Here is a 130,525-nt window from a genome sequence, read left to right on the forward strand (position 1 = left end):
ATGTAGGTCGGTGTCAACAAAATATTGTTGCATTCTGAGGAGAAAGTTGGTGATTGGAATTCTGTGAGAAGATTCCGTCGCAATGAAAAATGCCTTTCTTTTAATGATGTCCAGCCCAAATCCTGTATCATTCCTGTGACACTCTCTCCCATATTTCACGATAATACAAAATGTGCTGCCCTTCTTTGAACTTTTTTGATGTACTCCATCAGTCCTATCTGGTAAGGATCCCACACTGCGCAGCAGTATTCTAAAAGAGGACGGACAAGCATAGTGCAGGCAGTCTCCTGTTACATTTTCTAAGTGTCCTGCCAATAAACGCAGTCTTTGGTTAACCTTCCCCACAACATTTTCTATGTGTTCTTTCCTATTTAGGTTGTTTGTAATTGTAATACCTAGGTATTTAGTTGAATTTATGGCTTTTTGATTAGACTGATTTATTGTGTAACCAAAGTTTAACGAATTCCTTTTAGCATTCATATGGATGACCTCACACTTTTCATTATTTAGGGTCAACTGCCAATTTTCACACCATTCAGATATCTTTTCTAAATCATTTTGCAATTTGTTTTGATCTTCTGATGACTTTATTAGTCAATAAACAACAGCGTCCTCTGCAAACAAATGAAGACGGCTGCTCAGGTTGTCTCCCAAATCGTTTATATTGATAAGGAACAGCAAAGAGCCTATAACACTAACTTGGGGAACGCCAGAAATCACTTCTATTTTACTCGATGACTTTCCATCAATTACTACGAACTGTGACCCCTCTGACAGGAAAACACAAATCCAGTCACATAACTGAGACGGTATTCCATAAGCACGCAATTTCACTACAAGCCGCTTGTGTGGTACAGTGTCAAAAGCCTTCCAGAAATCCAGAAATATGGAATCGATCTGAAATCCCTTGTCAATAGCACTCAACACTTCATGAATAAAGAGCTAGTTGTGTTTCACAGGAATGATGTTTTCTGAACCCATGTTGACTGTGTGTCAATAGACAGTTTTCTTCTAGGTAATTCATAATGTTTGAACACAATATATGTTCCAAAATCCTGCTGCATATCAACGTGAACGATATGGACCTGTAATTTAGTGGATTACTTCTACTACCTTTCTTGAATATTGGTGTGACCGGTGCAACTTTCCAGTCTTTGGGTACGGATCATTCGTCAAGTGATCAGTTGTATATGATTTTTAAGTATGGAGCTAATGCATCAGCATACTCAGAAAGGAACCTAATTGGTTATACAGTCTGGACCAGAAGACTTGCTTTTATTAAGTGATTTAAGTTGCTTCACTACTCTGAGGATATTTACTTCTACGTTACTCAGGTTGGCAGCTGTCCTCGATTCGAATTCTGGAATATTTACTTCATCTTCTTTTGTGAAGGCATTTTGGAAGGCTGTGTTTAGTAACTCTGCTTTGGCAGCACTGTCTTCGATAGTATCTCCATTGCTATTGTGCAGAGAAGGCATTGATTCTTTCTTGCTGCTATCATACTTCACATACAACCAGAATCTTTTTGGATTTTCTGCCAGGTTTCGAGACAAAGTTTCATTGTGGAAACTGTTATAAGCATCACGCATTGAAGCCCGTGCTAAATTTTGGGCTTCTGTAAGAGATCGCCAATCTTGGGGATTTTGCATCTGTTTAAATTTGGCATGTTTGTTTCATTGTTTCTGCAACAGTGTTCCAACCCGTTTTGTGTACCAAGGAGGATCATCTCCATCATTTGTTAATTTATTTGGTATAAATCTCTCAATTGCTGCTGATACTATTTCTTTGAATTCAAGCCACATTTGGTCTACACTTATATTATTAATTTGGAATGAGTGGAGATTGTCTCTCTGGAAGGTGTCAAGTGAATTTTTATCTGCTTTTTTGAATAGGTATATTTTTTGCTTATTTTTGGAGGATTTAGGGATTACAGTATTCAATCTCACTATGACAATCCTGTATTCACTAATCCCTGTATTGGTTTTGATGCTCATTATTAACTCAGGATTATTTGTTGCTTAAGAGGTCAAGTGTGTTTTCACAACCGTTAACTACTGGTGTGGGCTCATGAACTAACTGCTCAAAATAATTTTCAGAGAATGCATTTAGCACAATTTCAGATGATATTTTATGCTTACCTCCAGAATTAAACATGTAGTTTCACCAACATATTGAGGGTATGTTAAAGTCACCACCAGCTATTATCATATGAGTCAGGTACGTGTTTGAAATCAAACTCAAGTTTTCTTTGAACCGCCGGCCGAAGTGGCCGTGCAGTTAAAGGCGCTGCAGCCTGGAACCGCAAGACCTCTACAGTCGCAGGTTCGAATCCTGCCTCGGGCATGGATGTTTGTGATGTCTTTAGGTTAGTTAGGTTTAACTAGTTCTAAGTTCTCGGGGACTAATGACCTCAGAAGTTGAGTCCCATAGCGCTCAGAGCCATTTGAACCATTTTTTTTTCTTTGAACCTTTCAGCAACTGTATCATCTGAATTGGGAGGTCAGTAAAAGGATCCTATTATTATTTTATTCCGGTTGCCAACAATGACCTCTGCCCATACTAACTCACAGGGAGAATCTACTTCAATTTTGCAACAAGTAAAACTACTTCTAACAGCAACAAACATGCCACCACCAACTGTGTTTAGGTTATCCTTTCGGAACACCATTAGGTTCTTCGCAAAAATTTCAGCTGTGCTTTCCGGCTTTAGCCAGCTTTCAGTGCCTATAACGATTTGAGCATCAGTGCTTTCTATTAGTGCTTGGAGCTCTGGTACTTTCCCAACACAGCTACGACAATTTACAACTGTTATACCAATGGTCCCTGTATCTACTTTCTTCCTGTGTTTGGCCAGCACCCTTTGTGACTGAAGCCCTTCTTGTGTTTCCCGAGACCCTCTAACCTAAAAAACCGCCCAGTCCATGCCACACAGTCCCTGCTACCAGTGTAGCTGCCTTCTGCATATAGTGGACACCTGACCTATTCAGCGGAACCCAAAACCCAACCGCCCTTTGGCGCAAGTCGAGGAATCTGCAGCCTACACACTCGCAGAACAGTCTGAGCCTCTGATTCAGACCCTCCACTTGGCTCTGTACCAGAGGTCTGCAATTGGTCCTGTAGACTATGCTGCAAATGGTCAGTTCTGCTTTCATCTTTCAAGCATGACTGGCAGCCTTTACCACTTCTGTTAGCCGCTCGAAACCAGAGAGAATCTCTTCTGACCCAAAGTGACACACATCATTGGTACTGACGTGAGCAATCACCTGCAGTTGGCTGCACCCTGTGCTCTTCATGGCATCCGGGAGGACCCTTTCCACATCTGGAATGACACCACCCAGTATGGTTTTATTTCCCTTCTTTTCAGCCAAGTCCCTAAGGGGTCCCATAACGTGCCTAATGTTGGAGCTCCCAACTACCAATAATCCCAACCCTCTGCCAGGGCTTTGCTTACCTCTCATCCAACCCAAGATCCTTCTCACCTCTTGTAAAGTGATGTTCTGTCACCCACCCAACCTACAAAGCATCCTAGTCCATCCCTATGCAACTCCCACTCTCAGCCCCTTGCCACAGGGATCATATCCCTGTGGCAGACCAGGGTTCAAGGCCTACCAAACCCATCCACCCAGCACTTCCTACTCCAGTCCTGTCTCAGGCTTATCCTATCCCATCAGAGGCTAGGCCATCTGTGAAAGCAGCCATCATACACCAACTTCGCTGCAAATACTGTGCAGCCTTTTATGTTGGTATGACTACCAGTCAGCTGTCTGCAAGGATGAATGGCCACCACCAAACAAAGCTAACCATCCTTTGACACAACATGCAGCTGAGCTCAACAAGCTCAGTTTCAATGGCTGCTTCACAACTCAAGCCATGTGGATGCTTCCCTTCCCTGCCAATTTCTCTGAACTATGCGAGAGGGAGTTAACCTCAATCTCAGGTAACTCACTGTTACCGCACCCTCCATCCAACACTTTCCCCATCCCTAGTCCTGTCAGTCCCTCCCAATTCACGTCTCAAAAACACTTTCACTATGTGCCACCTCCCGCAGGTAGCTACTGTCATGCCAACCCATATACCCGCCACCCTACCTGTTAAATTTACTAGCAAGTACTATGGTTTGTCTTTGATAATTTTCAAGATTTCTTTGATACTGTTCCTGGAATTTGCTACCTGTTTGTCATTTTTTTCCTTTCTTTGATTGTGGTATCACTTCTGTGAGTCTTCAAATATAGTGTTTAAAACAGTTAATAAAAACAAGATTTGTAGTTTGCTTTGAGTATTCATGTAATCTCCTTTTATCCTGGCACAATACTTTTATTCCTGCTGTGATCCACTTGTCTGAACAGTGTACACAGTGTATTACTGATGTTTGCTTGAGAAAAGATGTTTCAAAAAAATGTTTGTATGTCGCCATAAATTTATCAGACTTGTCATCTGTATTGTCCGAACTGTAAACAGCAGTCCAGTTTGCTCTTCTCAAGAGAATATGTTTCTACAAGAGTGACTTATCATTTGACACTGCCAACCTCCTCCCCTTTTTTAACTTGTACACTTTCAGTCATATAAGTTTTTGCTGCTAGTATATTGTGAGAAATGTTGTATACAAATCTTGCACTTAAGCACCTCTGGTTCCCACCTCAACTTGGAAACCAAAGTGGCTGCTTCTAATCGTGATATGCCCTGTATAGAAATCTCAAAACAAACAAACGTGGGCGCGCACACACACACACACACACACACACACACACACACACACACACCATATATATGTTAATTGGATATATTAATATAATAGATAAAAAATCTACTCACCAAGCAGTAGCAGAACACACACATAAAAGGTTATAATTAGGCAAGCTTTCAGAGTCAGTGGCTCCTCCTTTAGGCAGAGGGGTTGAAGGGGAAGGAAGAGGGGTGAAGAAAAAGGACTGGAGAGATCTAGGAGAAGGGGTACAATTTGGGGAAGTCACCCTGAACTATGGGTCAGGGGAGACTTAACAGACAGGATGAGAAGAAAAGACTGATTGTTGGGGACTGCATCAGATGAAATTTGAAAACCTGAGCAGTTATTACCCTGTCTTCCACCTTTAAGCTCTCAGGCTTTCAAATCATGTCCGATGCAGTTCTCAACAATCAGTCTTCCCTTGACCTGCAATTCTGGGTGACTTTCCCAAAATTTACTCCTTTCCCTAGACTTCTTACGGCCTTTTCCTTCACCCCTCTTCCTTCCCCTTCTACCTGAAGAAGGAGCCACTGGTTCTAAAAGCTTGCCTAATTATAATCTTCTTTTATGTGTGTGTTCTGCCGCCACTTGGCAAGTAAATTTTTTATGTACCCAGTTAATTTATTTTTAAAAAATTGATTGTTTTCATTGTGTGTGTGTGTGTGTGTGTGTGTGTGTGTGTGTGTGTGTGTGTGTGTGTGTGTGTGTGTGTTTTGGGGGGGGGGGGGGAGGGGGGGGGGCTACGTGCATGCGTTATTTGTATAAGAACTACGTAAGATAAGAATAATGGGGGAAAAAAAGATACAACAAATTCATGATGCAGACAGGTATGTGCTGTTTATCTAGAGAGATGAATCACATGACTTCTCTAATAATACACATCAGTTTTTAATTATATGGAACAATTTACAAACTAGACATGTACTGTGATGCTTACATACTCCATCCTCTTTGGCTGTTTTGTTATTGGTCAACCTGATTATGTTTTTGTAATAATTTTTGTTGCCTGATCTCACTGAGCAAAAACTATTTTTAGTGAATATACTTTAAGACATGTTTTAAATTTAAACAGATCCTTTATATTTTTTATCTCTTTTGGTTGTTCCTTATGTAGCTTGACACCTTGGTAAAACATACTTATTTGCATTTTAACTTTAGTCTTTCTGTCAAGGTACAAGTAAACACTCTATCTGGTTTGCTGATCAAGTATGGGGCTGTTTTGCTATACATTGCTCATCGTGTTTCCATATGAAAACTGTAATTTTAAAGATGTATTTACTTGTAACTATTAAAATACCTATGCCATAATTGATGATAGAATGCATTTTTGCAAAGTATGTTGTTATAGCCACGGAGCACTACACACTGTTGTTGATATTTGTAGGATATAGCAGACTGTGGTAATTCTTTTTCTAACTACTCCAATATGTTCATTCCATTTTAATTACTGATGAAAGTATGTAACTGAAATGTTTTACTAGCTACACACTCTATTGTCTCATTATGGCGTCACATTTTTGTTTACATAGAAGTTCATATTATTACCTTTTCCATATTATGAGTTACCTTATTGTGACTGCCATGATCATCGTGTCAGCTTTGATTCCTAATATTTGTGGAGTGCTGTTTGTAACCTCCTCCCATGAACCATGGACATTGCCATCAGTGTGTGTGTGTTGGGGGAGGGGGGGCACTTGCATAGCTCAGTAATACAGACAGCCGTACAGCAGGTGCAACCACAGTGGAGGCGAGACAAACGTATGTGTATGGCCCCTGATAAGGGGCAGTAGCCTTATCAATGGATTCAGGGGAAACAGCTGCTACTGAAGATGGCTGAAAGCAAGGGAAAACTACAGCCATAATTTTTCCCGAGGGCATGCAGCTCTACTATATGGTTAAATAGTGATGGAATCCTCCTGGGTAAACAATTCTGGTGGTAAAATAGTCACCCATTCAGATCTCCTTGGGCGGACTACGCAGGAGGATGTCATAATTAGGAGAAGCAAAACTGTCGTTCTACACATTGGAGGTGTGGAATGTTAGATCACTTAATCAGACAGGAAGGTTAGAAAATTTACAGACGGAAATGGATAGGCTACAGTTAGAAATTGTAGGAATTAGTGAAGTTTGGTGGCAGGTGGAACAGACCTTCTGGTCAGGTGAATACAGGGTTATAAATACAAAATCTAATAGGGGTAATGCTGGTGTAGGTTTAATAGTGATTAAGAAAATAGGAATGTGGGTACACTATTGTGAACAGCATAGTGAATGCGTTATTGTAGCCAAGATAGACATGAATACCACAGTAGTAAAAGTTTACAAGCCAACTATCCCCACTGACATTGAAGATATTGAAGAAATGTATGATGAAATAAAAGAAATCATTCACATAGTTAACGGAGATGAAAACTTATTAGTGATAGATGACTGAAATTCGATAGTAGGAAAAGGAAGAGAAGGAAAAATTGTAGGTGAATATGGACTGGGGGAAAGGAATGAAAGAGGCAACCACCTGGAAGAATTTTACTCAGAGCACAGTTTAATTATCGCTAACAACCTTGTTTAAAAATCATGAAAGGAGGCTGTACATGTGGAAGAGACCTGGAAACACTGGAAGGTTTCAGCCTGATTATATAATGGTTAGATATGGACTCTCTCCACAATTTATTGTTTATGAACTATAGATTATAACTGAAGAAATTGAAAAAGATAGGAAAGTGAGGAGATAGAACCTGCATAAGTTGAAAGAACCAGATGATGTTGAGAATTTCAGAGGGAGCATGAGGCAATGATTGACTAGAACAGGGAAAGGAATACAGCGGAAGACAAATGGGTAACTTTGAGAAATGAAATAGTGAAGACAGTTAAGGGTCAAATAGGTAGGACGACAAGGCAAAATAGAAATCCTTTGATGGCACTGGAGATATTAAAATTAATTGATGAAAGTGGAAAATATAAAAATGCAGTAAATGAAGCAGGCAAAAGCAAATACAAACATCTAAAAAATCTGACAGGAATTGCAAAATGGCTAAGCTGGAATGGCTAGAGGACAACTGTAAGGATTTAAAATCATATATCAATAGGGGAAAGATAGACACTACCTACTGGAGAATTAAAGAGGCCTTTGAAGAAAAGAGAAGCAGCTGTATGAACATCAAGAGCTCAGATGGAAAACATGTCCTAAGCAAAGAAGGAAAGGCTGACAGATGGAAGGAGTATATAGAGGATCTACACAAGGGAGATGAACTTACAGCAATATTATTGAAAGGGAAGACGATGTAGATGAAGATGAGGTGGGAGACATGATACGGCACAACGAATTTGATAGAACACTGAAAAATCAAAGTTGCAACAAGGCACTGGGAGTTGACAACATTATGTTATAACTACTGATAGCTGTGGGAGAAACAGCCATGACAAAACTCTTCCATCTGGTGTGCAAGACGTATGAGAGAGGTGAAATACCCACAGACTTCAAGAAGAATATAATAATTCTTATATGAAAAAAAGCAGGTGCTGATAGATGTGAATATTACTGAACGGTGGGATTAATAAATCATCACTGCAAAATGCTAACATGAATTCTTTACAGAAGAATGGAAAAACTGGTAGAAGCCAACCTCAGAAAAGAGCAGTTTGGGTTCTGTAGAAATGTAGGAACACATTAAGCAATACTATCCCTACGACTTCTCTTAGAAGGTAAGTTAAGGAAAGGCAAAACTACGTTTATGGGATTTGTAGACTTAGAGAAAGTTTTTGCAAGTATTGACTGGGATACACTTTCAGAAATTCTGAAGGTAGCAGGATAAAATACAGGAAGCAAAAGCATATTTACAACTTGTACAGAAACCAGATGGAAGTAATAATAGTCAAGGGGTATGAAAGAGAAGTGGTTGAGAAGACAGTGCGTCAGGGCTGTATGCTGTCTCAGATGTTGTTCAATCTGTACATTGTGCAAGCAATGAAGGAAGCTAAAGAAAAATCCAGGGAGAAGAAATAGAAACTTTGAGGTTTGATGATGATATGGTAATTCTGTCAGAGACAGCAAATGGCTTAGAAGAACAGTTGAACAGAATGGGTAGTGTCTTGAAAGGAGGATTTAAGTTGAATATCAACAAAAGCAAAACAAGGATAATGGAATGTAGTCTAATTAAATCAGGTGATGCTAAGGGAATTAGATTAGGAAATGTGACACTTAAAGTAACAGAAGAGTTTTGCTATTTGGGCAGCAAAACAATTTATGCCAGCTGAAGTAGAAGAGTACAAAATCTACACTGACAATGGCAAGAAAAGTGTTTCTGAATAATAGAAATTTGTTAACATTGAATGTAGATTTCAGTGTCAGGAAGTCTTTTCTCGATGTATTTGTATGGAGTGTAGCGATGTATGGAAGTGAAACATGGACAATGATACAGCCACCAGAAGAGAATGATTTATTGGGTGCATCATGGTGTTTTGTATGGAGAAGTATTGTATAAATACAGTGGATGGGGGGTGGGGGTGGGGGGGGGGGTGGAGGGGAGGGTGAGAGAATGATATCCATCAGTTTAGATAACTTTAGCACTAATGGGGTGAAGCTAACCAAAGGATTGTTGGTAGTGAGTTTAGACCTTATGGACAAAAATGATTTGGGCACATCACACATGGGCCATAATCATACACAAGGTGCCACTAGAACCACTTTATGTGAGAAGGCAGAGCATTTGATGGGAACAGAGAGAGTAGAGATGGAACAACTATTACTGGAATTCAAGGAACTATTTAATCCTCAGAGCCCACTGCCAGTGTAGCCCATGTATCGGCAACCATAATGTATGTCTTGGAATCTATAGCCAATAATGGAGGACTTAATTAATTGACAACTGAATGATGGCTTATTAGAGGAGAGCACTAGCCTTTGATAGGCAGCAGTTGTCATGACACTGAAAACACCAGTGGATGGACAAAACAATATATATTTAACTGTGATAATTGACATCTGACCATTGAAATAGTAACAGATGCATACCCAATAACTAACTATGGATACATTTGACAACTTGCAGTAGTGCCAGTGCTTCTCTACGATAAATTTGAGTAGCTAGTATCATCAATTGAGGTTCATCAATTGAAGCAGTTTCAGGGAGTGGACAAAAGCTTTGTTTTAGTCGACTTGGGCCATTACCAGTATCGATAAATACCATTTGGGTTGAAAAATGCATTGGCCATGTTTCAGTGGTTGATGGACAGATTATTGAGGGGTTTGGAACCACAGCAATATATGATGTACATTGATAATATAATTGTGTTTTCGAGGGATATGAATTAACAGATATGGCAGTTGAGGGAAGTGTGTAAGAAATTATATGCTGCATGCCATACATAAGTATGGAAAAGTGTCATTTTGCTCAGGAAGAAATGAGATATTTAGGACGTGTGATTAGTCACAAAGGGATAAAGACTGACCTGAAATTAGTACATGTGGTGCGGGATTTTCCATCTCACTGCACAACTAACAAATTACAGACATTTTTGGGCATAGTCAATTACTATAGAAAATTCGTGAAGGGCTTTGCAGACATTACACATTATGGGAATGGGATCAGTAATTGGCATATAGAAAACTTAATCCCCATATATGTCGTAGCTTGTATGTATTTACACTTGACACTGCGTCCATACAGAATGAAGTATAACAAAGAACTTTCTAAAGTAAAGTTAAGATGGAGGCTCAACAGAGTGCTTAGAGTTCACAGATATTAAGTTTCATGGTTGATATGAACTATCGACGCCACAACATCTACTTATGCAATTACTGTAAAATTGGGTAAAATTTCAATGGACAGCATAGTGTTGAACCTTGTTTGATAGGCTGAAAGAGGATGTGACATTGATCCAGTATTGATCTTTCCAGATTATGAGAAGGAGTTTGTACTGTCATGTGGCGCTTCCAACCAGGCATTGGGATATGTTTTGAATCAGGTAAAACATGGCGAAGAACATACTGTAGCTCATGCCTCATGACAACTGAATAATGCTGAGAGGAATTTCTGCACAGTAGAGAACACAATATTGAACCTGATGTATTGGGTTACATATCTTAGATGTTATCTGTATGGTAAACAATTCAAGGTGGTAACTAGTCACTGGCATTAAAGTGATTGTTAGGGTTGAAGGTTCCATCAAGCAGACTCACGAAGTGGGTGTTGAGACTAAGTGAGTTTGAGTTTGAAGTATTCCATAAACTAGGCAGGAAGCATGGAAATATAGATGGCTTGAGCAGGAATGCTACAGTAGAATGGTCACTAGGTCACAGTTTAGTAGAGTGACAGGCATCACAGGCTGCTGATGCAGACTGCAAGACGTTTATAACACAGCCACAGTTCATTGTGCATGATGGGTTGTTACGTAGGCCAGTGAGACTGGAACTGTGCACCATGCTACCTGCTAAGCTAAAGGAAGAGTACTGCAGAAAGCCTGGGGGACGTATGATGATGGGTCAAGAGTGGCAGAATGTTTCAGATGGAGGACAAGGAAAAGGGATGTAGACCAGTATGTGTAGAACTGAGTACCATATTCAAAGTGAGCGTATCAGAGCCATTAAGCCCCTATTACATGATACATCTAAACTGTGCACCTATGCACCAGCACCCCAGTCGTGCGAATCTGTAACTGGTTTCTGTTAACCTATTACACCATCCACGTGGGATATACCTGACACATATGCACAGTAGACAGTAGTAATGTGCAAAACACAAATAGAACAGTCTGATCTCTTGTAAAGTCATTCGTTCTACCACACGAAACACTAGGGGAACGTGTGATATATTGTAACGTCTTTTGTTCAAATTATTTATGTAAGCTCAAGGTTCCCATTTAATAAGAAGTTGTTTTTATCATTATTTATTAAGTAACTGTTATTCTCTTATGTAGGTTACTACTGTTCTGAATTACGGACTCGACAGTTAGTTTTATACTACGACACTTGGTTACAGGGGTATGTGTATATCTAAATTATATTTATACAGCGTTTTGCACATGGAGGACCCACTTGTTTTTGGAGCTATTGACCCAGTAGTGACAGTAAATCTTTGGATTAGGGCAGAACAATGACAAAAATGAAAAGCCAGATGCTGTTGGGTTCTAACCTGGCTGAAAAGAAAGGATGAGGGCAGGGGCATATATTCATCGATGATGAAAGAACTAAGGCCCAAAGATCAGCAAGGATTTCAGAATTTTGAGAGGATGTACAGGGCCTGTTTCAAGAAGCTGCTGTCTATGATAAAAGATTGAATTAGCAGGTGTGACATAGTCATGAGTGAAGCTTTCTTGCCTTCTCGAAAGTAAGAATTAAATCATATGTTTATATGTGTTGTGATCATACCAGCCTAGATCACTGATAAAATACTGGTAAACACCCTGTTATCCTGCAGGCTGGTTGTAATGTTACTTTTCCTGGTGACTGGGGAATCTTTTACAAGACTGGCTTTTAGCCACAGAATAGCACAGCCCACCATTTCAAAAGCTTTTGTGGATGTATGCATTGCAATTTTCAACACTTTAAATGACCAGTACTCATTACATGTGCTATTTTTCCGAGTTTGGAATATACAGGGGATAGGCAAAGTAATGTGAACAGTGGTATTAAGGGGATGGTTGTGTTTGATGGTCAACAATGCAGGTAAGGCACGTGTTGCACTGGACTGTGCGTGTTCAGTAGAGACTAGGCATCATTGCAGGTTGTTTATGAGTAGAGCACACTTCGTATTTGCATTCAGAGGCCAAGGTTGGCATGCAATGAAAGACCTAAACGAGTTACAAAGAGAGCAGATTGTGGGGGCCCAATAAGCTGGAGCATCAGTAACCAAGACAGTCAATTTACTGAATATTACAAAAGCAACTGTTTTGACAGTTGTGACAGCCTACACAAAGCATGGAAAGACATCATTATGTAAATGTAATAGTGAGTGCAAATCAAAACTAAATGACAGACATTGTTGTACACTAACACGAATTGTGTCAAAACAACACAAAACTATGGCAGCTAAAGTGACTTCAGAGCTCAATAGCTATCTTCAAGACCCCATATCTATCGACACTGTCCACTGAGAACTCCATAAAGCAAATATTCTTGGACAAGCTGCTATAATGAAACCATTAGTGATGACAACCAATGCAAAGCAGTGTAAAACATGGTGTCAGGAGCATAAATCCTTGATGACTGATCAGTGGAAACACATCATAGGTCCGACGAGTCAACGTTTTTGTTATTTCCAACATTGGGCTGGGCTTATGTCTGGAGAACGCCAAAAGAAGCCTACAATCCTGGCTGCCTTATTCCAACTGTGAAGCATGGAGATGAAAGTGTGATGGTGTGGGCAGCCATATCATGGTATTCTGCTGGTCTCATCATTACTCTCTATGGCCATGTTGCAGGCAATGATTATGTGAACTTTTTAGGGATCAGGTGCACCCTATGATCCAAATGTTGTTCCCCAACAATGATGCCACATTTCAGTACGATTATGCACACAGCCATGACAGTATAATCATGGTGTGAGGAGCATGCAACTGAACTGCAGAATCTTCCCTGGCCAGCACAGTCCCCGGACTTCAACATTATTGAACCCATGTGGGCGGTTTTGGCGTACAGACGTCGGAGCAGATTTCTCCTCCCTTGTCACTACAGGAGTTAGAAGGGGTTCTGTTCTAAGAGAGGCATAACATTCCACTGGAGACTATACAATCATTATATGCCAGTATTCCAAGAAAAATTGCAGCTGTATTATGGGTAAGTGGGGATCTAACTCCCTCATTAATAAACCATTCCCATGTGAGTACAGGTATTCACATTATTTTGGCTATCCCCTGTGTGTTTGTGTGTGTGTGTGTGTGTGTGTGTGTGTGTGTGTGTGTGTCACTCAGAGTTTTGCAGTCCTCATCTGTCACACTGGGAAAAACTGCACGGACTTTCTGGGGTATCACTGCCAGTTTCACTTTCCTGGCATGCTGAAATAAAGTAAGCAATGCAGTCAAATGAAACACGAACTTTTGCAGCAGGTTGTGCAAGTCATACACACACACACACACACACACACACACACACACACACACACACACACACACCTTTCCCGCTGTATGCCTGAATTAAGATGCTTGACACCTCTTTGTTCCATCCCTTTTTTTATAGAATATGAAGCAATCAGTAGAAAAAATGCTTTCACAAACAGTTTCTATAACAGAAAGTCTACTGGCAAAAAATATTGCTTTTCTCACTACTTTTATGAAAATCTACTTACTGAAGAAATTCGGAAAATCCCCAACCCAAAAATCTGAAATTAGCCATTAGTCACCTAACAATAAGCAAATAACAAGCACAAAGCACTGTGGTACCCTCTTCTGTGCATGTACAGATTATTGCTGCCTAGTGCAGATTGACAGCAGTTTAGAACTGCTGTCTATTCTGGTGCATGGATAATGTGTGTGCTAATTTTCGTAGTTTCACACGTTCAAGCGCTAGATGGCTGTTGCGCTAGACCAATATTGTCCTCATGGATTATTGTGTAATACCCCCTTTAGGAAGCACTGCTACAGAGGTTACCAGAGGCAGCCAAGCCTTTTGAGACAATAGGGATGGATATTTTATGATCTTTTTTGCCAGACACAAGTGGGAAATTGTAACACTCTAACTGCTATTGATCATTTCTTATGATACACAGCTATGATTGACATTTCAAATCAACAAGCAACAACAGTGGCAGAGCCATGGTGAATAATTAGTTGTTGAAGTATGGTGTCCCTGAAATGGTAATCACAGACCGAGGTATTAAATTCATGCCACACTTGATGAAGCGATTATGTCATTTCCTGTGAGTTCAGAAACTAAGTAATGGCTCATTGCACTCACAAGCTAATGGTAGAATGGAATATGTGCACTGTACTATTCATAGGGTATTGGGTTACTATGTCAGCAACAACCTTAATGACTGGGATGTTTACTCACCACTTGTTGTTGCAACATATAATTCCAAAACGCACACTAGCACTAGGCTTTCTCCATTTGAGGCAGTGTATGGGGGAAGATGCCTTCACAATTCAACATAAACAAACCAAAAATCAGAAGGTACAGACTGTTTGGAATTTCATAAAGATATTAAGGGATGTATGGAAACATGTGTAGAGAGCAAAAGTCAGAGCCCTGGAATCTTAGGAAGAGGTGGGGAAACATACAGGAAAGTTAGCAAGTATAGAATAGGACAATGGGTGATGCTATCAAGTCCATATACCCCAAAGGGTAACATCAAGAAGTTTATTTCATGGTACCAGGGGCCATACCAAGTGGCTGAGGTTATGCACTAGTAAATATCTAGTTACATTTGCCAACTTGAATGTTTCCAGGCCTCCAGAATCATTGCCACAGGAGACGGTGCCAATAGCTAAGAAAGAGCAAGAAAACATAGGGAGAATGAAAACCAAAAGATCTTGCACCATCTACTAGTGTGATACTATAAGGGTTGATATCTCAGAAGTAAGAAAGAGAGATGTGGAGTGCCGTGAAATTTAGTTTAACGTAAGTAGTGAGTAAGATTATTTTGGGCTGAAACATTAATTAAGGTGCACTTATGGAAGAGTTGGGAAGGACAGCAAGTAATTGTTGCACAGCATGGTTCCTTTGTTAGAAAGACTATGGAGGAAATCAGTAAAAATTGTTGATTTGCATCAGGGGTTCCGGCCTTGCCCCCCCCCCCCCCCCTCCATGCAAGAAATGGTGTGGAGGATGTCAGGTCTTCTCAAGGGGGGGGGGGGGGGGATAAGAATGGCTTATTTTTCCCAGGTTGCTGAATGCTAGAGGTCGGATCTCATGGGCATCCTAATCCCAACAGTGCTACACCTTTTCACGGAGGGTGGAGTAGGAGCACTGCAAAACCAGCATTAGAAAGTGGAGTGCTGTTCACCAGGCAAAAGTATATCCTCTTATTATACTCACCAGTCACTGATGGGCTCTTAGGCTGATATACGGGAAATGAGGAATGAGGTGTAGAAGTTGGAGGAAATATTTTTGAAATTAGAATGGGAAGCAAAGATAAAGGAATATTTGGAGAAATATAGGGGGAATATAGCAGGGTGTGCATGTCCTATGAGTGGTTACAGAGGCAATTGCAGCAAGTAATACATGTAGTACCACAAAACTTGCAACGGTGCAAAACGAGATGTTTGGAAGCTGTTGAGAAAATGTTAAAAACAGTAATTGGGTGTGCAAACAACAATGATGTCGGAGTACTGAATGGCACCATGGTAAGAATAAGGGAAGTGGCATATAGTAACAAAGCGCTACTAGAATACATAACTGATTGGTCAATTCATACTGTATAACAGTGTTTACATACAACTTTAAACTATTAAAGTTTGTCAGTACCCCGACGGCAGCCATTTCACATGCTGTGATAACACACTGGACACCTCGTAGCTTTAGTTGTCTGATGCTATGTTTATGATTATGTTGGTGACCAATATACATAAGCTGTCAGCTTCCAGACTCAATATTTTCGTGGGTAACATTTATGAGGGGCATTGTCTGTTGCTTGACACAGTCTTGCAGGAACATATTTTAATCAGTAAACTGATGACAGTTCATGACTTTAACACAGACTGAACATTCATCATTGATGATGGTTTTTATCAATTGAAGAATGCTGAGAACTTTGCCTAGCCACATCAAGTGTTACTTTGTGGTGTTCTGTAACAACTCCCTCTACATATGACATGGCATTTATCCATGCCAGAACATGTAACTTATGAAGCTGGTTGTGTGGATCTTTTTTTTTTGCCTTAAATAAATATAGCTACAGTGGACTATTGCATTTTTCATTCAGTTTTATATTTCAATAGTTTTAACACTTATGTGTCAATAACTGTTATACTGTATGAACTGGTCAGTCAGTTATGTATAACTACTTTAACTGTGGGTGCCATAGTTTTAAAAATAGCAGTAATACTAGAAGGGCACATTATGCAACTGTTGAACTTGAAGCAGGTTGTGGTAAACAACACACACACTTTGTGAAAGCTGACCATAGAGCTAACGGAATATGTAAGACAACTGTAGATATGGTGAACAAGGATACTGGGGTTATACAAACATGATTTTATTTATATGGGGGTAATGGCTGCAACGTTTTCCAGTTACTAACTGACAGCATAAGGGCTGCTCATATGAAATTGATGAAATTATTGGAAGCCATACACCATGTCAAGCACAGACAGTTGACTCTGGTGCTACTGGCACTGGAAGAGTACCTGGCTAGCTTAAGAAAGGTTCAGAGGGCATTACTTCCAGAAATGGAGCTCTTCATCAAGACAAGCAAACAGTATCTACTGTATGCTACCATGTGGCAACAGTGGAAATCAGGACAGACCAAACACAGCTCTATGTGCTGGTTCAGTTCCTGGCAGCAGATGTCCACACATGGTATAAGTATTTTACCATCGACCCTTACTCGGTGAAGTGGAGAGCCCTAGTGAAGTATGTGCAATTAAAGACCAGGGAGGTAATGCTAATCTCAGGGTAGGGGAAGGCATGTTGTAATGTCAAAGGAAGAATTCTGAACTGACAGAAGGAACAAGTGGTCCCTTTGTTCCAGACTGGCAACAAAACATGCGAAAGTCAGTTATTCTTAGGCACGACAGTCAAATAGGGATGCAAATGGGATGTTCTGGAACTGCAATTCTATTTTCAGTGAGCAGGCTTGCACTGGATCTACTCCACGAACATGCCATAGTAGCAGTAGCATGAATTGTTATGAGCAAGGGAGACTTAAAGGGGTGATGCAATTGGATCTGCATGGCAGCAGGTCACTGAGCGATGAAACAGGACGGCTTGTGCCATAGTGGAGCTGATGTACCCACTCCTGGCCAGTTTTACAAGAACCATCAGGATGAACAAAAATCTGCCACTGTTGTACTGGCTGGATAAACTGTTACGGGTATTCCCAGCACAAAACCTGACCTGTAACTATAGTACTCTAGAACCTAAAATCATGCTCACACTGAACCAACTCATAGCAACCCAGGAGTGGCATAATTCTGCAGAACGAATGCCACAACACTTATAGCAATACTGTGTAACCAATATCATGTGGTTGTGTTCTCGAGCATCATGATATCTGGTACATTAATAGCTTTGACTCTGTGTTGTGCAGCCTTTATTTACTTTAGGCAAAGAGCCACACCCATGTACACCAGATACCAGTAGGTTGGACTAACTGACAAGTGCAAGATGCAATTAAGTGAGAAACACAAGAGATTGTTCAGAGGGAAAAACTTATTCCAGTGTTCTACTCATTTGTTCTATATTTATTGCCATACAATCATTTCATTTCAGTTTTTGTGATGAATGATAGGAATATTTGTATCCATGATTAAGGATATTTTACAGATGATTTTGGAGATTTTTTGACTGTTTTGTGTGATTGGATCTTGAGCTATAATGCACTAAGGAGACTGATGACATAATGCTTTAAGAATTTTTTATATTATGAGTAGTAAGAGATGTAAGCAGTTAATGACATGATGAAGAATTACCAGTGCTATGTGTATTAGAGGGAATTAGTGTAACTATTGTACTTTGTTTTGTGTAATTTTGCAAGGGATCTATTAAGCCGATTCTCTGTTAAACAGATATTAAGGGATATCCAATGGGGGAGAAGAATTTGTTAACATTACTCTGCTAGTTGATAAGTAATCACCTAAAGAAATTGCAGAACACATGTTAATAAAATGGCAGTGAGCTAGTGTAGTAGGCTTAATATACATTTGATGAACTTGTGAGTCAAACTGTCTACACTTAGGAAAATGTATAGTATACTATTATTAGTGTGGAAATGTATGTTGAGTCTTTGCAGAATGACTAAGAACAAGAGACTGGATTTACTGGGGTGAGGAGGGGGGGGGGGGGCAATTTATGTAGTGCTGCCACTATTTTTCAACACTGTGGTGTTAAATAGCAATGCTGCCACTGCTGTTGGAAATGGAGGATGGAAACAAGTGAGAGCAAAGCTGACCACAATACCATTACATAAGATGCAGCAATACCATCACCCTGTTAACACTTTGTGAGCCAGAGCCATCGGCCACAATACCAATGACATTTTAGAAAGGTAGGGTGACCATGGCAACAGCAGCAAAGTCACTTGCTACACCCTCTGGCTGCCACCTTGTTTTGGTGTACATGGTTGGATGCCATGCCTTGGCGCAACAAGTAGGTACAGAGCCTTTGTAAATACCCATCATTTTTAGCCAAAGGCATCTCATTCTGGCAGCACCATCTATGAAGGAAGAAATATGCCAGGCTATATGGTGACATGATTCTGGAAGCAGCCACTATGAGACACGGGCTCCATCACTGATGAGCCTACTACTAGTTCAAGTCAACTCCTATGGACCTGGTACCTTCCAGCTGGTGGGCCATCTGAGTGATCATCCATTAGCAGCCATCCTTCTGCCCATGAGGGCCACCATTTGTGACTGGGGCAGTGAGGACATTCCACCATTTGAACTTCTGCAGGCAAATTGATGCTGTACACCTTGCTCACAAGGGTGGACAACAGTGCTGGAGGCTGCAATCCTCTACAAGAATCATGGCAGGCTTCTGCATCTGCTGGTGTGCCCTTCCCTGAGCTGCAGAGTAGCACCAAGATGGTGCACTTGCTGCCATAGACATCATGCGTCAGCATTCCAGCCTAGCCACCAGCAGGGTGCTGGCTGCCTGCTGCACCAATACGCTGCTGTCAGCACAATCCAAGTGGATGTTGCCACTGCTGAACAATGCTACGAGTGCTGTAGCTTGCTTTCTAATTAAAAAAAAAAAAAATGACTTGCTTTCTAATTTTAAAAAAATGTGACTGTTAATGATGTTTTATTAGGCCATGATCAGTCAACTTCCTGTGGCCGACCCCGGTAGCTGAGTGGTCAGCGTGATAGACTGTCAATCCTAAGGTCCCGGGTTCGATTCCCGGCTGGGTCGGAGTTTTTCTCCACTCAGGGACTGGGTGTTGTGTTGTCCTAATCATCATCATTTCATCCCCATCAACACGCAGGTCACCGAAGTGGCGTCAACTCAAAAGACCTGCACCAGGCGAACGGTCTACCTGACGGGAGGCCCTAGCCACACGACATTTCAGTCAACATCCTCATGACAACCCACCATCTCAACTCATCCCAGACTTCTACAGTTAACACACTGGAGTTTTCTCTAGATTGAGGACATTTTACTCTTAAATTTATCTATTATACAAGTGGTGGACAGTAGCAGCACTGTATAAGGTGCATAGTTATCTATAGTGTATGTTGTGATTTGGGAAGCTTTTCTTACACTTTGATTGCTATATTACTAAAGTAATTGTTTACAAAGTTGACCAGGTCCTTAGGGTTACCTATTTAACTGTCTTTATTTCTGATTTTTATGTTTATCTTTTTTTGGTTTGTGTGACCAGTTAATTGTTTTACTATATTACAAATTGCTTTTCTTGTATTGTTTGAGTTCTGTAAGGTTAGGTCATTTTAGATTCTTTTTGCCTACTGCAGCAGTCTCTTACACACATGTTTGTACCTGAGAAAAAACTGTAAGATGGCTCAGTCACCCCCATGATCTTTGATAGAGTTGAGATATTTGAGCATTTCAGAGGATTTTCTGACACCTTTTGTTGCCAATTTCTTTGTATTAGATTCTCAAACAAAATATACTCTTTTAGGAAATGTCTCCCCAAATTTTAATTTGAATGTAGGCATGAATTTGTTAATTTTTTCATTTAAATGTTTCTGGATTTACTTCTGACCATATCTTGCTGGTCATCTGCACTGCAAGTTCACTGCTTTTTGATATGGAGTACACCTTTCTGTAGCTACACACATTTGTCTTTCATTTGCAGATATTTTAAGTTTTGCAATTCGAAAAAAATGGTCTGACAACACAAGGTTTTTAATGGCAACCTCACAGTATTTTTTGTTGATAACTATTAGGATGTGATCAATAACTGATAATGAGTGTTTGGTTATTCTTGTTGCACTTGTTACCCATTGTGAGATAGCTACCATAACTGTACAAGATATTCAAAAACCTGTTGGTGACTTAATCCACTTTAATCATATTGCATTTGAATTTGCACAAATAAGAATATTTTCTTTAGGAGTACATATCTCTAGCAAGTGCATTAACTTAGTGAAAAAATACTGACATTATCATTAGGATCCCCAAATAAGTTCAGTATAATCAGTTTTTAAGCGTATTTTGTTCTTTTAACTCTACTACTGATAGCTCAAAGCGTTTTCTTCACTCAAAGAAATCATGTCACTTCTAACTATAAATCGAAGTTCTCTCTTAACCTTTTTAGTGCTGAGTGTGCCACAACAGCACACACAGCTGTGTGCAGTTGGGACACACTGCATGGCAGTGAGGGATATGACTCACAACTTCCTTTAGTACTTCAGCTAATTAATTGGATAGAGGTTACTATTTTTGTTGCTACATACTCTTTAATTCATTAATAATAGGGTGTTCAAACAAATTTTTAGGCCTGTGGATGTGAAGCCAATGGTATACATTCTATAGGATTGATGAACATGTTCGTCCTCCAGACAACTGGTGATGTACCTCCCAGGGAGGGATCCTTGTGGCGGGGAGTGGGATGGATTTCTGTTGTGGAGGCCTGTTTTCTTTCTTTCTTTGATTCTAATATTGATAGTCTTTTCTTTCCTTTATTTCTTCTCCACTTGGAGTACCACATCTGTCATTCTTCTTGTCACATTCAACAATCACCATTGAGGAAATCCTTCTCTTATCCAAATATTAAAACTGTTTTCGCAGGATTGTCATAGATGTAGCAAATGTACAAGTAGCTTCCAGAAGACGTTAAACAAGATTAAGATAGTAACCAAAAAGGATACTTACTTGATGACTAATGAGCATGGTTAAGTGATGTCTTCTTACACTGATGTAACTGAAGAACTGGTGTATAAATTACAGGTTCAACTGATTTTTGCAGTTAGTCTACAGGTTAACATGAATGGAGACAAAGGTTTTAATTAAGTCACATTTGGCTCTGTCATGCTTAAAGACTTTTAAAGCTGAATTTTATGGGAGTTGGTATTCAGCACAAATGCTATGCATAAACAGATGTGAGTGCAAGAATTTTAAAAATGGATAAAATAAGAGAGACAAATTGTCATTATTTTAGTGGTTAATCCTAAAGTGTGTTCAGAACTACAAATATCTTTTACGTAGTTGTTTACTATGGTTGCAATGACATAAAGGTGGAGATATATGTTGTGATATAAAACTTTTTTGGTAAAGTGATTTGTTACCCAATGTTTACATGGCCAATGAATGATAATCACCACAGCGAAAGCATTTATTATTAGTTCATTTGCTTACAATTGTAAACTGTCTGGAAGTTGTGTTGTATTTTCATGTACACTGGCCCTGATGGATGCTATATGTCTCCAAGGCAGGGCTTAGCAGTTTTTCAGTGTGTTCTGGTACTTACTGGATGGAAAGTTATTCCATCTATGATGTCCCAGCTCAGAAAAGCAGGGCACACAATTGAGAAAACTGACATCACATGACAGATGTGTGTATGCCAGACAAGGAAAAGCAAAGAAAATTCATTATATTGTGAAGAATGTATAGAACTGTACTTCATGAACATTATAAGGGGTTAATGTCAGATCACTATGTGCTCACAAATTGTAAATGAAATGTTACCTTACTTATGATATTGTAACAGCAGATGCAATACAACTGTTTGAATGGAAGAGCTTTCTATTATTTTGATAGTGAAGATTGAGAATAGATTGGAGCTTCCAGATTCCAGCATGGGAACAGTTGCAATAGTCAAGAAATTTGTATCAGGAATAGCTACGCAGTTGTCTGAACAGTATTTCAGGAGGCTACAGTTCAGTTTTTAAGAATAACAGCACTCACTGTGTGAACATATGCACTATTTCAGACATACGGAACCCTTCAGAAACTTCAGTATACCTTTCACATCCATATTTAAATTTATTAGGTTTGGAGAAATCATCACTGAAATATCCAAATACACAATTATCTTTCTTGAAGGAGTTGAAATTTTCTACTAGTTCTTCCATATAACTATAAAAATTATTTTTAGATGTAGCAGAGGCACCTTCTGGATGATAGGTAAACTACAAGAACATCACGGTTCATATACAATTGAGGAGTGAGTTTGGGTTGGTTACACCAAACAACACCCATTTAGCAGTAGTTCATTTATTCACCTAAAAACATGCAAGGCTCACAAAGAACTGACATGGCGGAAAAAAACCCAAAGACAATGCTCAGAGTCCAAAGACGAATGCATATCGATGCTGGTGTCGATCTCATCGGTGTCACATAGCCCCCCCCCCCCCCCCCTCTTGAGAGGCCGGGGGGGGGGGGGGGGGGGTTCCGCGGGAGCCGGACCACGGTCAGCTCGACAGCATCATTGGGGAGCTGTGTGGGTAGTGTGGCTAGATGTCATGAAGGAAGGTTCGGCCACCGAACCTGGAAGTCGTTGAAGTGAGCTGGGCATCGTACTGGGCGTGCAGTGACAGGTAGGCTGGTGGTTTGTGGGTGGAACTGAGCAACGACGACGATGTCTCCGGTGGGCATGGCGAATACACAAAGCATGTCCATGTCAACTTCGGGCAGGAGGAGAACACATTTCACCAGGTGGCAGGGAATGGCGTAGGTTGTGTCACGAGCACTGGATGAAGAGAAACACATGACGAGCAGTGTATAATCACGCAGTATTATTGAGATGACGTGGACTTCGTTCGGGGGCACAGGCACAAACACCTCGAGCGAGGGCACGTTCAAGATGGGGGGGGGGGGGGGGGGGAGGGAGTGTGAGAAACCTCGACAAAGGGCCCGGCGGCGAGGGCATGATCATAGGTAAGCTCAACGTGGGAAGCGTGTGGTCACTCGACAGAGTGCAAGAGCTCGGTGTAGAGGGTGAGGTTGAAGGAGAGCTCTGCGATTGGAGCTGGAAGTCACTCGATCGAGTGTGTAAGTCCGACATGGAGGGAGTGGTCGGAGTGTCGTGAACCATGACAGTGAGTGGCATGGTCGTGGCCTGAAGGGGGGTAGAAGAAGGTTCGATGTGGGCAGGCTTAAGTCTGTTGAGAGAGACTGTAACAGCTGAATCTTTCATCTGAACGTCATAGGTGTTGGCTGAGTGCCGGAGAACTCGGTACGGGCTGGTATACGGAGGCTGGAGGGGAGCACGGACAGTGTCATCTCAGAGCATCACACACTTGCAATTGTCCAGAGATTTCAGGACGTGAACCTTAGGACAGGAATGGCTGGTGGGTGGGGGGATATGGAGGTTGATGAAGTGGCATGTGACGCGGTCCACGAAGGAAGGTAAGTCAGACTGAGGGAGAGAAGTGGAAGGGCTCACAAGTACGCCAGGGAGAACAATGTTCTGGCCATATACGAACTCGGCTATTGTGCCTTTGAGGTCTTCCTTATAGATTGCACGAATGCCGAGTAGCACAAGGGGAAGGGCCTCAGTCCATAGAGAGTCGTGGCATCCAAGAGCCGCCTTGAAAGTGCGGTGCCAGCGCTCGACTAGCCCATTACTTTGCGGGTGTTATGCTGTGGTATGGATGTGCCGGATGCCGCAAATGTTACAAATCCCATTGAACAGGGCCGACTCAAACTGACTGCCCTGGTCAGTCGTGATGATAGCTGGACATCCAAAATGCGATACCCATGACTCGACGAAAGCTCGAGCAACAGTTTCTGCTGTAATATTGGTGAGGGGGACAGCCTCGACCCAGCGAGTTGTTCGGTTGATAGACGAGAGAACATGACGAAAGCCATTAGAGGGGGAGAGAGGGCCGACAATGTCAATATGAATATGCTGGAAATGCCCAGGAAGGATCGAAAAGGTGCCAAGCAGGGAGTGAAGTGTACCTATGTACTTTGCAGCATTGGCACGCGACACAGGAGCGTGCCCATTGCTGGCAGTCCTTGTCGACATTTCTCCACACCAAGCACTCCGCTACGAGGCGGGCGGGCGGACGCACAAACGCTGGGTTGGGCTAAATTATGCAATGCGTTGAAGACAGTTCGACAGAGTGTGGTTGGGATGAGTGGGTGTAACGTGTCTTTACTGTCGTCGCACCAGATCTCACCAGAAATGCCAGATAAGGTTGTGTGGACGAAGTGTAGAGAAGAAGTAGCGTCTGAAATCAGGTTTTGTGTTTCCTAGTCGTCGGGTTGGAGGTTAGGCAGTTCAGAGAGGTCTAAAAGCGTTGACTCATGAAAAGAAGTCAGCAACTATATTGTCAGCACCCTTTATGTGTCTGACATCGGTGGTGAACTGAGATATGAAGTCCATGTATCTGAAGCGACGAGGAGGCGGGTCAGCTGGCAGGTTTGTAATGGCCGCAGCCAGAATTTGTGGTCCGTTAAAACATAGAAAGGGCATCCCTCAACGTCAGTCTTAAAATGCTTATTCACTTCGTAGACTGAAAGCAGCTCCCTGTCAAAAGCGGAATATTTCCGTTGTGCATTGGTGAGCTTGTGCGAGAAGAACTGCACAGGCGAAGTTTGGCCGTCGATTTTCTGGCTAAGGACAGCGCCGATGGCAGTATCGCTCGCGTCTGTGGTGATGAAAAGCTGCGCATTGGGATGAGGATGCGCGATGGTTCATGCCTCGGCAAGAAGATTTTTGAGGGCAGTGAAAGAGTTAGCCATAGCAGGGGTCCATGGAACCGGCCGAGATCCAGAAGTGTTGGTGCCTGCCAAGGCGTCCGTCAGTGGAGCCTGAATCTCTGCAGCCCGAGGTAGATGTCAGCGATAATAATTAACCGTCCCCAGAAAGCGCCAGAGCTCTTTGAATGACGAAGGTCTGGGTAGGTTTAGTATTGTTTGTACTTTCTCACGGGGCGGTGAAATGCCATCAGCAGAGACCCGAAAACCAAGAAAAGTGACTGCGGGTTGATGTAGCTGCAATTTGTCCTGGTTGGTTTCGGTGCCTACTGCTGCGAGAGTGTTCATAACAGTTTGCACATGTCGAATGTTGTCCTTGACGGAGGAGCTGAACACAAGAATGTCATCAAGGTATGCAAAGCAAAATTTTAGGTCGAATAGCATTTTGCTGATGAAGCGTTGCCAGGTCTGGGTTGCATTTTTCAGACCGAAGGGCATGAATTGAAACAGAAATAACCCGATCGGGGTGGTGATTGCTGTCTTCTCGATGTCTTTCGGTGCCATGGGGATCTGGTGGTAGGCCCGTCTGCAATCAATGATGGAGAACGTGGTCGCACCTGCGAGGGAACTGGTAAAGTCCACAATGTTGGGTATGGGGTAGGTGTCCATAATTGTTTGTACGTTTAGTTGACTGTAGTCTCCGCACATGCACCACGACCCGTCTTTCTTGGGTGTCATGTGTATGGGCAGAGACCAGCTACTGGCAGAGGGTTCAATGACACCTGAGCTTAGTAGTTCAGAAATCTGATTTTTAACGTCGGAGATGCGCTCGGGACAAAGTCGACGTGGTTTACTGGTGATCGGGGGACCTGGCATGAGGCGAAGCTTGTGAACCGTGCCGTTGGTGATGATGGAAATGTTGCCGGTGGCATGCGAGGCGGTTTGTTTACAATGTGTGGCTGGCGGGGCAGGCGAGGCATGGTCGTGGTGTTTGGAGCCACTAGGCGGATCCGACGGGAGCCGAGGTGGCGAAGTGTACCAGGAGTTAACGCGACAAGAAGCCGGCCCGAAGCAGTGGCATCGTGGTTGGGTGAGCTTGGTAGAGCTCGTGAGCCGTTAGTGAGTCCATTGTTCGAGGGTGCGGCCTGTGGCAGCACGGTCACGGGCAAAACACTTGGCGCGAGTGCACTGTTTGTGTTGTCAGTGGCAGTTGCACGGCGGCGCACAGGAGCCAAAGTTGCATAGTTTGAGGTGCTGTCCGCGAGGGGCGGGGTAGGTGCCGTCAGTCCAGGAATATGTGACACTCATCGTGCATGCGCACTTGTGTGTGTGTCAAACGCTGCCATGTTAGGAGGGTGTGGCCCTGCGGAACTGTCAGTACATGTTATGGCAGTCTTTACAGTCTTTATAGCACAGTCGTGAGGGGTAACGGGAGGTAAACACATGGAGGCTCGATTGCTGGGATTGCAACCAGATTTGGTGCACTGACTGACCTTGCTTTGTCCTTGCTGTAGTGTCTGTAATTCCTTTGCTGCGTTGGAGAGCTGGAGCTGTGTTTCATGGAGCTGGAGGGAGAGCTTGAAGTTTTCCTTGCGTAGGCGAGCGACATGTTCAAGCCCAACAAGGCAATTGTGCGTGGTTTCTTGTAACGTTGTCGACAGAGACGAGCATGTACGGATGAGATGATCCCGGACCAATGTGTCACAGGGGGGTTTGCTCGATGGAGCACAGGGGAAGTGAGTCTTGGACGGATGATGAAACACTGTGTTTCGCACTAGGTCCGGTGAAAGTTTGTGGTGTCGCAAGAAGTCAATGCCTATTATAGGTTCATCAATATCGCACACTAAAGAAGTCCACTCAAGTTTGCGGAGAGATAGGCGACGTGGGAAGTTGAACCCGAGCATTGTAGTTTAGTTGAATTCACGGCTTGCAGTGAAGTATGATGAGGGCGGATGTTCGACGACGCTAAGGAAGTAGGCAGCAGCGAAACATCGGCGCCTGTGTCCACTAGGAAATGGTATCCCAACAAAATGTCTTTAATGTAATGTTGTCTGCAATTATCCGGTCGTTTCCGGACAGAATGGAGCATTGGGGGGTTCCTGTCATGTTGTGCACAGGAGGCAGCACCTGGACCTACCTGCGATTGGCATTTGGGAAGTAGCAGGATGGTCTGCAGTTTGGTGCTGCCTCACCAAACCGTGTGTGGAAGTAACAGTACAGATAGTGCGGTTGCATTTCCTGTGGAAGGTTCGTTGCCAGTTGTAGTGGCCGAGGTTTGGTGGCCGCAGCAGGTTCAGTTGCAGGAAGGAGCGTGACCGTGGGTGGAGCCGGTGACATCCCAGTTGCTTGTTTACTGCTTCCCGGAGCAAGCAGAATGCTCGGCACAGTACGGCCCCGGCCACGTCCGGACACAGGGCGATGAGCCTGAACTGAGACTTGTCAGGTAGGCAGTGGCTGGCGAAATGGAGCAGTGATGCATCGTGCAGTTTGTCAGCAATTTCATTCGTTGCTCGAGAGGTTCAGGAAACCTTTGAGCCAGAGCAAAGCAGATGTAAGGAGATAGTTTATCTGACCAGATAGCGAGGAGAGCTGTGTCAGAGAGTACATCGACACTGACCAGGGCACGTAGCCGTCTCTAGAGCTGGTAAGGTTTGTTGTTGCCTAGTTTCTCGACATGGAGCACTTGCCGTATTGCTGCCTCAGTTGAGCGTGCAAGCCGATGTAGAACTGTCTTTTTGGCTAGAGTGTACTGGGTAGATGAGTCTGGGGTGACGACCAGGTCAGCAATCAAGTCCTCCTGGTCATGCAGGTGGGTGATGAGGCACAGAAACCTGGTTGACTCATCGAGTTTGTAATGGTCGAACACTTCGTCCACAATTTTGAACCAGGTTGTTGCTCTGTCAGGATTAAATGGCGGCAGCGTCGGTAAGCGTTGTAGAATGTTCGGAAGAACAGATTGAGTTGAGTTCGTCGGGGCACTGCCTGAATCGAGCTGTTGTTGCTGTAGTATTCCAGGAGAGTGTGCTTCCAGGAGATGTGGCAACGATGGCTGTTCGGGTGGCAGCGTGAAAGTGACACGTTGTGGTTGAGCGCGATCTGTCGTGACGCGGAAGGCCGACGTGGGTGAGACACCGTAATGTGTCGATTGTGGTTTCAGAAGCTCAACACATTGCGGATGTGTTCGGATTGATGCATCGCGGAAGACCGACGCAGGTGAGGCACCAATATGTGCTGAGAACCGTAGTGGAAGATCAACTGGAGCCGGTGCGGGGGCGACAGGTGAGAAAAAGTTCAAAGTTTGAGAACGCACGTTAGTCCGCGGAAAGCTCGACATATGATCAGAGCCATGGCCACCTGTGTCGCAGGGAGGCTCCGGAGGTGCCGGCTGTCCAGAAGCACAGTGTGGGAAATGATGTCGAACGTGGGACGGAATGTGTGAATGTTCACTGTTCATAGTCACTCCATTCAGAATGTTGTGCGGATAAGGTGAATGTCGTGGCACAAAACACTGAGGCGTAGCAGTGGGACGAAGGTGGAGGTCGGGCACAGATAACAAGTTATTGTTCCTGTTGCAGGCCGAGGTATCGAAGTAGGAAGGCATGTGCTGATGCTGAACCGAGGCAGGTGCGGGCGTGGTCGGATGCTGAGGAGGTTGACCTGTAAACGAAGCAGTTCTGGCCACGTGGCAGGTATGCGTGTGGTACTGCACAGATTTCGGTGCGGCAAGTCGTTGTCCTGGCGGTAGTAGGTTGTCCGACGAAGCAGGTGCAGAAATCGGCATTGGTCCCGCACTGCACGGAGATCCGTAAGAGGTAACTGCACTGTCGATGAGGGAGGGCACATGTGGCGGGAACAAAGGCGTGTGATAGCCAGAGCCATGCACACTCCTAACCTCACTTATTGTTGCAGGCTTGAAAACGTCCGGCGAAATCGGCGGAATCATCGAGTGAGAGGCATCGTGTTGCAATCCTGGCAGGTGTACATTGCCCACAACACGATGCATGTCGATCACAAAATCTGGCGTTAGGCGCTGGGCCGAAGTCATTGTTCGAATGCTGTGTCGATGTAATACACGCGAAAATAACCGACACGGAGGTCGCGGACACAGTAAAACAGCAAAAAAGCAAGATGTTACAACTCAGGTTCACCAGTGAGGAGTGAGTTCAGGTTGATTACACCAAACAACACCCATTTAGCAGTAGTTCATTTATTCACCTAAAAACATGCAAGGCTCACAAAGAACTGACATGGTGGAAAAATCCCAAAGACAATGCTCAGACCAAAGACGATGCTCAGAGTCCAAAGACGAATGCATATTGATGCTGGTGTCGACCTCATCGGCGCCACACAATTTTGTAACCATACCTTCATCACTGCCCACAAAGACCAGATGACCCTATATCAAAATGCACAGTGCTACGGCCACTATTTCATTTCAGCTTTGTGTGATTTTAAGGAAACATCCTGTATATTTCTATATATAGTCAAAGCCATAGTAATATATTACTGGCCAGAGGCATCAAGGGGCATTTTCAGCAACTTAGTTGGAAATTATTTGGCAAACTGAGGGGAGTTGCTTCTTATCCATATACAATGATCTTCCAGAACTTTATGACCACCAACTGCTATCAATATAAATTCATCCAGTTAGATAAATACATGGTGCATGTAGTATCAATGAGCATGAGCATGCTGTCCGTGTGTTGAATGGGGAAAATGTGGTGTCACCGCCAGACACCACACTTGCTAGGTGGTAGCCTTTAAATCGGCCGCGGTCCATTAGTATACGTCGGACCCGCGTGTCGCCACTGTCAGTGATAGCAGACCGAGCGCCACCACACGGCAGGTCTAGAGACACGTCCTGGCACTCGCCCCAGTTGTACAGCCGACTTAGCCAGAGATGGATCACTGACAACTACGCTCTCATTTGCCGAGATGATAGTTAGCATAGCCTTCAGCTACATCATTTGCTATGACCTAGCAAGGCGCCATAGCATTTGATATTATTTTATATTGTGCTTATAATCTGTACCGTCAAGAGAGATGTTCTACAATTATGGATTAAAGTTGAGTATTATATCAACTACGTACTTTATTTGCTACTATTAATTCCTTTAACTGTTCCAGACCTCACGCCAATCTGCGTGAGCTTAACACGTGTCTTTCGGCTTCCTCTCATTGTGACTTGGCTGTCTTGCCAAGTCACAACAGAAAGTATGCAATCAATCTGAGTTTGACCATGGGCAAATTGTGTTGCTCGGAGGTAGGGCATGAGCATTTCAGAAACTGCATGACTTGCAGGGCGTTCAAGGAGTTTTGTGGTGAGTGTCTTCATTATGTGGCGAAACCAAGGTGAAACCACATCCAGACATTGACAATTTGGGCTGCCACCCCTCATTACAGGTGTTGGACATCATAGGCTGGGCAGACCGATAAAACAGGACAGGCGGAACTAACATCAGACTTTAATGCTGGGCAGAGTACAAGTGTGTCTGAACACATAGTGCTCCGAACACTCCTAGCAATAGCTCTCCGCAGCCGATGACCCATGTATGTGGCAGTGGTAAAACCATGACATCGGCAACTACGACTGAAATGGGCACCTGACCATCGGCACTGGATTTTGGCGTAGTGTGCAAAGGACTGCACGGTCTGATGGATCTCAACACCTTCATCATCATGCCATTGGAAGGACATGAATCAATCATCTTCCTAGGGAACAGCTCCTTGAAGCCTGTACTGCAGGAAGGAGACAAACTGGTGGCTGCTCCATTATGCACTGGGAAATATTCACTTGAACATCTGTGTGTCCAGTGGAGCTCATGCAAGGCAAGGAGTATCATACACCCTTTCATGATGATTTTCCCCAACAGCAGTGTTACTTTCTACAAGATAGTGCACCATGTCACAAGGCCAGGAGTATGATGGAGTGGTTCAAAGAACACAGTGACAATTCCAGTTGATGTGCTGGCCCACCAACTCTCAAGATCTGAACCTGATCGAACACATCTGGGATCTGATAGAACATGCGCCAGACCTGATCGCCCCCTCCCCAGAATTTACAGGAATTCGGTAACTACACCGGCTATTACGTAGGAGGTCATCATATTTTGGCTGATCAGTGTATTCCGTATGTGTTTACAGCAGGTGGCTGAAATGAGTGCATGTGGAATTATAGTGTCGTGTTTGTTTTGGTACTCATTGTTTAACAGAAGGGAATCCTGCTGCTGGCACATAGCATACTTCTGTTGAACAGAAGTAATGGAGCCAATGAGCTCATCCCCTTCTGACAAATCACATAAACTCTCACTGTGAGAAATTGAACACAGTTGTAGGATTTAAACCAGGACATAATGTCTAGTGCCCAGGAACTTCACTTCTCAGCCTCACCTCCCTTGGCCAGCCATGTAGGCCTGCTGCAGAGGAAAACTGTTTCAACCTCTGTTTCTACCTCTGATTCCGAGAATTTACACAACAAATCACAATAAGAATTAGCAGCCGTCAGTGACAATTTTTATTAACACCACTATCACCAATTTATGTTTATTCCTGTTCTTTATCTCTTCAAATTTTAAAAAGGCAATTTGTTACAAGCAGTTGCACTAATATATTTTCAAGAAATCTTTTTTTCTCAACTCTAAATATGAATTTGCTGTGACGGAAAATATTTCTAGCATTTTCTACCCGAATTTTTAAAAAAGTAATGTTCAACCCAAATGGATAATAGTAATTTTTTTTATTTTTTACAAGTCACTTCCCCTTAGTTCAGTTACCTCACATATATTTACTTGAAACAGATGTTTTTTTAATTCTTTACCGAATACGTTACATTTTATCATTTTTTTCTTACTCTAATTTTTATTCGTGTCTCCGAATTTTTATGCCGTATTTAATCTAAGTTCTTTCCACAAAACCTAGTCTGTGCAAATCTGATTCTGGTTTCTTTAATAATTATTATTGCGCTACACACTAAACTCTTCGCGATGCGTTGCCAGATATAAAGCATAAAAGTAAAAAATTTATTTACACTTTTACAGTTTACACGTCCATATCAACCACTCTCCAGATTGTGTTTTGTTAAACGTAAGCAGCTAAAAGCACTAAGCAGAAACAAGTGACAGCTGCGGCTGTACATTTTTTTGGGAGAGACTGCAAGTATGGCTGCTGTTAATTTGAGGGGCGTGAAATGGAAAAACTAATAGAGAGAACGTTGCCGCGAAATGAAACGTCTTATTTCGCCAGTGCACTATGAATCACGATTTAGCCGTGCCTTGCTTTTATAAGGAAATCAAACTATCCGTGACATTCCTATTATGAAATGCTGTTTCCCTAAATGTTTTGGTTTCTTTGTGTAATACTGTCGCGTAAAAAAATGGTTTGAAACATCTAGATTTTATAAATGCAGCTTTTTAGAAATAGTTTCATAGTTAGAGTTTGGCGAGAGTGATAGTCCCCGAATCCTGCGATAAAGGGGCGCGTTAAAACAATGTTTTCGAGGGGACGAAAGCAGGGAAACGATACGATTGACGTTGCAAATAAGAGCTGTTTTATATACTTCGACACGTTAGCATGCGTTCGTACATGCCTTTTAGTGATATTTGCCATACTTACTTTGCTGTTGATACTCCTGAAACTTATAAAGTACCATGTACTCAGACATCCTCAAATTCACCACTTTGCAATATTCTATATATCAGCAGGAGAAATCGTATTATGGTGAGTTTTTACGCCGTATTTTTCTCTTCACTGCACTGGGAAGGTCTTTGCGTCAGTAATACCATGTTAATACAAATTATTTTCCATATAATTTACTGTACACTATGTAAACATGCATGTTTTCGCAGTATTGGGGGATCAGGATGCAGTGTCATTAATTTTAGTAAAGACAAATGTAATTGCTCGGTTTGTCTGCAGTGTAACATAGATGTAGATGTAGAAAGTAACAACCAGTGTGTTAAGCAGAGCAGGCTAACTATGTTACTTACGTAAGTTAAGAATAATTAGGCTATTTATTTATTCATTCATTCATACATACATACATAATATCCATCCATTGATCACTTCTTAGAGCTGTATTTCACCAAAATATATCTACAGTTACAGGGAAAAATACAATTTTAGCACTTCTAATATTTGACAAAACAACACAATAAATGAGAATAAAGAAAAAAAAACTTTATTATTAATTTAACTTACTAGAGATAGACACCCAATACCACTTTCTGCTGTTTATTAAACATAAAAAAATGGCATATATGCACTGCTCACTGACACAGCCATAACTTTTTTTCAAGTTTCAGTGTAGGCTAGTCTCGGAATATTCCTTATCACTGTAGGGACATGCTGTGTTCAAGTACTCTCTTGTTTTGAAGACTGGTAGTGTGTTTACTTTTTTTATAAAAAGACTGCGTTGTAGTCTGTTCTATGTTAACCAACCACCTTTAGTAGGATCTTTTACAGTGAGAAACTGTTGAGGCAATAACATCTCTAACTCTTGTGCTGTAATTGTGTAGTTCTCTGTTTAGTATTAGTGCACAGTTTATTTGAAATATGACCTGCCACAATTTTTGAATTTTACGTTGCAAGATAGTTTTTGTGGTAGTACTGCAGTACATCTGATGGCTTCCCTTTTTTAGCTTCACCAGTCCGCTTAGCTGTTCATTTGCTACCTTACATCATATTATTACACAGTATGTTAAATGTGGATGACTTCCGTCAATTGGGCTTAACATGTAGTCGCTTTTAACTTTTTTATATTAGTGTTCTAAGATCATGACGTGGACACTTATGACCTCAGACTACTGAGTATTATTTTGGTGATATTTCAATTCCTGAAACAGTCAGTTCTGAATTATTCATCATTATATAGTCTCATGGAAGTGTTAGCACCAATACATTTTTCAGTATACCTAATACAGGTTGAATCAATGCCTTGTTTTGCATAGATTGTTAGTATAGATTTTGTTAAAATTGAGACAAAGGGTTTCTCCAAATCTACAAGGGATGGTCATAAACTTTTAATTATCATCTTATAAACTAAAGTTACATACTAATTTGTTTATTTGAAAGTACAACCTGCAGTCCATGTGTACATTGAAATACCCATGCAGCAGTAGTGTAACACACAGCTAGAGGAGCCAAAACAGTATGCTGCAACTTATTGATAAAATGGAGTGTCATGTGATAATTTGTGTTAAGCAGCAGCAGAAATGTTGCAGCTATGTCAGGCCAACTTGTTCATCATTGAAGTCAACTAGATTGGTCTGACACATCTGTAATATTTCTGCTGCTGCTGAAAACAAATTATGCCACAATACTCAGGTCAACAGGACTGTCAACACCAGTTGTAAGATTCACCCTGAAATTTAGTGATGATGTGACATGTGACTTCATACATGCACAAACAGAAAGAGAACGGAATCTTGACAGAAGTTGTGGTGACAGACTGATCAGCAGGATAGCTCGAGGTCTAGTTAGGTTTGTGAGCTACTGTATTTACTGAATGTGAATGCAAAATCTTTGTTGTGGTGGCACACTGATCTATAGTGCAGCTCGAAGTCTAAGTTAGATTGAGATTTGACTGTTTTATTGTGGGTTATTAACCTGATCTCGAGTGCTTTGGGTGATCCACATACTCCATTTTATTATATGATCTGCAACTTTTGGTTTTGGCTCCTCTAGTTGTGTGCAGTAGTACTGTGGCATGGTGTTGTCCTTCACCCAGCCTTTTCATATTTGAGCTTGTTCTCTGTCTGCGAAGACTTGGTTAGTGCAGTGTTAAAAATTGATTTTCCTTCCTTCCTTCCTTCCTTCCTTCCATGTAGCTGATGCCATGTTATAGGCTTGTATTTCAGATTTCTTTAATTGTAACTGTCCTGGTAGGTGACTGTGATGAGAGTGTATGGAGTATAATTGTTCGTTTGTGTTCTTGATGAGGGAGAGCAGCACGTGATCTATACAGTTGTGAAATATCATCAAACAGCCAAGCTTAACATCCACCCCTAACAGATAGAGAATTATCAATATTGTAACTTACCTTCACTCAGTCAGAAACTACAGAGAGGTTTAGAAATTAATACAAGATATTGATGCAAACATAGAATTTCATCTCCTTAGTCTGCCCACCATCAGTTTGTCTCACTGTATTAGTTTTGTAACATTCAGTATTACTTCCTCAATTCCTGTCTTTTCTTTTATTTAGTTATTTGTCTTACTGCCCCCTCTTGTCATTCCTTAAGTGCTGTTTTCAATTTTTATTTGTCAACCCTTATTTTTTATATCTTGCACCTTTAATGTCTTTGGTTTTCACTTCCATAAGTTAGTACTGGCAGCATAAAGGTTTTCCCTTTTAAGAAACGTAGGGAATTTAATTCTAAATTCAGCTTTCTGTTTCCCACATGAACTCCAATGCATTTTTACACCACTGTTTCTTTCTTTAAGTGTCCAAAGGCTTGTTGTTTTTATTTATCATAAGTATACAAATTTGTTAATTTTGATAATTTAATCATTAATTTTTGGCATATAATTATCAGAATATTGACTGTACATTACACTATCTTATCAAAGCATCTGGATACATATTAGTGGACATTAGTATTGCAGTTGTCCACCCTTTGATGGCTTGAACTTTGCTGGGGACACATTCAATGAGTTGTCTGAATTATCTGCTGTAGAATGGCAGCCCATTCTTCCTCAAGAGCCGAAACTAGTGAACATTGGATGTAGCGGTCTGGGGCAGAGTCAAGTTACTAACTTATCCTAAAGATGTTCCACTGGATTCAGACATGGACTCTGGGTAGGTCAGTCAATTATGGAAATGATATTGTCCACAAACCATTGCCTCACAATTGCTGCATTGTGACATGATGTATTGTGTTGCTATGCAGTCAGTCATCATCTCTGAAATGGTCTCTACTGTACCTAGTACACAGTGCTGTAAAATGTCTTCATATTCTTCTGTATTTAGCATTTTCTTAAGCACCATAAAGAGACTACACCCTAACTATGAGAAACATCTCAATACTGAACATGACCTCCTCTGTCCTTAACTGTTGTCACCAGCCAAGTTCAATCCTTTCCATCAGATTGCCACAGGTATAGCACAATTCATCACTTTAAATCAATCCTTTCCAATCATCCACTTTCCACATCACTCTTTACTCCACATTAAGCATCACTTAGCATTGACTACAGAAATGTGTGGCTTATGAGGAGCTGCTTGATAATTATATCCCATTCTTTCTAACTCTCTATACACAGTTATGTGCTAGTTGGACTGCTGGTATTGCTTAGGAACTCACAAGTGATTCCACTGATTTAATGAGATTTTTTACAACCCCTTTCACATTGCTCAACAGTCCCCGCCTGTCAGTACATGAGGTCTGCCTGACTTTGATTTAGCTGTAGTTGTTCCTTCAGTTTCCAGTTCACAACCACATCACCAACCGTCCCTGATGGATTTGTTACTCTGATGGCATCCAATGACTGGTTCATGTTTGATGTTACTGAGCTCCCCTGACTGACTCATTCTGCTGTTTCTGCTTGCAAATCCATATTCAGTATTCTTGTCTGTCTCCCTCATAATATTCTCTCACCACACATGACTCCTGAGAAATCCTTGTCTGATTCTGACCTGCAGACCCACCCAAACCATATACTTTTACCTCTCATTCAATAACTTCTCATCTCTGGCATCAATATAGCTTTCAGTGTCCTGAGTTTACTGCTCCTACATTACAATTTGATCAAATTTCTGGATGATGTTACTAACTCCAGATGGACTATCCCTTGAATGAGGGACTGATGACATCACTATTTAGCATAATGGGTGTGAGACTGGTCTGAGTGGTGTATAGGTATTAATAAGAACAGTCAGGTGCACTGACACAATCTACAGGCACATGAAGAGGCGTTCTCTTCATATCAAAGTAATAGACTTTCCCCTGATCAATGTAAGAATTTTGTATTCTGTGTGTAGGCCATCATGTCTTGTATGAGCTATTCCTGTTTCCCCTTGCCAAAGCTCCTTTCGTGGTCTTGAAAGATTTTTTTTTCTGTTGGCAGTGAAGCTTCTTCTCCCATATTTTTAATCTAGTTCATCCAGAAGATTTGTGCCAAACAATGGAAAATCCAGGATGGAATGTAACAACATTATGAAAAGGATAGTTGCTACTCACCATATAGTGGAGATTCTGAGTGGCAGGTAGCCACTACAAAAAGACTGTTGGAAAGTGAGCTTTGGCCAATGTGATCTTTGTTGAAAATAGGTAAAGTGCTGCTAGTGGGAGCATGCAGGGACAAGGTGGAGAGAGGGTAGAGCAGTTGGGTGTAGTTGGGAGATTAGATAGAGGGTGGGAGGGGAGAGAGGGTGGGGTAGCGGAAAAGGAGAGAAGTAAAAAGACCGGGTGTGTTGGTGGAATAGAGGACTTGAGTAATGCTGGAATGGGAACAGGGAAGGGGGTAGATGGGTAAGAACAGTGACTAACGAAGGTTGAGGCCAGAAGGGTTACGGGAACATAGGGTATATTGCAGGGAGAGTTCCCACGTGCACAATTCAGAAAATCTGGGTTTGACGGGAAGGATCCAGATGGCACAGGTTTGAACCAGTCATTGAAATGAATAACTTCGTATTGGGTGGCGTGCTCAGCAACAGGGTGCTCCAGTAGTCTCTTGGCCACAATTTGTTGGTGGCCATTCTTGCAGACAGACAGCTTGTTGGTTGTCATGCTTACATAAAATGCAGCACAGTGGTTGCAGCTTAGTTTGTAGATCATATGACTGGTTTCACAAGTACACCTACCTTTGATGGGATAAGTGATGGTTGTGACTGGACTGGGGTAGGTGGTGGTGTGAGGATGTATAGAACAGGTCTTGCATCTACATCTATTAAAGGGATATGAGCAGTGAGGCTTGTGTAGGGACTGGTGAGGACATTGTGTAGGTTTGGTGGGCAGGGGAATACCACGGTGGGAGGGATGGAAAGAATAGTGGGTAGGACATTTCTCATCTCAGGACACAATGAGAGGTAGTTGAAAACCTGGCAGAGAATGTAGTTCAGTTCCTCCAGTCCTGGGTGGTATTGAGTCATGAGGGGAATGCTCTCTGTGGCCAAATGGTGGGAGTTTGGGAAGTGGTGGGTGACTCGAAAGATAAGACACAGGAGATCTGTTATTTTACAAGGTAGGGAGGGTAATTACAGTCTGTGAAGGCCTCAGTGAGACGCTCGGTATATTTCAAGAGGGACTACTCATCACTGCAGATATTAAAGCTACGGATGGCTTGGCTATGTGGGAGTGACTTCTTGGTATGGAATGGGTGGCAGCTGTCTTGGAGAAATTGCTGGTGGTTGGTAGGTTTGATGTGGACAGAAGTACTGATGTAGCCAGTATTCATGACCTACTGTTATCCTTTGTGAGCTGGTCAAAGAGGATAATTCCTTTTGCATTACAGAAAACATTGGCCATGTTTTCTGTATGATAAATAGACTTTGTGTGATTTATCATGTGTTTGTAAACTTCCACCACTGTTTTGGTGGTTGTTTAATTTATGATGTAAAGTAGTGGATCCGTATCTCTTGAGACACTGACCAATAGGCACACATAATCAATTGCATTATTCTTAAAAGTAGTGTAGAAATTTGCTTTTATATTTTGTCAACATTTTGTAAATATGGAATCCGTTTTGCACAAAGCTTTCTTATACTTCACTCACCTGGTGTTTGGTTACGCATGCTGCCATCTCTTACATCTCATTAGTGAAGCTTTTCATTCTACCCAAACCCCAGCTTGCAGTCCTCAGGCTTCCAAGGCTCCTTGTACATTTTTACTACATTTCAATCAAGGGTGTCTTCTTTTTATCGCCAGGGGATGTCAATTCTATTTTTCTCTTGGGCTACAGTTAATCCTTCACGTATTGTTCTGTTCCTTCCGACACATCTGCAGTGTTCGCTTGTAATTGCTGATTGTCAGATATTGTACATTCTGACTGTTTTTTATTTGTGGTTCCAGCTTTGTGATGTCTTTCATAAGTCTACTACAAGAGAAGTATGGTCTCATTGATTTCAGTTTTCTCATTTTTAACTGTTGAAAATGAAGCCGCAGTGTAGCTGTAAACCATCACATATTTAGAAGTGTTTCTTTTGATAATAAATTGTCCTAAACAGAGAATTATGTCACATGATTGTATTTCAGATTAACATTTTTAAGAAATATGCATTGGATTACGATTTTTAAAAGTCGCATATCCCTATTTTTCAGATCAGGTTGTAGCACAACTTGTACCATGACACAGAATAATTTGTGGGAATGAGTTAGCCAATCAGTGTCCTGTGCCTATGTGTGCCTTTATATCATGGCTGAGATGGTCCACAACATGTCTTGGGGGGGGGGGGGGGGGGCTGTCCATGATGGAAAATAAATTGTATCAGTAAAGTGGACTATAAGAGTGTGTGCGTCTCCTTCCACCAATTAGAAGTATGAAATCTGCTTATCCTGTCTTTGAATAGGACACAGCCTCCTAAAACATGGCTTCCTTTTCAGACATGAAGAACCACACATTTGTGATGCTTATCATGGAATAGATTGGGGTGGGGTTTGTGTTGGTTGAGGTGAAGTAGAGAGAGAAAGAGGTGGCAACAGGAGGAGAGATGGAGACAGGTAGCTAGTGTCTCGAAGGGGAGGGTGGCAGGTGCACAGGTTGAGCTTGTGACACTTGGGTACCATATCCAGTTAGGTGCAGCATACCATGAATGCAACATGGAGGTGTGGATTGGGAGGTGTGACAGACAGAGAAAGGGGAAACTGTTGTTTAGAGGGTGTGAGGACAGTGAGTGAGTGGAGATTGAGGCCAGGAGAATTATGCGAGTGAAGGGTGTGTTGCAAGAATAACTCCAATCTACATAGGTCAGAAAAGCCAATGCTGGAGGGAAGGATCCAGAGAGTACAGTTTGTGAAGCAGCCACTAAACTTGAGCAAACTGTGTTCAGCAGTGTGTTGTGCCACTGGGTGTCAAGCCCACATGGGGCTCGCTGCTTTCTGGTGGGTTCGTGCTTGGCTACCACAAGGCCCCAGCCTTTGTGGCATCTTTTCCCTTCCGTGCTCTTGCTATTACTTTTCCCCTCCCTTGGGGAACATGTCTGGGCTGTTTTTGGGAATGTGTTCCGCATTTTCCATAGCTGGCATTAGAACAGTCTCACCACTGTTTTTCCCACCTTTTTTCTTTCTTCGTTCACCTCCTTCTACCCTTACTCTGCTTCGGAGTTTGAGTTTCCTCTTTTTCTCCTTCCTCCCTGTGCACTCCTGAAGGCCAGCCCATGCATCTGACACATAACAGGTGACTGGGTAATGCCTAACTAACAGCCCCAGGTCAACAGCCAGGGTTCGCATGTACCCGCTGGTACAGGCCAAGCCCAGGGAGGGGTGATTGCCTGAGCTGCTACCTTTCCAAATTGCTGATTATTCCCCGTCAGATGTTCAGGAGGTGTGACCTAAGGCAGGTGCGCTCCCTTTTGAAGGGGATCACCAGTTGGAAGGAGCACGCCGTTGGAGATGCTGGCAATCATGGGGATTTTCTCGCAATGCGCCAGTCATCATCTTCATAATCAATGTCTACCAAACATAAATGGAATGAAGCTCCCAATTCAAACACCCTCCCAGCTGCACCACAGTTCCTCATGGCTTCACATACTGAAGACGGTCAGTCTTTTGCAATGGTAAATCTGTTTCTTATTCAGAAAGGTGTTGATGCAATGGCAGCCCTTGTGAAATCCTGCTGTCATTTACACAATGCCACTTTGCTTTCAGAAACTACTTCTGATTCTTAAACACAACAACAGCTTGCAACTTCGCTTCTCCATGGCTATTCTGTTTGTGTTGAGGTCCATAGAACTCTGAATTCTTCCTGTGGTGTTATTTACACTAGGCTGCTTGATGGTCTGACGGAGGCAGAAATCCAAATGTAACTCTCTGATCAGATTGTCATTGTTGTCCATCAGATGATGAGAAAGGTAGATGCATCCTCAGTGCCCACACACATACTTTTTCTCGCTTTTGGTAGAGTGGTGCCACCATCCAAGATCCAAGAAGATTATGAAGTTATCGCAGTCCGACAGTACATTCTGAACCCAATGCGCTGCTACCTGTATTATTGTTTCAACCACACTTGAATGTCCTGTCTACACCCGGCCAAATGTGTAACCTGTGATACGGATGCTCACGATGGTGATTGTCTGCCGCCTTCTTCCTGCTGTATCATCTAAAATGGCAACCATGCTGCCTCCTCTTGAGATTGTTCCATGTATCTCGCTAAGCAGGCTGTCCCGGAGATCTGGGTAAAGGAAAAAGTGCCGCATCTGGTCGCTCACAAGTTATTGGCTAGTTGCAAACTCTGTGTTCTACCATCTGGCACTTACAGTACTATTCTTGCCACATCTTGCTCCATGAAGGACATAGCCACACAGACATGCGACCTCAAATTCAGCACTGTGGTTGTGAAATCACCCAGTGTCATGGTAACATCATCTTCTCCTCGTTCAGCTGTGCAACAATCCACCAAACTTTCGCTCACGGGGGAAAATCACCTGCTACACAAATGGCAGGCTGGAAAGGAGACAAGGACTACTCCCACAAAGACTTCCTATGTTCATCCAGCCAACAAACATCTTAGTCTTCTGCTGCCAACCGTAAAGGCTCCAAGAAGTCAAAGGCAAATGGTCGTCTCCTTCACTGACTCGGAGAGCCTCTTTGACAATTTTGCCATGTGATACCCTCGCCTGGCTGACCTCCGTGTTGCTGATGTGCATTGCTAACCGATTTTTTTGTCCTGGACTCTACAGATCAACAGAGAGAGAGAATGCTGATGGCTCTGTAGATCTCATGGGGCAGGATCCTCCAGCTGCTGCACCCCGTAGCAGTGTGCTTTTGAAGGCTGGCACTAGGCAGCTGCCAAGGTGACAACCCTTTTTTTCCCTTCTCCCCTTTCCTCGTTATAATTCTTCTTCAATGAAATGTTCATGGCCTTCAGTCAAACAAAGACGATTTACGGCTGCTCTTAGAATAGCAGTGTCCTTGTTCTCTGCCTCCAGGAAACAATATTGCATCTTCACCACTGCTTTCCGCTCTCGCATTTCTTCCTGGTCTGTTTTGACCTTCCTCCCAAGGAAGGCATTCTGTGTCATGGGGGAGTCATGCTGCTCGTATGGAATGACGTTCGTAGTCACACCTTCTCCCTCTTTACCAGTACATCCGTCCATCATTCAATGTCACCAGGGCAGACTTCCTCCAGCTTATTGAGCAGTTATGTCTCCCCTTTCTGCTTCCCTTAATGTGCACCATCCCCTTTGGCTTACCTTAACACAGGAGCACCCACTTTCCTTTCAGACTCCACACACACCTATTCCCATTTGGACTTTTCTTCTGCATTGCCCATTGTCTCGAGTGGTCCGTTCTCTCCGACACATACATGAGCGACCATTTCCCGTGTGCCATCCATTTGCTGACTCCTACCCCACCTACGTGCACACCCAAATGCCAATTTTCCAAGGCCAACTGGAGGCTTTACCCCTTCCTGGCGACCTTCAACAAACAGCACTTCCCCAATTGTGATGACCATTTAGAATATCTTAAAACATAATCCTTACTGCTACTGAATGTTTTGTTTTCCGCACTTCCTCTCCACCATGCTGTGTCCCTATCCCTTGGTGGACTGAGGCATTCCACGTCGCAGTTTGCATGCGGGTATGTGCTCTCTGCATTTTTAATTGTCATCCTACTATAGTAAACTGAATTCTTTATAAACATGCACAGTGTCATCGTGTTCTTCAGGATAGCAAACAAGCTGGCTGGATTTCATTCACTCGTTCTTTTAACAGCTGCACTCCCTCTTCTGTCATGTGGGCCAACCTCCGACGGCTCTCTGGGACCAATATACATTCCCCAATTTCCGGCCTGACAGTAGCAGACGATGTCATAGTGGACCCTATTGCTATCTCTGACATCTTGGATCACTGTTTAGCAGAGATTTTGAGCTTCTCCCACTATCACCCTGCCTTCCTCCCTCAGAAACAAGCAGAAGGGGCTTGGTTGATACCCTTGTCTTCTCTGAATCATGAGTGCTAAAATGCCACCTTTACTATGAGGGAGCTGGAGCATGCTTTTAATTCATCCTGATCCGCTGTCCCAGAGCCAGATAAAGTTCACATTCTGATGTTGCAGTGCCTTTCTCTTGCAGGCAAGCACTTTCTGCTTCATACGTACAACCGCATCTGGGCGGAGGGCACATTTCCCAGATGCTGGCGTAAAGCCACAGTCTTACCCATACCCAAGCCCAGCAAGGACAAACACCTTCCTTCTAGCTGCTGCCCCAGTTCTCTTACCAGCTGTGTTTGCAGGGTGATTGGACATATGATTCATGCCCGACTGATATGGTGGCTCAAGTCTCACAATTTACTAACCACTGCACAGTGTGGATTTTGAGCACGCTGTTCTGCAGTTGACCATCTTGTCACTTTGTCCACCCATGTCATGAATGGTTGTCTGCGGAAATTCCAGATTGTGGCCATGTTTTTCAATTTGGCGAAAGCCTACACCACCTGCTGGAGAACTGGGATGTACATGTGGGGCTTCTGTGGCCGCATGCCCTGTTTCCTTCAGATATTTTTAAAAGATCGAGGTTTCAAGGTACATGTGGGTTCTGTCTTATCAGTGACCTTTATCCAAGAAAACGGTGTACCTCAGAGTTCCGTCTGAGCATCGTCCTCATTGCTATTGCCCATAACTCTATAATGGTCTGTCTCCCACTGGGCATCTCCGGCTCCCTTATTTTGCAGTCTATTTAAGTTCTCCAAGGACTTGTCTCATAGGTGGCGTGTTCAGTGATATCTTGATTGTCTTTACTCATGGAGCATTGACAATGGTTTTCATTTTTTTCGCTGACAAAACCGTTTGTATGAATTTCTGGCAGTACAGTTTATTTCATCCACCATCTTTACATCTTGGGCCTGTTGCTCTTCTGTTCATTGAAACTATGGAAGTCTTGGGGCTCATGCTCGATAAGAAATTTTCTTGGTCCTCCCACATGTCTTACCTGGCACCCCCTGCTGTAAGAGGTCGCTCAGTGTCCTGTGTGTCCGCAGTGGTACTTCCTGGGGAGCAGATCGAACTACTCTCCTTCGTTTGTCCCGGTCCCTTGTCCGTTCAAAACTAGACTATGGGTGTTTGGTTTATGCATCCACATGTCCATCCCTCTTATGCCGTCTTAATACTATCCACTATCATGGCCGTGGCATCCGTTTGGCCACTGGCACCTTTTGCACCATCTCAGTTGAGACCCTGTATGCAGAAGCTGCCAAACTACTGCTGTCCTACAGCCGTGACTTTCTCCTCAGCAGATATGCATGTCGTTTGTCTGCCATGCTTGGCCATGCATCCCGTACCTCCTTCTTCGATGAGTCATTTGATTGCCAGTATGAGGTGTGTTATTCTTCTCCATTACCTCCTGGAGTTAGTTTTCGGCTCTTGCTCCTGCAGCTTCACTTCACACTTGTTCGCCTTGGCCTTCATTCGCGTCCTAAGACACTACTTCAGCCTCACTCTGTTGCCTTCAGTTTCACAATCTTCCCACAGAACTTTGCAATAATACATTTGTGTACGCTGATGGCTCTTGGTCGGACAATGGTGTCAGGTGTGCCTTCGTCATTGACACCGACATTTTTTCAGTATAGGCTTCCGGAACACTGCTCAGTATTTACAACAGAGCTCTTCACCTTCTATCAGGCCATGCAGTACATCCTGCGTCACAGGCTCTTCAATTGCATCGTCTGCTCCGACTCTCAGTGCCCTCTGAAGCCTCTGTGTGCTGTACACCATCCATCCCTTAGTGCAGTGGGTCCTGGAAAGCTGTCATTTGCTCACTTTTTATGGAGCCATGGTGATGTTTATGTGGGTTCTTGGTCACGCCAGTCTGACAGGAAACGAGGCCACTGGTGCTGTCAAGGCTGCAGTCCTTACACCTCTGATGATCTCTGTGTTGCCGTCTGTCAGCAGGTGTTGTCCATCGTGAGCATCCGTATCACAGGTTACACATTTGGCCGGGTGTAGACAGGACATTCAAGTGTGGTTGAAACAATAATACAGGTAGCAGCGCATTGGGTTCAGAATGTACTGTCGGACTGCGATTACTTCGTAATCTTCTTGGATCTTGGATGGTGGCACCACTCTACCAAAAGCGAGAAAAAGTATGTGTGGGGGCACTGAGGATGCATCTACCTTTCTCATCATCCGATGGACATCAAATGAAGCCATCAAATGGCATCACCACTGGTCCTCCATTCATGGGAACAAATTCCGGGTTAGTAAGCCGCTCCTGGACAACCTCCTCTCAGCCCTCTCACCCTGAGGAGATCATTTTAGTTAGGCTGTGTATTGGGCACTGTCTTTTTAGCCATCGCCATTTGCAAAGTAGTGCTCCCTCACCACTTTGTGCTCAACCTTCGACAGTCCACCATTTCTTGACAGAATGCCCTTTTTTTTTTTAACCACTTACATTCTTGTTTGTGTTTGCCATCTGAGTTATCGGCCGTTCTAGCGAACGACGCGTGGGTTGTCAACTGCATTTTACTTCTTATCTGTCTTAGCAATATGGCAAAGGACGTTTAATTTTTAGTTCAGGACCTCCGTTTCTCTATGGCATATTTTGTAGCTCTTTCTCTCCACGTCCCTGTTTTCAGCTGTCTTCTCTTCTGTTGATTGGGATTAACGTGTAGTTGTTTTTAACTCCTCTCTTTGCCTTCTTGTTATACAGTTCTGACATAGATGTGTGTGACCCTAGTTGTTTTTGTGCCATAAAATAAAACAAAACAAAACTGGATGGTCAACTTTGTTAGTCACAGTTTGGTGGTAGCCAGAATGGCGGCTTTAACTCTGGTGGACAGTTTGTTTGTGGTCCTTGCCACATAAAATCCTGCGCATTAATTGCAGCTCAGTTACCTAAATTGTTAGGCAGGCTGTGATAACCACAGTGCTGAGTACCCTGCACAAAAAACAACAACATTACAGACAAAATTTTGTGGATGTTGACCCAGTTTCTGACCCAGGCCAAGAACTTCCATGTATGGCCCTAGTGGTGTTACAAGGTAATTCATTCCTACTTCACATAACTACCATTAATATTTTACCCTGATTTCTAAACTACTAGCACTACTGTTGGTAAATCTGCCACAACCGTATGTGGATTTATGCCTCTTAAACACTAGATGATGTGGAGACATCATGCTGCACTAACGTATTAGTTTCTCAAATGCCTTATCCAGAACATTTAAGAGACAAATGGGTCTGTAGAATAATGGAGTCATCATGCTCTTTACTGGTGATAGTTGCCAAAGCTTTCATCCGAGGTACTGAAATCCTCCCTTGTAGGGAGCACTCATTTTACAGTTAATGTATCTACAGCTACATCCTACTCCACAAGCCACCTAATGGTATGTGGCGGAGGGTACTTTCGGTACCACTAGCTGATCCCTCCAACCCTGTTCCACTCATGAATAGTACGTGGGAAGAATGATTGTCGGGATATGTCTTATTTGTTGTGTTTCAGTTGGCATTCCTTCCTGCTATGGAGGTTTCTTACCTTTAAAACTATCTTCTGAATTTTCCATGTGCAAACAAATACAAACTTATTAGTTCTGTCGTTTCCCATAGTTTTTAGGGTTCTGTTACAATGGAACACTTATAGGATCACTTTGTTGTATGTCTGTCTGACTGTGAAGATGCCTTTTTGTCAGGAACGGGACGAGGTATAAAGCTGAAGTTTGTAAGATAGTAAGATCTACGGTTCTTGGCAAAGTAAATGATTTAAGCTTCTAAGGCAATGCAATTAAAAGGTGCGGCCATCTGTAAAGACTCCTTTTAAGCAGGAATGGGTTTATGTATAAATTTGAAATTTATGGCAAATGCTAAGAAGATCTGTAAGTGATTTTGGTCCCTTGCCAGTGTAAATGATTTGAACTTCTAACTCAGTGCAATCAAAAGATATGACCATGCATGTCACATTTTGATACTTGCAACCTCATAGAAAGACTTGCACCAGGCCGTTGGGCTACATGACACTATTATTATTATTATTATTATTATTATTATTGTCTACATACATAATTAAGTTTATATGGAACCCTAACAGTGCGAGTTCTGGCTGCACTTGTCCTTTTTTCTTTTGCTCAGTGGATAAGTGCCAGGCTACAAGTCCAAAAAGTCAGAAATTCAATCTCCAGTAAGTCCTAGAGTTTTTTTCCTGGCACTTAAGGATTATTTCACATCTGGCTATAATTTATCCGTGTGGAATATGGCAAGTTGCATCACAGTTGGGAGTCCACACTAACTTTGGATCCCCTTATATCTGATGTAGTAAGTTAGTTCAAAGATTTGAGGAAGACAAGGACACACCATCTCCAATAAGAGCATGAGTAGTAAAGCACTGTGGTATTTAATCCAACCTTTCTATCCGAACACAGCTTTGCTTTATTTTTTTGTGTGGTTGTAGTATCTTCAGTTCTTTATTGGCAGCCACACACAGATATGAACATTGGTGGTCAACCAAGCACTGGAAATATGCAAGCATGAGAGAAAATTAACCAAAAGTGTAGGCCAAGTCAGATTGCATGCAATGTTTGCCCAAAAACACCACGTAACTGTTTTAAGTCTGTGAGTGGAACATCTACGTAGCACTGCTGAAGCACAAGAGAATGAGGCTTTGCTTGCTGTGTGCCACTGGGAACACATGTCCAGCAGTGGCACTGCCATCAAATGAAGCAGGCACCCTCATATTACCTTCTTGTGGGTAATGCTGAATATAAATGTTGTGGTCATTGTGGCAGCATATGTGAGCACACTACCACACCTCTCCCCTCCTCTGGGGAGCTGACACGGCAGGCATATAAGTGAACAAAGGCAGAGAACAAAATGTGCAGAGCCACCAGCAAAAGCCAGACATGGCCAAGGAGGCCATGGGGTCTGCCAAGGTGACCCGCTGGTGGTGGCCAGAGGTACACCAATTACGCCTGCCCCTGAGGTGGGGTAGCACTCACAGGTGAGCTGGCGTATGTGGACAAGGTGGTTCAGGACCCCACCAAGTGTGCAGCTGGTTCTGATGGCGGTAGAGGGTCACCCTGCTGGCATCCACCATGGACATCCACTGATTGCGCCTGGAGCCCACTCAGACCACAATCAGAAAGTGCCCATCCAAACAGTATCACACAGACTGTAAAGTGAAGGACACAAACGTACCTCAGGTTGTGGTGCACAGTAGAGCAGTTGAAGCAGAGTTCAGGGCTGATAACCATGTAAGATTTCTGCCAGGAGGCCTAGTTCAGTGGAGTGGTCCTGTACATGCTGAGAAAAGGACAATGCTGAGTCTGCTGACAAATCTGCCAAGCACTGTTTTAACTCATTCTTAAATATGTGCACCAAATGCTCTGCCACCTCATTTGACTGCATGTGAAATGGAGCAGAAGTGAGGTGGGTAAAGTGTGGTAGGTGCAAAAAAGTTTGGAACAATGCCGAAGCAAACTATGGGCCATTATCAGAGACGATTGTCCAGGGCACACCTTTGTTTGTGAAAACCTGGGTTAGTGCCTACATAGTAGCTTCTACTGTGGTACGCATGCATATAGCATATGGATGGTCGGACAGTGCATCAGTTACTATCAACTATTACAAGGAATTACAGAAGGGGCCTGCAAGTTGATGTGGACGTGGTATCATGGACGATTGGGGGTGGGTCATGGAACATAAGTCTATGGTGGAACCCTCTGCTGCTCGACTCACTGTTTGCACTCACTGAAGACCTTTTCAGTATCTTGAGTCAATGCCAAGTCAGTAGACAAAGCACTGTGCCAGTACCTGAATGTAGGTTGTGCCCCACTGGCCACATTGAAGGAGAACAGTATGTGAGCTCTCGGGGCTGGAGGGATGATGACGTGGGTGTCATCTGAAATGATGCTAAGCAGGAGTGCACCGTTCAGACTCCTTGGTGAGCAAACACTTGGGCCTACCATTGCACAAAAACTGAACTGCTTGATGCAACACAGGATCCTGACAGGTGGTGTGGGCTGTATGATGGGCTGTTAACTGGAAGTCAATCCAGTGTTTGCTGTAAATGATCATTGATCTGAAAACAAACAATCTGAGCATTGTCAATATCTGGGTCAGGTGCCATGGGCAAGTGTTACAGTTCGTCCATATTTGCATGCTATGATTTCAGTCTGTGGTGAATCTCATAGTGATAAACATTTGAATACAAAGCACAAAGGTTCTGTGGAGAAGTTGCGAACAAGGGCTGAGGAGTGCTACAAGCAGCTTATGATTGGTGAAGAGATGGCATTTGTTGCGGTCGTCTTGACACCACATGTGAGTTTGCTGGCACACACCTCCTTTTCGATTTGAGAATAATTGCGTTGCTATCCATACCTTGGAGGCATAAGCGATAGGCTGTTTAGAACCTCAGCAGTTTTGTGAGCCAAGACTGCTCTAACCTAGCACACTGGACTCGCATTCGGGAGGACAACAGTTCAATCCCGTCTCCGGCCATCCTGATTTAGGTTTTCCGTGATTTCCCTAAATCGCTTTAGGCAAATGCCGGGATGGTTCCTTTGAAAGGGCACGGCCGATTTCCTTCCCCATCCTTCCCTCACCCGAGCTTGCGCTCCGTCTCTAATGACCTCGTTGTCGATGGGACGTTAAAACACTAATCTCCTCCTCCTCCTCCTCCTCCTCCTCCTCCTCCTGCTCTAACCGTGTGTGGGGAAGCATCTGTGGGAAGGAGTTCCTTCAGGTTCTGTGGTGGAGGTAGGTTGGGAATAATTGTCACATGCTGTTCCATAGGTTTGACACCATACTTCAAAAGAAGGTGGCTCAGATACCCTATTTACATCTGGAAAACTTTGACTTTTGCAAATTGCACTTAAGACCCACCTCTTGCATTTTAGTGAACAGGATATGAAGGTTAGTGAGATGTTCCTGTTGTGAAGGACTAGTGACAATGATATCATCAGGATAGTTGGTGCAGCACAGTACATCCTGCAATAACTATTCTAAAAATCTCTGAAAAACTGTGAAAGCACTCACGATGTTGAATGGCATGCATGTATATATATTGCTATGACCAGAAGGGAGTTTTAATGACCTGCAGGTACATCTCTGCCAATTCAATTTTTGAAAAACACTCACTGACTTCCACTTCATGAGAATTTTTTCAGTGCATGGAATGCGATAGCAAATGACTATTGACACATTAATGGTGGACTTAAAAAATTCCTGCACAAATGAAGTGCCCCCTGAGGCTTACACATAACCATCAGAGGCATAACTTACTGGGAAGAGTGAACTGGTTCAATAATGCTCAGGTTCTGCAACCTAAGTCATCCTTGACAGCTGGTCACAGAGCAAAAAGAATACCTTGAGCGTATTAAAACTTGGTAATGGCCATACGGTTAATGGTGATGGAAGCTTCATAATCCATCGTGGCACTCAGGCCACGTGAAAACAGAGACCTGAATGCCTGGCAGTGGCTGGAACAGAATGCAGTTGGAAACAAGATCCGCTGAATCCTGAACATGAATTTAAAAAACTGTGAATGTGTCAAGACCGAAAATGTTTTCTGAAATTGCAATGTTGATTGCCAAAAAATGTGATTGCCCGTGTGATGTTGTTGTGGTCTTCAGTCAGAGACTGGTTTGATGCAGCTCTCCATGCTACACTGTCCTGTGCAGAACTTTTCATCTCCAGATAGCTACTGCATCCTACATCTTTTTGAATCTACTTAATGCATTCATCCCTTGGTCTCCCTCTACAATTTTTATCCTTCACGGTCCCCTCCAATACTAGATTGGTGATTCCTTGATGCCTCAGAATGTGTCCTACCAACCAATCCCCTCTTTTAGTCAGGTTGTACCACAAATATCTCTTCTCCTCAATTCAATTCAGTACCTCCTCATTAGTTATGTGATCTATCCGTCTAATCTTCATCATTCTTCAGTAGCACCACATTTCAAAAGCTTCAATTCTCTTCTTGTTTAAACTGTTTATAATCCATGTGTCATTTCCATGCATAGCTACACTCCACGCACATACTTTCAGAAGAGACTTCCTGACCCTTTCATATATACTCTATATTAATTTCTCTTCTTCAAAAACGCTTTTCATGCAATTGCCTGTCTACATTTTATATCCTCTCTACTTCGACCATCATCATTTCTTTTGCTCCCCAAATAGCAAAACCCATTTACAACTTTAAATATCTCATTTTCTAATATAATTCCCTCAGCATCACTTGAATTAATTTGACTACATTCCATTATCCTCATTTTGCTTTTGTTATGTTCATTTTATATCCTCTTTTCCATTCAGCTGCTCTTGCAGATCCCTTGCTATCTCTGACAGAATTACAGTGTCGTCGACAAACCTCAAAGTTTTTATTTCTTCTTCTTGGATTTTAGTTCCCACTCCAAATTTTCTTTCGTTTCCTTTACTGCTTGCTCAATATACAGATTGAATAACATCAAGGATAGGCTGCAGCCCTGTTTCACCCCCTTCTCAACCACTGCTTCCCTTTCATGCCCATCAATTCTTAAGAGTGCCATCTGGTATCTGTACAAATTGTAAATGGTCTTTTGCTCCTTGTGTTTTACTGCTGCCACTTTCAGAATTTGAGAGTATTCCAATCAACTTTGTCAAAAGTCTTCTTTAAGTCCACAAAAGCAAGAAATGTAGTTTCCCTTTCCTTAACCTATCCTCTGAAATAAATTGTAAGTTCAGTATTGCCTAGTGTGTTTCAACATTCTATGGAATCCAAACTGATCTTCCCCAAGGTCGGCTTCTCCCAGTTTTACCATTAATCTGTAAAGAATTCGTGTTAGTATTTGGCAACCATGACTTATTAAACTGATAGTTTGTAATTTTCTCACATGTCAACACGTGCTTTGTTTGGGATTGGAATTATTTTATTCTTCATGAAGTCTGAGGCTATTTTGCCTGTCTCAGACATCTTGCTCACCAGATTTTAGAGGGAATGTTGTCTACTGCCAGGGCCTTATTTTGACTTATATCATAGTCTTCAGGCAGTATCATATCTCCCATTTCATCTTCATCTATGTCCTCTTCCATTTCTCTAAATTGCCCTCAAGTACAGTGCCCTTGTATGGACCCTCTATATACACCTTCCATCTTTCTGTTTTCCCTTCCTTGCTTGGGACTGGTTTTCCATCTGATCTCTTGATATTCATACAGGTGAATCTCTTTTCTCCAAAAGTCTCTCTAATTTTCCTGTAGGCAGTATCTATCTTACCCCTAGTGATATATGCTTTTACATCCTAAAATTTGTCCTCCACCCATTCCTGCTTAGCCATTTTGCACCTCCTGTTGATCTCATTTTTGAGATGTTTGTATTCCTTTTCATCTGCTTCATTTACTGCACGTTTATATTTTCTCCTTTCATCAATTAAATTCAATATCTCTTCAGTTACACAAGGATTTCTACTAGCCCTCGTCTTCTTACCTAGTTGATCCTCTGCTGCCTTCATCTCTCAAAGCTACCCATTTTTCTTCTACTGTATTTCTTTCCCCTGTTCTTGTCAGTCATTTCCTAATATTCTCTCTGAAACTCTCTAAAACCTATGAATGTTTCAGTTTATCAAAGTCCCATCTACTTGAATTCCCACCTCTTTGCAGTTTCTTCAGTTTTACTCTGCAGTTCATAACCAATAGATTGTGGTCAGAGTCCACATCTGCCCCTGGAAATGTCTTACAATTTAATACCTGGTTCCTAAATCTCTGTGTTACCATTATATAAACTGTCTGAAACCTTCCAGTGTCTCCAGGCCTCTTCCTCGTATTCAACCTTCTTTCATGATTCTTAAACCAAGTATTAGCTATGATTAAGTAATGCTCTGTGTAAAATTCTACCAGGTGGCTTCCTCTTTCATTCCTTACCCCCAGTCCATGCTCACCTTCTACATTTCCTTCTTTTCCTTTTCTTACTATCAAATTCCAGTCCCACATCTCTGTTACATTTTTGTCTCCCTTAACTGTCTGAATAATTTCTTTTATCATATCATACATTTCTTTAACCTCTTCATCATTTGAGGAGCTAGTTGGCTTATAAACTTGTGCTACTGTGGTACTTGTGGGCTTCGTGTCTACCTTGGGTACAATAATGTGTTCACTATGCTGTTCGTAGTATCTTATCTGTGTTCCTATTTTTTTTATTCATTTTTAAGCCTACACCTGCATTACCCTTATTTGTTTTTGTATCTATAACCCTGTATTCATCTAACCAGAAGTCTTGCTCCTCCTGCCACCAAAATTCACAAATTCTTCCTATATCTAACTTTAACCTATCCATTTCCCTTCTTAAATTTTCTAACCTACCTGCTCGATTAAGAAATCTGACATTCCATGCTCCAGTCCTTAGAATGCCAGTTTTGTTTCTCGTGATAACTAAGTCGTCCTGAGTAGTCCCTGCCCAGAGATCTGAATGGGGGCTATATTATCTCTGGAATATTTGGTGATAGGTAATGTCAATTGTAAACTAGCCATGAACAGAAATGTGCTGCTCACCATAACTGACCAAACGACAATCTGTTGAGGAAGAGTGGGGCGACCCAAGCGATAACAGGTTTCAAGATTCATGAGAGATGTAGTGGCCCTCAATATTGACCTGGAGATGGAATTACTGTAGCTGAATGTGCAGCGTAATATAGATCTTACTGCACTGAGCTCCTGTAAATGCACTGTGATAACACTATGGACTCCATATCTGTGACTAGGATTGGCTGTTCGGGTAGCTGCTGTGTGCCCTTGTTTATGACAAGGCATGCACGATGCCTACTGGTGCGGGCAGCATATTCATTTGTCAGGAGGGAGCACCATCCGTCAGCAAACAGCAGCGCAGACCCAATGAGCATGACGAGGGTGTCAGTGATCAACACCTTTGCTGTGGAAATGCGTGCACCAACATGACTTCCAAGATGTTCTCAAATAGTTGCGTCACAGCCCGGGGCACCTGAACTGCCTGTGTAATAGTCAGAATCACCTCTACTGTAGGATCTTCTTAACGCAAAGCCTTGCGACATACTTCCCTGCCCAGATCACAATGGATGGCAATGTCACGTATCAAAGAGTTAGCATAGGACTGAGTACAATGAGCACAAACAAATATGCACTTCCTAGTTAAGTTAAACCACGAAGGTAGAGCAATCATTATGGGAAGCACTGAGTGGGTTTGTTTAAGATAATACGCACTGAGCAACTCGCACAGTTCAACAATAAAAAAAGCCTCTAGATCCTTCAATGGAGCAAGTTTTGGGAACAAATTGAAATGTTTTGGACTCAGTCCAAGACAAGTTCTCTACCAGAAACAATGTGAAATGTTGCTGCACACATTGCACGTATCAATCTCAATCTTTATTCGCTTGGAGGAGTGGTTGGACATGTAGAGGATGATGTCTGATGGACATCAGCACTGCGAGAACTGATAACTGACTGACAGAGCAAATCTGACTGCTGCTGTTGCCGCCCAAACTGCTGCTGTTGTCACCCAAAGTCCTGTTGCTGTCACTCAAACTGCTGTTGGTGCTGATGTTGCTGTTGCAGCAGATGCTGCTGTTCTTGTAATTACTGAACCAACATTGAATCCATTATAATTGTGGAACAAATGCGGAAACAAAACCACCTCATCATCAAAATACTGTAGTATCTACAGTTCTTTATTGAGAACCACAACACACAAATACACTATGTGATCGAAAGTATCCAGACATCCCCAAAAACATTTTTTTCATAAGAGGTTTATTGTCCTGCCACCTACTGCCAGGTACTCCATATCAGTGACCTCAGTAGTCCTTAGAAATTGTGAGAGAGCAGAATGGGGTGCTCCGCGGAACTCACGGACTTCCAATGTGGTCAGGTGATTGGGTGTCACTTGTGTCATACATCTGTATGTGAGATTTCCACACTCCTAAACATCCCTAGGTCCACTGTTTCTGATGTGATAGTAAAATGTTAATGTGAAGGGACACGTACAGCACAAAAGTGTACAGGCCGACCTCGTTTGTTGACTGACAGAGACCGCCGACAGTTGAAGAGGGCCGTAATGTGTAACAGGCAGATATCTATCCAGACCATCACACAGGAATTCCAAACTACATCAGGATCCACTGCAATCAATATGACAGTTAGGTGGGAGGTTAGAAAACTTGGATTTCATGGTTGAGCAGCTGCTCTTAAGCCACACATCATGCTGGTAAATGCCAAACGACACTTCGCTTGGTGTAAGAAATATAAACATTGGACGATTGAACAGTGGAAAAACATTGTGTGGAGTGACGAATCACGGTGCACAATGTGGCGATCCGATGGCAGGGTGTGGGTATGGCGAATGCCCGGTGAACATCATCTGCCAGCAGGTGTAGTACCAACAGTAAAATTTGGAGGCGGTGGTGTTATGCTGTGGTCATGGTTTTCATGGAGGAGGCTTGCTCCCCTTGTTGTTTTGCATGGCACTATCACAGCACAGACCTACATTGATGTTTTAAGCACCTTCTTGTTTCCAACTGTTGAAGAGCAATTTGGGGATGGCGACTGCATCTTTCAACATGATCAGCACCTGTTCATAATGCACTTCCTGTGATGGCGTGGTTACACGACAATAACATCCCTGTAATGCACTGGTCTGTACAGAGTCCCGACCTGAATCCTATAGAACACCTTTGGGATGTTTTGAAACAGCGACTTTGTGCCAGGCCTCATCAGCTGACATCGATACCTCTTCTCAGTGTGGCACTCCGTGAAGAATGGGCTGCCATTCCGCAAAAAACCTTCTAGCACCTGATTGAATATATGCCTGCGAGAGTGGAAGCTGTCATCAAGGATAAGGGTGGGCCAACACCATATTGAATTCCAGCATTACTGATGGGGGGCACCACAAACTCGTAAGTTATTTTCAGTCGGGTGTCCGGATACTTTTGATCACGTAGTGTATATACAATGATCTTGTCTTGCATATCAGTGTGTTGTTGTATGCTACATGATATTACCATCACTTGATGCTATTTTGCTATCAACCTGTTGCAGTCAGTTGCTTGACTTACAAATTTAATATGTATACTGAGTTTTAACACAGCGGGGATGGATATGAAATGTAGTGCAGTATCTTGAGATGGTGTTTTATTGAGAACAGTCATGCATGTTCATTAGATTAGATTAGATTTACTTTCATTCCAATTGATCCGTAGTGAGGAGGTCCTCCAGGATGTGGAACATGTCAGAAAAACAACAATACATGACAAATATTTAAACTAAAACAAATAAGCTAATGTACCATTCCACAGGTCCCAAGTGGAATGATCGTCATTTTTTAATGAACACTAAGAGTCATTTTACAAATACTATTGCACTGAATTTAAAATAAAAAAGTTTTTTATTTATTTATAAGGTAAGAAACATGTAATACAACTACTGTAATACTTATTTACAATGAACACATTACTGCACTGAAATGGTGCAGAAGTTAGATTATACTTACACACACACACACACACACACACACACACACACACACACACACACACACAAATTTTCAGTGAACACATTACTGCACTGAAATTGTGCAGAAGTTATGTTGTACTTATATACAAATCAGTTGGTTTTCCTCAGAAATTCATCAATGGAGTAGAAGGAGTTGGCCACCAATAAATCCTTTAGGCTTCTCTTAAACTGAATTTCATTGGTTGTTAAGCTTTTTATGGCTGCTGGCAAGTTATTGAAAATGTGTGTTCCTGAATAATGCACACCTTTTTGTACAAGACTAAGTGACTTTAAATCCTTGTGAAGATTATTCTTATTTCTAGTATTGATTCCATGAATTGAGCTGTTGGTTTGAAAAAGTGATATATTTTTAATGACAAATTTCATTAAGGAATAAATATATTGGGAAGCTGTAGTTAGTATCCCTAGTTCCCTAAACAGGCTTCTGCAGGATGTTCTTGAGTTCACACCACATATAATTCTTACTGCACGTTTTTGTGCCCGGAAAACTTTAGCTTGGCTTGATGAATTACCCCAGAAAATAATCCCATATGACATTATGGAATGAAAGTAAGCATAGTATGCCAGCTTTTTCATTTTTATATCCCCTATGTCTGACAAAATTCGCATTGCAAACAGAGATTTGTTAAGACGCTTCAGCAGTTCTGTGGTGTGCTCCTCCCAGTTGAATTTATTATCAAGCTGTAATCCCAAGAATTTAACACCGTCCACTTCTTCTATCTTCTTGTCATCATATGTTAGACATATACTCTTGGGACACCCCTTACAAGTTCTGAACTGCATGTAGTGTGTTTTTTCAAAGTTTAGTGACAAAGAATTGGCTAGGAACCAGTGATTAATGTCTACAAATATTTTATTGGCTGATCTTTCTAAGACTACACTTGATTTGCTATTTATTGCAATGTTTGTATCATCAGCAAACAAAACAAACTTGGCATCTGGTAATGTTACTGATGAAAGGTCATTGATATACACAAGAAAAAGTAAGGGCCCCAAAATGGAACCTTGTGGGACCCCACATGTAATTAGTTCCCAGTTGGATGATGCCTGATAGCTTGATACATGTCTCTTTCCTAATAACACCCTTTGTTTCCTGCCAGAGATATAAGATTTGAACCATTTTGCAGCATTTCCTGTTACACTATAATATTCTAGTTTACTTAAAAGGATATTGTGATTTACACAGTCAAATGCCTTTGACAGATCACAAAATATACCAGTTGCCTGCAATTTTTTGTCTAATGAATTAAGTACATTTTCACTGTAAGTGTAGATAGCCTTCTCAATATCAGAACCTTTTAGAAATCCAAACTGTGACTTTGACAGTATGTTATTTGAGATAAGATGGTTATAAAGACGACTGTACATTACTTTTTCGAAAATTTTTGAGAATGCTGGCAACAGTGAAATTGGACGGAAATTTGATGCTATTTCTTTATCTCCCTTCTTAAACAGTGGCTTAACTTCAGCATATTTCAGCCATTCGGGAAATATTCCACTGATAAACGACTGGTTACACAGATAGCTTAATATGTTACTTAGCTCAGAATCACATTCTTTAATTAACTTTGTTGATATTTCATCATACCCACTAGATGTTTTTGATTTTAAAGATTTTATGATGGACATTATTTCTGTTGGGGTAGTGAGGGTCAAATTCATATTATGGAAGTTGCTTGAAATGTCTGGTCTAAGGTAATCCATAGCAGCATCTACCGAACCTGACAACCCCATCTTTTCAGTAACAGTTATAAAATGTTTGTTAAAAAGTTCTGCAACACTATACACATCTGTCACCAATGCATCATTTACTCTTAATGCTATTTGTTCCTCTTCATGTCTGGTTCTACCGGTCTCCTCCTTCACTATATCCCATATTGTCTTTATTTTGTTATCTGATATGACTATCTTTTCCTTGTAATATATTTGCTTTGACATCCGTATTACAGTCTTTAATATTTTGCAGTATTTCTTATAATGTGCTATAGCATCAACATTGGAAATGTTTCGGATTGACAGATACAGTTTTCTTTTTGTTTTACAAGATACCCCTATTCCTCGAGTAATCCATGGCTTCTTTGTAGACTTTGCTCTAACCTTGGTAAGTTTTGGGGGAAAGCAGTGTTCAAATAAGGTAAGCACTTTATTAGCAAAAATGTTATATTTTTCATTCATGCCATGAGCACTGTAAACATCAGTCCAGTGAATGTCTCTGAGGAGTGTCCTAAAATAATCAATTTTTGGCTTACTGATTACCCTCTTGAGCTCAGATTTAACAGATTTTATATCCTGTTCAGTATTAACATTTAACAGAAGGAACTGCATGTCATGATCTGAGAGGCCATTGACTATTGGTTTTGTAATATAATTTTGTTCATTTGACTTTTCTATAAAGATATTATCAATGGCTGTTTGTGAGCAAGTGGTTATCCTAGTGGGGAACTTTACTGTGGGAATTAAGTTGAATGATAGTGTTACTAACTCAAATAGGTTCTTATTGGGAGAGTCTTTAAGGAAATCTACATTGAAATCACCAGCAACCACTATTTCTTTGTTTTTGGTTGTTAAATGGGCCAGTACAGCTTCAAGGTGGTTTACAAACAGATTAAAGTTACCTGCAGGTGCTCGATATACACTTAATATTATGAAAGATTTTTTGTGAAAATCTAATTCTGTTGCACATGCTTCCATATGCTGTTCTAGGCAAAATTTATGAATGTCTATGTTCTTAAATTTATGACAGTTCCTGATGAATGTGGCAACTCCTCCTTTCTCTATTTCTGATCTACAATAGTGAGATGCTAACCTAAACCCTGTAACACTTAAAAGTTCTATACCAGTGGTCACATGATGTTCAGAGAGGCAGATTATGTCAGCTGGGTTTGAAGACTCTAATTCATCTATGCAGATAGTTAATTCATTAATTTTATTTCTCAGTCCTCGAATATTTTGATGCAATAAAGATAGCTGACATTTCACATTGACTGACTTAAAATTGGATGGAGTTAAAATATCTGCTGACAGTTGAAAATTCTTAACCAATGGCTGTTTATGTTGATGTAATAAGCTGGAATTATGTTTTTTGATTTCTTTCTCAAACTGAAGGTTTGTCTCAGTTCTAACCTCTCTTAAAATTTGTTTTCTTTCTGTCCTCCCTACCCTAAAAAAGGGTCTTTTCTGAATCCTATAACCACTGGTATTTTACCACTCATGACAGTGCCTCCCCCCTTTAACTTTCCTGCTATTTCCCCAGCCAATTTACCCTTCCCCTTCCTGTTGAGGTGAAGGCCATGCCTAGTATAATCCCACCTACTGACAGAATCAACATGAACCACACCAATGTGTGACCCCGCACCCGACATGAGCAGCCGTTCCAGCTCCAAATTAACTCTCTTGACAGAAGAGTTCAAATGAGGTCGGTCATGGCGCCCAAGAACAGATACAAACTCAACACTGGTATGCCTCGATGCTGATGCAATCTTCGCCAGGTCACACTCTATGCTGTACCCAGGATCTCTGTCAATACTGTTACCTGCCCCACCCACTATAACCACGGTGTCTTCCTTAGTGAAATCTTTGCAAAGTGATCCTAAATCCTCTGTCACCTGCTCCAGACCAGCACTAGGTTTAAAAAAATTGGTGACCTGGTATTCTGATCCTAGTTCATCCTGCAAGAGTTGGCCAACACCTCTTCCATGGGAACTACCTAACAACAACACTTTCTTTCTCTTTACTGATTTCCCTACATTCTTACTTTTCAATTTGCTGCTGAAAGTTTGTTGTGCCCTGTCTACACCTGTAACTGCTTGAGGCTCACCAGCTTCTAACTGAAGCAACAGGTCAAATCTATTTTCCACATTCACCATAAAGCTGTCAGACAAAGTTCTAGGCCTGTTCCTCCTGTTGCCTGTTGCCACTTCCCACCTCTCTTTACCCTTCTCCCTCCTTAACCTGTCAAGATCTCCCCTGGCCTTGTCTAACTCAGCCTGAAGGGCAGCAATTTTCCCCTCCTGTTCCAGTATCTTCCTATCTCTACTACAAATCCTACAAAACCACTGATGAGTCTCATTTACTTCCCCTATTCCCACGCCACTACAGTCACCCACATGGAAAAAACTACAGCACCCATCACACCATGTGTAGAACAATTATAACAGATCACAGAGAAACTGTTGCGTAACTAGTTAACATAAAAGCACATACCATCAGGTTTATTCGTTAACCAAGTGAGAATTAAAACACAGCAATTAATGTTCGCAGAACTTCACACTGTGGCAAGGAGGAACCATTCACAGCATTCCTGGCAGTGAGTGTGTGACCCTGTTGACAGCTCTTCAATCCACTGTCCACCTGAAGCTTTGTGTGTCGTTCTTTATTTGCATTAGGAGTGTCATCCAAGAACTACACTGTAAAGAGTATGTACTGCTTGGAACACATGTGGCATGGTTGTTGAGCAGATTATCATTCTGATGGAGGTTATTGAATTTCGGGTGTAAGCTGGGACTGGTTGCGTTGAGCAGCATTTGGTTGTGATGGTTCTTGCAAATGGAGTAACCCTATCAATTGAGACAGAGTTGGGCTTGGTACTGATGGGAATGTCTAGGTTTTACGCCATCTTTGTGCAACATTACATATGCATAGGATTGCAGCTCTTGATGCACAAAGGTTTGTGGACTTCCATGGCTGGTTTTGTGACATTCACTGTCTTTAAGTGAGTAATGAAATGTAATTCATTTAAGGTATTGATTTTGGCTGCACATGGGTCAACAAATTCGTCAAGTAGCCAGAGAACTCCATATACTAACTCAGCCAGTGAAGAGTCCAGGTTAGGCTTGCATATGTTATGTAAGCCAAATAAGACTGACAGTAAAGCAGATGTCCATTTTGACTTGTGGCACATTAGTGTGGCTTTTAACGACCGATAGCAGTGTTCAACCCTACCAATATCTGCAGGGTGGTAGCTTGTTATTTTTGTAGAAAGAGCTGATTGGTTCTGGTAGCCATCTCTAAGTAGGAGTTTGACGCTCACACACAGGCCACCGCAGCATATTGCCTGAAGCTGCTGCTTGTAGCTGGAAAGTTGCATATCCAAATGTCATTTGCTGACAGTCGCTTATGTCACTTATGTAGGATATGGCCTTACGGAAACACCACCTAGCATACCAATGACAAAGTAGTTCACTGATCTGTTTACTCAGTGCATTGACCTTGTTTGTGAAGCTGTTGTAATCTTCATGAGTCACTATTGGTGTGCTGTGACCTGTTGTCAGGTTTCCAGTGCAGGAGGTCGGCACAATTGCATGCTGAATCCTGTCTGTCAAGTATGTTACAATGTGTAGCAACATTTCCATTTGGTAAGCTATAATGGCTTCTACCTGTGATGTGAGGTGGTAACTCCATAATGTGCATAACAATGTATCTGGCACCATGCATGCGTCAACTTTGCTTCATAAATGGACTAGTTACTGGAATGGTTTTCTCTGTCCAGTGGCCTCCTGCTTCAGTACCTGTCTCACTCATTCTTCTTGCGAAGCAGACACTCTACAAATTAACTCAACCTTGAGTTTTGCATGTGCTTCTGTATCTGGAGGCAAGGTTATCATGCCTTACACCTCTTCTGCTTAACGATGCTGTGATTGGCTTACTGTCAGCACGAATTTGGTGGAGTCCATGGTCACTCCAGCGTGGAGAAAACTTGCCTCTGCCTGCACGATCCATAACTCTGGGTTTTGTGGCCAAAACGGAGTTATTGCTTCTGATAAACCTTTCGGGGTATAAGGTCATGGTCCATAAAACTCTTCTGTTCATAACGTTTCATCCAGAACTGCTCTGGACTTCTTCAGAGGCGTTGCTCCTCCATTGAGTCTTGCCATCTGACAGGTGTATTCACACTTCTCTTCGTTGTTCAGCATGTATGTGGTATGTTATATATGCCACATGCCGACAGAGGAAGACATTTATCCTTCACAGATTAGAGTGCTTGACATATTTTCTTTGTTGGTCTAAAAACCGTTCTAATGTGATGTTTCTGTAAAATCTTTACAATCTGATCTTTTACCTTGTTTATTAAAAGGAATAAAAGCTGTAATCTCCCATCATTGTTTTTCATGGTTGTCCTTTGGCCTTTCATTGTTTGGTCTTAGAATTCTGTTTATGTCTTTCCTTGAAAGCATGCTTTAGATGTTTTAATTTGGCATGCAGGTATTCCGGTGTGCAAATCCTTCTGGGTCTGTCGGCAAGGATTGTAATGACACATCTCTTTTGTTGTGGATGGTGATTCAGAGTTCTTTGTACTGTCATCAACATGAGGGTAGCCACACTGCTAGTCTGGATATTACTGGTGCGCCTTCTGTCTGGAAGTTCCCTGTTTGTTGAAAATTTGGTGTGATGCTTCTGTATTGCTGACTTTATTTCCTGTAGTTGTATCACATTAGGATCATCACTGTCACAGTCTGTTGATAGACTTATGAACTTAATACGTATGCTGAGTTGTAATACAGTGAGGACACACACATTAAATGTAATGCGGTATCTTGAGACAGTGTTTTATTCAGAACAGTCATGCATGTTCATGTGTAGAACAATTGGAACAGTTCACAGAGAAGCTGTTTTATAACTAATTTAACATACAAACGCATAGCATCAAGTTTGTGTGGTAACCAAAAGAGAATTAAAACACAGAAATAAATAGTCACAGAACTTCATACTGTGGCAAGGAGAAACTGATCACTCAAGTGAATCAGCTTTCCACCTGACACCACTGTGGTGTGCTGCATTCCCTACAAACCTTTCTGTTCATTAAATGGCCTGTCACACTCATATTAACTGGAGCGAAGTCTGTATTTAATATTACTTTAATTTTCCTATCATTGGTTGACAGTTTCTTAGGTTTATGAGTTATTTACACAGCCATAATACTCTTTTAACTGCTTCTTAAAGATGCTGACAGAAGAAATTTTAAAGTAAAACAAATCTGGAACTAAATGAGTATAAAATACACTCCTGGAAATTGAAATAAGAACACCGTGAATTCATTGTCCCAGGAAGGGGAAACTTTATTGACACATTCCTGGGGTCAGATACATCACATGATCACACTGACAGACCCACAGGCACATAGACACAGGCAACAGAGCATGCACAATGTCGGCACTAGTACAGTGTATATCCACCTTTCGCAGCAATGCAGGCTGCTATTCTCCCATGGAGACGATCGTAGAGATGCTGGATGTAGTCCTGTGGAACGGCTTGCCATGCCATTTCCACCTGGCGCCTCAGTTGGACCAGCGTTCGTGCTGGACGTGCAGACCGCGTGAGACGACGCTTCATCCAGTCCCAAACATGCTCAATGGGGGACAGATCCGGAGATCTTGCTGGCCAGGGTAGTTGACTTACACCTTCTAGAGTACGTTGGGTGGCACGGGATACATGTGGACGTGCATTGTCCTGTTGGAACAGCAAGTTCCCTTGCCGGTCTAGGAATGGTAGAACGATGGGTTCGATGACGGTTTGGATGTACCGTGCACTATTCAGTGTCCCCTCGACGATCACCAGTGGTGTACGGCCAGTGTAGGAGATCGCTCCCCACACCATGATGCCGGGTGTTGGCCCTGTGTGCCTCGGTCGTATGCAGTCCTGATTGTGGCGCTCACCTGCACGGCGCCAAACACACATACGACCATCATTGGCACCAAGGCAGAAGCGACTCTCATCGCTGAAGACGACACGTCTCCATTCGTCCCTCCATTCACGCCTGTCGCGACACCACTGGAGGCGGGCTGCACGATGTTGGGGCGTGAGCGGAAGACGGCCTAACGGTGTGCGGGACCGTAGCCCAGCTTCATGGAGACAGTTGCGAATGGTCCTCGCCGATACCCCAGGTGCAACAGTGTCCCTAATTTGCTGGGAAGTGGCGGTGCGGTCCCCTACGGCACTGTGTAGGATCCTACGGTCTTGGCGTGCATCCGTGCGTCGCTGCGGTCCGGTCCCAGGTCGACGGGCACGTGCACCTTCCGCCGACTACTGGCGACAACATCGATGTACTGTGGAGACCTCACGCCCCACGTGTTGAGCAATTCGGCGGTACGTCCACCCGGCCTCCCGCATGCCCACTATACACCCTCGCTCAAAGTCCGTCAACTGCACATACGGTTCACGTCCACGCTGTCGCGGCATGCTACCAGTGTTAAAGACTGCGATGGAGCTCCGTATGCCACGGCAAACTGGCTGACACTGACGGCGGCGGTGCACAAATGCTGCGCAGCTAGCGCCATTCGACGGCCAACACCGCGGTTCCTGGTGTGTCCGCTGTGCCGTGCGTGTGATCATTGCTTGTACAGCCCTCTCGCAGTGTCCGGAGCAAGTATGGTGGGTCTGACACACCGGTGTCAATGTGTTCTTTTTTCCATTTCCAGGAGTGTATATAAGTACAATGAACTTTTGTATTTGATCTTCATGCAACTGTATATTTGCTGAAAATATGTGTATTACAATAAATCAATCGACAAATTTGAAGATTGCAAGTCTATAGTTTGTGGAATGCGTAAATAACTAAACTACTAACATTTTAGTGAGCTGGAGGATACAGTCAACAACTGGGCAATATGTAGTCCTTCTGTACCCTTTCCTCAAGTCACACCTTGTCATTTTGATACACAATAGAGCTAATGCAACAAGTGCATGTGTTGAAGAGTATGTTCGCATTTGTGTGTTATTTGCAGTGCTGCTGCAGCTGCTGCCAACCTTCTTGTCCCACAACTGGAATTTGCCGCCTACTTTTTACGGTTGCTGCAGCTAGCTGCAGTCTGTCATCTCCACTGGTCACTGTATGCAAGGACTCCTGTGCTTGTGCAGAATGTTGTCAATCCAGTCCTTTGCCTATATATTCTTTACTGCACTACAGTTGCACTCATGGGTATGGTTGACATATCTGACACATGGACACAATGCATGCGTAAGTATTTTTACAGATTTCTCTGTACATGAGCTTGACAAATATGCTTTTAATTAAGTTAAATTTGCCATAAATTGCTGGAGACCCTTGAGTCATCATGGCAACAGAAGACATTGTGTACTCTGTACTGTTTTAGAAAATAATACTGTATCTGCATAAGAAATTAAATGCCACAAGAAATGTTTGCTCCCATCTAAAGATAGACTTAAATTAGAAAAAAAGCTATCAGTAAGTAAATAGTTCCATTAAAGAAATCATGCTTGTTGCACTACTTTCTTTCTATTAAAGAAATTGTGTTTGTTGCACTTTTTCTCTCATTTATATATATGTAAATGGTGAGAAGATCAATCATGGACCAAACTGCTAATGCAAAAAGAATATCCCATTTAGTTCTTCAAGAGGAATGTTTAGAGGGTAGAGTGATAGGTTTGGAAAATTTTAATGAAGAAAGGGGAATTGTTATTAAACTGCCATCTCATAGAAAACATTAATTTAATAACATTTTTGCTGAAATTTTCAAGTGGATATGATGTGCATTTGGTAATTGGCAGACATCTGCAGTGTGATGTATAGATTCAAATATTAAAAAAGTGAATTGTCCATTGTTATTAAACATAGAAAACCATCTAGTTAATACTGTAGATGTCTCAATTGAATGAGCACATTGCATTCATCATGAAAAGTGAACAGGAGAGAATCCTGTGTTGGGTACCTAACTAGCAGGCTTTTGACCAGGAAGAGATGCAGAGAAACATTTACGTGCAGAATTTAGCAATTTTGAGGTCCATTCATTGAGACTTCATTCATGCAACAGTGGCAGCAGTTAAAGTTTGGACCTACCATTGTATTTTTTGGGTGAAACAGAAACCAAAATTGTGAACAAAGTCTTGTGATATTTCATCAAAGCAATTGGAAACTATTTCGTCAGTGATGGACATTGTATTTTTGAATTCCCAGTGTGTAATGCTGTTAGCTTACTCAGTGATAGACAAGACTATAATTTGATCCTGCTGTGCTTCATTATTCAAATGTTTGAAACAGAAGTTAACTGAAAACCTCCGAGATTGGCACACTAGAAAAATGCTCATGTCAGCATAACAGTAATGAAGAAGCATAAGTTGGAATTTGAATTGGTTTTTCACATATCTTGTTCTTCTGATTTGGCCTGAAGTGATTTATTCATATTCCCTGTTTTGGAAAATGTATGAATTAGTGGAAATAAATTTTCATAAAATAAGAAAATGAATGTGTTCTTAACATAGTATTTAGTGTGACAGACCCCACTTTCACAGTTGATCCAGTAACCAGGTAATGTATTGAGAATAATAGAAGAATTCTAAACTATTGTTTTGGGCAACATTTAGTGGGGTACTTTCCTGTCCTCTTTGTATGGCCTGTTGGAAAATGTCAAGTGTGTTATCTGTCTCAGGCTGCACTGTGATGAGTGCTTGTGCAGTACAGTATTATTTCTGTGTTCTCATGAATGAGTACACAATCAAAGGATGGACCAGGGTGAAATTATCAGCCAGCAAACACTCTGTGCATCTCATTTAGTGTCAGATAAGGCACTAAGATCACTCTCTCACTGAAAAAAAGTTGCCACCAACAGTCTCATTTTTTTCACACCTTGAAACACTGCATGGAGATTTGAAATTTAATCTAGAATCTTGGTGTGATGTTTGATGATTAGGAGCTTTGAGGTTTGATGATTAGGAGCTTTCTGCTACCAGTTCTCCTTTTGCTACTGCAAATGTTGGTGACAGAAAGTTTCTTCCACTACCAGGATTCAAATTAGCTACCTCTGTGTTGAGTTCCATCTTGGTAGTGTATATTTGTGTCCTCAACTATGGATTCAGGTACTTCTTCAATGAGGTGAAAAGTAAAGCGATTTTATATTGGCTTTTTACGAGGCTTGTTAATACACTCTTGTAAACTCTTTGTCACTTGGCCCACACTTCATAAGGTCTCTCACTTCTGAGAGAAATAAGTCATTGCTGTATGTGACGGTAGTGAAATTGTACCTCACCTGTTTTAGTCACCACAGATTTGCAAGCAGTAACAGTCACTGTCATTCATTTGCACATCAGGTTCCATAAATATGTCATGATGGAGAGCCTTTAGGTATGTGGAACAAATCTTGTTATATGTCAGCTGGCAGAAGCATCATTACTGGCTTACAACTGTAAAGTAGACAATGAGCCAGTTACAACTAGTGGTAATGTAGTCACATAGATACATGGTCCAATCACATTGTACATTAATGTGACCACTGCCTATGTTCAGCATCAGTGTACAGCAACCACACACAGCTGGCAGGTGGCAGCACTATGAGTGGAGGGTGTATAAAGCGTGCCAGGAGGACACTGGAAACAGTGCAGTTGTTGTTGTATTGCAGAAATGGAGCAATTTATCTGACATCCATTGGCTTTTGGCCCAAGGGTGGAAGCATTTCGGAAACAGCAATGTTTGTATACTGTTCACGTGCCACCGTGATTAAAGTATACCTTGCATGGCAAAATGGCACTATCCAAAACTAGTGCCAAGGCAACTGTGGTGCAGCATGTGCCATAGATATGAGAGGTGACAGTTAAGAAGATGTGTGTAGGTGAATAGATATGCAGCTGTTGAGCAATTGACTGCCCAGATGAACCAGGGCTTTACCAACAGTGTCTCTTCAACAACCGTTTAGTGAACATTACTGCGTGTAGGCCTCCACAACAGTTACCTGGTTCATGCACCCATGTTGACTGCTGTTCATCAGTGATGGAAGGCTGGAATTTGTATGCCAGTACTGCAACTGGGTGTCCACCAAGTGGCAATGGGTGGCCTATTCAGATTAATTCCTTTCTGTGCTCCATCTGACAATGGATGTCTGAAGGCAAAAGTTGTGCAGCAATCATTGGAAGGGCTCAGGATGGAGGGGAGGAGGGAGTGTTATGGTCTGGGGAATGTTTTGTGGCATTCCCTGGGCGATTTCATTATTCTGGTGGGCACAGTGGATCAATATAAGTTTGCACCTATCCTTGGGGTCTATGTCCTGCGAAAGCAAAGAGAGCTCCACTCCAAGTTTAAACGCAGCCAAAACCTCTCAGACAAACTGAAGCTAAACAATGTCAAAGTTAGCGTAAGGAGGGCTATGCGTGAAGCGTTCATTGAATTCGAAAGTAAAATTCTATGTACCGACTTGACAGAAAATCCTAGGAAGTTCTGGTCTTACGTTAAATCAGTAAGTGGCTCGAAACAGCATATCCAGACACTACGGGATGATGATGGCATTGAAACAGAGGATGACACGCGTAAAGCTGAAATACTAAACACCTTTTTCCAAAGCTGTTTCACAGACGAAGACCGCACTGCAGTTCCTTCTCTAAATCCTCGCACAAACGAAAAAATGGCTGACATCGAAATAAGTGTCCAAGGAATAGAAAAGCAACTGGAATCACTCAATAGAGGAAAGTCCACTGGACCTGACGGGATACCAATTCGATTCTACACAGAGTACGCGAAAGAACTTGCCCCCCTTCTAACAGCCGTGTACCGCAAGTCTCTAGAGGAACGGAGGGTTCCAAATGATTGGAAAAGAGCACAGATAGTCCCAGTCTTCAAGAAGGGTCGTCGAGCAGATGCGCAAAACTATAGACCTATATCTCTGACGTCGATCTCTTGTAGAATTTTAGAACATGTTTTTTGCTCGCGTATCATGTCATTTCTGGAAACCCAGAATCTACTATGTAGGAATCAACATGGATTCCGGAAACAGCGATCGTGTGAGACCCAACTCGCCTTATTTGTTCATGAGACCCAGAAAATATTAGATACAGGCTCCCAGGTAGATGCTATTTTTCTTGACTTCCGGAAGGCGTTCGATACAGTTCCGCACTGTCGCCTGATAAACAAAGTAAGAGCCTACGGAATATCAGACCAGCTGTGTGGCTGGATTGAAGAGTTTTTAGCAAACAGAACACAGCATGTTGTTATCAATGGAGAGACGTCTACAGACGTTAAAGTAACCTCTGGCGTGCCACAGGGGAGTGTTATGGGACCATTGCTTTTCACAATATATATAAATGACTTAGTAGATAGTGTCGGAAGTTCCATGCGGCTTTTCGCGGATGATGCTGTAGTATACAGAGAAGTTGCTGCATTAGAAAATTGTAGCGAAATGCAGGAAGATCTGCAGCGGATAGGCACTTGGTGCAGGGAGTGGCAACTGACCCTTAACATAGACAAATGTAATGTATTGCGAATACATAGAAAGAAGGATCCTTTTTTGTATGATTATATGATAGCGGAACAAACACTGGTAGCAGTTACTTCTGTAAAATATCTGGGAGTATGCGTACGGAACGATTTGAAGTGGAATGATCATATAAAACTAATTGTTGGTAAGGCGGGTACCAGGTTGAGATTCATTGGGAGAGTGCTTAGAAAATGTAGTCCATCAACAAAGGAGGTGGCTTACAAAACACTCGTTCGACCTATACTTGAGTATTGCTCATCAGTGTGGGATCCGTACCAGGTCGGGTTGACGGAGGAGATAGAGAAGATCCAAAGAAGAGCGGCGCGTTTCTTCACTGGGTTATTTGGTAACCGTGATAGCGTTACGGAGATGTTTAATAAACTCAAGTGGCAGACTCTGGAAGAGAGGCGCTCTGCATCGCGGTGTAGCTTGCTGTCCAGGTTTCGAGAGGGTGCGTTTCTGGATGAGGTATCGAATATATTGCTTCCCCCTACTTATACTTCCCGAGGAGATCACGAATGTAAAATTAGAGAGATTAGAGCGCGCACGGAGGCTTTCAGACAGTCGTTCTTCCCGCGAACCATACGCGACTGGAACAGGAAAGGGAGGTAATGACAGTGGCACGTAAAGTGCCCTCCGCCACACACCGTTGGGTGGCTTTCGGAGTATCAATGTAGATGTAGATGTAGATGTACATGCAGTTTTTTTTCCCTTGGCATGATGGCATCTACCAGTAGAACAGTGCAATGTGTCTCACTGTTTACAATGTATGTGTGTGGTTTGAAGAGCGCCAGGATGAATTTACTGTACTTGCTGGACCACCAAACTCCCCAGATTTAAACACAGTTGACAAACTGTGGGACCACCTTGAGTGCCACGGATCCTCAGCTGAGAAATCTAGCATAGCCGGCCACTGCACTGGGGTTGGCTCCACATCCCTATCGGTATCTTTCAGGACAGAAAAGGTGGTTATTCTGGCTTTTGACAGGTGGTCACATTAATGTGAGACTGGATGGCACAGTTATGGCATACTTTTATATTACTTTTATAGATGTATATTGACAGAATCATAACAGATTTAGAAGAAAAAAATTGTCCTTACACTATTCAGTGATGTTTGTGTATAATAATTCAAATCATGTTTTTATATAAATGCTCCACATAAAATTATCAGCTCTCTGTGCACTGGGGCATTTGTTGTTGTTGTTGTTGTTGTTGTGGTCTTCAGTCCTGAGACAGGTTTGATGCAGCTCTCCATGCTACTCTATCCTGTGCAAGCTTCTTCATCTCCCAGTAACTACTGCAACCTACACCCTTTTGAATGTGCTTAGTGTATTCATCTCTTGGTCTCCCTCTACGATTTTTACCCTCCACGCTGACCTCCAGTACTAAATTGGTGATCCCTTGATGTCTCAGAACATGTCCAACTAACTGATCCCTTCTTCTAGTCAAGTTGTGCCACTAGCTCCTCTTCTCCCCAATTCTATTCAATACCTCCTCATTAGTTATGTGATCTACCCATCTAATCTTCGGCATTCTTCTGTAGCACCACATTTCAAAAGCTTCTATTCTCTTCTTGTCCAAACTATTTATCGTCCATGTTTCACTTCCATACATGGCTACACTCCATACAAATACTTTCATAAACGACTTCCTGACACGTAAATCTATTCTTGATGTTAACAAATTTCTTTTCTTCAGAAATGCATTCCTTGCCATTGCCAGTCCACATTTTATGTCCTCTCTACTTCGACCATCATCATTTATTTTGCTCTCCGAATAGCAAAACTCCTTTACTACTTTAAGTGTCTCATTTCCTAATCTAATTCCCTCAGCATCACCTGACTCAATTCGACTACATTCCATTATCCTCGTTTTGCTTTTGTTGATGTTCATCTTATATCCTCCTTTCAAGACACTATCCATTCCGTTCAACTGCTCTTCCAAGTCCTTTGCTGTCTCTGACAGAATTACAATGTCATCGGCGAACCTCAAAGTTTTTATTTCTTCTCCATGGATTTTAATACCTACTCCGAATTTTTCTTTTGTTTCCTTCACTGCTTGCTCAATATACAGATTGAATAACATCGGGGAGAGGCTACAACCCTGTCTCACTCCTTTCCCAACCACTGCTTCCCTTTCATACCCCTCGACTCTAATAAATGCCATCTGGTTTTTGTACAAATTGTAAATAGCCTTTTGCTCCCTGTATTTTACCGCTGCCACCTTCAGAATTTGAAAGAGAGTATTCCAGTCAACATTGTCGAAAGCTTTCTCTAAGTCTACAAATGCTAGAAACGTAGGTTTGCCTTTCCTTAATCTAGCTTCTAAGATAAGTCATAGGGTCAGTATTGTCTCACGTGTTCCAATATTTCTACGGAATCCAAACTGATCTTCCCCCAGGTCGGCTTCTACTAGTTTTTCCATTCATCTGTGAAGAATTCGCGTTAGTATTTTGTAACCGTGACTTATTAAACTGATAGTTCGGTAATTTTCACATCTGTCAACACCTGCTTTCTTTGGGATTGGAATTATTATATTCTTCTTGAAGTCTGAGGGTATTTCACCTGTCCCATATATCTTGCTCACCAGATGGTAGAGTTTTGTCAGGACTGGGGTATTTAAGGCCTGTTTAATGTGGGCATCAGTGTTGACCCTAGTCTATATTCTGATAAACCATAGAGAGAATGACTCATTGATATTTGATGGCAACCTGTTAGACTTTTCACAAGAATGTAAAACTCCTCTCTGAACTCTAGATAGGGATATTCTGTATGGAAATTATTTTTACTTCTTCTATCGTGATCGTGGCCAATGGACTTGCTGCAGCGGTAACACTGGTTCCCGTCAGGTTAATCACTGTTGGGCTGGGCTAGTACTTGGATGGGTGACCATCCGTTCTGCCGAGCGCTATTGGCAAGCGGGGTGCATTCAGCCCTTGTGAGGCAAACTGAGGAGCTACTTGATTGAGAAGTAGTGGCTCCGGTCTCGGAAACTGATATGTGGCCGGGAGAGTTGTGTGCTGACCACATGCCCCTCCATATCCGCATCCATTGACGCCTATGGGCTGAGGGTTGTTTGGCGGCCGATCAGTACTGTTGGGCCTTCGTGGTCTGTTTGGGAGGAGTTTAATTTATTGTGATCCTGAATTTTTTCGGTTCATACTAAATTCATTTTTATTATTAACCACAAACCCTATTATGGAGTAATTGTATTGGTATGTGTGTGCAAGAATCTCAAGCTTCTTGAGGAGGCTTCTCAAAGATTTTCATTTAACAATTTTAAAGAATATTCTTTCTGCATGTGTCTGTAGAATAAAGGCTTTATTGACCTTACCTGCCATGCAGCAGAAGATTATGACAGAGAACATTAGTGACTGGAAATATACAAAGTAGTGCTGATCGTGGTGTGGTTTTTCATGCCATTTTAGTTGGAACCTACAGGTTGATGTAGTTCAGTAGGACAAAGGACTTTCAAACAGCTAGCCTCCATGATTGTATGTTAACCAGGCTTCATTGAATCGTGTATACAAGGTGTTGTTGAGGAATAGGAAGTGTTTTAGGAGGTGATAATACCAACTAATACAAATAAAACATTCCGCATATTGTGTGTCCAAGCTTTATTGATTACAGAGATACAGCTGTTAGAATGTAACCCAAGTAATCACTGGAGGTGTTAAACAAAGGCAAATCATTTAAGTTCAAAGATGATTTTAATAAATTCCTATTCCAACTTCAGTGCACCTTCAAATTCTCTTAACAACATGACATGTCTTCTGAAGTCATCTTGAAATTCTTTTATGAGTGTAACATTATTCATAATCTGAATGCTCACTTTGTCTATTGTGTTTACTTTTGCTTTGTAGGTTTTGGCATTCAACCATCCCCTCAGACAAAAACTTAAATTGATAAGGTCCAGTGACCTTGGTGGCAAAGAAAAGGTAACCATTTCTGTCGATTTGTCTTCAGGGAAATATTAAATTTAGATGATACATCACTCATCCTTGTACCAAAGGAACCTCTTTCAGTAATGCTGGAAGCTCATTTCCAAGGCAGTCTGGACAAGAGGACCCTGTATGACAACACAGTAACACAACAGGGCCAATCAGTACCACTCCACGCACCACCACACCTGAGAAGTATTCTTGAAAATGTCTGTCCACAAAGGCTTGGGAAGTATTTGTCAGACCACTACTGTGAGTTATGAATGTTATTGATACCATCAAGAGTGTGAGTGTCTTCATCACTACACATTATTAGTGAGATTACTCCTTGATGTGCCATTACTCAATGACAAAATTCTAATTATTGACCTTCATCTCCTTATTGAAGGTATTGACTCCACTGTAAGTGATAAGGATAGAGGCTGTTCATTAATAATGTTCACCATATTCTTCTGTGTGGAACATGTATACGTGTAGAAATTCTGTGAGTGCTTGTTGAAGAACTAATTCCAACAACTGAATAATGTCATCTTCTTCATCCCTACATTCAGATGAAATGTGTCTGCTGGGCACTGTACCAGTTCACACACTTGATTGAAAATGTGAGTATATTCTCTTGAATCTGGTACTCAGTGATTAGGAAATTGTCTTCTGTATTCTCTACAGGCAGCAGCAACAGCAGCAGCTGCACACTATCCTACACAAATACCATATTTTAAGTCCAAAGACTGGTTTGATGCAACTCCCCATGCTACTCTATCCTGTGCAAGGCTTTTCATCTCCAAGTAACTACTGCAACCTACAGCCCTCTGAATCTGCTTACTGTATTCATCTCTTGGTCTCTCTCTGTGGTTTTTACCCCACGCACTTCCCTCCAGTACTAAAGTAGTGATCCCTTGATGCCTCAGAATGTGTCCTACCAACCGATCTCTTCTTTTAGTCAGGCTGTGCCACAAATTTCTCTTCTCCCCAATTCTATAAGTACCTCCTCATTAGTTATGTGATCTATCCATCTAATCTTCAGCATTCTTTTGTAGCACCACATTTCAAAAGCTATTCTCTTCTTGTCTAAACTGTTTATCATCCATGTTTCAGTTCCATACATGGCTACACTCCACACAAATACTTTCAGAAAGGACTCTGTGACAATTAAATCTGTACTCAATTTTAACAAATTTCTCTTCTTCAGAATTGTTTCTCTTGCCATTGCCAGTGTACATTTTATATCCTCCCTACTTTGACCAACATCAGTTATTTTGCTTCCCAAATAGGAAAACTCTCTTACTATTTTAAGCTTCTCATTTCCTAATCTAATCCCCTCAGCATCATCTGATTTAATTCGACTACATTCCATTATCCTTGTTTTGCTTTTGTTGTTGTTCATCTTATATTCTCCTTTCCAGATACTGTCCATTCCATTCAACTGCTCTTCCAAGTCCTTTGCTGCCTCTGACAGAATTAAATGTTGTTGGCAAACCTCAAAGCTTTTATTTCTTCTCCGTGGACTTCAATTCCTACACCAAATTTTTTGTTTATTTCCTTTACTGCTTGCTCAGTACACAGATTGAATAATATCAAGAGTAGGCTACAACCCTACCTCACTCCCTTCTCAACCACTGCTTCCCTTTCGTGCACCTTGACCCTTATAACTGCCATCTGGTTTCTGTACAAATTGTAAATTGTCTTTTGCTCCCTGTATTTTACCCCTGCCACTTTCAGAATTTGAAAGAGAGAACATTCCAGTCAACATTGTCAAAACTTTCTCTAAGACTACAAATGCTATAAATGTAGGTTTGCCTGCACTCAACCTATCTCCTATGGGAAGTCGTTAGCGTCAGTATTGCCTCGCGCGTTCCTACATTTCTCCGGTATCCAAACTGATCTTCCCCAAGCTCGGATTCTGCCAGTTTTTTCATTTTTCTATAAAGGAGTCATGTTACTGTTTTGCAGCCATGACTTATTAAACTGATAGTTCATTAATTTCCACACCTGTCAGCACCTGCTTTCTTTGGAATTGAGATTATTATAACTGATTTACTTATACACATGAAATGAAAAGTCATAACTGTAAACTGCTCTATCTCTCAAACCAATAAGAATTGGTTACTAGGAAAATTTTATTCAAATTTTCTTGTACTAACATGCTAAAATACTAAAAGTCCTCCCAAAAACACTACACCTGGTGAAGAAAAAAAATGCTGCACTGGGAGGTCAGCATGCGAATCCTCATCCAGATTCATGACAAAAGTTTATCTAGCAAAATCAGACCAGCTGCATTTTGAAAACGTGTGTATGAAAACAAGGAGCTGGCAACACTGTCACATCATGCAGTGCATCAGAATGTACAGAGGAACATGTATTTCCCTGAACTAATGTACCAGCTGTCATAGCTCACTGAGCGACCCTGGAATATCAAACCCACATCCATCATGTAGCTATGGTTTAAATCCTTGTAAGGTCCCTTTTTTATTTTTTAGATGTCTGGTCCCTACTTCCTGTCATTAATAAGCAGGACATAATTTTGTCACATGACATAGCCTATCACATGACAGTAGGATCCATGAAATTGCGTGCATGTGTGTCTAACTGAGTAGTGCACAACCATAACTGATCCTGTCAAGTTCATGCAGGATGGCTTCCTGATGGAGTATACAAATGATGAATAAATCAGTATGCTTTGGTGCTGGTGCTGCTCATGCCTATGCTGCATGATACACTCAGTAAGATTCTCGATAAGAATGTTTTTCATTGCCTTGAGCAATGCCTTTGAGAAACCGGTAATCTTCATCCACAAGTAATGGGCAGAGGTCATCCAAGGACTAGATGTATTCTGCAAAAAGAGAATATTATTCTTGAAACTGTTCACTAATCACCTTGGTGACGTACCCGCAATATTTCAAGGCAGTTCCAGATGTCTCAGAGACTGGCTGTTGAAGTGTTGCATGATGAAGAACTGCATCCATATCATTACAGGTTAACTCAACACCAGTGGCCTGAAGAGTGCATTTGTGAATGGCTTTTGCACTGAGTGGAAGATAACAAACATTTTATAAATAACATGAAATGGTCTAATGAAAATAGCTTCACTGATGATGTTATTTTCAACCACCACAACAGCTGTTACTGATGGGAACACAACCTCTGTCAGCCATGAATGTGGCTTTCAGGCACACTTTGGCATAAACCTGTGGGCTGTAATTGTGGGGGGAGGGGGGGGGGGTTGTGGGTCCTTACCTATTGCCAGACAAGTTGAATGCACCCCTTTATTGTACGTTTTTGTGCAGTACTTTCACTGATGCATTAGAAAACATTCCACTTGTTGTTCGGGGGCAGCTATGTTTTCAGTAATTTAGTGCAGTGCCAGGCTTTGAAATGAATGTGCATAACTATTTAAATGAAGTGTTTCCAGGAAATTGATTGGTCATGGAGTTCCAATGTTCTGACCCCCAAGTTCCACAGACCTTAACTCACCAGATTTTTATTTGTTAATAAAAGTGAATAGTACACCACACCTGGATGAACATGGTCTAATAGCTCATGTGCCTGCCACTTCGGCAATGGTGGATGCATGTATATTGCATAGGGTTCAGCAAAGTGTGACGAGTTTTTGCAAATTGTACTTGTATATACTGGCTCTCTGAAGATAAACTTGGATGTCAAATGTACAAGATGAAATTATTATGTGTATCATAATGTGCAATCTAGTGTAGCCTATGTATTGTTGTTGTTTTTTTTTTTTACCTCATTGGATGCTGACAATCTTACTGTACACTCTTGTTATTTTTCTATTGGCTTTATTTGTGTCATGGATGAAACAAAGTGTTCGTTCACATCAAAAGCTCATTTTATGTCTTAATGTTTACATAAAGGTAACAGTAACAGAAAGAAATACTCAAGGTACCACATTGTGGAGATGTAAACTGGATACAGTTTGATGCTTTAACTGATTTGGAATTGTATGACATGAGTGTGTGTAAGATTTAAGCATTAGGTTGTTTTCCATGAATGATCATTACTCTTGTGGCTGTGCTTGGAGTCAATCTATTTGAGACCTTCATCAGTATAACTGTTTTATTAGCAAAAATCACAGTTTATGAAGAATCTTCAGTATTTTCATGGCCACAGCTTGATGTTTTTCAGGTAATGAGTAAAACTTTATGACTGCCTCTCGTACTTTGATTCCAGACGGTAGCCACACTGTCTCAGCTTCCATTGTAATTGTCCTGACTGACTTTAAATGATTCTCATTTATATCTGTGTAGGTGAATCTGTTCAATTCCTGTGCTTTAAAAATTATTTTATGTTGTACATAACCCATCCGTAGAAATATCTTCAGATTTTTCCAATTTTCTGTTGTGATACGAGAAGCTGATCTTGACAGATTGTTTAAATTTTTTAATGGATAAGTTCATTGTTACCCTTACACTGACTAAGTTGCCATTGTTTTTATTAACTGTTTAACCATGTTTGTAGTTCTTTACTGTTCTCTTTCTTTTTCTAAAATTTACCCAAAAATTCATGCCTAAAAGAAGGTAACTGCATGTTTCCTGTACCTTCTATGGGCTGTGGGTTGGCATACATCTGAGATGAGATGCTACAAATACTATTCCCAGCCACCTACAGATATGGAAAGCTGCTCATAAGCTCATGCGAATTAAAAGATAATGGTTTATTAAATGAAAATTACTAGCGGTGGCCCAATTAAAAATGAGAGTATGGGTATCATACTGTAATGTCTCTTGCAGCGGTCTCTCCACGATATTTTCAGAAATTTTATAAATTATATAACTCAGTACATATCTCAAAATATCTCTTCTTATCTTACCGATTATCAGTGCAAAGTAGTTTCAAGCCCAATTATTCCTTGGAGCGTCCATTTACTCCATGGAATAGCTTCTCTGCTATCTATGTTTTCTCTTAGGAAAAAGAATAGGGGACTTCTTGCCGATGAGTCGTGAAAGAGGGATGTATATGCATGTATTGTTGAGCTAGTCGCCATCTGGATGAGATTCTGTATGAGAAGGAATTTAATACATGAACTAAAGTAAGTGTTTTCGCGTATTATTTAACGGATTATTATTATTGACAGTGTCTGCTTACTACGCTGTGTTGCACGGGATCAGTGGGGAACGTCTGATTTACACTGGACGAACCTGCTGTTTTGTATGCTCAAGATATCCAGTTACTTCAAATAAATAGGCTAACACGGTCTTACCAGCAGATCTCCGGTCTTCCCCATGTGATCACCGAAAGTTAATAATTATTACAAATGTTTCCAGGAGATCGACTGACAATTTTCATCGCACCGAGACTTCGAAATTGCTTCACTGCCTTATGGAATTTAAGTTAAGCTTAATTTAATCAGGTTAGAACAGTATTGAACTGTGTGAATGTGATAAGCCTGCTTTGTCAATGAAAATTCCCTTAATATACGCATGTTTTTTACTATCCTGATCAGTGAAGCTAAATCAGGCCGGTGTGAGAGAGGTTTTTAAATTTTAGGTCCCATACAAAAAATATATTAAAATACCTCACATGGACATACTGATAACGGGATCCATCAAACTATGAAAGGAAACTATTTGTCACTGTAACTATCTGGGATATTGACAAAAGACATAGAAAATGTTAATAACAAACAATTAATAAGTTGATAAGGGAATGAAGATGGGCTTGGAACAGGTGGGAGGATGTACATGAAACAAGTTGATAACCATACAACTTGTAGAAGTCATTTTAAGGGTCTTGGAATTCATACACTCTCACCCCAATACATTGACTCCATAATGGTTTCTGTTGCTGATAGCAAAACATCAGTTTCAACTGAACTGTGAGATTCACAGTCACAACACAAAACACAGAAATAATATTATGAAAAGGAAAGTTGCCACACACCAAATAGTGGAGATGCTAAGTCACAGATAGGCGCAACAAAAAGACTTGTTAGAAATGAAGCTTTTGGCTCATAAGGTCTTCATAAAAAGTAGGTGACACACACACACACACACACACACACACACACACACACACACACACAACCTTAGCCACACTGCGAGCAGCAGCACCAGTGCATGACGAGAGTGGCAACTGGGTGGAGTAAGGAGGAGCCTGAAGCGGAGAGGGGGAGGGATAGTGGGTAGGGGTGGCGGACAGTGCAGTGCTGTTGGGGAGCGTGCAAGGACAAGGTGGAGAGGATATGGCAGCTATGTGCAATCCGGAGGGTAGATGGAGGGCAGGGCAGAGATAGGGAGAGGGGTTAGTGGAAAAGGAGAGAAGTAAAAAAGACTGGGTGTGATGGTGGAATTGAGGGCTATATAGTCAGGTCAGGAGGGTTATGGGAACGTAGGATATAGCAGGGAAAGTTCCCACCTGCGCAATTCAGAAAAGCTAGAGTGAGTGGGAAGGATCCATATGGAACAGGCTGTGAAGCAGTCATTAAAATGAAGGATCTCATGTTCGGCAGCATGCTGGGCAACAGGGTGATCAACTTCTTTCTTGGCCACAGTTTGTTAGTGGCCATTCATGCGGACAGACAACTTGTTAGTTGCCGTGCCCACACATAGAATGTAGCACAGTAGTTGACTGGTTTCACCAGTAGCCTTGCCTTTGATGGGATGGGTGATGTTTGTGATCAGACTGGAGTATGTGGTGGTGGTGGAAGGATGTACGGGGCAGATCTTTCATCTAGGCCTATTACAGGGGTATGAGCCATGAGGTAAGGAATTGGGAGCAGGGTTGTGTAGGGATGGACAAGTATATTGTGTAGGTTTGGTGGACGGCAGGATACCACTGTGGGAGGGATAGGAAGGATAGTGGGCAGGATATTTCTCATTTCAGGGCATGATGAGAGGTAGATGAAACCCTGGCAGAGAATGTAATTCAGTTGCATCAGTCTGGGGTGGTACTTAGTTATGCTGAGAATGCTCCTCTGTGGCCGGACGGTGGGACTTGGGGAGGTGGTGGGTGACTGGAAAGATAAAGCATGGGAGATTTGTTTTTGTACAAGGTTGGGAGGATAATTATGGTCTGTGAAGGCTTCAGTGAGACCCCGCGGTATGTTTCGAGAGGGATTGCTTGTCACTGCAGATGCGACAACCACGGGTAAGTAGGCTATATTGAAGGGACTTCTTGGTATGGAACAAGTGGCAGCTGTTGAAGTGGAGTTATTGCTGGTGGTTAGTAGGTTTGATATGGACAGAGGTACTGATGTAGCCATCTTTGAGGTGGAAGTCAACATCTAGGAAGGTTGCTTGTTGGGCTGAATAGGACCAGGTGCAGCAAATGGGGGAGAAGTTATTGAGGTTCTGGAGGAATGTGGATAAGGTGTCCTCACCTTCAATCCAGATCGCAAAAATGTCGGTAGTGAATCTGAACCAGGTGAGAGGTTTAGGATTCTGGGTGTATAGGAAGGATTCCTCTAGATGACCCACGAATAGGTTGGCATAGGGTGGTGCCATGTGGGTGCCCATAGCCATACCTCAGATTTGTTTGCAGATAATGCCTTCAAAGGAGAAGTAATTGTGGTTAGGATATTGTTGGTGATGGCGATTAGGAAGGAGGTTGTTGGTTTGGAATCGTCAGGCATTGGGAAAGTTAATATTCAATAGCGGTAAAGCCATGGGCATTAGGGATGTTAATGTGAAGGGAGGTGGCGTCAATAGTGATGAGCAGGGCACCATGTGGTAAAGGAACAGGAACTGTGGAGAGTATTTTATATAGGAGGGTAGGTTCCGGGTAATAGGTTGAAGGTGTTGGTCTATGAGAGCAAAGATTCTCTCATTGGGGACACAGTAACCGGTCACAATGGGGCGTCCTGGGTGTTTGGGTTTATGGACTTTAGAAAGCATGTAGAAAGTAGGAGTGTGGGGAATGGTAGGGGTGAGCAGAAAGATGGAGTCTGGACAGAGGTTCTGGGATGGGCCTAAGGATTTGAGGAGTGGCTGAGATCCTGCTGGATTTCTGGAATGAGGTCACTGTGGCAAGGTTTGTAGGTGGATGTGTCTGACAGCTGATGGAGTCCTTCTGCCAGGTAATCCTTGTGATTCAAAACAACAGTGGTGGAGCCTTTTGTATGGAGGTAGGATTATAAGGTCAGGATCAGTTTTTAGATGGTGGACTGTGGCTCTTTCTGTGGATGTAAGGTTAGTTTGGATGTTGAGGGATTTGGGGAATGATAGTGAGGCAAGGTTTGAGATTAAGAAATTCTGGAAAGATAAGAGGGGGTGATTTGGGAACAGTGGGGGTGGATCACAGTTGGATGGAGGAGTGAACTGAGTTAGTCAGAGTTCAACATTGGTCTTTGGTTGAGTCTGATTGGTAGGGTTGGTGGCGAACAAGTGTTTCCCCTGTAGGGAGCGGGAGAAGGAGAGAAGGTCTTTAACAAGTCCTGCATGATTGGCTTTGGGAGTGGGACAAAAGGTAAGGCCTTTGGAAAGGACTGATATTTCTATGGCGCTAAAGCTTCTGGAGAAAAGATTCATGACAGTGTTTCATGTCTGTTTAGGTTCTGGATTCTGTGTGTTAGTGTGAGGGAGTTTTGGAGGTTGGGGTAAATGTAGTAGGTCTGCGAGACAGGGTTTGTCAGCTATGACGGGACAAGGAGGAGGTTTGGAGGTTTTTGTAGAGGTGGTGGACAGTGGTACTTTGAGGCGGGAATAGCAAGTGATCAGGGTGGAGAGCTTTTTGAGGTGGCATTGTGCATGTTGCTCTAGCTTGTGGAGGGCAAGAGTTTCAATGTGTGTTATGGGCTCCAGGGATTTGAGATTACATAGCAGGAGAATTTTGCGGATGGAGTGAAGGTACTGCAAGGAGGTTTGAGCTTGGTTGATAAGGTTTTGGGGGACTATGTTGGTGAGGGCTAAGGATTGCCTGAATCTGAACAGGTGAATGTCAATGTGGAAGGAGGGGTGACAGCCTGAGAGGGGTAATTTGTTGGTAAGGCCATTTGGGGGAATTCAATGGCAACAACACATGAACAGTATGTGGGACTGGATTCTGGCTAGGGCAAGGATCCATGCTGGTGGAAAAAAATGAGAATACATACAAAAAAATTCACAAAAATACATCCAGATACATGGGAAAAATCATGAGAAAGATGAAACAGATGCAAAAGGGGGAAACAAGATTAAATACATCCTGGATTTCCCATTGTTTGAAAACACAGAAATAATGTTCTCTTGGACTTTTGTCTCCTTGTCCAGGGTTCAGGATGAAGTTATGTACTGTGGTGTTAATATGTTCCCATCAAACATAAAGCAAGAAATTGAGAATTTCTACCAATTCATATAACAATTGAAACATATGTTATTAGCCACATTTTCTACAAATTATCTGAATTATCTATCATTATTATCTAGATTCATGGATTCAATAGTTTTGTTACCTACATGGCAAGTAACAATGTTTGTTATAGAGCTATATGAGAAGTAATAATAATGTATTATAAATAGGACTCAGTATTTATAGATATAAAAATATTTTCTTCGAAAAATACCATTGTGATCAAGTAAATATGAAACTAGTAATGGCAGATAAACAGCAGTGATGTAGTAAAATTTAGGCGGCAGCAACTTCTTTTGAAGTAAGGGTCAATCCATATGAAGTGGTCCAGTGATGGTTGCTTGACCATTTTTAAATATTTTAATTTTTTATATGTGATTGCCATATATTTGAGAAGTTCAAAACAGTTTTTTAAAATAATTTATCTTGCACCTTTACTGAATGGTGGCCATTTTTACTTGTAGGCGTGCGAAGATTTTTCAGTCTGGAGACATTAGCGAAATTTGAATATTTCTGTACAATGTTAAGTTACAACGTTGCAATTGACATGATTGTTTTTAGAAAAATGTTATCTACAACATTGTCTATTATACAAAATACCCTAAATTCAAAAATAATCAGTCAAAATGACCTACAAAGTTTGGTATCCAAATTTTCAAAAATCTCTTGTTTGGGCCCAAAAATAACAAACAAGGAGTGATTTATGAGAGTCTATTTTTCCTGTAGTTAGATATACACTACTAGCCTCATATAGAGCAAGAACACTTATACAAATGTTTCCTTAATTTTTTTTATGAATTTTTGAAATTTGAAAATTTTCATTTTTTGTGAAGTTTGGGTTTATTTATCTCAGATGGGACTGAATATAAAAATATGATTTTTGCACAATTTGTACATCTATATGATAGCAATGTACTGTAAAAATTTTAACATTGATATCTGACTGTGAACAAAGATATGAATTTTTAAAAATGAGTAAATAATTCACATTACTCTGCAACTGATCTTATGGCTGTTGCCTATTTAAATGGTTTATTGTTTCATTGTAATAAAATTTAATTGTGACATATATTTAGTTAACACTATCAGCCAATATTCATTTAGTTTATTTATTTTTAATAATGCAATATTAAACAATAGGAGCTTTCGCTTTTGTTCTACAGTACTAAAAATGCCCATTTACATTTAGGTTTATTGTCAATAAAGAAGTACATTATTGCTGGGTGTGGCATTGTTGTAGTCAGTCAGTTCTGAAACCTCTGTTAGAGTGTATGTACATACTTCATCGAGAGTGTAGAATATGTTATGTGCTTTGTTCTGTGTGTAATTTGTAATTAATTCTGAGACATTAACTGGAATGCAATAACGTGGATGAACAGTGCTCTGTTGGACAGATAGCAAGTGAAGTGTGTCATAAAACAGTACAGTTCAGTTTCAAAAAACTTGAAAAATGTCAATGACTTTGATGAAGTTAGACAAACTTTGTTTAAATTTCAAGTAAGTTCTTCTGTAATATCACTGTGTGAGTATCATGAGAAGAAATATATTCTGAAGTACAACCACATTTTTTGAAGAAAGTGCTGTGATCCACTTAAAGTTCATAAAAAGCCTGTTACTAAAGATTTGAGGGAAATAAAACTTGAACATTTGTCCTTGTTATGTGAGAGAGAAACAGCTTCCCAATTGAAAAATAATGTGATTCCTGGAAATTCCCCATGCCCAAATTGTTACTGGGTCAATGACCAGGCAAAAAAAAAAAAAAAAAAGAAATAGAAATAAAAAATTTAAAAAAACCATGAAGTAAGTAAAGCTAGCCTACAAAGACCAATTACAGACCAAATTCTCACAGTACATGACATGTATGTCTTTTGCAAGGATAGTATTAAAGGCATTACCTATTTTCTGATCAAGAAAGAAGAAATTATTCTGAATATGAAAACAACACTTCAAACTAGATTTGAAAACTGTATAGCAATAAAAGGAACAAGGCATTCCCACCAATTCCTTGGCATTGCAGAAAACTTAGTTCGATGCTATGTAACATCAGAAATCGAAATTTATGAGGATCATTGTGTCAGTAAAATTACATCGCTGTCTTTAACGTTGAATGACATAGTGGCATGTGTGTATGATGTACAGTGGTGGCTTGCAGAGGTTGAAAGAATAAGTTTGGAAAACAATGATGTTTTTGTGCATTTTTACCACCCTGCTAGCCCAAGAACATCATTCAAGAAATCTACTAGTGACAAAGTTTGGATACCAATGAGAAATGTTTTAAGGAAACTTTAAGTGCTTGAACTTACCACAGCAACTAGAAGGTCTTATTCTACATCACAGAAACTGTGTGAAGAAAACATTCACCACCAGGTTTAGGAACAGTCGCATCTCGAAGGATGTTAATTGGAAATATTTATATTAAGTATTTCAAAATAATATAAAGGCTAAGTTCAGTGATGTTTCCACTTTTTGTATATAATTCAGTACCTTACTTCAATAATAATTGATTATATCCTGCCAATATCACACATGAATAGGCAACAGCCATAAGATCAGTTGTAATGTGAATTATCTCCTAATTTTCAAAAACTCATATATTTGTTCACAGTCAGATATCAATGTTGAAATTTTTACAGTTCGTTGCTATCGTGTAGGTGTACAAACTGTGCACAAATCAAATTTTTATATTCAATCCCACCTGAGATAACTAACCCCAAACTTTACAGGAAATGAAAATGTTCAAATTTCAAAAATTCGTAAAAAAAATTAAGGAAACATTTGTAAATGTTCTTGCTCCATATGAGGCTAGGAGTGTATGATATCTAACTATAAGCAAAAATAGACTCTCATAAATCACTCCTTGTTTGTTATTTTCGGGCCTAAAAAGTGGATTTTTGGAAATTTGGATACCATACTTCAGAGGTCATTTTGACTGGTTATTTTTGAATTTAGGGTATTTTGTGTAATAGACAATGTTGTAGAGGACACTTTTCTAAAAAGAATCATGTCAATTGCAATGTTGTAACTTAAACCAGTGTAGAGATATTCATATTTTTCTAACGTCTCTAAAGTGAAAAATCGTCACATGCCTACAAATAAAAGTGGCCACCATTCAGTAAAGGTTTTTTTAAAAAAAAAAAAAAAAAAAAAAAAAAAAAAAAAAAAAAAACCTGTTTTGAACTTCTCAATTGTACTGTAATCACATATAAAAAAATATTTAAAAATGGTCAAGCAACCAACTTAATTTTTTTTGGGCCATTTCATTTGGATTGACCCAGTAGCTTCCTCACTGATGTACTTGATTAAATTTATACAGCATAAGCATGAATAACATTACACAGTATAGTGATAGTTTATTGTTAATATAGTATACAGATTAAGTTTCTATGAGTTCTTTGACTCTTGTTAATGTGTACATTGAGTCGGCCGGTGTGGCTGAGTGGTTCTAGGCGCTACAGTCTGGAACCACGTGACCGCTACGCTTGCAGGTTTGAATCCTCACTCAGGCATGGATGTGTGTGATGTCCTTAGGTTAGCTAAGTTAGTTAGGTTTAAGTAGTTCTAAGTTCTAGGGGACTGATGACCTCAGAAGTTAAGTCCTATAGTGCTCAGAGCCATTTGAACACATTTGAATGTGTACATTGACTTGTTCAACACTGCTGAAGGTTCTCCTCCTTGATGAGATCTACAGTAGATGATGAATGAATGAATTAATGCATTGGCATTTAAGGCAATGTTCTATAATGCAAGGGATCTTCCCACATAAGAAACTGCCCTTGTGAAGTTCTTGTGGCATATATATTTCAGTAGGCCTATGTCACACTTTAAATCATTGTGTTTTATATCATGATGAGAAACCAGAATCTTGTTTACTAACTATTCAACACCCTATTGTAAGTGACAAAAGAAAAAAAGTGATATGTGTTTTGGGGCTCTGTGTTGTGTTCATCTTTCTATAGCTCAAATAAAATCACTTTGTCATTAACAGATTACAGAGACGAGGTGGGGGGAGGCAGTGTTGCTGGTTTACAGCCTACCAGGCTGCCTTGCCTGACAAGGCCCTTAATGTACAGAAAAGATGGGGAACACACGCACTCAAGAAAGTGTCTAGCTGCTGGGCTCTACCACACAACTTGTCGAAACATCAGTACAAAGTTCTTTTAATCAAAGTTCACCTGAACTGTTAGGATATTTTATTATGTTCTCAGGGTGCCTGTCTCATCTGTGTTTTTGTGTAAGTGATAAGTCATCCACAGTATCTTGACTAGCTGTTTTAGTTTCTTCCATGTTTGTACAGTGGAAGACTGATATACCATGGTCTGGTACACCACAGATTCAGATATAATTTGGTATAAAGTATGTCCCCCAAGATAAAATATCATTTATTAATGATTTTTGCACTCTAGTATATTTTATAAACTTGAAGAAAAAAAAAAAAAAAATCTTATTACCGTCTGTATGAACCTACAGCCTCCAAGCTTTCTAAACAATAATGAGAATAGCTGGGTGTAATTGAACTCAACCTTCGGTTCGTCTCATCAGCATATCAGGACTGTTGCTTTAAAGAAGCTTTGAATACACATCTCATAGTTAACATTGTGATGTGGCCAGCAAAGTGACTATGCAGCAGTGCTTGGCAATAATTGAAATGGCAGGTTGTGGATCATATGTTATGTATTCAGTGGCTAGATTTCTGTGTGCTTGTTGCATCACAGGAATGGAAAGAGTTTTCTGTGAATGATAAGCTAAAAATTATTGATCTTGTGGAGAGCTGTGAAACAAAAGTAAGTTTATCATGCAAGTGGGGTGTATCAAAAGTAACTACCAGAGGATGGGCAAAAGAAGAGAGTAAACTTAGAAGTTTTGTAAACACAGTTGAAAGTGATGTGGGAATTGACAGAAAAAGGACTAAACTAGGAGAAGACAGTGAACATGACAAATGTCTTTAGTTAGGTGGTATTTAACAAAGAGAAGTGAAGGTGTGCGACTTTTGAGCCCAATGATTAAAGCCCAAGCTGATGAACTTAACTTTGATTTACATGGAAATAAAGGTTTTATAGCTTCCAATGGATGGTTTCCCAGATGGAAACATCACCATGGAATTCACCCAAATGACCATTGAAGGAGATGCATGGTCTTGTAACAGTGAATCTGTTTGACTGGTCTTGTGACGGTGAATCTGTTTCACAGTTTCCTGAAATTATGGACATAGTAATAGTAGATGAAAATTTAATCATAATTAAGGTTATAATTGTGATGAAGCGGTGCTTTATTACCAGTTGCTTCCAACCACACCTCTCGATATAGAAAAAATCCGGAAACAAAATGGGTCTGAAGATGAATAAAATAAACTGGGCTGACATAAGCTGAAACATCTTTGTATAGGTAAATGTAAAAGCCCGAAATGTTTCAGGCATGTAAATATGTCGTCTTTACAATTCACTTACAGGCATTCAAAGAATGCTTGGATGACGTGACATTTTCACCAGTTGTTTTCAAGAAGAGTTTGTTCCATCAATGAGTAAGCACCTGATCACTGTCCATCTATCCATCTTCTGATGTGCTGCAATTGGAAGATAAAAAGAGAGAAAAAAAAAAACTTTGTTTTTACTAAAACAACATGATGGCATTAATTCAGCCACTGGATCAGGGCATCATGTGAGCATTTAAGGTTCATTATTGCTGTGAATTGTTCTCATTGATAGTAAATTCAGATGAGGAAGTGGAGATCTTCTTGAAACTTGTAATCTAAAGAGAGTTCTGTATTCAGTAGGCCTGGCATTGCAGCAAAGCATTGGTCCAACCACTATTAGGAATTACTGGAACAAGTTTCTCATTGAAGGACATGCAACATATGAATGAATGCTATAGTGATGTAGATCTCAATTGCTGTGACATCCAGTCTACATTTGATGTTATACAGTGCAATATTGATCTTGAAGACTAACCGTTGGGTAGTCGTCAACAACGAAGAACCGAATGTGGAGATCATAGGTGTCAAGGACATTATTGATTCTGGTCTAAGTGAGAGTAGTGAAACACTTGAGGATGAGGATGACGAAACTGAAGAAGGAAGTATAGATGATGATCCCAGTACATGTCAGATTATGTGGACGGAGCGACAAATTGGACCAAACTAAATTGAGCCATTGCACCTGATAAACAAAAAACAATATGTGCTACAAAAACCATGTGAAATGATGCACAAAGAAAGCTGACTGACTTATTTATAGCAGTAGAATAATTACTTGCCGTATCTTGCAGGCTGTGTTATAAATTACCATACTGTATTTGATAGTATACTTTACAGATCGTGTTAGAACTCATGTTACTGTTTGCACAAAGTTTGAGTGAAGTTTGTCTAATTGTTACACACTGGTAACTTTCTGAGATGTTTTACTTCTAATGTTCTTTAAATTTAAATACAGTACAGTACGGTATGTACAACTTTTGCTTTATATGTTCTCCCTAACTTTCCATGTGTAGTTTGTCATTACATGGCTCACTCTCAATATCCCGCAGGTATGCTAGAATTTGGGAGTAAAGTATGTCCCCCGACTGCATTTGTATTTGATAAGTGCATTGGGGGGGGACACTTATAGCAGATTCGTATGCAAGAGGGTGGGTGTATACATGTATTTGAGAGTAAATTTTTGTTATATCTATTTTAAAGTTTTAAATTCTTTTATATACACTCATCTTTCAACCTTTTTGTAAGAGTGCTGGTGGTAGTGGGTGCTGAAAATCTACAACCATCTTTCAGAAGAAAAAGAAAATACTGTCTGTGATTTTGTGACTTTGGAGTTGTGTTTGCACTCAGAAGGACAGTACCAGATAAAAGGCATTAAAAGAACAAAAGAATAGAATTTTTGTGCTCTTAAAATAAGTTATTATTGTAACTTGAGACTACTCAGGATGAGAGGCATTCCCTATTATATTACTAACAGTGGTTCGCAGTCCTCAAATTTATACCACCTAACAGTTACCAGAAAAAAACAAGATTTTATATCCTTTGCTGTGTTTCAGCTATGTATATTCATAAATTAATCTTTAATTATTAGAGGGCAGTGACAAATGGTCCATTCCAGCAATAAATGAAACAGCATTACTGGAATTCACTCTCACATGGGAGAAATTTCTGTGGTCAATCTATAGCCTGCAATCCTGATACTTTAGAGAGCAATAGCTTTACTGATGGCAATGTATGAAGAAAATTATGGCAACCAAACCTGTAGCATGCAATATAAAGAGTGACTTTGATTGTTATTGCCTGTTTTGTAGGTAATACAACAGATTACATGTCACAGTGTTACCTCATTATGTTCTACTATAGCTGAAGCAACTGAAGAGGTTCATTGAAGTTTTTGTGCCAATTTAGTGATAGTCTCACCTCTTTCATATTTAAATATATGCTTCTAAATGAACTGTATTACTAATAGTTTAGCATATACAGTTATAACATAAATTCAATATCCCATTCTCCATGATTCTAACTAAACGGTTATTTGTTTTTTGCAGGACCTTACTATGTAATGTTGTCATCTGCGGACTTACTAATGGTGCAACTATTTGTTGGTGTAGCACTGTATGTTACCAGACGTGCTGATGGAATATCTTCTCTTGCCTCATTCAAGGGCACACAAAAGCGAGATTTATGGAGTATAATTGTTGTGTATGAATTTTCTGCTCTGCTTACTGTTACCCATGATGCTGTTATGCGATTTGGTAAGTATCAGGTCACAGATGTAGTCATAAAGATAAAGTCAATGTCACACGCTAGGTTATATTACAATGGTCTGAAATCTGTAAGACATTAAAGGTAAGATTGATTAAGTTTACTGGAATTATTTGCTAAATAAATTGAAAGACATGTTAAAATATGTTAAAAATATATTTTATTATTAATACAACAAAATTTATTAAGAATGCTATTACAAGTACTTTTCTTGTTCTTCTTTCTGTTTCAGTTGGTACCGAAGCTGAAGGCTGCAGTGCATTGTTTGCTCACAGACAGATATTCTATTCAATGGTTGCATCACTTTTAATGCTTGTAAAGTTCCTGGTTCCTACATGGACTTTATTGTGTGTGTTTCAACCTGTGGAAGGAGATACTCATAACTCGGAGGTTGCCCTTGCAAGCCGTTATAACACAGCGGTGAGAAAGCTCAGGCAAATTAAATGTGCTATTAGTGTGAACTGTACAGCGGTGTTAATTGTTTATTGAACCCAGCAAAGATAAATGTTACTTTCTGACAGGAAAGGAAGTTTGTGACTGTTTTAATTTTTAGGGCATGTGTGTGTCACTTTCTCTATGAAACTGAATAATCTCATTATATGTTAACACTATTTAAAAGAGCACCACTGCTTGTTACTGCTTAACAGGTATTGAATGTATGATATAGAAGGAAGAGCTGCTCAAGAGAATACATCATCTTTAATTACCAATGACAAGATACCTTAATTTGGCAATTACTAAATTATCAGTTCACATGAGTGGCTGTTAAGACTACACAAAAAATAATTTTATTTATTAATTTATTTACATTTATGTAGCTTTATATATGTTCTCCCTTTGTAGCAGGAACTGTACTACACTGTATGCAGTCACTGATATTATGATAGCACCACATAACATTGATAAACGAATTACATAGGTAACAGAAGGCTATTAAGTATTCATTATAATATTGCTTCCTAACTGTTATTAATTGATGTGAAACATGAATGTACCTCATTCTATCCATCTACGCTTGTTCCCTTCATATGTAGTAAATATGAATCTCAACTGCTATAGTATGAAAGTGTCAGGTAGAGCTAACAGTCAGTCTTTGCATTTTGGTACTAAGTCCACTGGTCTTCACAGAATCTGCCATTTAGAATTTTCTATATTTCCCTTATAAACTCGTAAACTGTAACTTATTTTCTGATTTTGTCCATCATCTTGCACATTTCCTGCCAACTAACATTTAATCAAGTACTGATTTTCTCAAGCAACACACTATTGACTTAACTACATTAAATTCACAAATCTAGTCTTAACATTTTAAATTGTGTTCTCACTGTAATCTTCATGTACTCAGGTGTTTTGAATCTAATTCTTGCATTCTTCGCATATTTCATAAAATGAGTTGTGCCTTATGGCTTGACTTGCCTGAACTTAACTGGTGATCTCCTCATAGGAACATTTTCTATGTGCAACAATTATTATATATAAAATTTTGTTATTAGATGTTAATAGTGGACAATATCAGGTAAAAACAGACCCAAGTGAGACAAGGGGCTGACTAGGGTGTCAAGCAGAGAGGGGCACCATAGGTGCCCCTAATGCAGAATTTGCACACAGTGTGTATCATAATTAGTGGTGAAAACAATGTGTTTCCAGGCTCACAAGATTTAGATTTTTTAAATGTCTTACCAAGAGCCCAAGGAAAGGCAACTAATGTATGAGGGAGGGGAGGGGTGGGGGTGCCCAATGTGTTGCTTATGTGATAAAATGAATTTATGGGGGGATGTGGGGTATCACCAACTGATGTGTCCCTTCTGAGGAAAAATGTCCTCATCCGTGGGTAAAATAATATAGGTAGATTCTTATAGCATAGTTGTTCAGAATTTGTGTATGTGTGATGGAAAAGAATTGAGTGGTATGGCATCACATAATTTCACAACTGATCATATGCCGTACTTTAAATCCCATGTTATAATAAGCTGGACAGTCCATCATCATCATCATCATCATCATCATCCATTATAGTGATTAAGTATCTACTTGTTCCAATAAATTTTTTTAATGGTATGTGTGAAAAATTGCAGGACGGTACATCAGAGCCTGGATTTCATCAGTATCAGAGAATGACATCGCCTCTGAGCCCACATCTGCTACCATTTGTATCAGACTTTACATCATTAGGGAATGGTGAACAACCACACACGGTAGTGGCTTCCCTTGGTCACAAGAAACTACCTCCAAAGGATCGCAAGGCATTGTCTACCATAAGTGAGGAGTCGTATCCTGCATCTGCCCTTGATAGCCCATGTAGTCAGCGTGATACTCTCAGCTGAATTTGAGTATAGCCATTGTTGCAAAAGGTATGTGTCTATCAAAGCGTACTTTACAGTTTCTTAGCATAATGATTCACATACTCACGAATTATATGAAAGAATTGGTCATATTATTCCCTTTTTTTTTTATAGTAAAAGTAACCTGGAAACTTGATTTTATCTAGTGCTATACTTGCATTAGTAATTTGTAATAAATGTAAAAGGATATTTTTTACTCTTGTAGTAAATTATGTTGAAAATGTTTAAATGTTAAAAATACTAATTGCATCATATTAAGAAAAATGTCATATTTTGTGGAAATGAAGTGGCATATTAATCTATATCACATCTTAACAACTGACTTTTGCATTAATCTGCTCAAATAATGAGGTTTTGTGGTTAACTGCAGAAGTGCTAGATTGCTAATTCAGAGATTTGAGGTCCAGTCCTCAGTTGATCCAGGGATTTTTTGTCATTGCTTTTTTTCTCACCTCTTATGATGATCTGATGTATGAAACAAGTTGTGTAATGGTTCAGAGTCCATATTAAGCTGTAGGTGTCCTTATAATTGATACTAAGTCAGCTTCAAATGTCTGTGGAAGGTCACACCATGTCCAATAGGACCATGCATTATGCAGTCTGGTGGTGGCAAGTTCTGGTGCACCCAGCCAAGGAGAGAAAGCGGGAGCCATTTTTCCTGCTGAAGTCTGTAGCATGAGAGAGTGTTTGTTTTGAATAAAAGTTGGGAAGTAGGACAGAGATGCAGCTGTTATCTGCACCCCAAGACCTCCCAGCAACCACACACTTTATGCACCTCTCATGTTCCGTGTTGGTTAAAGCAGTGGTGTGTGTACTGTGCATATGCCAGCTTATTCAGAAGAGTCACAGGAACAGTGGCATTATGTTGCGTGCAGTAACATGGCGAAGTACTTGAAAAGCTCTACAAAAAATGAAGTTTGAATTAAAATTATGTATAAATTCCTAAAAACCCCTAAGTTGGTGGGCCACCCTGCACATCCTTCCCTCTTCAATAAGAAGTGATGCCTTATATTGGTTACAGAGGGTGTAACACACTTCATCGGGAAGGCAGGTTGCCCAGATGGGATCTTAAAACTCTGGGAGGGCTCTATTACAATTGCTTGCATTTAGTGTATGTGGGAGGGACTTAAACGTAGCTGTAGTATCGAGGTTTGTCAAAAAGACTGTTACCAGGATTTTATTTTTATGTGTGAAAATTCAGAACTAGAATAATATGTCAAATATATGCTTTACGCAAAGTCCCTGTTACACAATAATAACAATGTAGCATTTCATCCTCTATGAAAATGTCAAGACAAATAAAGAGACAAAAAAACAATAAGTGGAAACATAACAAGTTAGTATTCCGCAAAACTCCAAACAGACATCATATGGAAGAAAAGGAAATAATATACCTACTCACTGTAAAAAGTATTGAATTATCTCATCTTCAAATTGATCAGTCCATGTCGTTAATTCAGGGGTTACATAGATACTAATGGACAAACACAGTAATTTTTCCTCTACTTTACTTGGGTGCATCATTAACCACAAGCAATTTCTCACTTAAATTGATACAGAATGGAGTAGTAAATAATTAAACCTATAAAATAGTGCAATATTTATGACAGAGATAATCATCAAATGTGGTTTGTAAAATACTAATCAGTTCTGAAAGTTCCTCTGTATACAATTAGTGTAAAGTAAGAAACCTCAACATGAATTCCTAGAACCTTTAACCTGCATGAGACCCATCCATTAATTCAATACCACTCTAAGTTCCTTTTGCCACTAAAGCACATGAAAAATTGCTAATTCCAATTAGGCAAAAGAAGGAAAATGTGCAGTTATACGAGTGAAAAGTTATTCTACTTAAGTGTTGCTATAGACAAGGCAGAGGCAGAGGCCGAGTACTGGGATCCCTCCTTTCAGAATTGGACATCTGCCTATCCAACAATGCAGCTGCAGCACATATCAGTGTGACCCATGGAGCATAATCACCTACTGATCTCAAAGTTTAGAGTCCGAGTATCTTACCCCTCGTCATATTTGGAGAATCTCCCTCTCAATGGAAGGATGGTATTAATATTCCTTTCCTGAAACTGAGAAAGGACCTGCATATTTTAACTAGCTTCCGGCCAGTCTCTCTCATGAATTGGCTGTGTAACTTATTCGAAGGAATGGTGAACCACTGGTGGAATCTGCAGCACACAATGCTTTCATGTGTCATTGACATCTGATTACTGCGTGCTTTGACCTACAGAAAGCATACGATACCACCTGGCAATGTCACATCCTGTCTAAACTGCATGAATGGGGTTTCTGGGGCAATTTACCCATTTTTATCCAGAATTTTCTATCTCTCCAACTTTTTGGGTTCATATAGGTTTGACTTGGAGCGACCAATATGTGCAGGAAACTGGAGTCCCTTAGGGATCGATTATGAGTGTAACACTGTTCGCTGTGGTATCATAAATGCAATGGGCCTCATAGTAGTCTCTGTCACTGTATGTGGATGATCTTTGCCTCTACTATGCCTCTGCATCACTGCGCACTGCTAAACGCCATCTTCAGGGGGCTGACTGGAGAATCCATGACCAGGCCCTGAATCACGGCTACCAATTTTCTCCTGCAAAATCATGAGTTTTATGCATTTTTGTTGACTCCTGACAGTGCACCCACACCCAGAAGTTCATCTTGATGACCAGTTACGTGAAGTCCTTGAAACTTTTCAATTCTTAGGTATTTTATTTGACAACACGCTAACTTGGCTGCCTTATGTCTGCCAGCTCGAGGCAACTTGCATGAAGAAGCTGAATGCTCTTGTTTTCTTAGGTCACTCCTAGTGGGGCAAAGACCACATAGTTCTTCCTACCCTTCTCTGTCACCTGTTTCAATGCTCTGTGATGCTCTATGATTATTCTAATTTGGCATGCATTTACACAGACAGATTGAAAGTCATTGCATTGGTTACACTTTAGTACATGCAAGGGGACACGAGAAGTGTTCTCTGCTGAATGCCTGCGGTATATACACTAGAGTTGGTTGCCATATCTCTGGCTTTGCGATATGTCAAATCCCTGGCGATGGCAAACTTTTTCAGATCTGTAACGATTCTATGAGTTGCTTAAAAGACATATGCCTGTGCTACCCCAAAAATCTTTTGGTTGCCAGCATCCAGGACCTATTAGTTGACACGTAAAACTCTGAAAAGACAGTGAAGTTCGCCGGCCGGAGCGGCCAAGCAGTTCTAGGCACTTCAGTCTGGAACTGCGCGACTACTACAGTCGCAGGTTCGAATCCTGCTTCGAGCATGGATGTGTGTGATGTCCTTAGGTTCATTGGGTTTAAGTAGTTCTACGGTCTAGGGGACTGATGACCTAAGATGTTAAGTCCCATAGTGCTCAGAGCCATTTTAGAGCAGTGAAGTTCATGTGGGCACCGAGCCACGTAGGCATCTAGCTAAAGATGCAATGGCAGGAGATAAATTTGATGTTAGAATTCCAGGTGGTGACATACGATTAGAACTTATTGAGGTTCTGGGGACTGGAATGGCAGGCTACTATGACCCAAAACAAATTGAGAGTGATTAAAATTTCTACTAAGGTGTGGCATACATCCTTCCAGGCCTCTCAGAAAGATGCCATTATGTTGTGCCGACAACGCAGCAGCCGCATGAGACTCACTCATGAGTTCCTTCTGTGTCAGAAGGGTTCTCTTCACTGCAACTGCAGTAGTCTACTGACAAAAGCGCATGTTCTTGTTGAGTGGGCCCTTCTGGCCGATCTGGGCGTGCTCACAGCTTGTCAACATCACTACCTTCGATGCCTGCAGATGATGAGTCAGCCACTACCAAAGTGTTGCATTTCCTGTGGGAGAGTGGACTTTACACTAAACTATAATACTCCTCGACTTTCAATGTTGGGGGTGGTTTGGGGGGGGGGGGGGGGGGCAGATCGTCCCCCAGCAGCCAGTACCCTCCATGAGACTGCATGTTACTTTCTTCCCCCCTCACCTCATTGTGCCTTGAGACCCCTCTTGTGCAAAATGCTGCCTGGGTTATCTCTATTTTCTTTTACCTATCATGTTACAGCTACTGTCACACCCTTTTTCTAACTTTTTGACTTACTTGTATAGTTGCAGCATCCAAGTACCCACTTTTTTTGCTTTTTACCTTTTTACATATTTCTCTCATGAAATGGAGGGACTGATGACCAAGTAGTTTAGTCCCTATAAACACACCATCATCATCATTGTGTGTTCTTAACTTGCTATATCAGCATGAAAAGTGATCACAAAAAATGATCATAGGAAATACCTTTGCATGAAGCCATGACAACTTGCTGTTAGCATAATTAGTGTTACTGACAATGAGAACAAAAAAATGGAATAGTGTTGGTCAGAGCAGGCAATGGTAGGTGCAAACAAATGTTTACAAGCAGAAGTTGAGTCAATCATGTGAAAATTATGGAAGGAAGGGTATGAAGCCAAGTGAAGGAGGATTCAGGTATCTGCTCCAAAGTAGAAGTTAAATGCACACAATAAACATTCCATTAATGATACAGATAATGTATCATTAGACAGCAATTTTTGCTATATTATGAACAATGCAGAGAACATTGTCTCAGCAAAAATATCACGGCCTTTGTCACACAAAACTATATTCCCAGGCTAGCAAACAAATTCAAGAAGAAACTGTTCCATCTATGGGATTTGATTTTAGAAGGTACCTGAATAAATGAATTATTATTTGTTTTTCGTACACACTGCACTGTGAATAAATGTTGAGCAGTGTTCGACGAGTAATGCCAAACAATAATGCCAGGTAACATTTCATTGTTGTGAATGCAGAGTTTTGTTTCGTGGTCATTTAAATTTCTGTTGACTGTAACAGGAAATCTAACTGACATATAGAAATGGACAGAAAACAATTAAAATATTTGGAGACTGGGAAAGCTGAACTTTTAGCATTAATTAAGGAGCACACACAATCTCCTCTTTATTCCCCTGACAATATTCTGCAACAAAATGGTTCCCTACCTAGAGCCACCATATCATCTAGGCCTAAGTTCTATAGAACTGGTCTGAAATCTTGCAAAGAATAAGATTCATAGTACATCAGGCATCTCATACGCTAACCTGAAAACATAATGGCTGATGCTTTTGCAGTTACTGAATGAAGACCGAGAGTCATCTTGCCTGTTGCAAGCCTGGTGTAAGTCTGCTTCGGTGATTTGCACACCAGTTTTGCTGTTTTCATGTTCAAGTAGCTTTTCAGTTGGCCTCACAAGCCTTGGTGGGCCTGCATCCAGAACTTCCCCACCCTCCCCTCACCCTTCCTAAAATATATATACATCGAAGTGATCAATGGGAATTTATCCTGATCCCTGGTGTTAGCCAAAAACGCTAACTGCTAGCTCATATGGTCAGTTTGCTTTTGCAGCTATGAAGTTAACTTTGACTGATGTGACAGAAGACTTAAAAGGCCATGGATCACACCAAAAACGTGTTGATGACTGCTGTAGGAGAAATATATGGCAGACGAGAAACTTAAAACATAATAAAATCAATAGGCATAGATTCAAGCAAAGAGTCGATATTGTCATCCACAGCTGAAGTAGCAAACAGTGAGTTACAATCACCACTGCGGAAAATAGAAACATCATCAGTGAGGGTAGTTTTATGGATACTGTCAGTGAAGCATCATGAGTGGCTAATATGAGAAATATTGTACGTTCTGTTTCTGTTCTTGTTCTAAATGGGCACTTCATACAGTGTTGCTTAAAGACATGTAGACTGTCACAGTGCTCCGTTTGTAAGAGTACTAGATTGTACGCTTTTGCTACCTTCCCTCCCTGCTTATCAGGCATAAACATGACAGTGCTGCCAGATGGCCATGTTTCCAGTTTGGTTTGCCATGCAGTACATCTCAAGTGCTGCGAATGTTACAGTGTTAACTCTGTAAGGCTGATTATTTGGATGTACTCTCTAAGTAGTAGTCTTTGGATGTTAGAGAAGATATTAAAACTCTAATTTTGTCAGGTCAAATACAAAAATATATTTTAATGAAATGGAACTGTGTAATAGTCAACATTTTCTGTTCTAATAATGTAGTTTATAGATTAGCATTTGGCTGCTAGTTTAAAATTGCACTTTGAAATGTAGTCAAGTGGTAACTTTGTTGTTTCTTATTGTGCTTGCAGCTGAGATGATCTGAAAACCAATTGTTCAGCTCTTCCTTGAGGAGACATCTGGTCAAGTTTAATTATTTTTGGAATAAGAGGAGCAGCAGCTGTAAGGAAAAACCCAAGCATCAGCTGCATTGCTGGGAGGCATGGAAGTAATGTGTGTTATCACCAAAACAAACAGAATTCTTCATTTACATACACATGACGTTGTGTTAGTGCTTTATGCTGACAGCAACAATAGACCAGCAGTCTACCAACAATCAGAGAAAGGAATTGTACAAATCTTTCCTTGTGCATTGAGATAAATTTGGTGTGATCACAACCTGGTTCACTGAATTATTGTGAAGGAGCAATGACATGACTTATGCAGAGAACTTATTTTGATACACTATACTGTAATAATATGCTGTTTGTTATTATCATGCTGTGATTTATCATATGCAAAAATTGTGATAGTCATTCTCATATATTCAGGATTTAAGTAAATGAAACAGTGAGGAGGTTGCCTGTATGGATTGAAACTGTAGTTCATTTGCCTTTAATCTTTCTGCATATTTTCTTTAACCATTTATTTTGATACTTTTTGTAGGTTTGTGTGTCTTCCCTGTGTTCACCAGTGTACTCAAAACTTTATTTTTGCATTTCATTCTTTTTTATTAAATTCTGTTTTTTATTAGTGGGACCACAGTCGTGAATTTATTGAATTACTTCAACATTTTTCCTCTTATGCTGCATATTTAGTAAGATCTCTTCTTAGTTACACAACTAGTTTGGGTTTAAAGAGTCATTTTAGAGCAAGCTGACATACTCATGAAAATAGCAAACTCATTATGTGTTAAACTATAAAAAACAGTGTAATTTGTAAAACATTACAAATGATAACATATTATATGAGTTCACTGCTTTGGGTAAGCCTAAAAAATAACATTTTAATTAGAAACAACTTCTGTAACTAAGAATAGGTCTTAATAAATGTGTATCCAATGTGCAGAAACAACATCTTCATTGTATAACTCTAAATACATATGAATGTTTTGTACTGACAATTCCCAGCATAAATCACATTGATGTCTGTTTTCGTTGAAATTCAACTATCCAGCCATATTAATTTCTACTAACATGAAAATTGCTGCCATTAATCCTTGTTCAGTTAATATATTACTTCTTTGTGCAAGTTGTCCCCTCTGTGGATTCATTGGTCCTTTTCATAATGTGTTTTCCCTCCTCAATGTTTAAACATCATTTTAGATGTATATCTCCACGAGAGGTCTAATGGATGTCTCAGCATTATTTACCTTTCTTTTTCATACCAACTTCATTTTTTGTAATGCTTCACATTTCTTTGATGTTTATCAGTTCTGTTTCATCAACTTCCCTTTGCCTTTTTCTTAGTGGTACAATAAGTGTTCACATTGTAACCTTTATTGCTGCCACCTGTATGAATTTAACATTGGGAAGCATCTTATGTCCAATCCAGCTTCTGCTTGTAGCTTGTTTTTACATGATGCACAGGTCTTGGTGTACAACTTCAAACTTGAACCACTATCATAAATTTGACTGCTTTGGTTCTTTTGCTAGTTCTTCTTGCTGTGTTCACATTTATCCTGCTAAAAGAAATTTTAATTATTTAACTCTGTTAACTTGCCCTCCTCATAATTTTCCCTCGTGCAGTGTTTAAGCAGTTAAACTGTGAAATTTCCATGTAATGAGGTGCTGTTTTGTAGCAGCAGATTGCCAACAAAACACTGTTGATACAATAGCTTACAAGTTACACAGGAGACATATTTTTGGTGCATTTGAGCAGTGCTGGTTAGTGTTGCTCCCAGTAGCCCAGCCTTCCTATTCTTCTTCTCCCTCATTATTTTCTCATTGCTGTTGCTCTTTGTGTTGCTTGGCCTATACATTCCACCTGTATTTTCTACATTTAAAGGATAATCATAGTTTTTTTTCATTGCTTACTGTTTCTGTTCTACTATTTTGTCTCGTGAGGCTAAAATTTCTTGTCGGTAAGCTCTTGTTAAGTGTGTTTATATATGTCTATGATTCTCCTGATAACTGATCTATCAAATATAAACTTTTGATTTGTGATTTACATATTAGTTAGATGTGTATCAGGTCTTCTTCATATTTCACCGAGCGAGGTGGCGCAGTGGTTAGACACTGGACTCGCATTCGGGAGGACGGCGGTTCAATCCCGCGTCCGGCCATCCTGATTTAGGTTTTCCGTGATTTCCCTAAATCACTCCAGGCAAATGCCGGGATGGTTCCTCTGAAAGGGCACGGCCAACTTCCTTCCCCATCCTTCCATAATCCGATGAGACCGATGACCACGCTGTCTGGTCTCCTTCCCCAAACCAACCAACCAACCAATCTTCATATTTCAACTTAAGGCTGTCTTGCTCTTTTATCACTGGTACCCCCATTTGACTATTACTTCACTTCCTCCTCATTTTCCTCCATATCCATATTTACATCACTTATTTTTGAAAACATTTTTGCACTGTTTCGGATATTGACATTTGTGTGGACAGAAATCAATCTCTCTATTCTGTTGAGGATTGCATGGGAAATACCAGATCTCCTAGACCAGTGTTAAAGTTTTCACAGTGTTCAGTTTGCTGACTCGAAGTTTTCAGGCAGACATCTCACATGAATACTTCAGACTAAAAAGCACATTTTTACTCCTTTGAGACACATTTTGTTAGTGTTGACAGTCAGCATTGGGTTAACACATTAAACAGGGAAGTTTGAGATATGTAGACAGATTTTACATCTTTACTATTTCAGTAGATTTTTGGTGTCAAGCAATAGTACTGACATTATTTGTAAGTATCTTCGCAATTTTTAGTTCATGAGTTTCATCAGTTTTTACCTTTCGATACTGAAAAGTTTATTGACGCTTTCATGTAGAAGAGCCCAGTTTTGTGAATTCTTGCATTTTTTTGATGAAAGTGTTCAAATATTTAGAATTATTTGCAGTTTTTTACTCATTGATAACTTTTTCACAAAAGTTTACAACACAGTGTATGCAATCTCTTTCGTAAAATACACAAAATATCTTTATATTACTCTTAACTCTCATCACTAAGATAGGTAACTACCAAGTTACCCTAAAATGACTAGTATTTTTGCAAATTCTTTATTGCTATTTATCTGTTTATTTGTCTTTCATAAATGAAATGTGACAGATATATTCCCATTTCGAGGTTATATGTTGACATAAGTTTTTTCCTGTGATGTCCTTTATTTCATAATAATTGTAGGATCCTTGTCTCTAATCCACATGTCTTATTTTCTAATAATAATATTCTCATTTCTTTAGTGGTGTGTGCATTTATGCACATTCCATGGGCAACTACTTATATTAAAACATCTGAAAAAGAATTCTAAAGTCTAATGCCAGGTGCCAGAAATTACATATACATACCAGTTCCTAGTAGTTTCTCTTTGCTACATTTTAGCTTTCAGGACATATGGTTGATTTTTCTTTTGGTGCCTGTAAAAATACTTTTGTTCATGAATTTGAGTGCTCTGCTACTGCAGTGTAAATTGTCTTTCCTTTTTAGTAGTGTAATGTGGGACTTTATGTTTCCATATAATATATTTTGTCATTTCTTTTTGTCATTCTTATGCAAAAGATTTGACATGTTAGGTATGCATCTATATATTTCCATTGCAGGCAGCTCTTTCCTGTTATGTTTGAATTTTTTTAATATTCAAAGCATTGTGTTTAATTTATTCTCTCTTCTTAAATCACAATCATGTGATTGTGTTACACTTAGGTGTGTGTATGTTATATACACTGAAATATCCACTACTGTGTGGTGTAATTTGTGCAATCACTTCATGAAATGAGATCTGTTTTTAGTGCCAAAACAGATTTTTCAAATACGGTGGTTAATGGAAGTTTAGGAAAATGGACAAGTTTCACTAACCTTATAGCATCTGCCTGTGAAGTCACTTCTCTTCCCCACAACACAGCCAGGTTTTTGAGAACTTACAGTTTTGCAAACATACAGTCAAATGGCAGGTGTGTTAATCGCGACACAAATTTATTAAAAGATCTTCAGATATAGCCTACAATTTGTTTGTGGTCCATATAAATTATGATAAATTGTGAAACTGACTGCCAATCTGTTACAACAGTCATCAGTTATCTACACCTGTTACACTTAAAAAGGAAAATATAAACTAAATAAAAACAAAACTGAGATTCAGTAGTCAATGGGACACCATTTTGAGACACCAAAGATATGGTAAATTTTTAAATATTTATATATTTGTGGAGTAATTGTGTTGCGAAATTTAAAAGTGAATGTTAAACAAATAATGTAACAGACAGACAAAGTTTGGCTGTCTTGTTATTGTGATCATGAATTTGAATAACTTCTTCACGATGCTGTGTTTTAATCATTTTAATCAGTGTGTTGTCCACAGTAGAAAAGAAGAAAGGGAAAAATATCACATGCATATTTCTAGTCCATTAGAAAAACTACTATGCCCTGCCCCTTCCTGCCTTGAAGCTGCTTTTTTTCTCTCAAAACACACTGCGGGTAGTCTCAGTTGTCTAGTTTTTCTAATTATGAAGATTTTAAATACCATTAGCAGTAGCAGGAAATGAGGAGAGTGAGTTTTTATGTCCGAAATGTGGTAGAACTCTTCTTGAGCCTTTTAATATATGCATCTGATATTCTACAAAGTTTCAGTAGATGTTCTAAAATGTGATATTGTCTTTGACTTTATTCCGATGTATGTCCAAGTATAATATTGTAGATCTTCTTTTGATGTGTACATATTTGAATTTTTATACAATAGATCTTAGAGACTGGTAGTCTGCAATTTATTTAATGCAGCATCGGTTGTGTAATCAGCTCAGTTGTTTAAATATATTGTCTTCCATGTTTTCTATAGAAATTTTGAAAGTACATTGTCTTAATTTTGATTTTGTGTGTCGTAGGTAAGTACTCATCTGAATTATATATTACCATCTCAGTCTTCCTTGGAAATGAATTGCAAAACCTTGGATTTTGATATCCAATGTTCACATGATTCAAAATATGTAGGTGAATTATTTTAATCACATAATTATTTTTGTTATGAATTTTCTTGAAGGTCTTGCTGCAGAATTTCCAAACCCATTTTTTTGTTAATTACTGATGATTAAATTTAATTGTAGAATTTCAGAAATAAATGTTTCGGATGCTTCACTAAATACCTTGGGATTTAACTTTGAAGATGATATTGTGAGAGTCATGTGTTAAAAAAAAGACAGGTTTTAAAAAATAGTGATCACAGATATATAATTTACATTGTATACCTGATGTGCATTTTGTGTAGAATACTTACTGGTGTATTTGATGTGTCTATAGTACAAATACTATATATTAGGTTGTGACAGATCTTAACGTGTAAATGAGCTTGATTTATTGTATTTTGAAACTATAATCAATGCATGTGATATAAAGCAATATGTTTCTTCTTTTTTTAAGATTACATGAAATGCTCATTCTCTGTTTTAAAATGTGATAAAGAAGACTAATTTTTTGTATCAATGATTAGTGTGATTTGATTGGTTATTAAGAAATATAAAGCATTTAATATTAGACTCAACGTTTATTCTTGAGAATTGAATCCCAATAAATAATAATATAATGTCAGCCAACTTTCCTGTCAGAGCCTTACTGGATCCTTTATTGGATTAATGTCTAAAGTTGAAGACAGCCACCACATTTACCTGTGGGACATCTTGCAGAAGACAAAAACCAAATTCTGGAAATGATTTTTCACCATCACATATTAGGGTTGAATCTATTTTGTTTGCCTGATCAAATAGAAGTTTTCCAGGTTCAATTGTTTTGCACAGATGGTACAAAACAACTGTTCCAATTTCATCAGCATAGTAAAGTGAATTTGTCTATATTTTTGTAATATTTTCAACAAAGAGAGTACAGTTTCCTTATGAAGTCAGTCTACTCTTGAGGAGGAACTGTATGCCATTTAATGAGTTCGAAACTGTTTTCTTATACCCAACTAGAATACAAGCATCATGAGGAGGGGAGTGCAAAGTGATCAGTGATGGAAGACAGACTTGTAATCCCTGAAAAACTTCTCAGTGAGAAAGACACATTCCTATTTCTGCATTAATAGCCACACATAGAGCACTGTAAAATATAATGACTGTCCCTCATTAGTATTTCATTATAGGCAGCAAATTTTACCATGAGTGAAAAGTGTGGGCTCTGTTGTAGGTTTGTGAGTAGTGGATTACTGTGTGGGATTTATTCAAAATATTTTCATTCGGGGGGGGGGGGGGGGGGGGAATGCCGTGGGGGAAGCCAGAGGGCATTCTAGCAAGATCTTCTCCTGGGAACACAGAATCTGTAGCAGAAATAAGCTGGTAGAGAAGCAGGAGTGCAAGATCTGTGCCCTTCAGGTGCAGTTATAAAGTGCAAAGGAGGAACTAGATAGGCTGAGGAGGGTGAAGGGTGGTGGGGAATGGGAACTGGCAGTTGGCAAGAAGGCAGCTAGGAGGAGGAGGTATTCAGGCAGTTATACTTTGCATATATGCAACAGATTTGACCAACTGTCAGAGTTGAGTGGAGAGGAGCCTCTTGTAGCTGTAGATGTACGGAACTTGCAGCAGTCCTCAGCAGTTAGGAGGCCTAGGTTAGTTGCAAAGTCAAACAGAAAGGAGGCGGTTCTGCTGCTAGGTAGTTCACACGGTAGAGGTGTGGGCCAGCAGTTGCAGGAAGTGTTGAGGAGTGAGTACCAGGTCACCAGCATTGTGAAGCCTAGTGTAGGGTTGGCTCAGGTGACTGACAGCCATAGGGGAGCTATGTAGGAGTTTTACAAAGGAGGACCAGGTAGTGATAGTGGGTGGAGCAGGGAATGTCTTGCTAGAGATGGGGAATATGACGTAGGTGGTGATCTGGTAAAGATAACTACTTAAACTGGTGGCACTAATCATTTCGTGCAACTGTTTCAACGTCATGATCGGCCTCATCTTAATGCAGCTGTTAGGCGTGTTAACAAGGGGCTTGAGGGGGCACTGATGGCAGAGGGCGTGGGTCACATTTCAGTGGTGCCAATTGGGTCTATCAGTAGATCAGGTTTCACTAGGCATGGCCTGCATCTCAATAGGTATGAGAAGGAGAGGCTGGCAAAGCTTATGGTGACAGTGTAGTGGGTGGTGGTGGGATCACTCATGGAAAAGCTGCACCTTTTTTAGATTGAAGTCAGCTGATAGGTATACCTGTTTAAAGGAAGTCCCTCCTACTAAGGGCTCACCTTCAGAGGACGTCGTGTTTCCAAGCAGAGAAGGAATTAGGATACTTCATCAAAATATAAGAGTTATTAGAGATAAAGTTAGTGAACTGCTTATAGATGTTGATTCTGAAATTATTGGTATGTCGGAGAACCACTTAAATAATTTGAAAATTCAGAGACTTCCTTTATCAGGATACAGATTAGCTGGCTGTTTTTCAAGGAGTTCCTTGTGGGGTGGGGGAGTAGCTATGTACACAAAAAACAGTATTCCCGAGAAGGAAAGTTGCTACTCACCATATAGCGGAGATGCTGAGTCTCGATAGGCACAACAAAAAGATTCACACAATTGAATCTTTCAGCAGGTGCAGGTGGTGCCTGTGTCACATTAAGTAGCATAAGATCTTTGCTTTCAATGTGTGCAACAATTAAAGTCATTCGCCATCTATCGGCTGTGTTGTACATTACAGTATCAGGTGACCCCTCAGAAGGAAGTGTCTACCTGTGTCCCAGTGTTCTCTAGTGAGGTACACAGATGGCAGTTGTGATTTGTGGAAATTGTATTCAACCAAGCACATGCAATGCGACGTCTTAATTTGATTCAAGAAGGATGCACTTACCATTGTGTTGCTGCAGATGCCAGTGTCTCTCCATCTGTCATCCATAGGTTGAGGACACACTACAAGGAGACAGATCAGTCCACAAGACGAGTTGGACAAGGTCATTGGTGCATTGCAACCCCATGTGATACCAATGTCTGCCCATCTCTGCATTGTGGCATTGTACAACTACTGCCAAGGCATTGAATGATGATCTCAGAAGGGCCACTGGAGCCACTGTGTACGATCAGATTAAGGAACATGTTATAAGAAAGAACCTTACAACCCAGACGTCCTGTTCAAGTACTCCTCTTGACACAACATCATGTCGTGGCTTTCCTCCAGTTCTTTCGTTCCCAAGTCAACTGGCAATTTCGTCACTGGCAGAACATGTTATTCTATTCACAGATGAGTCCAGATTTCCTCTCGCAAGGTGATGGCCATCTTTGTGTGTAGAGATGTCATGGTGAGCAGTACCTGCCCTATGTTGTTCAGGAAATTGACAGGTTCAGCCAAGGTTTTGTGATGGTGTGGGGAGGCATCTTGTTGTCTTCCATGGTCATCTTACCACCAGGCAGTACTTCGAACAGATCCAGTTGGACCATGTGGTGGCTGTGACATATAGTGGTGACACTGAATTCCTTCTCATGCACAATAATGCTAGGATCCATGTGGCAGGTGTGTGGACCTTGAGTCCCAACTTAAACTCCATCGATCATGTGCAGGACATGCTTGACAGACGCATTCATTCCTGGTCCACCACATACTCTCCCAAGAAATCTTAAGGGCTCTCATTGAAGAGTGAGAATGGATACCTCAAGGTGACTTCCATAGATTTATGCACACCATGCCACATAGGCGTCAGTCGGTGATAAAAGCTTACGGAGAGCATACACATTATTGAAGCTCTCAAAGTCGAGAGGAAAGTACTCATGATGATGGGACGAGTGATTGTTTCAACACCTGTCAGACAGTTTTTTTCTTGGTCTGTAAATGAATGAAGATGTAATGATTTTTTGTTGTGTACTTTATTTGTGGAGGATAAAGGTATAATTTGGTAACATACCCAGTCATCAATTACTGCTCAGTGGAGTATGACAAGCACTCAAACTTATGTTCCCCTAATTCTTCTGAGCAGCGTATATTTTGCCTTTGTCTTTACCTCTTATAGAATGCATTACATATTTGCTTAATTTTCTTAGGTTGGGATTATTTACTCTCATATTTACTCATTTCTTCTCTGTTTATGTATTTCATTTACTAGGCAGTCTTATTAATCGATTGGTACAATGTTTTATCGTTCTTTTCTTGGAATGACTTGTTACAGAGTATGAGACGATTAAGTTCCTCTGACCACTTTTTACCTATGCTGCATTCTGGCAGCAACACCACCAGAAGGCACTGATTGCTTACTGCAGTCTATTGTATCATTTATTTGGCTTCTTTCTGTATTTATTTTATCATTTTTATATTATTCTGTTTGCTCAATAACTTTTTTCTTATGTATGTCATTACATTTATATCTAAAATTGCCACAAGAGTATACCAGGATTATTATCACTTAAAAATTTCCTTCTCAGCTGTCTAAATTTAACTTTGGTTATGCTTTTAAATTGTTGCATTTTATCACTGTAATAACTTCTACACCTGGTAAGCGTCTGCAGCTCGCGGATTAAGGACAATTCTGGAAATGCAGGTTTGATTGCAGATTTAAGCTTCTACAGTATATTTTGGCTCTATGTAGATGTTCAACCACATTTCAGTTGTGACTATGTTCTCAGGTTACTACCTGTGTTTTAAAAAGTTGGTCAATGTGGACAAAGTGATTTTATGTGGAGTGAAGGAAAAAAAAACAGTATTTGACTCAACAAGGAGTTATTAATTTCCTTTGTTTAACTGAAGAGGAGGGTTTTTATGTTTACTAGTTGGAAACAGATAGATAATAAATAAATTGTTGAGCTGGAAACTCAAACATCCCTGTAAACTGCATATCTGGCTAATTTCTAAACTCCTATACTTGCCCTCACTTTTAGTGACAAATACTGTCGTAAAAATGGCTGGTGACAAAACATTTGCAGGAATAAGGTGGTGATGATAATCATAATGATAATGATTGTACATATAAAGGGACTCAACTATGTGGTTATTAGAATAAATTTCTTTTATTTCAGTCTATGATAACAAAGTTGTTAGGTCCTTAGACTACTGGTTTTGGCCAGAGATGACAATCTTCAGATCTGCAGCAAAACGTGGAAAAAAACGCAGATACAACTAGTGGATTGTTTACATCATAAAACAATTACATAGGCCATAATGAAAAGCATTACTAACACACATGTGGAAAACATACACTTTAAATATGACGAGGTATACCTGTTTTACAGTATGTCCTAATATAATGAAACCAGCTTAGCTCAGCATCATCTCACATATTTAAAATATGCTATATACTAGGCCACAGTGTCAACAGTCATCTTGTTAACAGCACTACTGTTCATAAAAAATTGCTGTACCATAGTTACAAAATGCTTGTCGTACGTTCGTTAGGTATTGCTACTGTAGGCCTATAGATTTCTCAGTTATGTAATAATGCACGATATGGAGTACAAAAAAGAATGCGATAAGTAAAGTCTATAGTGGGCTTACCAGGAGATGATGATGATGATTGGTTTGTGAGGCACTCAACTATATGGTAATCAGCACCTGTACAAAGTCCCACTTTATTCGCAGTCCAATTTTTTTTACAGTCCATTCTAGCCACTGTCACAAATGAAGACAATGAAGATGAAATGATGATGACAACACAAATGCCCAGTCCCCGGACAGAGAAAATCCCCATCCTGGCCGGGAATTGAACCTGGGACCCCGTGACCCAGAGGCAGAAACCCCCATCGTGCACATCTTGTGAATGAATTCCTTCAGTATAACGACATTGCTCGACTAGAGTGGCCAGAATGATCTCCAGACATGAACCCCATTGAACAAGCCTGGGATAGATTGAACAGGGCTGTTTATGGACAACGTTACCCACCAACCACTCCTAGGGATCTACGCCGAATCGCTGTTGAGTGGGACAATCTGGACCAACAGTGCCTTGATGAATTTGTGGATAGTATGCCACAAAGAATACAGGCATGCATCAACGCAAGAAGATGTGCTACTGGGTATTAGAGGTACTGGTGTGTACAACAATCTGGGCAACCACCTCTGAAGGTCTCGCTGTATGGTGGTACAACATGCAATATGTGGTTTTCATGAGCAATAAAAAGGGAAAAAATGATGTTTATGTTGATATTTCTTCCAATTTTCTGTACAGGTTCCAGAACTCGCGGAACCAAGGTGATGCAAAACTTTTTTTGATGTATGTATATATGTTCTTTAATGTACATTAGGTGATGCTTATCAAGCTAGTATAATGAGAAAATAAATACTGTGTTTAGTACAGTTTGCGAGGTTAGTATATGTATATATGCTAATTGTTGATTAGATGCTGCAGAGCAAGCTGGTGTAATGTATAAGTGTTGGATTCCATAGGAAGTAGACATGTTGATATTCCAATCCTGCAATTGAGGTTCACAGTCTGTTGAGGCACATGACACGCAAATCTTTTCAATTTTCCCATCTCATTCCAAAATGCCCATATCAGTGAACTCACTATTGACTTTCTTTAAATTCAATTTGAAAGGAAGTTTGATGACAAGGTGTAGGTTTGAAAAGTTTTCTGTTCTTGCTGTCTCCCCGCAAATAAAAAAGCTCTGAAAATAGTAATATATGGTTAGTCAATAACAGGAATTTAGAGCAAAAAGAAACGCGCAGTTATCTGTATTGCTTTGGTCTGATTGGATCAGAATCAGAATGATTGGCTGTTAATAATATGAAAATACAGAAAAAGGTGGTGCCAAATGGTATGTGAAGATCCAGTACCGACACAAGGGAGTCAGAAAAGAAAGCGGACTTGCTAGTCTTGAGACTGAGACGGTGAGAAGTAGTGGGAGGGGGCGGGGGGGGGGGGGGGGCAGATGATGATGTGAAAAATTCAGACAGTTTTTCATGAAAAATCATGCTATGCATCTACTGAACTTTTTTTTGTGAAAGGCTGAGCTGATGAACTGCAGCTAGGTAAGTAAGAAGTCTATAACAAAACTGTTATGCTGTTATGCATACAACAACTTTGGCACTATGGTACACCACAGATGTAAAACAAGTTCTGCACCCACCAAAAGTAAGTAGTGAAGGAAAGTTTGGACTACATGAACAAAAAAATTGTCAACCTGAGGGAATTCAAATTGGCTGATTACATAATCGAAAACTTGTCCAAAGTCTTATGCATTAGTTGCTTTTGAAGGCAAGAAGGCCAAAATATTACAATAAAAACAATACATTGCAACTCATACACTTCAATGGTACCTGTAGACAGAAAAGAAATCATCATTATCCCAAAACTTGACATAAGTATTGAATAACTGCAGTCAGGAGGAAATATTGTGCTAAGAATAAATGAATACCTGATCCTGTAGAACTCAATACTGTGCCACACATGCTGTGAAGCAGATGATTGGAAACTGAGATATTTATATTACTGGTAGAAAGTTGAAAAATTATGAGAGTGAAATGCTATAGTTGTCGAGACAGCTTTGACACAAAGTTACAAGTCCACCACTGAGAGCCTATCAAAGTATTATTTAACATGATTCTAAACAACTTGGGCAGATAGTGAAGTGCACAGATCCATGGGAATGAAGGTTTACAGAATGAATGCAATATTAAGCAAAGGACCATGACAGATGCTTGCAGACTCTGAATGTTACAATACTGCTAAATGAGAAAGAGTAATATGCTAATATATTGGCCACAGAAATGATCTGAAAAGTAAGAAGCCATATGGTACAAAGGGTTAACAGCATCTGATACTTATGGCAAACCCAGCATGTAATTTACGGAACTAGAGCACAACTGAAAGACACAACTATTTTAAAAACTGTAATACAAAATAGATGCTAAATTACAACACTCTGTGGCAACTATCAGAAGTGCCACATTGTATGTGACACAGCCACTGATAATGTGTGAGAGAGTTTGGATATGAGTGGAGCAGAAGAAGGAGGAATAAAAGATCTTGAGATATACATGGGAAACAAAAAAAAAAAAAAAAAAAAAAAAAAATGGTAAAATCTTAAACATGGAAAAACCAGGTTGGAATATCAACAACATTATGAAAAGAATAGATTGCTACTCACTATAAATATGACACACTGAATTGCAGACAGGCACATTGTAAGAACCATTGCACACTGAGCTTTCGGATAAAGCCTTCCTCAGGAATGAAAATACACAATTTACACAAGCAAGCACACATGACCACTATCTCTGGCTGCTCTGGCCAAAATGTAACTGTTGTGTTGAAAGAAAGCAGCAATCAGAAGAGGGGGAGAGTTAGCAGGGTCTGGGTGGGGGGAGAGAGAAGAGTGATATTTGCTGTAATGTGCAGGGACTAGAAGGTGGTAGGACAAGGCTGCCAGGTGTACAGTGTGGAGAGGCCATGGGAGAGGAGGGAGGGGGAGAGCAAAAAGGAGAGAAGCAGAGAAGGGGAAGAGACCACTGTATGCAATGGAAAAGAGTGGCACGCACTGAGGGTGATGGGATGAGAATTGGGAGGATTTAATATGACAGAGGGGGTGGAAAATGTTGGGTGGAGGGTGTGGTAATTTATAGGCTAACATAAGTTGTAGGCCACAATAATTTCAGGAACGGAGAATGATTTGTGGAGTTAACTCCCATCTGCGCAGTTCAGAAAAGCTGTTGGTGGAGGGGAGAATCCAGATGGTCCAGGTAGTGAAATAGCCATTGTGGTCAAGCATGTTACGTTTAGGTGCATGTTGTGCCACAGGTTGTTCATTTTGCTCTTGGCCAGAATGACAAAAGTTTTGGACTGGGAGTGACACTGGGATGGTTTAGGATGTGGAGGTTGGGTGGGTGATTGAACAGTACTTTAGGGAGGGTGGGAATGATCTTGGGTAGGATATCCGTAATTTCAGAGCATGATGATAGATAGTCAAAGCCGTAACAGAGGATATGGTTCAGTTGTTCCAGTCTGTGAAGGTATTGGGTGATGAAGGGGGCACTCCTTTGTAGCTGGTACTTAGGGGTGGTGGAAGGACTGGAGCTGTGTGGGGATACAATGCAGGAAATCTGTTTCTAGCCCAGGTCTGAGGGATTTTTTGGTTCGGAAGGTATAGTAGCTGTCATAATGCAGGTACTGTTGGAGGTTGGTGGGTTTAATGGGGACAGAGGTGTTGATGAAGCCATAAGAGAGGAGGAGTTCAACGTCCAGGAAGATGGCATGTTGGTTTGAGGAGGACCAGGTAAAGTGAATGGGAGAGGCAGAATTTGGATGCTTGAATTAAGTGAGGAAGTGTACAGGACCAAATAACCAACTATAAGGATCAAGCAAGGTGTTTCAGTGGTCAGATACTGGGCTCATTTTTGGGATGATGATAGTACAAATCTCCATCCAGATTTATGTTTTCCATGATTCCAACAAAGCAAAAAAAGGCAAATGCTAGGATAGTTTCAGAAAAAGTACATAGCTGATTTCCTTCCCCATCCTTTCCTAATTCAAGCTCCTGCTCCATCTTGTCATGATCTCATCACCAATGATACAGTGAACCCTAATCATCCTTCCAAATTTTCAATGTGATACAGATAAGATAATTGAGATTATTTTTACATCTTTGAAATGCACATATGCTGATGTGAAAAAATGTTTCAGTAAGCGCAACCTTTTGCTAGCAATGTATAATAAAAGTGCATTCACTTGAGAATTGTACATGAATAAGTGTTAATTACACCCCAGACATAAATTTGGTACTGTACACCTCAAACAAGTTTTTCAAGACACACACAAGCTGAACACCCAGTATAGTATACCTTTTCAAGTGATGAACATTTTAAATAGTGTTGTATCTTTGCAAACTGAGTATGAAGATTTATAGAGAAATACATCATGGAGAATTTATATTGATATTGTAATAGACACTTCTGGTGGAATGTTAATATTTAAAGAGTAAAGATAACAGTTCATATAATAGTAGACTTGTTGAATAGTGGAGTGGGCGAAGTGAGAAAGGAAGAGGGAGCAAAAGGGAAGGTTGATAAAGGGTGGAGGATAGCTGGGAGGCAGAGCCAGCAGGTTCTAACATACTCTTGTGTCCACAGTAAAACATACAGCTGAACAGTGCTATTAATTGAAGAAAGTTATTTTAGCACATCATGTTGTACGAGGAGTAGGTAGAATTTTTTAAAGTACTTAGCTGTCATACATGGCATGTTGCAGGTCATCAAAAGGTATGGGTAATTATGTAAACTATGGAATGAAACACTAACTGTTGTGTTATACTTTCGTGTATTTTCAAAATTAGGTGGTATGTACTGTGCACCAAAAGCATCAAAGACAAACTGCTTTTTGAACAAGCCTGGGTCTTAAATGAACAATATTACAGGTTATTATACACATTATTGTCATTAATACAAATGCAACTAAGCATTAAATATTCACAAGGTTTTAAGTGTGTAAACAAATTCTGTATAAAAAATAAAACATTTGAAACAATACATATTGTTGGACATTAACTTTCGTATAGAAAATTTTGAGTCTAAACAATGACTTTTGACATATTCAAATTACAAACACAATATTTAAATAGTCGAGCTGCCTTCACTTACAAACATTTAATGCTGAAGTACAAGGTGTTCCATTTATCTAATGACTGCGTGCCTGGGGTATTGCTGGCTGGCCAAGAAAGCTGCGCCTGTTGGTCGAATAGGTCCCATGCGACTGCACTATGCTGCCCCCCCCCCCCCTCTTTTTTTTTGTGGGTGGTGTGGACATAAGCGTTTTGTCGGCCAGTGTCATTCGAGCAGTGAAACAGGCATCACGAGTCTAAAAGTGAAGTTTGCGAATGCAACAGTGGCAATAGTAAATCATTCAATTCCACAATGAGTGTTTATTTACAATTTGTATGTGTGTATAGAGTCTGCTCGTACTGTTTGTAGATTGTCTGAACAGAAAGTTCCAGGTGTTTGAGTTCCGAGTTGTGATGCAGTTCACAAATTAGTGAATAAATTTCATGAAACGGGAAGTGTTTAAGACATGAAGCATAAACGATGACGTACAGCGCTCAAGAAGCTCATCTTGATGACATGTATACTGCTTGGAAAATTTCCCTAAAAAGCCTCTTAGACATCTTTCGCAGCGAACCCAAAGATCGTGCACCTCTGTACACAGATGTGCTAAGTTGCTTGGGCTAAGGCCCTATAAAGTATCAGTAGTACAAGAACTTTGACCTGGTGATCCTGTGCACAGGGTTAAGTTTTGTGAATGGGTTTTAAAAGAAGTGCATGATGGTGAAATGGATCCTTACCTTATTCTGTTTTCAGATGAGGTTTGGTTCCATTTACACGGGTATGTTAATTTCCAAAACTATCAACAATGGAGCACAGATAGACCTGTTGTGCTTCATGAGGAACCCATTTATGATCAGAAAATAGGGGTGTGGTGCACAGTTAGTGGTGACAAAATAATAGGCCCAGTTTTTTTTTTTAATGACTCAGTTACAAGTGACAGACATGTGCAATACATTTTGTGACTGTTTTTTAATGAACTGAGTGAAAGAGAACAAAGCTTCACATTTTTTCAACAGGATCCAGCAAGGGCTCATACAGCCAATGTTTCTTTGTGCGCAATTCACAATGTGTTCAATGAAAGAGTGATTAGTAACAATAACTGGCCTGAGTTAACTCCATCCAATTTTTATTTGTGGGGTACACTGAAGGGCAAAGTGTACACAACAAATCCTCACATGATAAAGAAACTCAAGGATAATATCTGTGAATCAATTAATTCAATATCTCAGAGAGAATTACATTGTGCGATTAATAATTTCTCGATTAGATGTCAGAAAATGATGACAGACAGTTCCAGCATCTCCTTGCGTGACATGAGTGAGTACAAAATTTATTTGCTTATATTTGAAATGTAGTCATGTAATACCACGGCAGTAGACAGGCAACACGGCATCTGGTCACCAGGCAATGGAGCACTTGCTGCCCGGCATCTGCTGCGCCACATAGGTGGTCATCAGGTAAACGGAACAGCCTGTATTGTTAATTCATATACATGGATGTTTTAAAAGTCATGTTAAAGGTTAGGAATGTTTGAAATGTTTATATTTTGAGTGACCAGTTACCTTGTTTTACTCATACATTGTGTTCTAGAATCTTGTACAGTATAAATTTGTGTATTTTATGCTGAAATTGTATTCCATAAACAAGTTACTGTCTTCCTTTATTTATTTGAAGCTTTTGAATTGATTGGACTGAACTATATATATGGAGAACTTTTGGTCTTTATGAGTTTGTAATTCAATATCTGAAATGAGATGGCGAATTTTGCAGCCTACAGATCCTTAAATTACTTTAAACTGTATTGAACAATGATTTACATGTATGACAGTGTGAAAAATAATAGCAAATGTAGGTCACCGTAATAAAAATGCAATGTGTCAAATACTGATGTAATCTCAGGTACCATATAATTCACTTGAAAAGCGTATCGCTTACTCCTATATGAACTAGGTGTAGGATATTTTATTTTGTAGCTTTTGCAAAATGGCTGTTACTTTTCTAGGTGCATGGGACATAAATGCAATGTGGGTATCTGTGATGGTGAGCTTGCGATGACATGGAGGGGTGTATTTGGAGGGGAGACAGAAAAAGGGATGCTGTGAGGAAGAAAGTGTGGCTGCAGGATGAGTGAAGTTAAGGTGCTGGGTAAGGATCGAGGCAGGTGTGTGGCAGGGGTCTACTGGAGAGTGAGGCCAAGTGGATTATGAGATCGCAAAATGTGTTGCAAGAACAACTCCCATCTGCATAATTTAGAGAACCTGTTGTGAATTAGCCATTTAAATCTAGCATGGTGAGATCAGCAAGTGTTCTGCCACTGGGTGGTCAACTTTGCTCTTGGCCACAATTTGGTGGTGGCAATTCAGTTTGGCGCACAGCTGGCTGGAACGATGCCCACATATATTGTTGTGTAGAAATTGCAGGAGACATGAAATATGACTTGACTGCTTTCACAGGTGGTGCTGCCTCTGATAGGACAGGATAAGGCTGTAGTGGGATGAGGAAGATGCACTGAATGGGTGTATTGGACAGTTTTTGCTTCTGTACCTTCCCTGGGGTATGATCCATATGGCAAGAGGTTGGGTGTGGATGTGGCATATGGATGGTGTAGGGTGCTGCCTAGGTTGGGTGGGCAGCACATACCACTTTGGGACGGATGGGAAGGATTCTTGAAAGGATATCCGTTTTTTACAGGCACAATGATAAACAACTGAACTCCTGGCAATGTGTGAATATCTGCATAGCTAATTTCTCAATCCCATTTATGTGTCTTTCGAAGACTCGGTGCCTGTACTATTTGATCAGTTGTAACCATTACTCCTTTACTTATTTACATTCTACCAATAGTTTCTGTTGCCATATTCAGAAGATCATCTTTCTAATTAATGTGCAGCTAGTGAAAGGACTGGGTTGAGCTGTGAATGGTATGGTACCCATAAAATTTTTACTCAACAAATTCTCAAAATTAATTCTACAACAGATTTTCAGCAAATTTATGTGGCACAGTTCAAATCTGCATTAAATCATGTAAGGTTTTTAACAGTTCAACACTAAGGGGAGCCACTATGAAATTTCACAAAGAACATCATAATTAAAACAAAACTAATAATACTGCCCTGATATGCCAAAATAATCTTAAAACACAAAAAAATTAGTAAACCTCTTTGAAATACAGATAAAGTGCAATCATGCAAGGAGCATAGTGCAGCACACAACAAGATTTAACAATAATGATCATTACTCTGACATGGATCTTATTTCAAAAATTGTACACATCATCTGACCACTAAAAAAACTTCAATCAACCAACCATGTGATCAAATGCACCAGATACCACAACTGGTCAAGAAATTTTAAAACTGCTTACATAACCCAAAATTTATATTTGAAGCAGGCTCATTGAAATGCATTACAGAAGAAGGAAAAAAAATCCAGTCTTGCCATACAGTCAAGTGAGAAGGAACTTGATCAAGACAAGCAAACTATGAAACAAGTATACGAGTACTATGGGCATATTACAACTACATGTGTGTACATGCGAAGATATGAAGTACAAAAGATCTGTAGTGCACCGAACACTACTGCACTGTCTGACCAAAATATTTTGTGTAGAGGCAACATAATTTAATAACCAATTTGTGGAACACACAGTAACTACAATTCAACCTGGTAATGGCAAGAAATGTTGCAACAACAAATCACTCTACTGTCTCCAATTGAACACATAGCTGATTACATCACAGAGAGAGCTTATCACCACTTGTCACAGAAAGTTAGAATAGACCCGTCTGATCACACACACACACACACAAACACACACTGTCTCCCATGTTGTCATGCAGAAACAGGCCAGACAGGTAGCTCTAAAGCAAACTGCGCCTGATGTGCTGTAGCACAACTGTTCGACCAGCCCATTCTTCTTAATGGCAGCCAATTACACCATGGCTGCCCAGGTGTGCAGTTAATCCACTGTAACTATATCTATTCTGGAGCTGTATCGTTTGGATGAGTTAACCCTGTAAAAGGCCTGAGTGATTTATTGGCCAGGCTGGAGGCATCTGTAAATTATCTGTGCAAGTAGCTCTTTAGCAGAAGCATTCAGATGCAATCCAAGCCATGTACAATGTGACCAATTATTGGGAAATGTAGCAGCCATAAACATGTGTGAATGCCCTTCACCCCTGGGCATGTTTCCAAGCAATGCATTAACACATTCTACAGAACATGTCATCTTTGGCTTATCATATCTCTCAGAGTGACACCAAATTCATGCTATTGTGAGGAGCATTCTCAGCAGTATGCTTGATGACATCCTGAACTGTATAATTAAAGATATGATCCAAACTGTTGCCTGCTTCTCAGCTATAATTACATGATCTTCTTTGTCAAAAATATTCAATTATTTTCCTGTGTTTTCAACTACTGTCTGGGAGAATTCATAGAATTGAGTGGCCAGTTATCTGATTTTAACACTATATGTCTCAGAATTACTGTCATTAGTGAGCTGAAAATGTGCCTTACCAATTTTATTTGTGTCGTACCTATTAATGCACCAAATTGCCTCTGCTCTCATTCACGATATCCTCCTGATCTGGACTCTGGGCCAAAACACCCTATCCTCATTCCTTCACATCCTCAACACATTCTCTCCCATCCACTTCACTTGGTCCTCCTAAGCCCAGTCAACCCAACATGACACCTTCCTGGATGTAGAACTTCTCCTCTCTGATGGCTCAATCCACATCTCTGTCCACATTAAACCAATCAACCACCAACAGCACCTGCAGTTTGACAGCTGGAATAGCGTTCACACCAAAATATCCCTCTTACACAATCTATCTGCAGTGATGGGAGCTCCATTGCCCAGTATGCTGAAGGTCTCACAGAGGCCTTCACAGACAAGTGCTATCTCGCAGACCTAGTCTGCAAACATATCTCCTGTGCCATATCCCTACACATACCCCAATCCTCCCAACATCCCCAAGAACCAGCTACAAAGGAGTGCTCCATTCATCACCCAATACTACCCTGGACCCGAACAATAGAACCACAGCCTTCACCAGGTCTTTGATTATCTATCATCATGCCATGAAATACGGGACATCATCCCTGAGATACTTCCTACCCTTCCTAAAGTGGGGTTCCATTGTCCACCCAACCTACACACCATCCTAGTCCACCACTGTGGCAGTCCCAATCCCAAACCTTTGCCACAAGGATCATATCCCAGTGAACTGCATAGCACTTCACATTCCAGTCTTGTCATAGGCTTATCCTACACCATCAGAGGCTGTGAAACAGCCATATCATACATTAGCTCTGCTGCAAACATTGCTCAGCTTTATATATTGGTATGAGTACCAGCCAGTTGTCCACCACTAAACTGTGGCCATAATCAAAGTGGACCACCCTGTGGCACAACATGCTGCTGAACATAACATGCTTGATTTCAATGGGTGCTTCACAATCAAGGCGATATGGGTCCTCCCATCTACAATCAGCTTGACTGATCTGCACAGATGGTAACTATCCTTACAACTCATTCTTATCTCTCAAAATAATCCAGGCCTCAATCTATGGCAACCTACTATCCCCAAATCTTCCACTCTGCTCTGTTACCTCCTCATAATTTGCCTCTCCTCACCCTCTTTGTGGGCTGCTCTCTGCCAGCGCAACCACTAGTCTCTTCCTCTTCTCTGCTCTTTTCCTTTCCACTCCATCATTCCCCCTCCCCCCTAACCCAAATCTCCCTCCCCAACTGCCTCCTGATGCTGCAACTGGCAGCCTGTCCAGCCACCTCTAGTTCTTGCATGCTCCACCAGACATTGCTGATTCCTATTGCTCCACCTGTACACAATTATCCCTCCCCCTTTATTGTCCCATTCCGTATTGTTGCTCCTATTTGACACATTTGAGTTTCATTCCAGCTGGAGCAGCCATAGATGTGTGTGTGCATGTGTGTGTGTGTGTGTGTGTGTGTGTGTGTGTGTGAGGTGTGCTTGCTCATGTGAATGTTGTTTGTGTGTGTCTCTTTTCTGAAGCCGTATCATACAAACACAGGCAAAACAAAGACTGTGCTTTGTTGGCAGAACACTTAGAAGATGCGACAAACCCACTAAAGAGACAGCCTACATTACACTTGTCCATCCACTGATGGAATACTGCTGTGTGGTGTGGGATCCTTACCAGGTAGGATTGATGGAGGACATTGAAAAAGTGCAAAGAAGGGCAGCTCATTTTGTGTTATCGTGCAATAGGGGTGAGAGTGTCACTGATATGATACGCGAGTTGGGGTGGCAGTCACTGAAACAAAGGCCGTTTTCTTTGCGGCGAGATCTATTTACAAAATTTCAATCACCAACTTTTTCTTCTGAATGGGAAAATATTTTGTTGACACCCACCTACATAGGGAGAAATGATCATTATTATAAAATAAGAGAAATCAGAGCTCGAACGGAAAGATTTAGGTGTTCCTTTAAACCACATGCCATTCAAGAGTGTAATGGTGGAGAAGTAGTATGAAAAGGGTTTGATGAACCCTCTGCCAGGCACTTAAGTGTGAATTGCAGAGTAACCATGTAGATGTAGATGTAGAAGAAGGCTTTGGCAGAAAACTTATAACTAACAGTCTTTTCATCATGCCTGTGTGCAACTCACCATGTCATCTTTATGCTGAGTAGCAATCACATCTTTTCATAATACTGGAAATAACTACATTACATAGTTTAAGAAGTGAAACACATGAAACACTACTTATCAAGTGTGAATACATCATGAGTCAGCACCATAACTTCAAATGTTCCATGTTGCGTGCCAGTGAGCTATGCAAAAAATTTTTCAGTTGTCATTGTTTATTAGTTTTTATGTGCTTTTATATGTGCAGGAATCCACTGTCAAAATAGCTGTGAAGCTGTTTTGTATCTGCAAACTCTGTCACTGGTGCTCTTTTTCTGTGCTAGCTGAAATGTCATCTACAAAAAACTAGTATCCATGAAATAACATACATTTCCTCTTTTTAAAAATGTGTATATTGTATCTCCTATTTATAACCTGGAATACTTTGCCGTGTTTACTATAATTATGTGTAGCATTGATATCTTCTGTTGAATGATGTCAAGCAAGTATAAATATGTGTTGTAGTATGTACTATATATTTTAATGAACTGTTGTATTAAAAATACTATGTTTTGTTATTTGTGTCATGTTCCACATTGAAGTTCAAACAAGGTGTTCTAGTGCAAGCTGACGATGTGGCAGTGAGTATACAGGGCACTATTGGAGTCCAACGAATGGCCACAGATGGCCATTGACCTGGACGACATTGCCGTGACCCATATACAGGGCTATTACAAATGATTGAAGCGATTTCATAAATTCACTGTAGCTCCATTTATTGACATATGGTCACGACACACTACAGATACGTAGAAAAACTCATAAAGTTTTGTTCGGCTGAAGCGGCACTTCAGGTTTCTGCCGCCAGAGCGCTCGAGAGCGCAGTGAGACAAAATGGTGACAGGAGCCGAGAAAGCGTATGTCGTGCTTGAAATGCACTCACATCAGTCAGTCATAACAGTGCAACGACTCTTCAGGACGAAGTTCAACAAAGATCCACCAACTGCTAACTCCATTCGGCGATGGTATGCGCAGTTTAAAGCTTCTGGATGCCTCTGTAAGGGGAAATCAACGGGTCGGCCTGCAGTGAGCGAAGAAACGGTTGAACGCGTGCGGGCAAGTTTCACGCGTAGCCCGCGGAAGTCAACAAATAAAGCAATCAGGAAGCTAAACGTACCACAGGATGGTGCTCCACCGCACTTCCATCATGATGTTCAGCATTTCTTAAACAGGAGATTGGAAAACCTATGGATCGTTCGTGGTGGAGATCATGATCAGCAATTCATGTCATGGCCTCCACGCTCTCCCGACTTAACCCCATGCAATTTCTTTCTGTGGGGTTATGTGAAAGATTCAGTGTTTAAACCTCGTCTACCAAGAAACGTGCCAGAACTGCGAGCTCGCATCAACGATGCTTTCGAACTCATTGATGGGGACATGCTGCGCCGAGTGTGGGAGGAACTTGATTATCGGCTTGATGTCTGCCGAATCACTAAAGGGGCACATATCGAACATTTGTGAATGCCTAAAAAAACTTTTTGAGTTTTTGTATGTGTGTGCAAAGCATTGTGAAAATATCTCAAATAATAAAGTTATTGTAGAGATGTGAAATCGCTTCAATCATTTGTAATAATCCTGTATATATAAAATATTAAAATGGCGTAATTTTTACCACTCTTGTATCTCATTCCAAGTAGTTAACATTGAATTTTGTGTCTGTCATATCTGTGTATAATGGTGATTCTTTGTAGTAAAGGAATAGTGTGAAGACTTAGTGAGGTAGCTCAGAGGTGACTGATAGTTTAATGGAGAGTTAGATCAATTTTTGGGACTTATACACAAATGATAATTAATTAACCAACTTCAATGAGATTCTTAGAGGGCAGATGAGGTCTGTGAAAGTCTTAATTGAATTTTAATGACGATAAATATTCTTACATATCAAGTATGATCAGAAATGATAGTAGTGTCTATGTGAATATTGAATGGACTTGGATGATTGATTGGCACATTAGGGCTAAATCATTTAATGAACTTTAACTGAAGTATACCGAACTGTCTAAACTCAATTAAATGCTGTTAATAGTCTTATGATAGTCAAAGGGTACCAATAAGAATTAATACAAAAAAAATTTAAATTCATTTCTCATGAATTTGGTACAAGCAATCTGTAACTGATGTATTAACAGCATTTAATGCAGGTAAGGAGTTTATATGGTTTAACTCTGAATGCTATAAGTCTGCAGCATTCAGTTAATTCCTGTGTAACAAATATTGAAGTGAAATTTGAGTAAGCATAATTACGATTCTTGGTGGGCATATTATCTCTAACAGTGTTTCATATTTAGTTTGCTGATTAACCCACATTAATGAAGTTTGCAGTGTGAAAATTCAATGGAAACAGTTGCTTAAAAGCCTCTGTACTGTTAAACGGCCCATTTGAAAAAAGTGCCACTATAAATGTGGATAAAAAGAGACATTGCAACAGCAGTTAACAAACTGTTTGGACAATGATTTACTGAGACTTCATTTGTACCACAAAATTGTGAACTTTTACTCAGGACTGGACTTAGGCATTATGCATCCAAAATATTTTTGGTACTTTTTTTTGCTATCAGAAAGGATCTTAACAGAAGAAGAATCAGTTACATGAAGATTAATAAGGATTCACATTGTTCCAGGTTAGATGATATCACCAATACAAGAAATAAAACATCATTATCCAATAAAGAATTTCATCACAGGAAGCCTGTAGTTGACACCTGGAGTGAGTCATTGTGTCAACCAAGATGCCAGGACTTGCTCAGAAAGCAGAGTGGGAAGATTTGAACTATTCTTTGGTCAACATGAGAAGACTGAGAACTAAAGATGTTAGTGGATGGCGAGAAGCAGCTCAAATCCACAAAGACTTAGCTTACTACAGGTGCAGATTGGTAGTAGTTGCAGCTGGGTTTCCAGTATCTGGGTGCAGACTGCAAACTTCTGGGGGCACAGATGATGGAGATGCTCCCATGGGTGCAGCTGATGAAGCTCTGCTCAAGATCATCACACCACTGCTATCTGACAGCAACCTATGAGCAGGTGCTAGCTGTGCTGTCAACTGAGTGCAGCTGCCATGAGTGCAGGTTTTACAATATTTCCTTTCTACAGTTATGAGACTACAAGAAAATGAGTTTATTAACAGTGAATCATTTTCATAATGCCAACAAGTCTGAGTGTTTTAAGTGTTTATGTGTCATGATAGGATTGGCAGTGGAATGTAGAAGATACTTAACTGTTTAGCTGAGCTGTTGAGAGTTGTGTGCAGTAAGTAGTTCCTTGTCACTGTATAGGATTTAACACAATCAGTTAAAAATGGATGGTGAATGTTCCAAATGTTAAAAGATTTAAAGGAGCACCAGAACAAGACTAGCAGAGAATAAGGGAAAGATAATAGGGAACTTACAAATGATAATAAGTTGTTAAGGCAAAATGTAAATGAAATCAGGAATGATAACCAGGTACTTAAAAGGATAATCAGGTGTTAAGGCAGAAGTTAACATCACATTCTTGAATCTCAGGTTGAAAAGGACTAGTTACATCTGGCAGAAGAAGAAGAATAAGAAGAAGAAGACTGAGGATGTATGAAATCTAAAGGTCACATTCAAAGTCTAAAGTAAATGTAAGGAAATCCAGGAGGATATATTTATATGACAACATACTTACCCACTTGATATTATTTTTACTTCATCATGAAGGCAACCAAACTTCTAATAAAACTGTGGCTTGTAGGCCATACCTCTTACTCACCCTACATTGCATTTGAGTCAAAGTGGTAAGAAGTTAGATTTACTACTCCACCTAAGTCAAGCCAAACGCCCCAATGAAACTCCTATAAACTTGATCAAGCAGCTTAAAATGTTCCAGAAAGAGTACAAAGCCCATGGTCCAAAAACTTAACAAACAAGCCTTCTACTTCTTATTTGAAAAGCATACAAAACTACGTGAAGGCATCTTCACATACTTTGCCTCCACGAGCCACTCGAGAAAACTGGGTTACATATCGTTATTAAACTCTATTTTTCTCAGATCATCTGTGGGATACAATACAGTATGGAAAGGTGGGAATGTAATACCTTTTTTGTTACGGCGGAGTCATAGTTCGAAGAATTATTAACTTTTTACTGCCTTGCATACTATAATTCTTTACTTATTTCTCAGCCTCAACCTGCAGTAACCTACTGTTCCACACCCACCACCCAACAGTTTCCAAGCCCTCTGTACTGTCACCTCTTCCCTATTCTTGTCTCACGCCCTCTGTCAACCACCTACCCATCTCTCCCCTTTCCCACTCTGCTCATTATTCACTCCCTGTTCATTCCCCCTCCCCCCTTCCTCACTTCTCTGCCCCACAGCCTCTGACACTGTGCCTGTTAGCAGCCTAGTACCTGCACACTCTGCCAGACAGTGCTCTTCTCTCTCCGCACCTGAACCCTGCTGTCCCTTCCCTGTCCCCTCCAGATTGCTGCTTCCACTCTGTGTGACAGCTGCATTCCGGTCTGAGCTGCCGGAGATGACTGTCACGTGCATGCAAAGTGTGCATGCTTGTGTGAATGAATGTGTGTGTGTGTTTCCTTTTCTGCTGAAGGCTTTGGTCAAAAGCTAATGGGTAAGTGTTTCTTCACTGTATCTGTGCGCAACGAACATTTCATATTCATGGCAAATATAATTTTAAAGAAGACAGTAAAAGAGCAACAAACTGTTAAACAAAATCTAAATAACTAGCAATCACTCTGCTTAGTCCATACAGAACATAGACTCCCCTGATACTCTAACTTCAGGCCAGGCATCTTGACATTATGTAGTCCTTTTTCCTGACTGTTGGGTGGGTCTGCAAGAAATGCTGCCTTTGGATGAGGAATGTCTACTATTTTATAAGGACCATCATAGTGATGAAAGAATGTACTAAGCTCCTTCTTTAAGTTTGAACTCAGGTTGTAGGCCTATACTAATACCAGCTCATATAGATCCAAATGAGGTGAGATTGCTTTTTGATTGGATTCCCACAACCTGTATTTGGCTTGATTCTTCAGTTATTATCCCACATACTTGTGTATGCCATCAATGTTTACCTTTTCCCTGCCTAGCCAAATAAAATATTTCAGTAAGTGGTCCCCAGTGGATTTTTTGTTCATTACCTCTACAAGCAAAAGTCACATAGATGAATGTGGTAACTCATTGAGAATAATTTCAAATTCTGGAATCATTTGGGTCCAGGCAGTACATTTAGAAGAACAATATGTTCAACACAGTCAGCGAATTTCTTTCAGTATACACTCGGATCAGTTAGATTGTGGATGATATTTAGAAACCATGTCATGTTAGGCCCTTTCCAGGATAAAAACCCTTTAAAGCTGTTATTTGTGAATTACAATGCATTATCACTGATTAAGCAGTTAGGATTTCCCACATTTGCAAAGCACTCTCTTAAACTGTTAATCACCATAGTTGAATCAACTAATTTTACTGGGTATACTTTCATATATTTGGACCAGCATTTGACTAATACAAAAATGTGGACATTACCTTACCTATTCCTTGGTGAAGCTCTGTATGAATCTGCAGCATTTAAATCATGCAGTGCTTCTGGTACTGAAGCATAAATCTTATAACTTTCCTGACTATTGTCATCTTTCACTTTTTGACACAGCTTGCAAGTTCTTAATATACTCTTTAATTTCCTACTTAGATTTTTAAAATAACATAACGTAACAAAATGTTTCATGCATTTTCTTATTCCAAAATGTCCATAATAGTTATGTAGTAACCAAATTAAATTCTCTGCCAGTATTTGAGGAACACATAATTTCCAGTGCTTCAAGTTGTCCTTTATTCTCCAAAATAACACACTCTTGTGTATGAGTCAACAATTCTTTTCTTTCTCACATAACTTTCTTTGTGGCCATGATAACACCTTGTTACTGAAATACTCATCCAGCCTCAATTCTTCTTTTATCTTCCTTGCCAAAATTCTTCTTTCTTTACTGGTATAACTTATTGGCATAAAGTTAACTGTAAAATCAATACCCAACCCCTCTGTCCTACTCATCAAATCCGTATCTAGGGGTAATCAATACAGTGTGTCTGGATTGTATTAGGTGATACTTGACACAATTTATTCCAGTTTGAAATTCTTGCAGAAATAGTATCCACCTCATTAACTGGCTATACAGCAATCTGCTTTCCATTTTTAAAAAGAAAAAATAGTGTATGGTGCTATATATGATTACTGTACATTCCCAAATTAGAGCCGGCTAGAGTGGCCAAGCAGTTCTAGGCGCTACAGTCTGGAACCGCGCGACCGCTACGGTTGCAGGTTCGAATCCTGCCTCAGGCATGGATGTGTGTGATGTCCTTAGGTTAGTTAGGTTTAAGTAGTTCCAAGTTCTAGGGGACAGATGACCTCAGAAGTTAAGTCCCATTGTGCTCAGAGCCATTTTGAACCAAATTAGAGTTGAAACTTCTGTAAACTCCAAATGATGGATAACAGTTCTTTATTGGTTGCTGTGTAATTTAACTCATATTTGAAGACTCATGCTGGCAAAAGCTGTTGTACTACATGCCCCTTGCTGAGGATCCATCACACTCTCCTTTAAACATTCCACATCCCACTCCATACTCCAAAGCATCCATGGCTAATTTAAATGGTTGATGCAACTTTGTGTGACAAAACATTTTAGCACCATACAGACACAGTGTAATATTATTAAATGTATCAGCAACACTATCATACCTTATCCACCTCAGTCATTGCTTAAGCAAGGACAGAAGTTATGAATCATTCACTGATTGTCTCATTATAAGCCTTCGGTAAAATCAGCCAATCCTAAAAATGAACATAATTGTTCCACACTGTATGGTTCAGGGCACTCTTTTATCAACCAAATCCTTTCTGTCTCAGGTTGTATTCCTTTTACATCCACTGTATGTCCTAAAATTTTTAGCTAATCCACACCAAAATGAGACTCAGCCAGTTTTATTGTGAGTCCCTTTTCAGCAGTCTGCTTAATAATACACAATGTTCCCCCATGTCTTTCATACTGGTTGTAATTTATCTATGTACATATTTAGGTCTTTCACCAAATCATTACCAAAGGCCTTATCTGATGCTCATATAAAAATTATTACATGTATATTTAATCCAAATGAAAGAATCTAAAATTGGGAAGATTTACCCTCAAATGGAAATGCCATATAAGGTCTGGAATCTTCATGTAAAGACACATGCCAGAGCCCCCTGTTAACTGTGTGAAACTAGAGAACAGATCCTGCTCAAACTTGACAATAATTCTTCTATGTCTACTGGTCTTTCCTTTTCAGTTTCTATATGCTTATTTAATGTTCAGATGTGTAACACCAAGAGTACACCCCTAGCAGGTTTTCTCACATCCAGCAATGGATTCTTATACACATTTTAACTGTGCTCAATAATGCCATTTTCAACCCCCTTTTATGTGTCTTCATGTATGGAAGTACGTAGACCCATTGGAATGGAATAAGGTTTGCTGAAGAACTTCCTGTAATCTTTCATCTTAAACTTAATACACACCCACTAATCTTGTCTGGTTTGTCAGAAAAAAAGTTTTTGTACTTATGTTAGATATCATACAATTTCCTTTTCTGCTCTTCAGTTAATATACTTGATTCTTGAGACTGGAGCTGTGTATGTTCTATTAGTTCTTCTGTTTCTCTAATAGTATTTTCTATTGTTGTTGTGGTCTTCAGTCTGAAGATTGGTTTGATACAGCTCTCCACGCTACTCTGTCTTGTGCGAACCTCTTCATCTCGAAATAACTACTGCAACCTACAATTTTCTGCAACTGTAGACACACTTGGGCTACTACTTTGGAGTTTTGCTCAAATAAAATTGCATTATTAAGTGGTATGGTCCAATAGCCAATCTAGTCCTAGTAATATAACTAAATTTAAATTCACTATAACCAATAGAGCATGATGAAAAGTAAAATTATTAGTTACTGGAGATACTCTTCTCTGTTCTTTTATGGGCTTCCACCTACTGCCGGTAATGCCTACCACATAAACACCAGCTACTGGTAGTAACTGGTGTATTGGTTATACATATCTATTTCAAATTGTGGACATTAGATCCTGTGTTGTCTATCCACGATATCAAATTTCTTTCCTTACATGGTAAGGTAATATTTGCACTATGACTTTAACTAAATGGCTCTCTTCCTTGGGATTGCCTAAATATTATGACTTTGTGAGATGCCGCTCAGCATATTTCTTGTAACTACCCCAATTACTATTATAATATCTAGGATCAAGCAGTTCAAGTGTTAACTTTTCTTGAGTATCCAGTGACCAATATTTCCTATTAAATTTTTCCTAAAAATCATTTCAGGAAGAGACATCTTCTGTTTGAGCTATCCCCCACTCAGCTGTGTCCCTTTCCATATCAGCTGCATCCCTTTCCCCATGAACAAGAGTGAAATCTTTTCTTTTGGAATCAAAGGAAAGACTTGGAAAAATCCTTAAAAATATGCATGATGAACATCCCCATCTGGCATGAATTTTGGAAATTGTTTGTATAAATTCATCCCTGTTCCCTGATGCAATTCCTTAGCCAGCTCCACCAACAACCTGCTTTAACTCCTCCTTGATTTTTGCAGGTTCCTTCCACATATTCTGAAATTCGCTCTCAG

The 130,525-nt window shown here is 40.5% G+C and overlaps 1 protein-coding gene across 1 annotated transcript; it reads left to right on the forward strand.

Moving 5' to 3' along the window:
- Positions 1–32,546: 32,546 nt before the first annotated feature.
- Positions 32,547–100,345, forward strand: LOC126412881 (uncharacterized). The gene is made up of 6 exons (XM_050082770.1): positions 32,547–33,134; positions 65,728–65,960; positions 90,938–91,144; positions 91,387–91,574; positions 93,230–93,505; positions 99,679–100,345. Exons 1-5 carry the CDS (start codon positions 32,905–32,907, stop codon positions 93,476–93,478), a joined length of 1,107 nt encoding a protein of 368 aa, XP_049938727.1. The 5' UTR covers positions 32,547–32,904; the 3' UTR covers positions 93,479–93,505; positions 99,679–100,345.
- The last annotated feature ends 30,180 nt before the right edge of the window (positions 100,346–130,525 follow it).

The sequence above is a fragment of the Schistocerca serialis genome, chromosome 7 (genome assembly GCF_023864345.2).
Source record: "Schistocerca serialis cubense isolate TAMUIC-IGC-003099 chromosome 7, iqSchSeri2.2, whole genome shotgun sequence".
NCBI classification, from domain to species: domain Eukaryota; kingdom Metazoa; phylum Arthropoda; class Insecta; order Orthoptera; family Acrididae; genus Schistocerca; species Schistocerca serialis.

Bases quoted from the DNA above. Each gene is read 5' to 3' on its own strand.
- LOC126412881 (XM_050082770.1), top strand. From the start codon at position 32,905: ATGTTTTCGAGGGGACGAAAGCAGGGAAACGATACGATTGACGTTGCA. The intron at 65,961-90,937 runs GTAAGTATTTTT...TGTTTTTTGCAG, and splicing joins CACATGGACACAATGCATGC to GACCTTACTATGTAATGTTG. The intron at 91,145-91,386 runs GTAAGTATCAGG...TTTCTGTTTCAG, and splicing joins TGATGCTGTTATGCGATTTG to TTGGTACCGAAGCTGAAGGC.